Below are 144,179 nucleotides of genomic sequence, written 5' to 3'. Positions count from 1 at the left end.
TTCTCCTCTTGACTTTCCATCATGGTGACAACCGCGTCGTACGATGAATCAAGACTTGACAAAATCACATAGACTTGGTGTATAGTTGTAAACTCCATCCCTCGTGCCCTGAGTTGATTGAAGATTTCTCTCATGCTTTTCAAATGGTTTGACATAGACTCCCCTAGTTTCAGCTTCATTCCATACAGTTTCCGGGTTAGAATTACTTTACTGCCCGCTGTTTCTCTTTGATATACAGCTTGTAGCGCATTCCAGCACTCTTTTGATGTATTCAAAAACTGAATGAAGGAAATTTGAGAGTCTTCCACAGCTAATGCAATAACTGCCATTGCTTTTGCATCATCCTTAAACCATTTAGCATTCTGTGGATCTGCTCTATCTGGTGGATCCTCTGTGACTACATACCACAGTTCAGCCTGAATCAGATACATTTGCATTTTGTAAGACCATAATGCATAGTTAGAGTCATTCAGCTTTTCTAACAATTGATGCAAACCAGACATATTAGCTCCTGCCATTCCCTCTGCTTTAGGAATTGGTATCTCACCGTCCTCCTGCTCAGAGTCCTCCTCAGAGTCAGCCGACTGAGATTTTTCCTCACTTTGCAGCACTGGCTTTAGCTTGATGTCTTCCTTCATCAACAGTCTTCTGTTTTAGCAGACTCCTGGTTCTGGTTCTGATACTGCACCGTTCCCACCAAGTTCTGGATCTTCTGCCTGGGTTAGGCTGGCGTTGGCTGCCTGGACTGGTCTAGGCTGGGCTGCCTGGACTGGGCCCATAACCTTTGTTGGGTTATTGTGCCAGAACTTTTCTCTCTCTGGAACTCTGTTTGTGCTCAGAAACAAACACACATCACGCAGGTCTTACACAGCAGAGCTGGTTTATTTCCTTCAGGCTTCTGTGCAGTTCAATTCAGATCAGTTCAGATCAGCACACTGAGGCATACACAGAGAGCAGTGATTATAGAGCAGTGATCTGTTCCATTTTACACAAGTGAGAAACTATATACAGATCTACACAATTCTTATCTACATTACATACAGCTGTGATGAGGCTAACTTAGAATCTTGGCAAGGTTCCCAGAACAGCCTCTATCTCAAGGTAATTGCCCACAGATAGACTTTCTCTGTTTAACCCTGAGATAGCCATACACACACAATTTTAATGACTAAGCAAGTATTTCTTTTCATATACTTAACAATGCAAGTGCAATTCAAGGAGAAAAATGTTTCAAAATGCTCTTTTCCCAGCAATTAAAAGCTAGTCTGGGTTATCTTCAGGGCAATACAGGTATATTTATATCCCTTCCTTCTTGTACTTTGACTCACAGCAAGGAGTGCAAATAGGTGACCCAGAAGGGATTGGATCTTGCTACTTTTATTCTGCCCCCTTGTAGCCCTACCAAATTTTAATGGAGCAGTTAAACATTTACCCGCAATTTTGCTCATATGAAAAAGAAAAGGTGGAAATGTTTCTGAGTAGTAAGAAATTGAGAGATTTCACCATTTAATGAGCACTCTCTCTCTCTCTCTCTCTGATATAGTGTGTGTGTGTGTGTGTGTGAGAGAGAGAGAGAGATGTGTAGGGGTCTGCGAATCAGCAAATGTCAAGCTTAATAAAGTTGCATCTTGAGCCTATATCAAATGGCAAGCTTTATTTGGGTTTGGGTTTGCACGAAAATCCATGCATATTTTCATGCACATTCTTCTAAACGTATGTGTCAATTGTGCACATTTTTGAAAAGTACTAATTTTTATTCCATCATTAAAACATATTTGGGCACATTTCCAGAAGTACACATTTTGTTATGCATGTTTTTCAACCGTCTGCATGCTGTCGATGCATTTTTCTTTAATGAAGGAGACATCACCACCTTCTGAAGCAGTACGTTGCACTGCTGAACAGCTTGTAACAGTAGTCATAGTAATCTGATGGCAAACCAATAGCAATATAGCTAAAGGTATAATTTACTGGAAGTTGGATCATTTGAATATAACTGGACCTGGACTCTGCCAGGTCAGTAAGCTACCCTAGTATAATTAGATGGATTCTAGAAAGATTAATATGTTAAGGAGTTGTAGCCAGCTGTAAGGAATGATGTTTAATCCTTGGCAGCAGAATTTCCATCATGTGCGGGTGTTAGAAGGTGTGACAATTTATGTTCTTGCTTATGCTCATGAGAGAGAGAGAGAGAGAGAGAGATGCTGGCAGGCCAAATTTAACTGGTCAGGCTATTCCCAGAATGAAGAGGTCTCTGTTGAGCCTGCCTGTCATGTAGCTATTAAAGGTGAAGAGCCTATCAGAAAAAAAGGAGGTGGCAACCCAAATGAAGGCAGGATGTACTCTACTGCTTTATAATGGTACTGAAGTGCACTGACTACTGTAGGGGCCCAGGACACATTCCATGTACCGTTTTCAAACCACTTTCATAGTGTTATATCCTGCTTGTAGTAGATCTGGCCTCAGCATCACAAACATGATTGAATACACAGGGATTCAAACCTGGACTTTGAAGAGCCAAGCACTCAAAGCCCTCTGCCTACATGGATATACAGTGTCTGTCAGTTTAGCTTTTCCCCATGTTATTTTTCTTTCTTTTTCTTTTTCTTTTTTGGAGGTGGGGGAGGGCAATCCTTCTCCACTTCTACATGCTGCAACAGTGGACACAGGGACAAAGTGTAGGGCATCTTCTCTATGAATCGGGTGATTTGGGAGGTGAGAATCATCCAAACTGGCCCTTAATGATGTATATTATTCATGTGTTAACCAGACCCATGTCATATGAACAAAGTAGTGTTGTTCAGGATACTATGGTCAATGAAACCCAGAATGTCTATGATCATAAGAATGGGAGAATGCAAATCTTCCAGTTCCTGTTCCTCATCTGTCAGTTCCTCCTGCAAATTTCTCTGCGTTTCCTTCGGTCTCAGCTGATGAACTGTCTACAATACTGCGCTCCTCGAAGCCTTCCACTTGTTCTCGTGATCCGATTCCTTCCCACGTCTTTATTAATCTTACTCCCGCTATCCTCCCTTCCTTGCTTCATATTATTAATCTTTCTCTGTCCTCTGGTTCATTTCCTTCTGCTTTTAAACATGCTACAGTCTCTCCTATTCTCAAGAAACCTACTCTTGATAGGCTAGCTCTGTCTAACTACCAACCTGTCTCTTTGTTGCCTTTTGTTTCAAAGATCCTGGAGCGTGTGGTCTACTCTCGTTGTCTTGACTTTCTTTCTAGTAACTGCTCTGGATCCTTTTCAATCTGGATTCCGTCCTTTGCATTCCACTGAAACAGCCCTTACTAAGATCACCAATGATCTTCTTACTGCCAAGTCTAAAGGCCTTTATTCCGTTCTTATTCTCCTTGATCTAACTGCAGCCTTTGACACGGTTGATCATGATCTTCTCTTAGATTCCCTTCATGACCTTGGACTTTGCAGCTCTGTCTATAACTGGTTTGCCTCCTATCTAGCGGGTCGCTCTTTCAGCGTGTTGGCTAATGGCAGCTCATCTTCCTCTTTTCCCCTTTCAGTAGGGGTTCCGCAAGGCTCGGTGCTTGGCCTGTTGTTGTTTTCTTTATACATGTTGCCGTTGGGCAATCTTATTCAATCTCATGGCCTCCAATATCATCTGTATGCCGATGATACACAATTATATCTTTCATCTCCAGAACTTTCTCCTGATGTTCACGATCGTATCTCGGCATGTCTTTGTGATATCTCAGCTTGGCTGCTGCATCGTCGTTTGAAACTTAATATGGCAAAGACTGAATTGCTTATTTTTCCTCCTAAACCTTCTCCTCATCTCTCATTCTTTCTTACTGTCAATGATGTTATGCTTACTCCAGTCAAGGAAGCTCGTAGTTTTGGCTTTATATTTGATTCCTCGCTCTCCTTTATTCCTCATATTGAGACAGTAGCTAAATCCTGCCGTTTTTTCCTGTATAATATTGCCAGGATTCGATCATTTTTGTCTGTCTCTTCTGCCAAGACGCTTGTTCATGCACTGGTTATTTCTCGGCTGGACTACTGCAACCTTCTTCTCTCTGGCCTTCCTTCCTCTCAGATCAGTCCGCTGGTTTCTGTCCACCACTCTGCCGCTAAGATCATCTTCCTGGCTCGCCACTCTGACCATGTTACTCCACTTCTGAAATCTCTTCACTGGCTTCCAATTCACTTCAGAATCCAATATAAACTTCTCCTGTTGACCTTCAAAGCTTTTCGCGGTCTAGCTCCTTCCTATCTCTCCTCTCTCATCTCACACTATTGCCCCGCTCGTGCTCTTCGCTCCTCTGATGCCATGTTTCTCGCCTGCCCAAGGGCCTCTACTTCCCTTGCTCGGCTTTGTCCATTTTCTTCTGCTGCCCCTTATGCCTGAAACGCTCTTCCAGAACATTTGAGATCTACAAGTTCAATCGCAGCTTTTAAAACTCAGCTAAAAACCTTTCTCTTTCCTAAAGCTTTTAAAACTTGATGTTGTTTGGACTTTATACTGTTAGTTTTACCCTACCCTGTGCCTGTTTGCATTCTCTTCCCCTCCTTATTGTTTTACCATGATTTAATTAGAATGTAAGCCTAAGCGGCAGGGTCTTGCTATTTACTGTTTTACTCTGTACAGCACCATGTACATTGATGGTGCTATATAAATAAATAATAATAATAATAATAAAATCTTATTAGGCACTCAAATTAAGGATGGATGATTCTCAATGTCAGTTTTTCATTTTCCCAATCTTAAGCTTGGTTTGTCCTGAACATTGACATTGACCCTATTCAAACAACATGCTGAGACATGGTGGTTAGGTCTTTTGAGCTAACATTATGGCTTAGCATGTGAACCATTCCTAACCATGGTGGCTACATAACCACAGATTAAACAATATCACTAACTATTTGCCGCAAAAGGGTTAGAAGCCTAACCATGATTTAGCATGTTGCCTGAACAGGGTCAATGTGTGTGTGATTTCTCCCCTAAAAAATTTGCATCCACGTGCATTTTTTTCCTGTGCATTTCTCCTAACACATTAATTTTGTATGCAACTTTGCCAAATATATATATTTTAAAGCAATTTTCCAAACATAAGGCATTTTTCATGTTATTTTCCCTAATCTATGGATTTTAGTACGCATTTCTTGAATTAGGAACTCCACTGAAACATTCAGAGCAGTGTGATTTTGAATGATCAATTAGTTATGGTTCTTATGCTGATTTTAAAATATGAAATGGATTTCTCCCCCATCTCTGGTTTATATGGAAAGCTGCCTTGCACATTGCAGATGATGTGTCCATGAAGCTGTGAATATTGTGGACTGTGACTGGCAACAGCTCTCCAAGGTCTTAGGCAGAGATCTTTCTAATAATAATAATAATAATAATAATAATAATAATAATAATAATAATAATAATATGTAATTCCTTACCTGCCTCTTACCTGCTACCTCACTGTTTACTGGAGATGTCATGGATCAGACTGGGAATTTTCTGTCTGTGAAATACATGCTCTACCAAATCCCTTTTGGTTGGACTCAGTTTTGCTTCATTCCTTTGAGATAGAAAACATCCCAATGCGTCTATGGATTTATGAGGATACTGTGTGTTGATTTTGCTGCTTTTGTTTCTGGGGCAATTAGACATGTGCCTTGCTTTCTGCTTTCATTTATAGAGCAATATCCCTTGCTTACCATAACCTGAGATTTTATGTGTCCTGAATACATATTTCCCAAAGAAGAAGATGTTACATTGGGGAGGGGGAAGGGGGGAGAGCAGCATTTCCTGCATCTCACCTTCCATTTGCTTCTTCAGACACAATAAATTAGCTCTCTTTCCTTGCCAATCCCATTATGAGGCTTGGCATGATGGACTTTTTTAATAAAGTGAATATTGGAGGAGGGAGGTTGATAAAAGACACGTCAAATATAATCATGGTTAATGAAGACAAAAGCGTTTGGGCTTTGGTGTCCTGCCCATAGCTTAAGTGCAGCGTTGGTTGCTCTCCATCAGTCATGATGTCGGCACCAGCTGCATGGAAATATATACATGTGCATGCATGCAATTGTCTGTGCACATGCACACACACACAAATATCAATCAACATCGATGACACTATGGTAGAGTCTACGCTGGAGCCCCATTCGTTTCAGAGACACCAATGTGCTGGTATCTATTTCACATGTGCTCATATGTTAAGGAAGAAGCCCTCTGTGGCCATTGCTAGACCTGCCAATATCCCAGGGATTGCCCCGGGATCATCCCTGTGTATTCACATGATGCACAAGGCAACCCGGGAGCAGGGAGGGATTATCCGTCCTTCGCCCTGGGATATCCGCATAGCCTTTAATCCCGCTTTTTCCATGGTCTCAGGATGATCCCGAGACCATGGAACATGTGACCGGGTGACACAGGTTGTCCCGGCTCCTCGCAACTAACTGTGAGGAGCCACGAGCCAGGCATGGGGGTGGGGTGAGCGGGGAATTTGTTTTTTTGTTTTTGTTTTAAAAAAATACGTTTTGCAATTGAGTGCTCCTGCATGCCTTCTCCTTTAAGAAATAAAAAAACAAAATGGTGGCCGCGATGTCCTCTTCCTCCTAGGACGTCATGCACTGCTTGTAGACAGAGGGGGAGATCTCACGATAACCATATCGCGAGATCCTCCCTCCTCCTCCGCTCTAGACCCGGCAGGTCTAGCCATGGCCTGTGTTTATAATGTGACCAGGTGCCATGTACAAATGTATATGTTCGCAATTGTGAAAGATATTTAAGGTTACATGTCCTGTATTGCCACAAGGCACTCTACTGCAAGGTGGGAAGTCACTGGGCTGTTAAAAACAAGATAAAGTAAATTAATAAAAAGTAACAAAAACACATGCACAGCTGTGCAGCAGTCCATGAATATAATTTTAAAAATAAAATGGCTGCTGAGGAGAGGATATGCATATGTTCATATCTGGGCAACTGTGTAATTCAGGGGTGAGCTGTTTCCAGAAGTAGAAGGCTGAATTAATCTGCTGGAACCCCCTCCTACCTCCTATTGCCTTGGCTCTGAATTTGCTACCAAAACTCAGCAATGTTGTAGTGCTGCAGGGGGGGGACCCTTTAAAACAAGGTGTATATAAAGAAAAGTGGTGGGCATTTTGTGTTGCTGCTATGCTTCTGCATTTCGCAGTGTAGCAGCAGCAGTCTGAGGGTCGTGGGAGTCACCATGTTTTCCCCACCCCTAGTGTAAGGTAACAATTTTAATGCTCTGTCCCCTTTGGGGGAAAGGGAAGAAAGCTTAAATGTTATTGCCTCAATAAGTGACTTCTGCCATTTCTGTTTCCTTTTGATATTTTCTCTTATAAAGATGAGACACAGCTACACAGCAGTGCAGGTCCATTTGGGGGGGAAGGGGGTAAAATTAGAAGGGAGGGGAGGAAAACCCAGTGCAAGTGCCACTTAGCTGCAGAGGTGTGCAGGAATGCATTTTTTTTAAAAAAAAAGTTCTGGTGTGAAGGTAAAGATGCTGTGTGTGTGTGTGTGTGTGTGTGTGTGTGTGTGTGTGTGTGCAGTAAAATAAAACGGAGGTTCATGGCTGTGTAGGTGTGCCCTGCAAATTACCCTCCCCTCTCCAAATTGGCTGACCACCCCCTCAATTGTTAAAGGAGAGGAAATGAAGGACAACCACACATTTCTTGCTCGCAATGCGCTCCCCCACCCAAGCAGAGCTCAAAGATGACTATGGTGGAAAACGCTGCCTCCATCTTCATGCTTCCAAATGATTATATATCATAAAATGTGTCTAGGAAAAAAACAAAACACTGGGATACAGAGGCAGAAATCGCATGAGTCAACGGGTTGCCAGGTGTCTCGTGGGTCACAGATACGAATCCAGTATTGTACTAAGGGGGGTGGGGACTAGTATAGATTGGCCCAGTGGGAGCTATATAATATACAAAAGCCATAGCATTGTGAATGTTTCTCCAGATGTTGTTAGTCTCTTATAGCTGGTGGGGAAATGGCCATTTCATATATGATTTTAATTTAGCAAAGGGACTCTTTAGTGGATAGACTGTGCAGACTTTTGTTCTCTGCCGCAATGGGCTCACAGTCTAATTTTTTACTGAGGCAAGGGTAATAGGATGCAAGCAGCTGCAATGGTAGATAGATAGATAGATAGATAGATAGATAGATAGATAGATAGATAGGTTAAATTATGGAACTCACTACCACAGAATGTAGTGATGGCTACCAATTTAGATTGCTTTAAAAGGGGGTTAGATAAATTCCTGGAGGAAAAGGCTATCAATGGCTACTAGCCCTGATGATTGTGTGCTATCTCCAGTAATCAGAGGCAGTAAGCCTGTGTACCCCAGTTGCTGGGGAACATGGGCAGGAGAGTGCTGTTGTGCCATGTCCTGCTTTGTTGGTCACTGGCCAACAGCTGGTTGGCCCCTGTGTGAACAGAGTGCTGGTTTAGATGGACCCTTGGTCTGATCCAGCATCAGGGCGCTTCTTGTGTTCTTATGTAGGACCCTTATTTTGCAGTACAGGTCAAAATGCATACTGATTTACTTTGTGAGGAGGAAGAGGAGGAGGAGGAGGAGGAGGAGGAGGAGGAGGAGGAGGAGGAGGAAGAAGAAGAAGAAGAAGAAGAAGAAGAAGAAGAGGAAGAGGAAGAGGAAGAGGAAGAGGAAGAGGAAGAGGAAGAGGAAGAAGAAGAGGAAGAAGAAGAAGAAGAAGAAGAAGAAGAAGAAGAAGAAGAAGAAGAAGAAGAAGAAGAAGAAGAAGAAGAAGAAGAAGATACAATATTAGGACATCTTATTCTAATGTTTCCTACTCCTAGTTGAGTCTCTTGTGATGGTCTATGCACTTCCACTTACTAAAACACAATCCATAAATGTCTTGGTTCTGCTCTATAGTTGACTGGCAATTAAACGCAAGGTAAGAGATCCTGGACATGTTTCTTTTCCTGGTGGATAATCTTATCCATTTTTCCCCCAGAAGAAAATTAGATACAGGCTAATTGAAAATAAGCAAATCATTTTAAAAGGGATTTTTTTATGAAATACACCTCATATGAATCATGCATTGGTTTTCATGTGATGCTACTATAGATGCTGTACGGGGAAATATAAGTGCCTGTAAAAAGGGGAATGAACGGATCAAGCAAATGAATGTGTGAAATGAAAAGGGAAGGCAATAAAGGCCAAAGGTGTGATTTTTTTAAAAAAAGGAAGAGGTTAAAATATTTCATCTTGGATTACTTTGAACATATGTTCTGTACATGCAATTATCAGCTCATGTGCATAGATTGTGCTTTGGCTTATGTACAGTGTACAATCATTTTCTATGTAAATTGTTCATTCTATATGTCTGTTGTACAAGTCAGGTAAGCATTGTATTTAATTAAACATTACACACACGTGCATGCGTGCGCGCGCACACACACACACACACACAGAGGGGGGGAGAAGGAGATGAAGGAGTAATATTCACATGCATTTCTAATTTGAACACAGTTTCCTGAATACTAAAAACTGCATTTACCCCTTCAGCAATACAGAAGACCTGTCCCAGGCGCACAAATGAACTTTGTGCAAAATTCAACAGAAGCTACATCCTTTTCAGGCATCCCCTCCATGCATACACTAAGCATGTTGATATAGGAGGGGGTACCTGTGATGGCCCCATCCCTAAAATCTACACATTCCCAAGCAGACTTGCAAATGGCAGCCTATGCATGTGGAATGTAGGGGATCCAAATGGCCATGAACCCCAAATGTGCAGGATTCCCAGTCACATGGAGTAGCTATGACCATACAGCTGTATCTTTGTAGGTGGCTGTGGCGTTACACCCCACAAGTCAGTTCCTAAATGTATGGCTGGAGTTTGTAAGTCTGTGTTTTTTAGAATGTTGGCCTGAGTGGGTGGAGTTAGAATGTCTGGGGAGGGGGGAGGAGTGATATATAAGGGAATGGCTGAGGGGATTGTTAGAGACTTTTTAGGTTTGACATATATTATCTGAAGATTATACATTTAGCACCCACTCTGACAATAATGCACCTCAGGACATATAACTCACAGCGTATTATTTTATTTATTGAAATCCTTCTCCATTTAAACCCCTTTCTCCACATAGTTTGGAGGAAGGTGGTTTTTATCCCTTGCCTCAGGCGTACCAAGCGGTGGTGCAAGCAGGGAGTAGCCACGGCCGGGTCTGTTGTTCAGAGCCCGTGTCGTGGCAGTGGCTCCTTGACTAACATTGAACTGAACATGTGTGGTGGGGGGATTAAGCCAGTGGACACATTTCCATCCCCTTCTATGTGTTTAGCACATGAGTAGGGATGCCCGTTGTTTGGAAATTGATGGATTTCTGTCACTCTGCCAACTCAGCTTGCATTTACAAGCCAAGCTGCAAGGCTCTCCCATTGTGCAAAACAGGACATTCTGCAAAAGCAGGAGAATGGATCCATTTATCCAGCTTTGAATGTGCAAAGCCAGACTCCAGGTTCCAATTGACCTAGCCATATCTGATGGTTAAATCTAGGGGTGTGCACGGACCCCCCGCTCCGCTTCTCTTCCAGATCCGCAATTTGCGGATCAGGCTGCTTCGCTCCGCCCCCGCTCCACCCATGCCCACTCTGCTCCGCTGCAGAGCTCCGGATCTGGATTGGAGCTCCATTCCCCCCCCCCCCCATAGGCTTGCATTAAGCTAAAAAAGTATACAACTTTTTTTCTGTGAAAGTTAGAAACCTCACGTTTGGCACCATGACACCTCATGGATTTGCACTTTAGAAACCTCAAACTCACCACCATGATAGCTTATCCAAGGATACACACACACGCCAAGACTCAAGGCAATCCCATCATCCCCTGAATTTTGGGGAATTTATGAAAATCCAACACCCCATTCACACCCCTTTTGATAGCTCCGTCAATTTGCACGTGAAAAACCTCAAACTCGCCACCATGATAGCTTATCCAGGGATACACATGCACGCCAAGACTCAAGACAGTCCCATCATCCCCTGATTTTTGGGGAATTTATGAAAATCCAACACCCCATTCACATCCCTTTCGATAGCTCAGTCAATTTGCACTTTAGAAACCTCAAACTCACCACCATGACAGCTTATCCAGGGATGCACATGCATGCCAAGACTCAAGGCAGTCCCATCATCCCCTGAATTTGGGGGAATTTATGAAAATCCAACACCCCATTCACACCCCTTTCGATAGCTCCGTCAATTTGCACGTGAAAAATCTCAAACTCGCCACCATGATAGCTCATCCAGGGATGCACACGCACGCCAAGACTCAAGGCAGTCCCATCATCCCCTGTTTTTTTGGGAATTTATGAAAATCCAACACCCCATTCACACCCCTTTCGATAGCTCTGTCAGTTTGCACGTTAAAAATCTCAAACTCGCCACCATGATAACTTATCCAGGGATGCACACGCACGCCCAAACTCAAGGCAGTCCCATCATCCCCTGTTTTTGGGCAGGGCTTAAACCTGCAGACAGCTCAATGGGGCCATTTCAAAGGAAATCCCAAGATGCCATGAATTGGGGAGCAGAGATCAACCTAAATGAATCTTCTTCCACACTTGAAAAATGGATTTGGAACTTCCAAAGCTCTAAGTGAGCGCAGGAAGGACTTCTCCCCTGAGTGAAAGCCAGACACAAACCATCCCTGCGAGGCGGGCAGGGGAGGAGGGAGGGAAGGCAGGCAGGAAGCAGACATTTCTGGGGGCATAAGGAAGTGAGCCAAGGATAAGCCAGTAATGCATATAAAATGGAATAAATAAATAAATAAACGAAGGAGGGGTGGAATTAAAAGCAGCAGTGTTGCTGAATAAACAACAAGAAGAACTTTTTTAAAAAGGCTATATCTGTCTTTTACCAGCAATAGGGGGATGTGCCCAGGGGAGGGGGAAGCAGCTGCCAATTTGACTGGTCCTAGTGACCAGTCTTTTAAGAAGCAAAGCTGTCAGTTCAACTCATGAAAGCCATTGCTCCACCACGAGAGCTCTGAGGAGTAGAGCTCTCACTTCAACTAATGCTAGGCATTGCTCCACTGGGTTACTCTCTTTGGAGGGCTCTGATGGCCCTCCAAGTACAGGAGAGAGTGAGGGCACGTCCACATGGGATGCCCTAGGGGAGCAAATCCCCTTGCACCACATCTTTTCAGTTGTTCCCCAAACTGAACACTGCTGGGTAGCACTGCTGTGTGTTTCGTATCTGTTAGTATGATTTCAGGTTGTGTTAGTGCATTTGGGGAGCTACTGTTTTAAAAAAAACACTGGGAAAACTCTGTTCAGAGTAGAAAGAGAAGTTTCCCAGAATCCCAAGTTACCCGTTTTGCCTATCCGTCCTCCAACTTTGGGATCATGTGATCATGACCGGGAGTTGACTCTGCCCCTCAGCCCTTTGGAAAAGGTATTTTTCCCGCCGGTTTTTTAAAAATTCTAGCACATGAACCGCACCACACGGAGAGCTGAGAGTAGGCTCAAAATGACCCTCATCTACGACTCTCCAAGCACAAGAATTTTCAGAAAGATAGCTTCAAAAACAACACAGTTATCCCCCTTTCTTTTCCGCAATGCAATCCTATGGGCGAAATGTTTCAAGATGGCGATCGGATCGGACCGCGGAAACCGGAGCGCTCCGAAAATGGGCGCTTCTCTTCGCCTTGCTTCTAGGGGTCCGTGGTCCACTTCTACTCCACCTCTGGGCAAGGCGGAGCAGGCCAATTCGCTCCTGCTTCTATGCTTCTAATCGGAGCGGAGCACATGCCTAGTTAAATCAAGGGTATGGATGTTCACTTCTGCACCCAGATAACAACAGATCTCTTCTGCTGGTCTGTACTAGCATATCTTCCACAGCTCTCATGTGGGAAATTTCTTGCCTGCACCATTTATGGCCAAGTGAGCATCTGTCGACAGCGGGGTGGGGTGAGGAGAAAATCAGACTATATTATTTAATCTTCAAAATGGCTGACTCATGAAATAATGCTTGTCCTAAACTGGAGCCTAAATGGAAGAAGACCAAAAAAAGAAGAAGAAATATTTTAGTAGGCTGGAAATTAGCACAGGTGTGATTTTGTTCAGGGTGATGTCCTTTGTGATGCTATTTTCCCTTTCAATAGCATAAGAAATAACCTCCCCCACATTTTCCACCCCTTTCCTCATAATTCCTAATGTTGAATTTGCCTATTTCGCAGTGTGTCATACACCAAGTTAATATTTTCAGTGAGTTACCCTGTACATCCACAAGGTCTCTTTCCTGGATTCTTCACTGGGTAATTACATCCAGAAGAGGCCCCTTAACCAACATTTGATCTTAACATTAACATTAGGTTAAGATTTTTCACCAAATGTGCATGACTTTTGCACTCCAGTATGCCTCCCTTTGCATCTGAAAAGGTGTGTTCCTTTGTGCATGTGAAAAGACTACAAACAAAGTGTTTTAGAACCTTACAGGACTGCTGATTTATTATGGGATGGTTCTCCAGGAATCTGCCTGCCTGTCCCCTCTGTAGTCGACTCTGCTTGGCATCTGCACAGCATACATGGTGCATACCCCACCCAATGTGCTTTTTTCTTTGTTCCAGGAAGCTGCATATGGGATTCTCTCTGCAGCATTATTTTTGGCATCTGTGCTCAGATGCAGCACTTTCTCCTCCCTGTATGCATAAATAGGGCTCTCCTCCTCCTCCTCCTCCTCCTCTTTCTATCTCAGGCCTTTTCATTGCTCATTCCAGCAGCTGATTGGACCACACAGCTAAGACACTTTTCTGTCCTCTTTTAAGCTTTATCTCCAAAAAGAAACTCTAAAGAATACAGAAGTAGAATCTCATATTTGTTTACTGGTTTTCCCCAATGATGGAAGAACACCAGCAGTTCTAACTGTAGATGGGGAGGAGGTTTAAATTCCATCCTCAACAGATTCTAAATGCTTTACTTGGAAGCAGTTTAAGTTTCCAAAGGATTTAGTCCCAAACAGTCAAAACAATTCGCACAAATTTACTGGGAGAATGGTACGTCTGACTACCTCTGAATTTTAAACTTCCTCTGTCTAAACCTGTGGTGCTCAGCTGTAATCCAAATTGGTAACACTTTTAAATGTGTCCCTCAAAGCAGACTTTCTGAAGGAGAAATAGAAAAAGGTTTGAAATTCAAAGCCACTCGGATAGTAACTCTGGAACTTTGGAAAATTCCAAGTTGGTGTGAAATTTTATTTTGACTCTAACCTGCACATGTAGAAAATACAAAATCAATTAAATTCAATCAGAACTATTCCTTAGTCGACAATCTCGATCCAGCTACACATGTGCACCCTATCTCCTGCACATGCACTCAGCTGGAACCAGCCAGTGTGTCTAAGGCATTAGGCTGGCAGCATTTGATATTCTATGGAACCGCAGCTAAACTGCATTGTTACAATTTCGTGAACTTAGCCCTGTTTATTCAGAGGGGGGGGGGGAGTCTTGTTGTGTTAATTGTGCATCTCTTGGATGGGGTCCCACTCAGTACAAACACTTGGCTGAAAGTTGAACGACTCCCTCTAGAGGCAAATGGGTGGAAACACAAGATATTTCTTCAATGGGTTTATCACTGGCTCTTTCTAGATGTGGTGCTGATAATATTGTTTGTAGCCAACTTAAGGGAAGCCTATGAAAGCTGAGAGAACTACAATAGGCTAGAAGTTGTGCACAGCTTGCATTTCTGCAGCATTGGCAGCAGGGTTTTTTTTATCTCTGGACTGTGGTTTGAAGGTATATGATGGAACAGCAGAGGTGAAGCTAAGCAAGTCAATGTCTGACAGGCCATGGCTCAGTGTGTTAAAGCACCTGCTCTGTAAGCAGAAGGTTCAAGGTTCGATCTCTGGCATCTCCAGGTAGATCTGGAGAAATTCCTGCCTGAAACCCACTATCGCTGCTGCCAGTTAGTGTTGACAATTTTAGGCTAGGTGGAATAAGGGAGGACTGACTCGGTATAAGGCAGGTTCTTGTGTCCCTGTGTCTGAATGGGTGACCACCTGGAGACCCCATATCCCCAACCTAGTGTCTTCCAGGCGTTTCTTACTAGAGCTCCCAGTTTTGCTGATCATTGGCCATGTTGCCTGGGGCTAGTGGGAATTGAGGGTACCAAGTTTGGGGAGGCTGCTATATACACCCAAGTTTGGGGAGGCTGCTATGAATATCCATCATAGAAGGAAGATTAGATGGAAATATGATCAAATGAATAAATAATAATCACATTGCTTTTTAAGATATAGACATGTACTGTAACACAGGCTCCCATTCATGCTGTACCAACCTAAACTGAATTCCCATCAACTGTAATAAGGGAGCAGTTACCATCTGCCGTAGCTCAGTGGCAGAGCATCTGCTTTACATGCAGAAGGTACCCAGTTTGATCCTCAGCATCTCCAGGTAGGGCTGGAAAAACTTCTGCCAGAAACTCTGGGAGTCTCTGCCAGTCAGTGTTGACAATATTGGGCTAGATGGACCCATGGTTGATTCTTTATAAACCAGCTTCCTATGTGTCTATGTTCCATTTTCTCCTAACTTGGAGTAAGAGATGAGATATGCTCTTGGTACAGCATGGATGAGCAGGCATTAGTCTTGTGGGCAGGCATTAGTCATGTAATATAACCACAATCCTACCAAAGCCAAGGGCAAAATAGTGGTGCAGGCAATGAGAGCAGACATACGTATATGGCATTAAGGAACAGGGTGCTTCTGAGCACATGCTCAGCCCAAAATTGTTTGTAGTAATGGAACTGAGCTCACAGTCCTTTTTAGGGAAGTATAAGAAATTCACTTCAGTTCATTTTTTGATCGGGATTTTACCCCATTCACACCTTCAGGACCAAGCCCAGACTGAGATGCAATCTCCAGTCGAAGTATATACATTTTTGTGCTTACAATGTGATTCATAGTTTTTTTTAAAAAAAAATAGTGCATAAAAATGTGGCGTTTTTTAAAATCGTGCACAAATAATCAATGGGAGAGGAATGTATATATTTCCAAGATGCACATAATTGCTGCGTACAGTTGGGAAAAGATGCTTGAAAATGTACACGAATTTTCACATTAAAAACAAAACTAAAAAAAAAAGCACACTATCTGATACAGACCTTGGACTGCAGCCACCCCTGGGTTTTTTCCACAGAAACTGTGGGGGAATTGGGAGGGATCAAGGGGAAAATATCCTATGTCAGTTTCCCCCGCCTGACTCCAAAGGGGAAATTCAAAATATCCTGTATTCCCTGGGACACTCTTCTGGGATTATACAACTGCATCCCCAATATACTTTGCTATTATGAAGATATATATATATATATATATATATATATATATATATATAAACACCTAATATACCCTACCCACATTTTTTGCAGGTAAAGTTAAAGCAAAAAAAAAAAAAGGTCAAATGTTCTACTCTCTGTCAAAGACTAGACTTTAACTTAATCTAGTTTCTGTTTGTTTGCATGTCTTTGGATTTGGAAAATTAATGTTTAAATATGTACAATAAATTAGGACATTGGCATACAAAATGCGTGCATTAGGGTATATAGGATATGGATTTTGGTGCACAAAAATGTGTATTGATTTCCGTGTGTGTGTGTGTGTGTGTGTGTGTGTGTGTGTGTGTTTAAACCACCTTTGCAAACAGATGTGTAAACAGAATAGAAGAAACTTGTGCTGGAAAAAGTTTGAATGTAATAGAAAGTGAAGCAGACAGATTCTTCCTTTCTTAGCTTTAAGTTTCCTATTGGAAAAATTCTTCGCATGGGTTGCATTACTCCCTAAAATGAAATAAAACTTGCTCTCATTACCTTCCAGCAAATATTCATGTTGTTCACATTTCAACTCTCTTGCTACCTCCTTCTCTTAGGTCAAATTACTTTTTTTATTATTATACTGCAGTATACAATGGAATATGGTAGATAACATCTTTTATTGATCTATAATTCGATTCTTCTTTGCTACATAAAACATTATTGCTTTATAATGCTTGTAGCAAGAGAACTACTTTTTTCCACATTATGAAACCCAAAATATTTTTTTTTGGGGGGGGGGGAAGAGGTGAAGACTTGGAGAAGCTAAATTTGTTTGTTGGTTTGTTTGAGTTCTTGATCCTGGTCCTTCTGGGGTGGAAAAAACACACACATTCTACTAATGTGATGATCAAAAGCTGCTCTCCTAACTCTGAACTTCCTCCACATCCTTCTGCAAGCAAGAGAAATACCCAGTGCTGTAGACCTTTGGCTTCTACAATATTGTCATTCCAAAACAAACAATATATATATATATATATATATATATATATATATATATATATATGTAATTTCAGTTCCATTAAACTGATAACAGGGAGGTGGGGGATAAAAGATGGATTGTGCTTATTTCCTTAAGGCACAGTCCTCCTAATGGACTCCATTAGGACTCCAGTGCACAGCTGAGAGCTCTGATGCTACAACTCTCACAGCTTAGTCTGGGGGTACATGATGCAATCACTATATTAAAGCTAAGCAGGTTTGGGTCTGGTTAGTGCCTGGATGGGAGACTGCCTGGGAAGCCTATGAATGCTACTTTGAGATCCACAAAGGAAGAAAAGTGGGATATTAATGTACCGTATTTCTTCAATTCTAAGACACACTTTTCCCCCCATATAAACACCTCTAAAAATGGGGTGCGTCTTAGAATCGCGGGTGTGTCTTAGGTTTTTTTTTTCTGTTGATGGTACTGAAATTAGTGTGCGTCTTACAATCGATGGCATCTTACAATCGAAGAAATACAGTAAGAAAGGAATAAGGATGGCCAACTTTTTCTTTAAATCAAATCTGGGAACCTTAAAAAATGTTTCTTATGGCATAAGGTCGTAGGCACCAATGCACCCACAGACACCTCTCTTGGTGACCTGCCACTCCTGATTTTTATTTTATTTCTTAAGAATATAATAATAATAATAATAATAATAATAATAATAATAATAATAATAATCAACTGGGGACTTAGGATGCTGCAAAGTAGGGGTGTGCACGGACACCCCGCTCCGCTTCACTTCCAGATCTGCGATTTGTGGATCGGGCCACTTCGCTCTGCCCCCGCTCCGCCCATGTCCACTCAACTCCGCTGCAGAGCTCCGGATCCGGATCGGAGCTCCGTTTCCCCCCCCCCCATACGCTTGCATTAAGCTAAAAAAGTATACAACTTTTTTCTGTGAAAGTTAGAAACCTCAGGTTTGGCACCATGACACCTCATGGAGGTATACACACGCACGCCAAGACTCAAGGCAGTCCCATCATCCCCTGAGTTTTTGGGAATTTATGAAAATCGGGCACCCCATTCACACCCCTTTCCATAGCTCCGTCAATTTGCACGTTAGAAACCTCAAACTTGCCACCATGATAGCTTATCCAGGGATACACACGCATGCCCAGACTCAAGGCAGTCCCATCATCCCCTGAGTTTTGGGGAATTTATGAAAATCCAACACCCCATTCACACCCCTTTCGATAGCTCCGTCAATGTGCACATTAAAAACCTCAAACTCACCACCATGAAAGCTTATCCAGGGATACACACACAAGCCCAGACTCAAGGCAGTCCCATCATCCCCTGATTTTTGGGGAATTTATGAAAATCCAACACCCCATTCACACCCCTTTTGATAGCTTCGTCAATGTGTACGTTAAAAACCTCAAACTCGCCACCATGTCAGCTTATCCAGGGATACACATGGACGCCCAGACTCAAGGCAGTCCCATCATCCCCTGTTTTTTGGCGGGGCTTAAACCTGCAGACAGCTCAATGGGGCCATTTCAAAGGAAATCCCAACATGCCATGAATTGGGGAGTAGAGATCATCAACCTAATTTGAATCTTCTTCCACACTTGAAAAATGGATTTGGAACTTCCAAAACTCTAAGTGAGTGCAGGAAGGACTTCTCCCCTGAGTGAAAGCCACACACACACAACCTCCCTGCGAGGCGGGCAGGGGAGGAGGGAGGGAAGGCAGGCAAGCAGCAGACATTTCTGGGGACATAAGGAAGTGAGCCAAGGATAAGCCAGTAATGCATATAAAATGGAATAAATAAATAAATAAATAAATAAATAAATAAACAAAGGAGGGGTGGAATTAAAAGCAGCAGTGTTGCTGAATAAACAACAAGAAGAACTTTTTAAAAAAGGCTATATCTGTCTTTTACCAGCAATAGGGGGACATGCCCAGGGGAGGGGGAATCATCGGCTTATTTAAGTGGTCCTGTCTAAGAACCAGTCTTTTAAGAAGCAAAGCTGTCAGTTCAACTCATTAAAGCCATTGCTCCACCACGAGAGCTCTACTAAGGAGTAAAGCTCTCACTTCAACTCATGATAGGCATTGCTCCACCAGGTTACTCTCTTTGGAGGGCTCTGATAGCCCTCCAAGTACAGGAGAGAGTGGGGGCACGTCCACATGGGATGTCCTAGGGGAGCTCATCCCCTTGCACCACATCTTTTCAGTTGTTCCCCAAAATTAGGGTGGGTAGCAGTGCTCTCTTATTATTGGCTTAGTATATTTATTTATTTATTTATTTATTTATTTATTACATTTTTATACTGCCCAATAGCCGAAGTATATGATTTCAGGTTGTGTTTGTGCATTTGGTGGGGCTACTGTTTTAAAAAACGCTGGGAAAAGTCCGTTCAGACTAAGAAAGAGAAGTTTCCAAAATCCCAAGTTACCCGTTTTGCCTATCCCCTCCTCCAACTTTGGGATCATGTAATCATGACCGGGAGTTGACTCTGCCCCTCAGCAATCGAAACAGGTAACCTTTTTCCTTCTTTTATACTACTTTTAAAAAAATTCTAGCACGCGACCCGCACCACACAGAGAGCTGAAAGTAGGCTCAAAGTGACCCCCATCCACGACTCTCTAAGCACAAGAATTTTCAGAAAGATAGCTTCAAAAACAACACAGTTATCCCCCTTTCTTTTCCACAATGCAATCCTATGGGCGAAATGTTTCAAAATGGCGATCGGATCGGTCCGCGAAAAGAGAAGCGCTCCGTGTATGGCCGCTTCTCTTCGCCGTGCTTCTACGGGTCCCCGGTCCGCTTCTACTCCGCCTCTGGGCAAGGCGGAGCAGGCCAATTTGCTCCTGCTTCTACGCTTCTAATCGGAGCGGAGCACATGCCTACTGCAAAGCAAAGTGCAGGGACAGAAAGAGTGTCACAGTGCAGAAGAGGTGGCGGCATGGCCCAGCAGTGCAAAGGTGCAGTGATGTCTCCTCTCTCCCAGGTGCTGGGATGGAGAGGAAGACATTGGTGCTCAGTGGTGGTGGGATCATTACTGCAGCCCTCCACCACATGCCTCCATTCTCCCCGCCCTTTTGCTGCTGCACTTTGCTGCTGCCATCTCTGCAATGCTGGAAGGGAGTAGGAGACATTTGCACACATGTGCGTGAGTCTCTTCTTCCCCCTCTTGGCACCTGTCCATGTGCGCAAATGCCTGCTTCTCCCTCTCAGGATATTTGCACACAGCGGGGCCACTTGTGGCAGGGACTGCTGTGCTTCAGTGGTGGTGGCCCTGCAGTGGCGGCAGCACTGCAGTGAAGTTGCAGGAACATTCCTTCCTCCTTCATCCATTGTGCTGCAACTCCCACAGCCTCAGCAGCACAGCAGTGGTAGGATGGGCAGGGAGCATTTCCATAGCCACCCCTCTGTTACCATGCTAGAAAGTTCACAGCCGCTACCTAGTCCAAAGACAGAGAGAAAAGGCTCTTTCCTTCAAAGATGCAGGCAATCTGCCATCCAGCAAACTTACTGCAATGCCCATTCAAGGACCCCAAGTCCCATTCGGAATTTTCCAGGAAGTGCACCAGCACAGGAGACTACCTTCTAAAAACAAAACATAACTCACAGTGCTATCTATGTATCAATAAGTAGGGCTGTGCACGCCCCCCTGAAATGCTTCGGATCCTGATCTGGACCTTCCGGATCGGGCCCGAACCGGTTCTGGTCGATCTGGACCCCCTGACCTGCTCTGGAACAGGATCCAGAGTGAGATCCAGAGGTCCAGATCAATATTCGGATTCCATTTTGCCCCTCCTTCCCCACTTACCTGCCTCTGCCGCTGGCGGTGGAGGCAGGTAAGTGGGGAAGGGGGGAGAAAAAGCTATCCAAATAAGCTCCTTTCCCCCCTACGTGGCTCCGCCGACATTGCCACATGGACCACCGTGGCAGTGGACAGTGGAGCCAAGTAAGCCCCCCCTCCCCCTTACCTGCCTCCTCCGTCTGCCGCAGTCCATGCAGCAGTTTCAACTGCCACCCACGCCTAAGGCTGGAAATAGGCAGCATCCTATTTCCAGCCATAGGCATGGGTGGCAGTCAAACCTGCCATATGGACTGCAGTGGCAGTGGGCAGCGGAGCCAGGTAAACCCCCCTCACCCTTCCCCACTTACCTGACTCCGAAGCTTTGGAACGGTCCAAATTGATTCAGACCATTCTGAACCACTTCGGGCTGATCTGGACCTCCCCCAATCTGCTCCGGAACTGGGTTTAGGAGGTCTGGATCGGCCCATTCCACTTCGGATTCACGGATCCGAAACAGAGGGGAGCACACCCCTATCACACCCTGCTCCCCACTACTAAATTTCAGAAATTTGTCATGACGGGGGAATGCCTGACCCCTAGATGTCGGTCCGGCATGAAATCTGTGGATTGAATTGCAAGAGTCCATTTGTGCCCATTGCAGATTTCTCCAGCACCCTGAAGTCCAAACACATAGTAGTTTAGGCATACTATGGAGTTTAGTATGTGTTTAGTCCAAACACATCATAGTTAGGCAGTTTCCTTCTTCTAGCAAAGGGAATTCCACATGTACAGCCTGGCTTGTACCTGCCCAGCTAAAGTAGATGAGACATGCATCATAATGCCTGTGTATGCTTACATAGCTGTGGTCCTTTTGGGTGCCCTGAATTGCCTGAATGGATGTGCCTTTTGATGAGGTTTACACAAAGCTAGATCAAGTTCGCTTTTAAAAGAGGGGCTGGTACAGAGGGAGGCTGCTGCACCATCTGCTTTCTCTCTGCCTACTTCCCCCCCCCCCAGATCACATTGAAAACATCATTTCTACGTTCACAGCATGCATAGTTGGGGAACACAGGATGTAATTCTTCGGGGGGGGGGGTTCACTTAAATTTAGTGGTGCTTTGGTTCTTGCACATTTCCATTAAAATACCCATTAGCTTTTGTGAGAATAGATGAGAGGTCCGACAAATCTTGGATGGAGGGATCGTTTTCAGGCAGTGTGGGATGGGAATGCAGCAGCCTTTCCTTCTCTGTCCTCTCCCAGGTGGATTCTATGGCCACAGGGCTGAAATAGATCTCAGGAAAACAAAATCCATTCTGGTTTCCATCTTCTAAATAAGTCATGAGGAGCTTCTATTCCCTTCCTTGCAGAGCTTCCGCTTTGGATGGCGGTTCCATGCACTGCACCCAAAGACGGGTTTAAAATGCAGCTTTTAAACTGGATATGTGAGCTATAAATAGGAGTGAAGAAAGAAGTGGGTGATTGGATCTGTTCAACCCATGAGAATCTTCTGTATGGGCTTCTCTACATGAGGCTATTAACCCACACCTTTACCGAGGCTTCTGCTTCTTCATTCTTTGTGGGATTAAGATCAGCTTCTTAACATTCTTTTCCTGGGTGTTTTCTTTCTCTGATTTCTATATGTTCCATTATATAGCCATTTGGTGGCACGGTGGTATAGTGGAATTAAACAATTTCACGAGGCTTCTATATATCACCATTGAGAGAAAAAATACCACCCTTTCCACTTTAGAGGAAAAAAGAAAACCTCGATAATGAATGCAAAACATGTGAGAAGCCCTGGAGGAAGAAGACATCATATAAAGGACTCACAGGCCATAGCTAGACCTAAGGTTTATCCCTGGATCGTCCAGGGGTCAAACCTGTTCATCTAGGTGACACACAGGGGATCCTGTGCTCAGGCAGGGGCGAACCCTGGATGATCCCAGGATAAACCTTCGGTCTAGCTGTGGCCACAGACTACTGTGAGTGGGCAATCACAAGTGCACAATAAAAGCCTTGGGTAGAAAGGCTCTATGTGGACAACACACCAGCAACGAACTTGGATCATGTCCATAGATCAGCCTTCCTCACCTCTATATCCTCCAGACATGTTGGTTTACAACTTCCACTATCCCTAGCCAGTATAGCCATCCTGAGTGGGGATGATGGGAGTTGTATTTAAAGACATGTGGAGGTCACTGTGTTGGGAAAGGCTGCCTTAGTGTGTGTGAATATTCACATCCCCCCCCATCCTATTCAACACCACTACTAGGGGCCACTCCATTTATGCCATTCTTACCCACTCACTCCGCATACTGTCGCTTCAAATTCCTTCTTCGGTTTATTTTTATTTATGTAAGGCATTTGTATACCCCTATCTTTTTACCGATAAATTCACAAGGATTAGGCATGAGGGATTAGGGTAGAATAGAGTGAACAGGATGCTCTGATGATGGTATAAACAGAGTGGATTATGTAAAGGCATTGCGGAGGACAAGTGAGGGCTATAGAGAGTGAGTTCAAGTAAAGGCAGTGGAAATTAATAAAAACAAATTTTTACAATGAACACGTGCTGCAAAAAGGGTGAGGCATTTTAATATGTATATTTGCATTGCTGAAAAGAGGAATGGATCAACTGGACACGTTTGGCTTTCTAAATCTCAGGTTCTTTCTCTCCCTGTTATGAATCACTTTGCAAATGCTGGTAAATTCCTATAAAAATGAACTGAAACTAAATTCTCACCTATCTGCACCAACCAAATTCAATAGGTATAGTTATTGACACCATGAAGAGCATGTTGTATCTGTAGCAATTAATATGTGGAGCCTGTTAGAAAAAAAGAAGACATGATAACCCCAATTAATTATTAAAATGGTTGAATATATAGGGATTCAAAATCAGATTTTTAAAAGTAAAGCACTCGAAGTCCTGGCCCTGGGTAGATGAATTTGTCAATTTCCATTTCTCTGACATCCATGTTTATTTATTTGTTTAAACCTCAAGTTTTTGTTTTCCCAATTTATGGAGAATTTTGTGAAGTCTGGTAAATTCTTATCAAAACCAAACTGAAATAAAATTATCACCCACCACTACCCTAGCTGAAAATGTGCACAAAAAAACTTGTAGGTAGGTTTGGCTCAACTCTACCTTGCAAAAATTAGTAACTTGATATGACAAAAAGCAATTAAATGGGACAAACCTGGCAAGTTTTATCAGAGCAAGGACCTGCAGACAATTTTACAGGAATGAAAGTCATCTCAACCATGAAAAGAAGATGTAACAACAGCTTTGCCGTACTGATTCAGAGTTTATCCTTAGTTGCATGGCAGTAACAAAGAGACCGAATCCTTGCAGGGAATTTGTATGAGAACAGGTGATTCCCCCCCACTGTTTTTCTTCTTCCATCTTGCCTGTGCTTTTCTTAGATGCAGACCTTATATGTATTCTGCCTGGGCTGCACTCTGTATCATTAATATTTCAGCTCTCTTTTCCACTCCTCTCTGTTCTTCAGGGCACGGCTGATGCTGGCATGATAATTTCTGGCAAATTACAGTCATCCCAAAGATCGGGTGATTGCCGGATGATTCAGACACTGGGGCTCTCTCCGCCCCCTTTTTTTTTCTGCTGCAGAGGACATGCTTTCCCAAAAGACCGCAGGTTTCCAGAGCCCTCAAGGTTTTGCTGTGGATTTGCCAGCATTAGTCTGATGAGACAACTTGAGGCATCATCTCAATTGCAGGTGACCCACACCAGCATCCTAGATAATCTGCAAGGTAGCAGGGCTGCAATTGTTACACACACTTACCTGGGGGTGAGGCCCACTGAACTGAATAGGGTAAACATCTATAGGACTGCACTCTTAGTGAAGTTCAGCATGAAGCTAAGTAGTGCATTGTGGCCAGGGCCAGTTTAAAACATGTTGAGGCCCTAAGCCAGGTAAAGGTTCAGAGGTTGTTCCATAAAAAATAAAGAGAAAAAATGTATAACAGAATGGGTAATGAAAGGATATGACCCATCATCAGGGGCTGCTTGTTGTTAAACCTTGTATAACAAGATGTGTATAAAAGCAATAATAATAATAATAATAATAATAATAATAATAATAATAATAATAATAATAAAAAATCATATATTTGTTACCCGCCTTTTCCTTCGGATCGAGGTGGGGTACAGCATAAATGCAAATGCCATAAAATACATATAATTAAAACATTTAAAACTAATACATTATTAAAAGCAGCATATTATTAAAAGGCATATTAAAATTCAACTGGGTAGGCCTGCCGGAAGAGATCAGTCTTTATAGCTTTCATAAAATCCAGAAGACTGTTAAATTGACGAATCTCTCCCTGCAGGTCATTCCATAATCTGGGAGCGGCAGAGGAAAAGATCCTCTGGGTACTAGTTGTCAGCCTTGTTTTTGTTGACTGGAGCAAATTCTTCCCAAAGGACCTGAGTGTGTGGGGCGGATTGTATGGGAGAAGGCGATCCCACAGGTAGCCTGGACCCAAACCATGTAGGGGTTTAAATGTGATAACCAACACTTTATAGTTTGCCCGGAAACTAATTGGCAGCCAGTGAAGACATTTTAAAACTGGTATAATGTAGTCATCCCTAGGTGCACCTGTGACCAGCCTGGCTGCCATATTTTGAACTAGTTAAAGTTTCCAGACTAGGCACAAAGGTAGCCCTATGTAAAGCGCATTGCAGAAATCAAGCCTCGAAGTTACCAGCACGCGCACTAATGTCTTTAGGTCTTCCCACTCTAGGCAGCTAATAAAATAAGTTGCTTTGAACTTCTTTTAAACTGGCTCTCATCTGCCTCCAATACTAAATTGTAAACTGCCCAGAGAGCTTTGGCTATGGGGCAGTATATAAATGCAATAAATAAATTAATAATATTATTTATTTATTTATTTATTTACTGCATAAATGTTTTGACATGTATTTTTTGATTGAAGAACTCGATTGCAAAATTTGGAGATGTGCAAATTTTGAAAGATAAAGTTTCAGTTCACTTATTGGTTCGAAAGTGCAAAGTTAGGTAAGTTTGCATTCAAATGCAAGCCACAAATATCTCTCCCATACCTATTGCTAAATCTCTTGATATTCTTGCTGATAGTTGAAGGGTGCAATCCTATGCATGTTTAGACAAGGAAAAGGAAGCCCAATAATTTCCAGCATGCCCCAGTTACCATGACTGGCTGGAACAATGCTGCACTTGTAGGGCATTTTTATGAGTCTGAACATGCATAAAATTGCATCCTAAATCATTCGTTTTATAATCTATAGTTGCATATGTGTGTGGTCTGATTATAGTATCATGCATCATGAGTTTTATAGTTTTTCAGTTGGCATGTGCAAGTATATACATATAAGAGACTAAAAAACCCAGGATGATAACCAGTAGGGGTGTGCATGGACCCCCCGCTCTGCTTCTCTTTCAGATCCACGATTTGTGGATTGGGCCACTTCGCTCTACCCCCACTCCGCCTATATCCGCTCCACTCCGCTGCGGAGATCCGGATCCGGATCGGAGCTCCGTTTCCCCCCCCCCCCATAGGCTTGCATTAAGCTAAAAAAGTATACAACTTTTTTTCTGTTAAAGTTAGAAACCTCAAGTTTGGCACAATGACACCTCATGGATGTATACACACGCATGCCAAGACTCAAGGCAGTCCCATCATCCCCTGATTTTATGGGAATTTATGAAAATCCAACACCCCATTCACACCCCTTTCGATAGCTCTGTCAATTTGCACGTTAGAAACCTCAAACTCGCCACCATGACAGCTTATCCAGCGATACACACGCACACCAAGACTCAAGGCAGTCCCATCATCCCCTGAGTTTTGGGGAATTTATGAAAATCCAACACCCCATTCACACCTCTTTCGATAGCTCCGTCAATTTGCACTTTAGAAACCTCAAACTCACCACCATGACAGCATATCCAGGGATACACATGCACACCAAGACTCAAGGCAGTGGCATCATCCCCTGATTTTTGGGGAATTTATGAAAATCGGGCACCCCATTTGCAGACGTGGACTGTTCTCTGACATTTGGACAGATAAAAAAAAGGGAAGTGGGCACACTCACAGATGCCATCTAGACCCACAATCATGCCAAGGTACAAGGCAATCCCATCATCCCCTGATTTTTGGAAGGGCTTAAACCTACAGACAGTTCAATGGGGCCATTTCAAAGGAAATCCCAACATGCCATGAATTGGGGAGTAGAGATCATCAACCTAATATGAATCTTCTTCCACACTTGGAAAATGGATTTGGAACTTCCAAAACTCCAAGTGAGCGCAGGAAGGACTTCTCCCCTGAGTCAAAGCCAGACACAAGCCATCCCTTTGAGGCGGGCAGGGGAGGAGGGAGGGAAGGCAGGCAGGCAGTAGACATTTCTGGGGGCATAAGGAAGTGAGCCAAGGATAAGCCAGTAATGCATGTAAAATGGAAATAAATAAATAAACGAAGGAGGGGTGGAATTAAAATTTATTCAGCAGTGTTGCTGAATAAACAACAAGAAGAACTTTTTTAAAAAGGCTATATCTGTCTTTTACCAGTAAGAGGTGGACGTGCCCAGGGGAGGGGGCACCTGCCAATTTGACTGGTCCTAGTAGTGACCAGTCTTTTAAGAAGCAACGCTCTCACTTCAACTCATGAAAGGCATGAAAGGTTACTCTCTTTGGAGGGCTCTGATGGCCCTCCAAGTACAGGAGAGAGTGGGGGCACGTCCACATGGGATGCCCTAGGGGAGCTCATCCCCTTGCACCACATCTTTTCAGTTGTTCCCCAAAGTTATGGTGGGTAGCAGTGCTCTCTTATTATTGGCTTAGTATATGATTTCAGGTTGTGTTTGTGCATTTGGTTGGGCTACTGTTTTAAAAAAACACTGGGAAAAGTCCGTTCAGACTAAGAAAGAGAAGTTCCCAGAATCCCAAGTTACCCATTTTGCCTATCCCCTCCTCCAACTTTGGGATCATGTGATCATGACCGGGAGTTGTCTCTGCCCCTCAGCCCTTCGGAAAAGGTATTTTTCCCGCCAGTTTTTAAAAAAATTCTAGCAAGCGAACCGCACCACGCAGAGAGCTGAGAGTAGGCTCAAAATGACCCCCATCCACGACTCTCTAAGCACAAGAGGTTTCAGAAAGATAGCTTCAAAAACAACACAGTTATCCCTTTTTTTTCCGCAATGCAATCCTATGGGCAAAATGTTTCAAAATGGCGATCGGATCGGTCCGCGGAAAGAGAAGCACTCCAAAAATGGGCGCTTCTCTTCGCCTTGCTTCTAGGGGTCCACGGTCCGCTTCTACTCCGCCTCTGGGCAAGGCGGAGCAGGCCAATTCGCTCCTGCTTCTACGCTTCTAATCGGAGCAGAGCACATGCCTAATAACCAGGCAGCTGATATGAGCTTCATTGCACAGAGCAGCTGGCAATGCTTGGTCCATAAGGCACACTCCTACATTCCTTCCTCTGATCTACCCTTTCTCAGCCTTATGTCTTCTGGACATTTTGGATTTCAACCATCATCAGTCCTAACCAGCATGGTCAACAGTTAGGAATGCTGCAGTTGTAGTCCAAATCATCTGGAAGACACCAAGTTGGAGGAGACTGCTCCAGTTTAAGCAATTATAGAGCTGAGCCTATACAAGGTTGTATCCAATCTTAGTCCTACTTGGAGTTGATCTGTTGAAATTATAGGGACAAGTTAATCATGACCAAGTTAAATCTCAATAATTTCATTGAGTCTGCTCTAAGTAGGACTAACATGTGATACAAGCCAAAGATTTTAAAATGGCCCTATGACCTCTGAAATGACTTCCCTGGCTTCTTTGGAAGATGACCCACACACTCCAGAAGTGTCAGAAGTAGACATCAAGAACATCAAAAGGCACCGTTGCATTCTGTCTCTGTGTCATCATCATAGATTTCAGTTGGATATTGTCTTTAGGGCTTTTCTCTGCTGGAATCTAAGGTATAGTGCACTGTTCCAGTGGTTTGGTAGTTTTCATCTTTCCTGTTGTGTCAATGGAGGATCAAAGAATTCTACAGGCTCTTTGGAGGGTGGGAGGGAGAGGGGGGATCCCAGAGAACATTCTTTTCTTTCCCCCAATAGCTGGTATAGATGTATCAATCAATATCCCAACCTTTGCTTTCCTCCCCCTAGACTCTTGGAAGGCTGAGGTCATGCATGTACAGGGAATTATTTATGGATCTCATGTCAGTTACTGCATGTCAATATCCTGGACACTCTTCTGAAGATTGCTTTAAGAGCAATCAGGTGGTCCCAAGCCTCGCTGGCCGTCCCATTGCAATTCCTCACTCCCCTGCCTTTGAGTGCATAAGCACCCACAGGGAGATGAGAGGCAGCAATTAGGAAACACTGGGGATGCTGTTAGTAAGCTAGTAATTAAACATGGATGCCCCCTACCTACTAATAATACACAACTGATGGCTGAGATTGGTAAATATGTCAAATTAGGCTACTCCAAAGTGTTTGAAAGCTTCTCAGAGTGGATAAGAAGACTGAGGAAAATTATTATTATTCTTCCAAGAATTAGAATCATCCAAATTTCACCACTTCAGTTTGGAGTCCCATCTGATCACCTTACAATGCTATATGAGAGAGGTGTAATGAGTTGAGGCTTTGGCTTGGACTGGGAAGCAGTGGTGGAGTGGAGGCAGGTGGAGTGGAGGCAGCAATGGTACTTCTTTATTAGTATGGATGCTGATGTCAGCTACCACTCTCCGCATAATTACTTGATCCCTCTGAACTTAGCTGCAATCCTCACAGTAGATGGTGGAGGCAGGGTGGGGGGGATTCATTTTCCCAGCAGCAATATTGTGAATTTAATGTTGTGTAAATGGGACTTTACAGCTACCATTTCCACGACTTTAGAAATACGCAGTTTCCAGAGGTGCCATTGTTGTCCACTATGGCAGCTCCGGATGAGGCTGAGTGGCCCTATAGGTTCATCGGGCACTCGCTGGGCCACAAAAACGCTCACACGGCTCTGTGAGCAGGGATGGGCAGCAGCAGTGGCTTGGTGGGCACCCAACAGAGCCAGATGTGGGTGAGTCCGTCAACCCCTAATTACCAATTATCTAGTTCAGAGGTAGGTGATGTAGTACCAGGACTGCTATCAAAGGTAGGCATGGTGGAACACTGGCCAGGAGGCCACAACCCAATATGGGCTCACACAAAAGAACCTTGTAGATTTGCACTTCCTCGTCATCATTGCAGCCTGCTTTGGGATTGTCTAAGTTGCTGGAAGTGTAACATGGCTCATATTTATTTTGACCATGTGTTTTGGCAGTGGCCAATAGTTGCCTCTTTGGGGGAAGAGGTTATTATAGGGATAAACCTTGTGTGGGTTTAATATTTACTGATGTGCACCTCTTCCTACTTCCTGGAAATTGACTCACAGTCAGAGCAAATAGATTTTCTGTGCCATTTTGACAGCTAAAAGTCTGATATTACAACTTGGGAAGGATAAACGCTCACTTCCTATAATGCAATGGATTTAGGACCTAACTATGAGTTCAACGTTTAAAAGGGTGATAGATAGACGCCACTTGCAAATGGATACGTAAATGGATATCTGGTCTGCTTTTGTTGATGTTTATGTATAATTCTTAGAAAGGGATATTTTCATATATATCTACACACACACACTCTTCATATGCATGCATTGAAATGGATGGATTCAAATTTAGGATGGTACCATTTTTCTTTTCCTATTTTGCTTTGTTCTTTAAGGTAGATTCCTGCAATGAGCAGGGTGTGGGACTCGATGGCCTTGTAGGCCCCTTCCAACTCTACTATTCTACGATTCTATGACATTTTACAATTTATTATTATTATTAATAATAATAATAATAATATTGCTATTGGAATGCATATCACATGCCTCTTGTACTGGCTCAGACAATGGTGATTGTGAAAAGGAGGAACAAGAGATGCCGCTACCTATTTGCCCACTTGCTCTCTGGCAGTCATGCAAAGAAGTGGGAGTGATAATGAGGAACAAGATGAGCAGCAGGAGCAGTTGGTGACAATGGGGGTGAGAAGGGAGTGTATCTTGCCCATGGCTGAATCTAACACTGCCCGGCACCTTCCAAATGATTTGGACTACAACCCCCATTAGCCTCAGATAGGGAATAAAGAACTTGCGGACTGCTTGCCCTGTGAGTTCGCCGAGCCCTGCTCACCTGGCCTTGCTGTGTGAACCTCCTGAGCCCTCGACAAAGTGCCCTTTCCAGGGGGATTGTGCACTTTCCAGAGGCCCCAGAAAGTGTGCTTTGCCTCCCCTCCTCCCCCACATGCCAATCAGGGCCTTGAAGACTCTCTTAATGCCACAGTCAGAGATTGTGAGAGCTTCACTCCAGACACCTTACCCCTAGAATCATAGAATAGTAGAGTTGGCCAGGGCCAAAAAGTCCAACCCCCTGCTCAGTGCAGGAACCCACCTTAAAGCATCCCTGACAGAGGGCTGCCCAGCTCCCTTTTGAAGGCCTCTATTGTGGGAGAGCCCACAACCTCCCTAGGTAACTGGTTCCATTGTCGTACTGCCCTGATCCAGTTCATTATTATATTCTCACTGTCTGAGGAACTACACTTCGGATTTCATTACTGAGGCCTCTATATGCCTTGGGTGTTCTCTAGCTGTCCTTTGTTTCTGGACACTCTACTCCTAACTTTGTAATCAGACAGAGAGTCTGGAGCTCAGGTTAAGATTACGGATAATGTGAGATTCTGACATGAAAACTCCTCTTGAGCGTTGGCCTTCCTGAATGCCTAATCCCTGTGGCGTTGCATTATTAGAAGAAATGGGCTTTTCCTATTGATTGCTTTTGGTGCCAGACAGTCTGCACAGCTAGGTTAAAGCTGCTACGGTTAATGTACGTGTCTGCAATAGGAAATGTATTGAGATTCGTAATTAGTTAAGGGTAAGTGAAATTTGTCATGGAACAGGCGATCGGTTACTGTAATGTAAGACTTCCCCTCCTCCTTCTTCTTGCAAGCTGAGATGGAGACATCCTCTTGCGCCCCCTTGTGTACATATTCCCATGATGCAGGAGAAAGGTGAATCGTGGACACTGGAGGTCTTCACCAACCTGGCTGGTAAATGGAGCATCCCAGGCTTGTATGGATTCTACTACAGGCTGGGATGTAGGTTAATACAAGCCGATTGAGTGGCAACTAGGAAGAGAGAGGTGTTACTTCTCATGGAACTTGTTACCAAAAGATGCAGGGATGGCCACCAACACGGATGGCTTTAAAAGCAGGGTTTCACAAATTAATGGAGGATAAGGCTTATCAATGGTATGTTACTTACTGGGGAACACCCCAGCGTTGGCTCTGTTAACAATACGGGAAGAACAAAATGGAAAAGTGACATTTAAGGCATTAATTGTCTCCATGCTGATGGCAGCTCACAGGTAACAGCTAAAAGTTGGGAAATGGGAACATGGGCCATAAAGTTGTGGCAAATAGCCATGGCAGGGGAAGGAGAGGATGTATCAATTAGCTAAAAACAACGTTAAAGTATCTCATTTTTATACAAGATGGCATGATTTTCTGTAGGAATGTATGTGGATTTTGTGGTTTTCAAAAAAAAATGCAAGTGTGGCCCATTTGAAGTTTGAAACATGAGCACAAGCACAGTCCACTGAAAATATTCATCAATTGTTGAACACATACTTGCATCCTCCCATTAACAATTCCCAGTTCAATTTGCACACCTCTCCACCGTGCCTGGGTCCAGCTCCAGCTGAGAGCCCCCTCCCTCCTGCTACCAACTGTCTCTGGAGAGGCCACCAGTGAGGGAGGAAGCAGCAGCCAGGCACCTCTCCACCGTGCCTGGGTCCAGCTCCAGCTGAGAGCCCCCTCCCTCCTGCTACCAACTGTCTCTGCAGAGGCCACCAGTGAGGGAGGAAGCAGCAGCCAGGCACCTCTCCACCGTGCCTGGGTCCAGCTCCAGCTGAGAGCCCCCTCCCTCCTGCTACCAACTGTCTCTGCAGAGGCCACCAGTGAGGGAGGAAGCAGCAGCCAGGCACCTCTCCACCGTGCCTGGGTCCAGCTCCAGCTCAGAGCCCCCTCCCTCCTGCTACCAACTGTCTCTGCAGAGGCCACCAGTGAGGGAGGAAGCAGCAGCCAGGCACCTCTCCACCGTGCCTGGGTCCAGCTCCAGCTCAGAGCCCCCTCCCTCCTGCTGTCAACTGTAACTGCTGAACTTTGCAACTAAGATTGTAGTGCCTGAATTTGCTTTCCTTTCCCCCCTCCTCCTCCTCCCTCCCAATCCCCTTTCCTTTTGTGTCATGTCTTTTAGATTGTAAGCCTGTGGGCAGGGACTGTCAAGAAATACTTTTGTAAGCCGCCATGAGAGCCTTTTTTGGCTGAATGGCAGCATAAAAATCCTTAAATAAATAAATAAATAAATGTTTGTGTCATGGACTGAATCACCCCTGCTTTCATCTATGGTGGAAAGTTGTGCGAATTTGGAGAATCCTGCATGAATCTCCCATTCAATTGCTACTCAATTTCTGCAAGTTTTCCATTCATGCAGAGCGAACAGTGATCAAATGAGAATTGAGGACAAGACAAAAGGTGAGACGATCTTCAGGGAACCCTAGAGGTCTCGAATATCGCCTGTTCCCCCTTCCCTAATTTCAAAGAGATGTGCAGCAACACCAATCAAACCTCTTTATCAGATCATGGAAAATTTTATTTATTTATTTATTTATTTATTACATTTTTATACCGCCCAATAGCCGAAGCTCTCTGGGCGGTTCACAAAAATTAAAACCACAGTAAAACACCCAACAGGTTAAAACACAATGACTAAATATAAAGTGACTAAATATAACTTGCTATTATGAAAAACCACAAACCAAACAATGGATCCTACTGTATTAAATGCCCTACTTTTTGTCAACAACAAGATGTAGTGTTCCCCTCCCCTTTGTTTGTTTGTCTTTGTATCAGATTTCTTTTCTTTCTTTTTTTAAAAAGGAAAAAGGCTACTAGTCATGCTGGCTATATGCAAGCCTCAGATTCAGAGACAGCATGAATATTGCCTTCTTGTCTATTTTTGCTGCCTAAATCAAAAGAGAGGATTCCTCCTCCAACTCTACACACACAAAATAAAGAAATAAGGTCGTGGACAAACAACAGCGTAGTGTAAGCTTACAACCTCTTTGCCCAGAACGAAATGTAACACCGAAAAAAGATCAAAACTTTTGGAATGCAGTGTAGGCTTTTAAACAGTAGGTGTCACACTTGCATTACAGATATTAAAAAGATGAACTTTTCTGTAGGGATGTCAGAGGAATCCATCTGGGTGGTCAAGTTTACATGTTTTCAGGAACTCGGCCTCCCAGATTCCAGCTTGCTTTCTCCCAAGCTGACTTAACTCAATCTGTGTTGAGTCGGGCCAGTTGCAGTTTTGTGGGGTCCTGCATAAAAAAAATCATTTATGCAAGTTGTGGTCACAATTTCCATTAAGTTTGGCAAATTCTAGCGGAAATTTTCAGAAAATGGTGGCCATAAATATGCCTAACATGCATAACTTGAGGCCACAAGTTTGACAAGATAGGCATATTTACGGCCATAATTTACACTATTTATTTATTTATTGCATTTTTATACTGTGCAATAGCCAAAGCTCTCTGGGCAGTTTATGTCCAAAACCTGCATAATTGATGTAAACCGTCAGTGTCATGACCTTGGGAGCGGAGGAAATGGGTGTTTTTGGAGGAGGGCTGTCAGGGAAGAGAAGAGAGAATGTTGGCCCACTGGATCCACAAACCTCTTAGCCTCTGCCCCTTCTCCTACTGGAGCGTGTTCAGACGAGGGCAACCAGGATCATCAGGGGTCTGGAAACAAAGCCCTATGAAGAGAGACTGAAACAACTGGGCATGTTTAGCCTGGAGAAGAGAAGATTGAGGGGAGACAGGATAGCAGTCATCAAACACTTAAAAGGTTGTCACACAGAGGAGGGCTGGGATCTCTTCTTGATTATCTCAGAATGCAGGACACGGAATAACAGGCTCAAGTTAAAGGAAGCCAGATTCTGGCTGGACATCAGAAAAAACTTCCTGACTGTTAGAGCAGTACGACAATGGAACCAGTTACCTAGCGAGGTTGTGGGCTCTCCCACACTAGAGGCCTTCAAGAGGCAGCTGGACAGCCATCTGTCAGGGATGCTTTAGGGTGGATTCCTGCATTGAGCAGGGGGTTGGACTCGATGGCCTTATAGTCCTCTTCCAACTCTACTATTCTATGATTCTCCAGCTAGGTGGGATCACAGGCTGGTCTAGAAGAAATGGAGACAAAGGAGGACTGAGTGGCTAAAATAGCCCCCAATGCTCTTGTTGCTCCACCCAAACAGTGTAGGATAGACAGAGGGCTTCAACTTCTGTTGAGTGTTAATCTTTTAGGAATACAACCTGAATAATTTTGTTTTTACTAGGAGAGCCACTGAATTTGTGTTCTGGGTCATAGGGCATCGCTAGATGAAGGGGATTGAGGGGGATGATCTTGCAATTTTATGATAGTGAGATCATCCTCCTCCTCTACATGTGACACTCAACGTCCCAGGAGGGAGAGGACGTAATGGCCGCCATTTTGTTTTTGTTTTTAAATCGGAGAAGAGAGCAGGAGTGCTCCTGAGCAAAATGTAAGTGTTTTAAACCAAAAAAAAAAATCCCTCTTGCACCCTCCGCCCCACCCCCAATGGGCACAGAGCTCCTGAGAAGCTCCGTGCCCCATGCACGGTTCCCGGCTCCTCGCGTTTACTCACAAGGAGCTGGGACAAAACCCCGATGGCGGGCCACACATCTTGGGATCATCCCGAGACTGTGGGGAAAAACAAAATGGAAGGGTAGAGTGATATTCCAGGAAAAGGGAGGGATCCCCAGGATATCGCCCCATTTAGACATGCCCATAGTCTCTTCAGCTAAAAAGGTGCAGCACTGTAGTATGGCAATGTGGAAAGCTGAAGGGTAGAGAGAGAGGGAGGCATGAAAGCAGCAAATGGGCCTCATGTGATAATGATAAAATAATAATAATAATAATAATAATAATAATAATAATAATAATAATAAATTTATTTATTTATTACCCGCCTCTCCCTCTGGAACCAGTCATCGGCATTGGTGATCTCGCAACAATGTAATTACCAGGCTGGGCTAACTCACATTTGTTCAGGGTCCATTTATAGATGAACATGAAAAACACAGTAATGTTTTATTTATTTGTTTGTTTTTTCAGGAAATGTTTTAACTTTACATAAGAACATTTTTAAATACAGATATCGTTGTAAATATACATTCTTCATAGATAACAAAATAACATCTAAAGCATTATTTACCAAATACAAACTCGCTTATATAAAATAACCTTCAAGGGGTGGGGTTAGGGGGAAGATCTACGGAATGGAGAAGAAATAATGAATAGAAATCCCATTGTTCCAAGGAAAGGATATGATAAAATAGGAAGCCACCAATAAGGAACTGCAATGAATTCTACAGTCACTTTTGAACTTGAGGTCTCTTTCATACAAGTAGAACAAGGAGAGGCTGCTGTGAGGTGGCCAGGAGGGCAAGTGAGGAATCCACCACCACCTATATACTGCTTTTCATCTGGAATCTCTTATTTTTTGCCCACTTCCAGGTCTTCTACACAGGACCAAGGAATCTGGATGTTGAGACTTGATGCATACCATCCTACCACAGCCTGGGCATTATGGGATTTGGAGTCCAATACATCAGAAGGGCTGAAGGTTGGGGAAGGCTGGTGTGTACACACAGAGGCAGTACAATGAGGTGGTGGAGAGCCTGAGGTGGGTGATAGAATGGACTAGACTGACAAGTGGGGTGGCCATTTTGGAATGCTTGTCCAGTTCACTGCAAGCAGCACACCAGCACAGCCGAAAAAATATTCTACTAGCCTGCTCCTTGCTCTTCCTGCAGAAAGGGATGCCCATTGCTGTGAAATCCAGCCCTTTGCGTAATTTATGCAAATCTGGGCAGCAAGTTGCACAAATTATGAAAATTACAGCTGAAATTTGTGTAAATAACACAAATTGTTCACACAATATGCACACATTGGCATTTGTGTCAATTTAAAAAGGGTGGGGAATCCATGAATTGTCCCAATTCGATGTAGATCGAGTTGGACCAGCTCAAGAGGAAATTAGTCAAAGCCAAGGAGGCCAAGATGAGGAAGGCACAAGCTCCACCACCTGGATGGATTCTTCCTTCATCACTAATTGCAGCAAGATTCTTCTAAATGCAAGGGAGCATTCAAACATATTCGCCGCATATTGCGAATATGTTTGAAATATATTGTTCTCAAGTGATACAGTTAAGACGGCCCGTTTTTCTACTTTACAGAAGACAGACCTCTATTTGGAGGGCTATCAGAGGACTGTGTTCTATTTGAAGGCATCTTGTATTTGAAGGGCCATCTGGTCCAAGTCCGTTTCATCACAAAAATACAATTGGAAGAGAAAGCAGGAACCTGGAAATTGCCCATCAAGAACTGGACAGCGGACTCAGCAGTTCACCTGGCTACACACTTTCCCTTATGGTGAGAGGTGTTGTAGCTCTACTTAAATTGTACTCATAACTTCTCAGTCTGCATCTTGACATATACATCAGAATATTCAAATTTTATGCAAACTATTAACCTTATTGGTCCTCTTTTTTAGTGATACGTGTCCTCTTTTTTTGGCAATGTTTTAAGGGAGGGGTGTAATGGTCCTTTCCATCACTACAGAACTCTTCCTTCTTCATTTTCCTGCATGGGAAGACCATACCTGAGCTAATATAGCAGGGGCAGTATTTCAGGGATGGGCTGCACAGAATGGACATGGGGAAGTAGAGCTAGGCAAACGAGCAATGGGTGAGATTGCTAGGATTCTTCAACACCATCTCCCAACTCGTTTTGTGCCAGATTCCCATTCCTGTCTATGATCACTGCTCAATTTTCCTGAATGGCAAATCTACACACATGGAGTAGTGACCGAATGGTGATATTTGTGGAAATCTCCCCACATTTGCACAAATCTATCCAAATGTGCATGGATTCCCACCATAGTCTACTAAGGGAATCTGTGAAAATTAGGAAATTTGTGTAAATTGAACTGGGAGTTGGGAATAAGCTAAACACAGACAAAAATACAGGGGGGGGGCATTTCAAGAATTCTAAGCTGCATCAGTTCTGCTTTCGAAATATTTAGCAGGACATTCGGAACACCTAACCCATGGTACAAACTCATATGAAGATGATTTCAGAAGTATCCGTAGAGAAATAGAGAGAGAGAGATAGTGAGAACGAGAGATCATTTTTCTGACCTAGCAACTCTACATTCTGCTGGCTGTACCTGCTTTGTTTTCAAATCATATTAAATACATTGGATCCTTTTGCTTCTGCCCTATATTTATACATGAATCATTTCACTACTGACCTTTTAATAAAATAAAATGCCAAAAGAAAGAAAAGAAAAGAAAACAGGCCCTGCCCTTTCAAGTTCTGCCCTAAACCATCCCAATGTATTTCAGTTGCATGGACTAATAAGATGCTTACTGAAGGTTTCACCAGGTGAAAGGTGTGAGCATTTGTGTAGTAGTGTTCTTGTTTTCAAGTTTATGCTCTAACATAAATAGGCTGCTAAAAATTAGCATCATAGTCACCCTAGTCTATTAAAGTGCTAAGAAGGATGCCTTCTACCATTTAGGGTTGCCAACTGACGTGGCCTGCCCGTGCACCTTTGACAGGCACTTGATCTGCAAGAATCAATAGCTCAAGCTATTGAAAGGGAGAAACATGAACCCTGGCACATGTCTGCAAATCAAGTTGCTGTGAAAGGCCCAGGCATGGAGGTTGGTGAAAGAAATTGGCATCCTTGGTACCATTGCACAATGTGGCAGTTCCTTAGCAGTAAAGGACGAGGCAGAAGTTTGCCATCTGAGCTTTCCTCTTGTGCCGCTGGATTGAGCAGTGGCTTGGAGATGGTTGGCTTGAAGAGAAAGATCTGCATCGCTTGAGCCATTAGTCAAGTCTCCGTCACCCTCTCGCTCCGTGGTCAGGAAAGGTTCTCTTCCCAGTCACATAAAGGGTTGAGCCACCTTCTAAAGTCCCAGGTCTTCTGCATGGATGGCAGTGATGAGTGATACAAACTCGCGCAGGGATCACTGGCACTGAAACATTGTTGCTCCTAGATGCTTAAAACAGCTTGGCTCAGTTTACAGTTATTCACAAAAGCGTTCCAGTTACACCGGGATCCCCCAAATCACGATTCTTTTTATCGGCTTGGATAAAATGGAAGCTGGCCGGAAAACTGATGCTCAGTTTCCTTTCCAAGAGTGAGGACTGCAAGCAATGGCATCCCCAAATGCAGACCTGGCAATTCCATTCACATACAAATCTCAGACCCACAGAAAAGAAATCAGCTAGTCAGTTTCCTTTGCAGACGGAGGAGCCAAGTAAATGAGCAAAGCTTCCATGAGATTGGAGAACAGCATCAGGTCTGGCTCTTTGTAGAGTTTCATACCTTGTAGCTACTTGGGGGTTTCAGTGCCTAAGATAAAAGCAAAGAGATTCTGGGATCAAATAACTGAAAGCCAGTGGTGTGGAAGTAAATATTTGAAGTGCAGATCATCATCATGACAATCCCCAGAGTCACGCCCCTGAGGAGAGTCCAAAAGAGATCCATGTCTAGCGATGGACAGACTTACCTGCATCCAGCTCTGTCAGATGCCCACCAAACTGCTGCTACCTTCCCCCACTCATGGCACTGTGCGAGATTCTTTCTGGACCGAGAAAGCTACAATTCTGCTCACCCTTCATCTGGAGCCTCCATTGTTGTGCACAATGGAGGCTTCAGAAATCACATTTTTCCATGCCTCCCTTGTTGCCTACATTGGAGGCTGTGGATGAGAGTGGACAACCGCCAGGACCCTCGAAGAGCTGGCCCGCAAATGCACCGCAACCCAGCGAGTTGGTTCTAGGGGTGCGTGTGAACGCAGGGGAGTCCTCCAGACTCAGTCAGCCACCCACAACATCCATGTCAACAAAGCAGCAATTTCCTCATTGCATGAACAGCAGCTGTAATGGCCCCATCTACGCAATTGGGAAAAATGTGAAGAGCTTTCCATTGTGGAAGCTCTGGATGAAGGCAGACTAGCTCTCAATATCATCAGATGCTCGCCGAGTCTCAAAAGAAGCTCTCGGGATGTCACAAGCGGTGGCAAGTGTCCGACAAATTGGACTCAGGTGCGGTCACCCATCCCTACATTACCTGGGGTGGAGGTGGAGGTGCTGACTTAGCCTTGAGGTGAGAAGGAACTGGCTTCATTGCTGCTGCCTATAAGAGAAATGCTGGATTATTTTCCTGATCAAACATCACTTACTCTGTCAATCACTCTTCTCTTTCTCATTTAGTGGCCCCAGACCAAAAAAATATATGTCACCATTGAATTGCTCTCAATATATTGATCCCCTGCGCTTAAACCAGAAGCCTTGCCATTGAGCAGCGTAGATGCACTCACTCTAGTGGCAATCCTGGACAGAACATAAACTTCTTATTAAAACATTTTTCAAAGGAGAAAATCATGATGAAATTCTCACCAGTAAGGCAAGGGATTCTTGTACTTACTTTAATAACAAGGTGGCCAAGTAGTGTGTTTAAGTGTCCAAGTTTATAAGTTCATCTTCATGGCAGTCTGCAGCAGGGCTGTGCACCATCTCGGATCCGAAACCCAAATCCAAAGCGCATTGGGGTGGTTCCGAACCAGATCCTAGGCGGTTTAGGCGAAGGCCGAGGTGGTCCGAAGCCAAAGCCAATTGGCTCCGAAGCTTTGGGCCGCCTCCGTCCCACACCCACCCCACCAGTCTCCTTACTTGCTACCTCCGTCACCACCGCCATCTTTCTTCTGGCGGTTTCCGGTGCTGCCGGAAATGAAAGGGAGTAGGCCGTGCAGCATTAAGTTATTGCACGACCTACTCCCTTTCATTTCCGGCAGCACCAGAAGCTGACAGAAGAAAGATGGTGGCAATGGAGGCAGCAGGTAAGCCCCTTCTACCTTTACCTGCATCCGCCGCTGCCGCCACCGCTGACTTGCGTCCACCGGCAGCAGTGGACTCTAGTAAGGGGATAAGGGGGAGGGGGCTTACCTGGGCCCTCCACCGTCTGTGGAGGTGGATGGCAGAGGCACCAGGTAAGTGGGGAGAGTTTTCAGGGTGCCGGCTGCACAGCCGGCACCCAGAAAACTCCGAGTCGCCTCGGAGGGTTTGGATTTCGCCTCAGCTTCAGCACCGAGGCAGATCGGGAACCCCTGAGGCAGCCCCGAGGCGAATCAGGGCTGCTTTGGAGGATTCGGATCGGCTTCCGAGGGTGGATCGTGGGGTCCCTGCACAGCCCTAATCTGCAGGCTGCTGGGCTTCCCATGCTTCAATTAAAGCTCAGGGGAACATATCATGAGATTACTCCTCCCTTGCGGATTTTCCAGATTATGAAGTGTGGGTAGTCAGGGAGGCTACAGAGTAATGGATAGATGGGTAGCTTCAGGTGGGGAAACAGCACTCTCAGCTACCTCATGAAGTTCAAAGTTAAAGCACCTCCAAAAGAAATCCAAAATAAATTCTACCGTGTCCTGTAAATGAGGCAGAAAAAATGTAGCCTTTTTTTGTGGGGGAAGAAAACATTCAGGAAATTAAATGCACTCCATCATTGCCTGCGTGTGTGTTCCCAACTGCCCCCTCCTGTGTCCCCCCAACTGCTCCCAGAATGGGGTGGGAACTATGACAGCCCAGCAGACATAAATGGGCATCAATTAGAGGGAAGCAATTCAAGAAATGGGGGGAAATCAGGAAAGAAAAATATGATTCCTTCCTCTTTCTCAACCTGCCAGTGCAAGCTCTTCTGGGTTTTGGATCTGTTGGAGCCCCTGACATCAGAGATGTGTATGTTGACTGGTGGGATTGCTCTTACCAAAGCCCTGTGCGATTACCTTGCAGCTGGAAGAAAGTTCTTAGCTACTTCAGCCTGGTCCAACAGAATAGTAATCTAGGTTGCTGCCAAGGGCGGTGGAATTTCTGGGATTTGGGGCTCACTGGGGAATCCCTCAAGATGGAACACAATGCCCACCACTAACCCAGACTTGGGGGTACCAGCATCTGGACCCCCTCTCTCAGCCCTTTCCCCATCTCCATACATATTGTTCTGAAAAAAATTGAAATCTGACACTTCTGGGAGAGTGTTCTATTCACACTGTGATGTGATTCACACCAGTACTCAGCTCAAAAGGAGAAAAAAATGCCTTGGAACAATGATTACTGACTTACTGCATTGCCTGTGAGAGGAGATAAGGCTGGCTTGGCCATTGGAACTGGAGGTGGAGGGATATTCGGCTTCACAATGGGCTGGAATGAAAGGAAAGAGGCGCTTATCTAACTGCATTTGCACACAGGGGTCAACAACACATGTTTGGATATTGAGACGGCTCCTGCAAGGATCTTTGCAGATGCTGCCTTTGGCAAGGGAGATCAAACAAGACAAAAAGAACAGCTAGGGGTGGTAGAACTTGTTGGATGCTCACCCCACCGCAGCCGTTATTGTTCTCCCCTGCTCGCGAGATTCTTTTGTGGCTCGGGGGGCATCCGATGGGCGCCCAGGAGCTGTCTGCACTCATCTGAAACCTCCATTGCGAGTGTCAACGGATGCACCGGAAATGACATAATTCCCCAGGTTGCATCAATGAGCCCTGTACGACTGCCATTTATGCAATGGGGCGAATGAACAATTTCCGGACCCTCCATTATTGCATTGCACATGTTCTCAATCGTTGCATTGTGCATTTCCTTTATGGCTACCTTTTATACAATGGGGAAATTGTACACAATGGAGGCTCCGGACAAGGGCAGATGGCTGCCAGGCCCTTTACCTGCAGGCCCACACATGTGCTGCAGGTGCCTGACTGGGTCCATCAGACTCCCAACCCAATCAGGCACCCGCAACATCCCTGGTGATAGCCCCCTTTGGTGGTGCGTTCTGCTTTACTGTCATGCCCAAAGCCTGACTCATCTGTCTTCATTCGGGATGTAAGAGAGTTTCATTTATGTTTTCACGTTACGCAAACGTGTCCTAATCACAACCGCAAATGTGACCACAAAAGGAAAGGCTGTTCTGCGAAAATGTTTGCAAATTCCTGAAATGGTGTTTGCATTATAAAAAAGATGTGTTTTATGCAGGCTTTTTTTGCACATGCACCTATTGACTAAAGTATGTTTGTGCACATTTTGGATATGTGCACATTTATCTATGATTTTTTTTTTTTAAAAAAAAAAGTGTGTGAATCTTGTCGGACCCTTTTTTTTTCATTTTGTGGAATGCATCACAAGCTCAGAAACGTATGGTTTTATGACCACAAAGTGCATTGGGGTCTGAATTTGGGTCCAGGAGAAAATCCCAAAGGAGCGAATTTTTCCGACACCCCTAGTCAGGCAGAAGACTAAGATATTAATACATAGGCAGATTTTCTCTCTGTCCTCAGGAGTGGGGAGGGAGGAGATCGGACATCTCTTATGGGATGCCCTCCCATGGATCTTAGGATTGGAGCCCTGGATTGCTATCCTATTCACGCTTTACTGGAAGTAAGACCTATTGAACCCAATGGAGCTTACTTCTGAGTAGACATATATGGGTTTGCACTGTTAGTGTGGGATATTCTAGGCCTGAGATGGCCACTGTTAACAGACAGCGCATCAAACTTGATAGAACAAAGACTCGCCCAATAAACCTGGTGTTTCTATGGGCCAGATGCTCTTCTCAGTAACCTGGGTGAATTCGCTGTCCCCAGAATGGTAATGGGATGACTTAGCTCCTTGGCCACAATGGTGGCTGGGGGTGTTCCTGGACCTGAAGATCACTACCACATGATGGCCATTCGGTTAGATGGCTTTCAAAAGAGATTACACACATTCAGAAAAGGTACCCATTGACAGACCCACCATGCCATAGTAACTAACTGAACCATCCATGTTCAGAAGCAGTATATCTTGAACATTAAAGACGTAGGGGACAATCAGGATGTGTATGACACATTTTTCACCCTGATTGTAAACTTCCCTAGAAGCAACTGAGTGGTCATTCCCAGAAACAGAAACATCCATCCAGGAGAGTTCAATTATCCGACTTACCATTTTGGTATTTTGATAGGAGGCTGGCATGTGTTCACCTGGGATTTTCTGAGGAAAAACAGGAAATAACATCAGATTAATGTAATCAGAAGGGGAACATTTGCATATAGTCTGATACCACCTGAGTTGCTAGAACCCCGATATCATATAATCAGTGGAGGTTGGTAGAACTATCCAGAACTCTAAGGTAGCTATCCAGTTGCTGATAGGGTTGAGGATAGGGTTGAACACCTTAGATAGCTTCTTGAGAGTTCTGGCTGGTTTGGATTAAAAACCAGAATGGAGTCATAGCCCCACCAAATTCAGAGACACCAGCATCCACTGCATGTAATCATAGATTTTTAGAAATCATCTAACCCAACCCCTTGCTCGTTACAGGAATCTTCAATCCACAGAGAAGTCTGCAGGGAAGGAATCAAGAAACAATTCAAACAAGCAGAAATAGAAATCTCCCTGTTTTAAAATAATTACAATACGATCCTACGTGTATCTCCTCAGAACATACTGAACTCAGTGGGCCATATGCATGAGTAGATATGTCTAGGATTGTGCTGTGAGTTCTTCATTTGTGAAATGGGAGCATTTTAAAAGCTGATTTATTATAAGTAATATATTCTGCTCTCATGACGGTGAGCTATATTTGTATAGATTGCATACCACCTGTTTTATTTGGTTCAGCGGATTTGTACTGTATTACCAGTAGGGCTGTGCACGGACCCCCCAAACCACTCCGTGGCCTGATCCACAACTTTTGGATTGGGCCAATCCGCTTTGGGCCGATCCAACCCTCCCCCGCTCTGCTCCGTGGAGCGAGATCCGGAGGGGCAGATCGACATTTTGCCCCCTTCCCTACTTACTTGCCTCTGTGGAGGGTAGCAGAGGCAGGTAAATAGGGAAAGGGGGCTAAAGGGGGGCTGAATAAGCTCCCCTTCCCCGTTACCTGGCTCCGCTGCCGTCGCTGCATGGACTGTGCCCCCTCCTCCCTTACCTGTGTTCAGAGCTCCGGATGGAAGTGAACCACTTTGCCTCAATCTGTAGCTCCACCGACCTGATCCGGATCCACCTTTGGCGGAGGTGGATCGGGTCGGTCCGCTTCGGATTTGCTATCCGAAATGGAGCGGAGCACAGCCCTAATTACCAGTATAGTTAGTTTCTATGTCTTATGCAAGAAATATCTCATTTAATTCTCCTTACCACAACACAAGCTGGTGGCTGGTTTGCTTGGGGTGGAGGTGGAGGGAGGAGACATCTAGCTGAGTTGACCTGAAAACAGGAAACAAGTACATTTGAAGACGTCTAACCCTTCTTTAAAAAAATTGTGCCATTCTTGCTTTTAAAAACCACAAAGGGCTTTGTGGCATCTTAACATGAAATGCAAGACGTACAAGTCAGTGCTATTTCAACGTATTTCTATATATTTTAAAAATATATACAAGATGGCTGAAGCTAAGCAGGTCAGTCAGTGCTTGGAGGAGAGACTCCCTGGGAATCCCATGTAGCAAACTTGAGTTCCATGAAGGAAGAAAGGTGGGATATAAATGTAATAACACTAAATGGGCCCCAAGACTTTGTTTTAGTTCCATATGTGGTACCAGATTCAATCTGTGGAGAATCGGGTCAGTTTAGAGATTTTTTCGGGAATTTTGCACGTTTTTAGAAGGTTCTGCAATTTGGGTAAATTTCTGATCAATTTGCGCAAATCGTGGCCAGGTTTGCACGAAACCATGGCCAAATTTGTGCCATGGTAAATTGCACACATTGCGCAAACATCTGCGTAATTTACACAAATTTGGCTGTCATTTGCACAATTGCTCAGAAATTTGTGCAAATTGTAGAACCTCACCCACCCCAAAAAAGCCCCAAAATTTTCCTGGAGGGAAGAGTCTGCAGTTCCACTCAGAGATGCAAATCAAATTGTACGCACTACGGAAGTCTGCCAAGACAAATAAGAACTAGGGGTGTGCACGGACCCCCCGCTCTGCTTCTCTTCCAGATCTGAGATTTGTGGATCGGGCCGCTTTGCTCCGCCCCCACTCCGCCTATGTCTGCTCCGCTCCGCTGTGGAGCTCCGGATCTGGATCAGAGCTCCGTTTTTTTCCCCCATAGGCTTGCATTAAGCTAAAAAAGTATACAACTTTTTTTCTGTTAAAGTTAGAAACCTCAAGTTTGGCACCATGACACCTCATGGATGTATACATATGCACGCCAAGACTCAAGGCAATCCCATCATCCCCTGATTTTCGGGGAATTTATGAAAATCGGGCACCCCTTTCGATAGCTCCGTCAATTTGCATGTTAGAAACCTCAAACTCACCACCATGATAGCTTATCCAGGGATACACACGCACACCAAGACTCAAGGTAGTCCCATTATCCCCTGATTTTTGGGGAATTTATGAAAATTGGGCACCCCATTCACACCACTTTTGATAGCTCCGTCAATTTGCACGATAAAAACCTCAAACTCACCACCATGATAGTTTATCCAGGGATACAAATGTATGTCAAGACTCAAGGCAGTCCCATCATCCCCTGAGTTTTGGGGAATTTATGAAAATTGGGCACCCCATTCACACCCCTTTCGATAGCTCCGTCAATTTGCATGTTAGAAACCTCAAACTCACCACCATAATAGCTTATCCAGGGATACACATGCACGCCAAGACTCAAGGCAGTCCTATCATCCCCTGATTTTTTGGGAATTTATAAAATCAGGCACCCCATTTGCAGACGTGGACTGTTCTCTGACATTTGGACAGATAAAAAAAAGGGAAGTGGGCACACTCACAGATGCCATCTAGATCCACAATCACACCAAAGTACAAGGCAATCCCATCATCCCCTGATTTTTGGCGGAGCTTAAACCTGCAGACAGCTCAATGGGGCCATTTCAAAGGAAATCCCAAGATGCCATGAATTGGGGAGTAGAGATCAACCTAAATATGAATCTTCCTCCACACTTGAAAAATGGATTTGGAACTTCCAAAAGTGTAATTGAGCGCAGGAAGGACTTTTCCCCTGAGTCAAAGCCAGACACAAACCATCCCTGCGAGGCGGGCAGGGGAGGAGGGAGGGAAGGCAGGCAGGCAGCAGACATTTCTGGGGGCATAAGGAAGTGAGCCAAGGATAAGCCAGTAATGCATATAAAATGGAATAAATAAATAAATAAATAAACAAAGGAGGGGTGGAATTAAAAGCAGCAGTGTTGCTGAATAAACAACAAGAAGAACTTTTTTAAAAAGGCTATATCTGTCTTTTACCAGTAATAGGGGGGTGGACGTGCCCAAAGAGGGAATCATCTGCCAATTTGACTGGTCCTGTCTAGGTACCAGTCTTTTAAGAAGCAAACGCTCACTTCAACTCATGATAGGCATTGCTCCACTGGGTTACTCTTTGGAGGGCTCTGATGGCCCTCCAAGTACAGGAGAGTGAGGGCACGTCCACATGCTCTAGGGGAGCTCATCCCCTTGCACCACATCTATTCAGTTGTTCCCCAAGGTTAGGGTGGGTAGCAGTGCTGTGTTTTTTCTATCTCTTATTATTGGCTTAGTATATGATTTCAGGTTGTGTTTGTGCATTTGGTGGGGCTACTGTTTTAAAAAACACTGGGAAAAGTCCGTTCAGACTAAGAAAGAGAAGTTCTCAGAATCCCAAGTTACCCGTTTTGCCTACCCCCATCTCCAATTTTGGGATCATGTGATCATGACCGGGAGTTGACTCTGCCCCTCAGCAATCAAAAAGGTGATCTTTTTCCCGCCTTTACCCTACTTTTAAAAAATTCTAGCAAGAGAACTGCACCACGCAGAGAGCTGAGAGTAAGCTCAAAATGACCCCCAGCCATGACTCTCTAAGCACAAGAAGTTTCAGAAAGATAGCTTAAAAAACAACATAGTTATCCCCTTTTCTTTTCCGCAATGCAATCCTATTGGCGAAATGTTTCAAAATGGCGATCGGATCGGTCCGCGGAAAGAGGATCACTCCAAAAATGGGCGCTTCTCTTCGCCTTGCTTCTAGGGGTCTGCGGTCTGCTTCTACTCCGCCTCTGGGCTAGGCGGAGCAGGCCAATTCGCTTCTGATTCTCCGGTTCTAATTGGAGCGGAGCACATGCCTAATGAGAACCAGATTTCCCATTGATATTCCCTATTTGTAGCTATATAACAGGACAAGCCTCTGGAGAGTGGGAAAGGAAAATGATATTTTTCTTTCTGTTGAAACATCCCTGTACTTGGGGGCGGGGGAGTTGTTTCACCTCCTGGCAGACATACCCTCTCCCATCTTAATCCCACCTCCAGGATAGGTACTATAATATATAAGGGGCGGAGTAGGCCAAGTTCATCTACCTTCACTCATCTTCAGTTTCGTCCAGCCTCAGCATTCTGGAATCTCACAGTTACTTGACAGGGGGGTGTTGTTTTGTTTTCTTTAAACATTATTTCCTTTTAATTTAAAAAACTTATATAATCTGTGTACCTAGGGAGGCCCCCAAAGATGTAGACGCCACCATTTTGTTTTTGGGTGGGCCCATTTCATTTCCAGACTCATAGGAACCCACTCACCTGAATTTGCTGTTATAGAGAACATTTATTAGTGCCTCATACCAAGTGAATGGATTGCAGATGTTAAACGGTTCTAGTATGCGGTTGTCTATTGTGTAAACAGTTCATGTTGGCAATCCTACCTCTGGAGGGGCGGGGGCGGGGCCAACGTGCTGTCTTCTCTTCTGTTCTTGACCACCCGAGAAGCCGAGGTTTGTGGCTCCAGTTACAGTCTTGTGGTCGCTGTCATAAAAACCATTAAATATTAGCATTTGTACAATTCTGTACAAAGAACATCAAATGTCTCCTACCTTTTTTTCTGTTTACTTTACTATGTGTACAAATGTTATGGGGAGGGGCCTCTGGATTTTGTCAGGGAAGCAGCTAAGGGGACGGAGGTGCTTCCAGTCTGATTCCAGAACCTGATTCCAGAAGCTACAGTTCAGTCCCATGGCATTCCATCCATCTCCCAATGCTTTTTAGCTAGAGCTGAATTGAAAATACTCAAATATATTCTAGCTCAACATTTAGGAGGAAGGAGTGAAAGGGGAGGTGAAATAGGGACAGTCTTCAATGGCAGCCCCACAAACAACTTACTACAGTAGGCTAACCAGGAGGGTACCATGCCATGGATAACCATGGCTAGGCTATTCCTATCTGCCATTGGTGTACCAGCCTGAACTAGTGAAAGACTATGGCCATGGCTAGACCAGGCCTATATCCCAGGATTGTCCCGGGATCATCCCTGTGCATCCAAATGACACACTGGGGATCCCGGGAGCAGGCAGGGACAACCCCTCCATTTGCCTGGGATAATCCTTAGGTCTAGCTAAGGTCATTGTGTTGAAGGGAACTTCGGAGGTGGACAGAACGTGGCATAGTATACTCAAATAATTATGGGGAAGTGGTTGAAGGAAGGACTAGTTCTTGTTAGCCAAAGGAAACTGGCAACCACATGTTTCAAGGTATTCTCTGCTACCTTGCTATATTTCTTTTTGTGTGGCTGTTGCAATAACTAGGCCCTTTCTATACCATGCTCTCAATTTGGAGCTAAGCCGGTACATATAGTCATGAATGGACTCACCTGCTCCCGGCCTTGTTGGGTGCTTGCTGAACTGCCACCATTGTTGTGGGAAATGGTAGCTTGCTAAGGGGACAGGTGGTTGCCAGGGGCTCACCAAGCTGCAGGATACTCAATGAGTGGGTCTAAGAGCACCCCGGAGCTCAGCGAGCAGGATCTGGGAAGGTGAGCTTAAGGGAATCCAGCAGACTCCACACACACACACACACATGACCTGTGGACTCTCACACCATCCCTAGATACATACGCCGTAGCTCAATTATTTAAATCAAGTCTAGTTTGTAACTTCAGCTGGGCAGGTTTCTGGAATTCAGCATACAATTTGAGCCAACTGCAGTGTTCCACCCCACCCCACATTCTGGACTGTCACGCAATTCCTGGTGCTTAGATAAGGGTGTGCGAATCCACCCATGCCAGGCTTGGGGGGTGCTCGCCCCGTCGCCGCTGCCATCCGCAACCCCCCTGAAAGGCCCCATCGATGTGAGGGTAAAAGTGTGAATGCATCTGAGTTCACAAGAGGAGCACCCGACTGGGTCTGGCGGGGACAGAGGGGCACTCATGACAACCCTATGCTTAGCCAATTTGCAACTTAGACGCTTTGAGGAGGTTTATCTGAGAATTTTCCACTTGAAAGCTTCACCTTTGACTTGCTTTCTTCCTCAGAATTTTGTAACGGAACAAGATGGCAACACCAATTGCGGTGGCTGCCAGGGTCACCAACACAGCAACAATGACGATGATATCTGCAAACAAACAAACAAACAAACACTGTGAGATTATACTGCTGGAGTCATGTTGGAAGCTGAGAAACCATTCCTGGAAATTATGAGGGCCCACACCTTATGTATTCCTCATGTGTGACTTATGGGTCATCTACACCGAGCAAAATATTCCACCGTGAAAGCAGTATGGAAGCGGTACATAAAAGGCAGGAGCCACACTACTGCTTTACGGTGGTATAGAAGTGCACTGACAACTGTTGGGGCCCACTGACATGTACCATATACTGCTTTCATACCACTATATCCTGCTTGATGTGGCTCCTGCCTTTTATATACCACTGTCTCACCGCTTTCATAGTGGAATATCCTGCTTGGTGTAGATTAGGCCCTGGTCCACCTTACAGTGCTAAGGATAAGAACAGGAGAATGTATGTGAAGTGCATTGGATACGCAAATGCTGCATATCATTTTCTTATGAGGATATAAGTGTGTGTGTGTGTGTGTGTGTGTGTGTGTGTGTGTGTGTGTGTGTGTGTTTGCATGGGTTTTTCACCTTCAGCTCATTGAAAGAAGGATGAGATAAACATGTAAAAAATGAATTAAGGATGATGAAAGATCAGCCTTCTCCAACCCCAATGCTTGGCTCAGACTGATAGGAGATGCAGTCCAACTCATATGAAGGGCACTAGGTTGAGAAAGTCTGTATTAAATAAATAAATGAACTTTTCAAAATGAGCCATGGTCCAGGAAGCAGCTAAGTCACATACTCTAACTTACAGCATATACATTTTGTTATTGTTATTTAGTATTATGATATGAGTATTTATTGTACATTGCCCTGTAATGAAGGGTGGTCTATACATGTTTAAATAATAAACAAATCAATACAACTTGAAATTCAAGCCAGCCAGCCAGGAATTTAATGGCATGGCTCCATTTCCCAAATGACCCATTTCCCAAATGACCAGGGCCGGATCTACACTATTGCTTTAAAGCGCTTTATAACAGTTTTATAGCGCTTTAAAGCAGTAGTGTAGATCTGGCCCAGGTTATTATTTCCATTTAAATAAACACAATATGGCACTTGGGGGCTCTCTCTGAGTGTGTATGTACCAAGTTATCAGGAGGAACACATGATCATGCAGAAAAACATTTTGTGTGTTCTGTACACTGTATGTGCTAGAGATAGGTAAGGAAATAAAAAGGGGAATTTCAGCAGTTATCATTTGTATGCATGCAGCTTTGCCCTCTTTTGTATCTGATCGCACTAGTATAGCTCCTGCAGCTTTAACTGTTGCGATGAAGAGGGAATATCACCAGGTGCTGCATGCATACAAATGACACCTGCTGAAATTCCCTTTTCCATACAACTGTTAAAGATACAGGAGCCCTGTCCTCCTTTCCATATGGCCACCCTATTCATAGTGGGTTGGGTTTACCACCTGCGGTGGGACAGCAGCGCAAGTGGTAAGCCCTCCTCTGGACCCATTGAAAAAACCCTCCCTAAAAATAGCCCAAATCCATCCCCTCCCCACTGTGATTAGCTGCCTGCAGACAAGTCTGCAAATCTGGCATTGGCATTTCATCCAGTCCAATTCCTAAAGAATCAATAGCACGTTGTGCTCTACAGTGTGGAAAGACAGAGGAGAACGGGGACAGCAATGGAGCCCTGCTTCCTTTTACTTACATCTGTTTGTTGTGGGGTCATCGCAGTTTGGTGGTGCCCATCCTTCTTCACACTGGCATTGCATTTCATGGTCACATACCTATGAAAGCACAAACAGCATTAGCCTCCAGAATGCTCATGGTACAGTCCCGCACCCCAGTCCTGGGAGGTGTGAACCTTCAGGGGCTTTGGGGCGCACTCAGACTTCACGTTCCTAAAAGGAGGGCATTGGCACTTGTGGGGATTCTTTTAAGGTTTATTGACACTGTGTTCAGTCCTGCAACAACCCAGCTCCAAGCAAACCCTGCTTCCTCTCCACCACCCTGCAGATCCCTTCGCAAGACAAAAGCAACTCTCCTTTCATCTGGGATTCAGCCTTCTCTGGATTCATTTCCTCCTATCCTCTCAGGCCTTGTAAAACAAAAAGGTTGCCCATTTAGGAATTATAGTGTACGTGTGGGGAGATCCTCAATCCCTTTTACTCAGAGACACTGAGTTATAAGGGGTCCCTGGAGGGAATTTAGACTGACCCCCCAAACACATGGGCAAGAAGCGAACAACATCTTTCTTTCTTTCTTTCTTTCTTTCTTTCTTTCTTTCTTTCTTTCTTTCTTCCTTCCTTTCTTCCTTTCTTCCTTCCTTCCTTCCTTCCTTCCTTCTCTGGGAGAATTTCTTTGATCCTGTCTTTTTCTGAGTGCTGATATATGAGATGGCCATACAACACAAACCAAAAACAATATTTTTTTGTTTTTTAAAAAATGCAAAAATGAATATTTCTGAGGTCCCAGACCTCTCCACATAAGTGTTGCAGATCAAATGATCTAATGAACAATGGCTAACAAAGCCATCCTACAGCAGCAACCAACCCAAAGGCTTACCTAAATAGCCACATTTTCAGTGGTGTAGCTCCCATCTTGCGGTCCTTCAGCCAAAAAGGTTTTTACTATCTTGTTTTGCTGCTGTTTTTTAATTACTGTGATTGCTGCTTTTCCTTAAGGGATTTTAATTTTGTGGCTATTTGATGTTTATTATTAGTGGGTGGGTTCCCCCCCTTCCTTTCTCCCTTTTTGTTTAGGCCTCTTTGGATACATATTTGTAGAAGAACAGAATATAAATAAATAAATAATAACAATTAAGATTTATTTATTTATTTATTATATTTATATCCTGTCTTTTTTTCTTCTTGCAAGGCCCCTACGGAAGTTTATAGAGACCTCCTCTTCTCCATTTTATCCTCACAACAACCCTGTGAGAAATGCACAACGTCAAGAAGAGCAAAAGAAGCCCAGAAGTTCAGTGGCCCTGTTACGTTGAGGAATGGAGTCCTCGGAGATTACTGTGAGAGGAAGATAGAGGTATACATGCTTCACAGAGGAAGGAAAAGATTTTAGCATCCCATCTCTAAGCAGCCCACTAAAAAGCAATGGACATCGTTCATTCCTTAACATATAACTCTTACAGCATGTCCTTGGCATTTCGCAGAACAGTTGGTAGACCTGTAGGCTCTCTCAATGTCCATGCATTGTCCATTGCTGCAGACCTGGAAGTCAAATGCCAGAGATGATCAAAAGGAAAAAACGGCAAAGCTTTTATTTATGTATTTGAATTACCTAAGATCAGGATGCTATCTTTGATCTTGCTTAGGTTCACAAAAAACAAGAGGCGCTGGAAACCCCAAAATATCTTTAGGCTTCAGGATTGCTTCTACTGTTAGCTTCTGTTTATATCAAGGCCCATGGGTCACAACCACCCGCCACCATGATTTCCCTAGCCCTCTCCCAACTTTTCAGAGAGAGGTGTATACAAGGTAAGAAGGAGCCTTGCATCTCATACTCCCAGACAAGTAGAAAGTAAAGGATTGTGAGAGAGTATGGACGGAGAAATGGAGGTGGTCTGGAAAAGTCACATACTTCTTAAAGCTAGGGATGTATGAGAAATTGCTTCAGTTCATTTTTGATCAGGATTTACCCAGTTTGCACCTTCTGGACTGAACATGGACTCCAATGCAATTAAACACTTTTGGATTTTGTGGGGGAGAAAAGTGGGCAATCTGATATAGATTTGAGTCAGAACGAGCTTCGAGATGGAGTTCAGGGAACATGAATGAAATTCTTGTACATTCCTATCAGAAACTGCCCACATAACACCTGCCATGCCTCTCCCAGACTCCTCATCATCAGAGGATGAAGGCGAAGGGGAAACTCTAGCAGATCCTGGGGAAGTGACTAGCATTAATGTAGGACAAGACCCCTTACTTCCAGGGGGCAGGGAAGACCCAGATGAAGCCCCTCTAACACAGTCTGATGGGATCATCAGGTTCTCCAGCCCCGTGCAGCCTCATGAGAGTGAGGGATCAGTGTCGGCTGGCTGCCAGAGCTCAGAAGCTGCAGGTCTAATCATCAGCACCTGGTGTCAGGTTGTTAGGTGTTAAAAGGTCCTGAGCAGCCCAGGGATGACGTTGGAGACAACGTGCCACCCCCAGCATTTGGCCCATCCAGCCCTCCATGTGTTTGGACACCATAGTGACGCAAGACACCTTGGCCTGCGTCCTCAACTCTGCTTGCATCTAGAAGCCCTACTCTGTTACTGGAGTATTGCATTATTTTACTCTGTCGGGCTCCCAGCCGACTAAGGAATCCCAGCTGCTGTTTCTCTGGCTCGGCCTCCACCCTTCACAAGAACAGCCATAAATCTCCGCTCTTAACCAGCAAACGTTGACAACAACTCTGAATCACACCATATAGAATATGAGTCACTAACCATGCCTTCTCCACATTTTGTTCCACCATCAACCATCCCATGATCTTCTTGACCATTGCTTGGAAAACTGCTCTTACAATTATCAAATGATGCCATGTTTCCGATCGAAGGCAGTCTTGAACCACCCGTGCAATACAGCTTGCCACACTTTAGATCTCTGGAAAAAAAACAGCCAGTTATTAATCATTCCTCCTCCTTTTAAAGAATGGGCAAATAAAATAATTATAATGTTTCCATTGACTTGGAAAGATCGCCCATTCATTCTTCTTAGGTTCTTAGGCCCATTTGTCATGGGCTGTGCTTCCCACCCCAATCCTACTCACAAGTATCAAGCAGTGGCATTTGACTTCTCAAGAACCTTTACTCTGATGACATCCTTACTTCTTACAGTTATAACCCATCTTTCTTCCATTATGGAACCCAAGATGGCATACGACCATCCAGGCAATCAGCAATCCTGAACTGCCCAGACTGCGATCTGCTTAGTTCAGCGAGGTGGCTGGAATGTATCCCCTCAGACCATGCTGTGGGACTTGGTCTTTCTTGAGAACTCCACAAATCCAAGTGGTAAAGCATTTCTATTGCTTACTTCTTTCCACATGGCAGGAATGAGCCATTAGCCTTCTTGCAGTGGCCATAATAAACCCCATTCCTGTTGATAGCAAAACAGGTATCTGAACCCACTGTAGCAGCTGCAGAGAGAGAGAAAACACAATAGAATAAATCAATCAGTGTGTGTGTGTGTGTGTATGAGAGAGAGAGAGAGAGAGAGAGAGAGAGAGAGAGAGAAGATCTTTTACAAGTGGCTTAAGTTAATTCAGAGCAGCTATACATATAAGTTTAGTCAATATCAGTTTACTAATCTGAGTATTCTTAACGATTATGTATGCAGTCTGAAGTATGCAGGGTGGATTTCAATACATTCATCACAGAGCCTTCGAACCAACCTGTATTTTTACTGCCGGAGAAGGAGAGAGGTGTTTGTGAGGGTTTTTTTTCTGACTCAGGCACAATAATACCTTGCTTGGCCTTGGCCTATTAGGCAAGTCTGAGGAATCCATCCAGGGGATGGGGTGGAGTTCACAAAGCTTTTATCAGCTCCTTGGAATTCGGCTTGCTTCCCTGTCAGCTTGCTTGAATCAATTTGCATCAAATCAGGCCAGCTCATGGATTTTCAGTGCATATATATATATATATATATATATATATATATATATATATATATAATAGGAAGTCATGCAAACTGTGGCTAGAATTGGCAAGTTGCAGCCACGATTTGCACAACTTTCTATTTTTGAAAAAAAATGGCAAAAAAGTTCCAGGATTTCAGGAAAAGACCTCAGCTCGGCTCACAAATGCAAGCTGAGCTTGGTAAGAAGTGGGAATCCATCAGGGCCTCAAAAGGCAAGATTTGCAAACTATGGACATCCCTATGTATGATGCATCTTGATTGAGTACCATGGGCACATGCTAGAACAGCTGAGCTGTCCCTTTCCTGCAACATCAGCATACATATTGCATGGTGGTGTTGGGTGGGGACAGCCAGGCAAGGAGACTGCAGCACGGAGATGAGTGAGGTGTCTGGCTTCTCAGGCTCAGATTAAATGGTATAAGTGGAGGCTGGTGGCTCTGATTTCAGTGAGGCTCTGAATCCATTCATCGACCTCAGAGGGAAACATATAAGTGTGCCCCATACCATGGAAGCTACTCTGCCTCAGGCATAAAAATGTCCTAAGCTGATGCTGTCTACTCCACATATAATATTGGTTTGTTCTAAAATGACCTCTCCACCATTTGATTCAAGGTCCAAAGCTGGTTGTCCCTTTTGGTTAAAGAGATATGTGAAAAACTTAACTCTCCAATAAGAAGGTTTGAACCACTGAAAGTAGACCTCAGTAGCTGCAAGGTGAACAATAGTTCTAAGTTTTTTCAGCCTATGACTTCCGTCATCCCTGACCATTGGCCATAGAGAGAGCTAAACCCTGAAGAAAGACAACTCTACTTTCTCTCTTGGGAGAACACTAACAAAGACAAGCAGCAGAAAATAGGGACAGCTATTAAGGACTGTTGGAGCTTATGGCTTAGTGTGTTTCAACTCTGATGTTCTGTCCTTCCAAGATTCATACACTCACTTGTTCCCCAAAGTTCAGTGCATTGGTTCGCTAAGGTGGGACACTTCCCCATATAGCAGTAACCCTGGTTGTTCTTGCACGGGTGTCCATTCACTCGGAAGCGGTCGATAGGACATTGATGAGAGAGCCCTGTGCACAGTTCTGGCAGATCACAATCATGATTTGCTAGACGACATACAGCTCCTGCACGTCTGAGCTGTTGAGCAAATAGAGAGTGAATAATGGTGATCACAATTAGTATTAGTATTAGTATTATTTGCATTTTTATACCACCCAATAGCCGAAACTCCCTGGGTGGTTCACAAAAACTAAAACCATTCAAAGTATAAAACAAACAGTATAAAAACATGATATAAAACTGATTAAAAACATACTATACATGAGTAAAACATCTTGAAAACATCTTGAAAACATTCTAAAATTCCACTAGATAGGCCTGCCAGAATAGATCAGTCTTTATTGCTTTTTAAAATTCTAAAAGACTGTCAAGTTGGCGAATCTCCTCCAGCAGGCCATTCCACAGTCTGGGAGCAGCAGAAGAAAAGGTCCTCTGGGTAACAGTTGTTAATCTAGTTTTTGCTTGCTGAAGTAGATTCTTCCCAGAGGACCTGAGTGTGTGGGGAGGATTGTATGGGAGAAGGTGATCCCGCAGGTAGCCTGGACCCAAACCATATAGGGCTTTCCAACCCACTATGAAGTAGGGATGTCCAACCCAGGGAAATCCAGCCCTCTGGGGGCCCACCAGACTTCTGTGGTGCACCCATTTTGCCTTGCTTTTGTGAGCCAAGACGTGCAGTTTCCCCAAGTCCTGGGGACTTTAAATGCTTTTTTTTAAAAAAAAAAAAAAAATCTGGCTGTAATTTGTGCAAATAGAGATTTGCGCAAATTACAGCTGTAAATTGCACAAATTTGCAAGAACAGTTTCCTCTGACATACCTAATTTTAGTATAAAAATGTACCCTTACCTGGCACTTCTCGCAACATTCCCCATATCCACATTTAGCACCTGGCTTCAGTTTGCACGTTGCAGCATCACAGCAGTCGTTTCTACACTCCTTAAAACCAAGAACAGAATTGTGTTACCTAACTACTAATCAACCGACATGCAGGCGATGAGACAACACTCCAGAATTAAAACAAATGACCACCAGTAGGGCATCCAGTTCATAACTTTTTATAGATTTAAAAATTGCCTACTACTTGCTTTTGCTGGCCTTTCAGCCTGGTCTTTTCCAATTAGTATCTTTTGGGGAAGATAGTTTATAAGGAAAAAGGTTTTTCTGCAGCATGTTTCATGGTTCGTCCTAGCAAATCAGTGCACATCATAGTGAGCTGAAGGTGACATGCTTATTTGCTGGTTATGTGCAGAAAGCCTCATGCGTAGTTGAAGTGAGCTGTTGTGTTTTCTGCACATATATATATATATGCGCACACCAAGATGATTCAAATGCTCTATCAAGAGATGCTGAATTCCATAACCCACATGCATTGCGCAAATCAAGCACCTTTGCCTAATACATCATTTCCCCTGCAATTGTTTTGCATCTGTTATTCTGGTTTTGCTCCTGATGTGGTTTTGCGAGATCCTGTTCTCCCTCCCACAACACACACACACACACAGAGACATCCCTGCCCATTGTGAATCATTCAGGCACCTCTCTAGCTTGTGAGGTTTCAGCAGGCACCGGCCAGATCATTCTGAAAGGATTCAGGCCCATGGCAAGTCCCCTTTCACAACGGCTCCTAAGAAGTTACCTCTGGAGTGCCACAGTCACATTCTTCTCCCTCCTCCACAAAGTCATTCCCGCACACTGGTGTTGCAATGATATCCCTGGCTAACGGCATATCCAAGATACATTTCGGGGTTCGGTCTGTAATGAAAGTCTGGAACTCTTGGAGGCTGCAGGAGCTGAAATCCCGGGGTACGTTATGTCTGCAAAAATGAACCAATATGCAGAAAATAATAGCATGCATGTATGGGAAGAAGGGACTATAGATCAGTAATAGAGCGCATGCTTTGTGTGCAAGAAGTCCTGGGTCCAATTGCCAGCATCTCCAGTTAAAAAGGGATCCGGTGGAAGAACGGAAAAAGAGTTGTATGGCCAAAGGTGCAATAGGAGCTTCATTTCCTCCTATTGCATAAATTACATAGGGTCCATGGCCAAAGGAATAGTCAGTGGAGACTGATGGCTATGATGTCAGAGAATCCACTCCAGGTTTCAGGCAGAACTCTAAAGGAGGCCCTGGACTTTGCATAGAATCCCAGAATGGATTCACCTCCCCACTGATATCAGAGCCACCAGCCTCCACTGGGAATCATAGAATAGTAGAATCATAGAATCATAGAATAGCAGAGTTGGAAGGGGCCTACAAGGCCATCAAGTCCAACCCCCTGCTCAATGCAGAAATCCACTCGAAAGCATCCCTTACAGATGGTTGTCCAGCTGCCTCTTGAAGGCCTCTAGTGTCGGAGAGGCCACAACCTCACCAGGCAACTGATTCCATTGTCGTACTGCTCTAACAGTCAGGAAGTTTTTCCTGATGTCCAGCCGGAATCTGGCTTCCTTTAACTTGAGCCCGTTATTCTGTGTCCTGCACTCTGGGAGGATCGAGAAGAGATCCTGGCCCTCCTCTGTGTGACAACTTTTTAAGTATTTGAAGAGTGCTATCATGTCTCCCCTCAATCTTCTCTTCTCCAGGCTAAACATGCCCAGTTCTTTCAGTCTCTCTTCATAGGGCTTTGTTTCCAGACCCCTGATCATCCTGGTTGCCCTCCTCTGAACACGCTCCAGCTTGTCTGCATCCTTCTTGAATTGTGGAGCCCAGAACTGGACGCAATACTCTAGATGAGGTCTAACCAGGGCCGAATAGAGAAGAACCGTACCTCACGTGATTTGGAAGCTATACTTCTATTAATGCAGCCCAAAATAGCATTTGCCTTTCTTGCAGCCATATCGCACTGTTGGCTCAAGTAGAGTTGGAAGGGGCCTATAAGGCCAACATGTCCAACCCCTGCTCAATGCAGGAATCCACAGTAAAGCATCCCTGACAGATGGCTGTCCAGCTGCCTCTTGAATGCCTCTAGTGTGGGAGAGCCCACAACCTCCCTGGGTCACTGGTTCCATTGTTGTACTGCTCTAACAGTCAGGAATTTTTTCCTGGTGTCCAGCCAGAATCTGGCTTCCGGTAAGTAGTTAAAATAAATAGGGGGAGGGAGAGGTTGACAAACGTATCTAGAAAAATGCAGCTCTGGACCACTCTAATACTTCTGAAACTTGCCACAAAGTGATGGGAATGAACATTGGCCAACGTATGGCGTGAAAGCCAATGCCAAAAGGGAACTTGAATGCCCTGACCAGCAGATGTGGTTTTCTGAAAAGGTCAACATTGCGCCAGAAACTTCAGCACTTGTGCTCTGGAACAAAGCAAGTTTTCTCTAAGCAAGATCTTCAGTGTGAAATGCCAAAGAAGCCATTTCAAGGGTATTAAACCAGCAGATGACGCAGGATCAGCCGCACAGTGTTCTCAAGAACCCAGATTTCTGACCTCATCATTATTGTATAAAATATGAAGTAATGTGGTTTTTGTAGCAGATTTCACAAGCTTGCCAAGGCTTGCAGGTTACACCAAGGCTACAAGAGTCTAACACAAAAGGTCACAGGGTTTGTTTGTTTGTTTGTTTGTTTTAGCAATAGTGTGAGATGCCTGAGAAGACTTTTGTGAATGAACAGGCAAGACAAAACCAGAGTCAGTAAACAAAGTTTTTGCTCTCTGTGGATTTCACTGAGGGCTACAGAATGTGTGGGAGATGCACCCACCGTCTCCCAACTTGAAAAGAAAAGAGGAAAAAGAAAACGCAAAAAAGCATCACAGCAAAAGACCAGCATGGCTGGGGCTGCTTAACTATTTCTCCTGCCAAACACTTGTCTGCTCAGGATTGCTTTTCTTACCTTGACGGAGGAATCTATTTGGGAGGTGGAGTTTGATGAGCATTCCTTGGTTCAGCCTACCTGGACTTTGATCCATTTTCCGCTGCAGAACCTGACTCAGGCCATAGCTAGACGGGGCAAAATCCCAGGGCGATCCCCGGGATTGTGCCTGTGCATCCACATGATGCACAGAGGATCCTGGGATCAGGGAGGGATGATCCCTCCTTTGCCCCAGGATCTCACCCTACCCTTTAGGCCCAGTTTTCCCAGAACGTGTGGCTAGGTGCTGCAGTTTGTCCTGGCTCCTCACAAGCTTCCTTGTGAGGAGCTTGGACCCTCGCACGGGGCGCAGAGCTCCTCAGGAGCTCTGCGCCCATCTGGGTGGTGTAGGGGGAGCGAGGAAAGAATTATCTTAAAAAATACCTACCTTCTACACATGAGCACTTGTGTGCTGCTGCCTCTTTAAGGATAAAAAATGGCAGGCACGATGCCTCTCACTCTGAGGTCATTGCCCACAGCGTGTAAACAGAGGGGGGATCTCATGATAAAAAATATCATGACATCTTCACCCCTCTGTTGTGCAATAATAGGTAGGTCTAGTTAAGGCGTCAGTCTACAATGAATCGGGCCAGTTTGTGGATTTTCCATATTTCTTCATTTGCATATATCGCAGCTGAATTTTGCACAAATTTCTGTAATTTGCACAAATTTCGACCGTAATTTGCACAAATCTCTGTTAGCACAAATTGCAGCTTGACACACACACACACACACACAATGCAAAAAGTTACCAGAGTTTGGGGAAATAGCCATGGATTGGCACACAAATGCAAACTGAGTCAGGCATGCTGTGGGACTTCATTCGGCCAATAAAGAATTGAACTTCCCCAGGCGCAGCCATCCCTAGCTTTTCTCCCCATAGTGTTTTCTTCCCACAGTGTTATATTTGCACACACCCCATATATGTTGCCTGTGGGTGTGAAAGCAGCTTTGGAGAGTAAAATGTTAAGCAGAAAAATAGTGCTAATAATGGACAGCACAACAACTGGGTTGTTGCTGGAACAGCGGTTCTACCTCTTGGCAGTCAGTACTTCCAAAAATGGGGGAGAATATTCTTTTTTCTGGGGTTGGGTGACTGGGGGTGAGTTACCGGCCTGTATATTATTTTATTTATTTATTTACTTACACTATTTATATACCGCTCCCCATTGAAAATTTCGGAGCGGTGTACAAGATAAAATCAAATTAAAAAACAGAATAAAACACTTTAAAATAGATCTTCAAAGAAGCAAAATGTACAGTAAACTGTGTCAGGTCTTTAAGGAAAGGCTTCCTGGAATAATGACGTTTTCAGGAGGCTCCGAAAGGAATATGAAGTTGGCGCCTGCCTGACCTCCAGAGGCAGGGAATTCCATAGGAGGGGGGCCACCACGCTGAAGCATACATATCTTATCTAACTTGGCCATCTTTTCTGATGATAAAGTCACTAGTTCCTGCAAGCTTTGCATTAAGCACATTTGCTTTCTGGAAAATTCCCAGATAACAACGCCACCTTGGCTTGAACTCCATGCTGTAGCTTACTTAGCTGAACGATTAATCCCAAACTGTTTCAAAGCAGGTCTATCCAGAAGCAATCATGGCATTTGCTAGTCTCCCTTGGTGTATACAGTCTCCTCACCTGAGTGTCCCCGCCATGATGCAAGAGTCAGAGTTGCATGCACAGAAATCGGTGTCATGATTCATGCCAAAATTATGGCCCATTTCATGCGCCATCGTAGCCCCAATAGCAATGGGGTTTGTGGTGTGGTCCTGCACAAACGACATTAGTTCATCTACTGTTAGTCTGACAGGAAACAAAAGGGGGAATGTGCTGTTATTAGCACAGAGCTGAAAAGTTTGCAAAGGAAATCTTCAGTGAGAAATCAAAGAGAAAGTAATTCACAAGAAGTGGCATTGGTTTACTTTGAAAAGAGGTGGCAGGCTCCCCCTCCCATCTCCTCCGTTAAAATAAAGTTTTGTCACTCTTGCAAATGGCAATGGAGGTCCTATAAGTGATTCAGCATTTTCCCTACTACGCCGCCACTGGAATATAATGATACGTCCTGGGAGTGTCTTTCCAGGGACATTGTGTTTGTGTATAGGGTCAGTGGGCGGATGGCATCTTCCCCTGGTCATTTTTATAGAGCAACCTCTCCTGCACACAGCAGGAAATAGCGCCAATTAGCATTATAGCCAAGAAGAATCAGATTTTCCAGGTTTTATTTTGTAGCAGGAAAAGCTACAGAAGGAATGGGAGAGGCATAGGAGAATCACTGCATCATCAAAATGACCCATGAAGATCCATGAGTGGCCAGTCACAAGCATGGTATAAAATGCTCATTTAAGATGCCCAATGACTAGGCTTTGTGACAAGCCACACATCCCATTTTCTAGTGGTACCAAGGGCAGTTTCTCAAACTTCAAGATGTGTCCATAGGCCCACAAAGTTCGCCTACCCCTCCTATAAGCCCTCTCTGCCTGCACCCTAATCTTTGTTCTTCTTAATCCTATCCAATTCCACAAACCTGAACAATTCCTGAGGAATGGGCAGAATCACACATGGTTCCCACAAAAGCCAGTCCTACAGTTGCTCCACTGAAGTCAATGCCCCTGTTAGAAAGTGTGGGAGAGAAAACCAGAGTGTGGGATCTCTGACAACAGCCACAATTACTGTATCACTTGCTGAGTCTATCACTGCTACAGGCAAATAGACCTACCAATTCTACTGCATGGGATTGTAGGCTATACATCAGGGATGCAGAACTGCTAGGCCAAGGGGTCCCCAATTTGGCCTGCACAGCAGAGCCTCCTGGGATTCCTACGTGGACATCACCACTGTTATCTCCAAATCCAGATCAGAAATAACAATAGGGATGCAAGTGGCAGGGAATTGCAGCTCTACCTTAAGCCGGACAGTATTCAGGTTACACAATTCCCAAAAAATATGCTTGAAGCTTTTAATGCATTTAGGTTACTGCTGGAGTCCTGTACGACTCACAAAACATCATTCGAGCACTCCCCACCCAGCCACAGTTCCCTTTCACCACTGTGGAACATACGTGAGTAACTGGGCATTATCGTTCCTTTTACGCTTCAGCAGTACTCCTTCCCTCCAGGTTTTAAACCGATCTAACGTGACGTTCGCCAGTTCGTGCACAACAATCTTGTCCCCGTCAGACCAAATTTCTAGGCCGATCAATGCCACATGAACATTTATGGCTTTGTAAACCTGCAGGGAGGACAAACCATCATCAGAACAACAACGACACCTTGAGAAGCTCTTCAAGAAAAAGATCACAGTTGAAATTGAGTCCACTCCCACTCACTCCCGCTCCTTGGGTGCAGGAATTAGATATGGTTTGAGATAAGAATCTTCCGGGGAAACTACAAATGATACATGAGATCCTTGTTCTGATTTCTTGGTTTTTCTTCTTCTTTTCTTTATGTAAAAGTAGCTAGTAGAGGGTGGAGACAGATTTGGCTGGAACTCTTGCCCTGGAGGGAAAGGGAGGTTTTTAACCTGATTTAAATATCCCCATCTATTATTTGCTGTTGAAGGGAGAAATGAGATGTATCTGTATTGCTAATAGCAGCTGGGGAGGGGGCAATTTAAATCAGGGAAGCAGTGAAAGGGGAATGGATTAACCCTCCTAAGACTCTTGACTTATAACAGCTTACCCCAACCTGGTGCCCTCCAGATGTGTTAAACTACAACCCCCAGTATGGCTGTGTGGGAATTTTTCCAAGCTCTACTTCTGCACATCTGAAGGACACTGTTTGTGAAAAGGTGATTTGTACCAGAGAGCAATGGCAATTTCTTGGGTTGATTGCCATCAGCTCTCTGAGATTTTGTCCACAGACTTTCATCTTTCCATCACAGGAAATCCCTGCTATTTTTTTTTCAGCCACTGGCTCAGTTCAGACAACACATTTCTCTATGTAGTAGGACAACTCCACTCAGTGATTGAGTTTGTAGGAGGTACTCCCCACACAACAATGTTCTAACTCCACCGTTGTGTGACTGTGGGCTCCTGTGGACTTGAGTAAAAGGCAATGTGATGTTTGATTGACAGTTCCTCTGCCCTCTCTCCTCCCCCAGTCCTCCTGATGGTATCCCATCAGCCATTGCTGAAAAAAAACCCAATCCCAACAGCTCTTCTAGAGTGTCACTCCCACCTTTCACCGCTCTGGCCACAGAACTCTGTAGCTAGTGGGAAAAGTCCACCCAACGCAATGGGAAACTCCGCAGAGTCCTCCACATAACGCAATGGTTGTGCAGGAACTCTCCTCTGCACAGCATGGATATTCAGCGTGGAGTGTTTTCTAAAAAAAAACTCCACCATGGGGTGGAGTTTTCCCTCCAGACAACACATTTCTCAACGGTGGTGTAAAAACTCCACTGTGGAGTTCTATAACCACCATTGAGAAATGTGTTGTCCGAACTGAGCTACTGAATCTTTGGCATAACATCTTACCATGTTTATAAAATTGACTATTTCGAATACTCTTGTCCTGACAGCAGCCATATCGCGGTTGTATGTCCTGAACTGCAAAATAGCAAAGGTGAAAGTATTAAGAAGAAACTAAGGCAGGATATACACTACTGCTTTATAATTGTTTATAACGGTATTGACAACTGTTGAGGGTCATGACACATTCCGTATAGTGTTTCAAACCAATTTCAAAGTGTTATATCCTGCTTGAGGTAGATCTGTCCTAAAACATGGGAGAGGGAGAGAGAGAAAGAGAGAGAGAGAGAGAGAGAGAGAGAGAGAGAGAGAGAGAGAGAGGTGGGAGGGGTACAGAGAAAAACAAAGATATCTAACTCAACTTGTTGGGGGTGGGGAATCAGTGAACCTGCTGCTAGGGAGAAGAAGTTTATTATATATCTTGGCACTTAAATTCTTCAAAGTAAATTCTAACCAGCACATTGCGTAATCAATATACCAGCCTTACAATCTTTTCAGCACCTTGCTATTGAAAGGGAATTTCATCTATCTATCTATCTATCTATCTAGTCTGTTTGTATCCTGTTAAATCTGTTCTTGTGTTTGTTACGGTTACCCTTTCTTCATTATAATATATAAATACATTTGTGTGAATAGATTTTGTCACACTTTTCTATACCACTGTGGAATCCTTTTGATAAAGGGTTGGGGGTGGGTGGGTTAAGAAATGTTACCACCCTATCAATCAATACATTGATATGCTTTTTATCAAACAGGTAGCAATGGAACAATGGCCGGTTTCCCATTCAAAGTCCTTCACTTTGAGAGTGGGCCAACGAGAAATCTTTCCAGAATTCTTTGACTGGGAGCTGGTGACAAGCAATTGTTGCTGCTGCTTTCAGAGTGCTAGGAGAGAAGCATTGTTTTGTAGCCTCATTCCGCGTCTACTCTGATAAAGTTATTGCAGGGAAATTTCAAGAAAAACCTACAAAACCTGTTTGACTAGTGATGGCACTGAAATGACAAAAATGTATTTATTTGTTCATCAAGGGCAACAATGTCTTTGGAAACTCTCTTTAAAAAAAATCAACTATCTCCAGCCCAAGACAACTAAGGTCACAATCCTATGGACAGAACCGTCACTGAACAGATGCCCCCAAACTCGGAGTGTTCCAAGATTTCTATATTTTGCTGGACTGAAGCAATCTGCCTCCACATCCTCTGATCTCTTGCATCTTTGCTAGTTGCAAAGATCATCTCCTGGCCTCTCCAGTCTCCTCCACTTCCACCTACTAGGAAAAAAGAAACCCTTCCCCCCACCACAAAGTTGATTTTCTGTCCTCAGAGATACAGCTGGTGGGGTCCTCGCCATGCCAGCTGCAAGGGGGATTGGGTAAAGGGGGGGTGTCTCTGATTCTTGGAAGGGATTTTCCAAGCCATCCTGTGGTCCCTGGGATACTTGCCCAGGGGACATAGGATTGCGCTCTAAAAAGATTCAAAATTGATTTGAATGTATGGGGTAGACATGCCCAGTATTAACTGTACCACGTAGAGAAGTGCTTGCAGGATAAGGATTACATTTGCAGATTCCTTATTCAGTTATTAATTTCACTGGAAAATCATTAATTGCATTACAATTAAACTGATGGGGTTAGCTGATTCTCACCATCCTATGGAAAGGAATACTTACTGTATGGAAGAATGGAAAGATGTAGAGTAAGGGAAGCTTTTATTTGCTATCAAATAATAAAGAAATGCTTTTTGAAAATAATAATAATAATAATAATAATAATAATAATAATAATAATAATGTAAGAAAGGTCTTACATTTTTCCCCCCAATAAGCATTTCTTCCTGATTTATAGCTATATATGGAACTAGCGCAGTTCTGTGGTCACAGCTGTGAGCTGTCAGCAGGAAGTAACTAAGTCTAAAATGTCATCAGCCCAAAACCAATTTCCTTAAAGCTAATTTCCGCAAAACTTTTTTCTTAAAATGTTAGACAAAGCCCAATCCCCCTCCTGAGATCATGAGCCTGATTCTTTTATATATTTCTGTTTGTTTGTTTTAAAGTGCAAATTCACAGAAGACTCTGGAGTTATTTTGATGTCACTGTGGTTTGGTAAAATTCAGACCTGAGTACTTTTGACTTGATTATCCAATAGTCAAGGACTAGTATGAACTACAACTGCCTCCAAAACGGTTGGCGTTCTGGATTACTCAGACTTTTTACCAAAGTGGAACTGATGAATTAGGAATCATCCTTTGAACCTTTTCTATTCCCAGATATTGTACAGAGTGCTGAGCATGCATAATTTATCTCAGAGGTCAGTTCTTCATTGTACTAGTTTTGTTCCTTCTGCTTTCTTCCTCCACTCCCACCAATAACAAATGATAATTGATCACTTGGCCAGAAAAAAAAAAAGATTTTTGTTTTGTTTTGTTTTCTTGCATTTTAACACAGATCTCAATCAGTTGAATCTAGCATGGCCAGAGGGGATCAGGTTCATATACCTAACTACCACCACTGTGGATGATGGCCATTCATAGAGATAACTTTTAAGAATGACTTGCAAAGTAATGGAAGAAAGGCATATCAACAGCTATCATGCATGGTAGCTAAATGGCATGTTCATGCAGAGAAACAGTAGAAATCTGCACATAAGATGCGGGGCGGGGTGGGGCGGGAATAATAAGGAAAGACCATCACCTTCATGCTGTGTGTACGTGAGCTTAACAGATATATTTGATTGTCTTCTGGAAACAGGACATTTTTCTATAGATGGAACTTAGCTCCTTCCTATCTCTCCTCTCTCATCTCACACTATTGCCCTGCTCGTGCTCTTCGCTCCTCTGATGCCATGTTTCTCGCCTGCCCAAGGGTCTCTACTTCCCTTGCTCGGCTTTGTCCATTTTCTTCTGCTGCCCCTTATGCCTGGAACGCTCTTCCAGAACATTTAAGAACTACAAGTTCAACTGCAGCTTTTAAAGCTCAGCTAAAAACTTTTCTTTTTCCTAAAGCTTTTAAAACTTGATTTTTTTCTGAATTTATACTGTTAGTTTTACCCTACCCAGTGCCTGTTTACCCTACCCTGTGCCTGTTTGCATTCTCTTCCCCTACTTATTGTTTTATTATGTTTTTATTAGAATGTAAGCCTATGCGGCAGGGTCTTGCTATTTACTGTTTTACTCTGTACAGCACCATGTACATTGATGGTGCTATATAAAATAATAATAATAATAATAATAATAATAATAATAATAATAATAATAATAATAATGCAATACAGAAAGGTAGACAGCGTGGAGTTCTGTTATTCTGGATTCCAGTCACTCCATTTCATTCCTCCTCTTCTCTGGGTGTTTTTTTTTTGGGGGGGGGGGTTGCCTTAAACTCAGCCAGAATTGTGTGTCCACTAAGTACACTCAGTCCTCACTGAGCTGTTCTGGGTGTTCCCCTTAAAAGAAATCCTAGGATTCTTTTAAGTCTGCTGGTATCATTTGGCACTCACCACCTGATCATCAAAAATAGAAGGAACAATAGTCCCCCAGTAAAAAGGCTGCTGGAAGGAATTTTAGAAGGAAGTATTTGTTGAGATACTTACCACTCTGTTGTCTACAGCTATGTAAAGTTCAACATACTTTTTGGCCTTCAGGTATGCCTGCTTCTAAATGAAACAATAAAGTGAAGATTGCTCAGATGTGTGCAGAGTCACCCACCCCCAGGCTATAATTGACAGGAACATCGAATCATCAGATAATCTACAGATTGCAGTTTTACAACCTGGTCAGTGTACATGAACTTCGGAAACCCTGGCTCTGTGTTATAAGACATTTATGAGGTTAGAGCTCATCAAAGGTTTTGAATTTAAAGAATGTAAAGATTCTCAGGACTGAATAAATTATGTAATCCATTATTGGGTAGAAACAGTGGCTACCCACTTCTTTAAAATATCTGCAGAGACATCAAGGTTTTTTTATGAGTCATTGTCTCTAAATTGTGTCATGTTTGTATATTCTGAACTGTGCTGATTTTGAAAATGAGATGCAAATAGACAGGGATCAAAAATAGCGCTGCATATATGAATGTCTAGAACAACATGATGTTGAATGGCCAGACATAACATTCTGCTAATCTTGCAGAGTGTAGCAACGCGTGATAATTTTCCTTACTCTTTTGTAAGTGTGTGCTTATGTTCCATAAGTGTGTTCTTATGTCCCATAAGAGGAACCATGCTGGATCAGACGAGGGTCCACCTAGCCCAGCACTCTGTTGGCACAGTGGCCAACTGGCTGTTGATCAGGAGCCCACAAGCAGGACACGAGTGCAACAGCACCCTCCTGCCCATGGTTCCCAGTAACTGGTGTCTATAGGCTTTCTGCCTCTGCTACTGGAGGTATCATATAGCCATCAGGACTAGAAGCCTTCTCCCCCAGGAATTTCTCTAACAACCTTTTAAAGCCATCCAGATTGGTGCCTATCACTACGTCTTGTGGTAGTGAATTCCATGGTTTAACCATTCCAGTTCCCACCAAGGCGGCTACTGCCCTGGACAGCCTGAGTCCAGCCTAAATGCTTCCTCCTCTGCCCCCACAGAATTGTTACTATTCCCTACATGTGATGTTCTGGCATGAGACTTACTTCTGCACTTGTGCTTGACCTGGCAACCTTCTGAATAGGCTCTTCGAGTAGCCACGTTGTGTTGGTTACCCCACAGACCTTGGGGGTCTCATTTTCCTTTTCCAGACTCTCATATTTGAAGACTGCATGGGCTTCACTGTCTGAGAGCTTCAAGGGTTCGATAAGATACCTCTTGCCACGTTTTTTGAAATACCCTCTGTAAAACATTGGCAGTCACCATTTCAGTATAGGATGATGAGGATGGACACCCAGTTTGTACCAATCAAGCCATCTCCTCTCCAAATAAGGATAGTTATGGTAACCATAATGAAGACACAACTTTCAATAGTGTGATCAGGTCTGCTCCTTCCCCCCTTTTTTTTCTTCCAAAACCCCACAACTCTGTATAGGGAACATTTTGCCTCGAATCGGACATCTTGTAATTCACAGCTGGCATTATTATTATTATTATTATTATCATTCATAATAATCTGTACAACAAGTTTCTAGCCATCATGATGGTGGAATTACAAGCCAGAACATATTCAGGCTATTTCTGCAAAAGACATCAGTATGTAGAAATAATTTGTACTTTCTTTTCCTGGTAACCTGTGCCTCCCTTATGGTGGCTTCTAATAATATTTCCAATCCATACCATCACACTTTTCCATTTTCCTCATAACATAGCCTCCTACACATGAATGTGGTTCATATGTAATGACAAACCATGGTTTAATTAACTAACTATGGTTTGTTCAATCATGGGTTATCGTTACATGAAAATCCAAAACTATGAGTTAACTATGGTTTTTAATCCAGAGAAAGAACCTATGATATGTTGTGGGATTGTGAACTGTGGATTATTTTTTAAAAAATAAATAAATAAAGATAGCAGTAGTCATCATTATAATCTCAGAGTTAAAAAGGCCATTGACCATATTACCTCAAACCACGACACGCACTAATGCTTGCAGTAGAGTCCGTATCACTTTGGATGTGGCCTTTATAATAGCAGTGGTCCTGTATGGAGAAAGAGGAGCACACTGGTAAACTCTGACTGGAGTGTGAGTTGTTCACCATTGACACAACTCCATTCTCTTCCTGGTAGGAAGAAGGTGGGATGTGAACATCCAATACATAAATAAACACACACCCTTCATCCCTGATCATAGTCAAAGCTATATTTTCACATAATATATATTTTACTTAGGGAATTTGCAGCCACTGGCTGTAATGATGGCCACCGCCGTACATGGTTTTAAAAAGGGCGTTAGGCAAATTTATGGATCGGTCTATTGATTTGTGTTAGCCAGATTAACTCAGTAGAACCTCCACGTTCAAAGGAAGCATGCCACTGAAGGCCAAAACAGACATTACTTGAAATCCCTATCTAGCAATGATGTTTACTCTAGAGCAGGTGTTGGGGTCCCAGTCCAGAATTTCAAAGCCCACCCCCTTACATTAGGGTCCCAATGCAGATCAGGGATCCTGCACCTACTCTAAAAAAAATGTTTAAAAGATGTAGCTTGGAAAAGATGTAGATTGGAAGCAATGTCCATTTTGCCCTTCAATACCAGTTTCTGGGGAGCCACTGTGGGTGAAATCAATTGCCTTCAAGTCTGCTTGAGGTTTTCCTGGAAGCTTCTGTTTGGCCCCCAGGTTGCTTGATGTAGACAGACCTTTGGTCTCATTGAGCAGGGCTCTTCCTCTGTTCCCATGCCTGCTTTTTTGTGGTGTGGTGGGGCCTCTGCATTTGTCACAAACTATGTACACAGAGACTGGTTTTGTGTAGGAAAAACCATGAAATTGCAAGCAGACCATCAAGTAGGATAATTGCACATCTGGGTGGTGGTTGTTTATACATCCCACACTTGCAACCCCCATGCACATTGCACATGGGTTTGCAGGTATAGATTGCACAGATGATCATCCCTAAGTCAGACACTGAATTGGCTGTCTGGCTTCCTGCATGGGATACATGTGATTTGCGGTTCATGCTTTTAGGATGACTTCCACCAAAAGGAGGAAGCAGTGTAAGCAGATGATGGAAAACGCTTGAGTAAAGGATAGGGCAAAGGAAGAAAGATGAATGAAGCATTCTAACCGGCACAGCCCATGAATCGGGGATTATAGCCACACTGAAAACCCCATGTTGCAAACAGTCCTTATTTTTGTTTATTAAGCAAGACATGGTCATGGTCTGTCTGTTCTCTATTTTTAACCATCACATGAGTTCTGGGCAGCAAATGTCTACGTTGACATATTCACATAACCCAAAGTCCAACTGCTGTTGAACCAAATATCTGTTCGGTAAGAAAAGGCTGCTGTTGGGATATTCATTCATTTATTAATTATTTACTGAACTTTTAAACTACCCAATAACTGAAGGTCTCTTGGTGGTGAACAATAACAGATAGGACCATCAACGATTTTCGAGCTCAGCTAAATTGTCTGAGAACCACTTTGACATTGGTTTCCACTCACTTACATTTTTATATTTGACCCTTTTTCTGGGTCCTTCAAAGAGGAAAGGTGCAAATGTTTAACTGGGAAAAAAAGTGCATATTTTTCAAAAACTGCTGTTTTCCCCATTGGATAAAGAATGCATACATTTTAAAAATGTGCATTTCAAAGTGCAGATTTCAAAAACAAAACAAGACTTTTTGTTTGTTTGTTTTTGTTTTAAACAGGACCACAAATTTGGGAATTTACAAACATTTCTTGAAAGGAAGTGTTCCTGCTAGCGTTCAAATTTGGGATTGCAAACAGGAAAAGTTCACACGATTTGCAAACAGAAATGAAATTCCTGTACATCCCCATGGACAATACCTTTTTAAAAAAGTGTATGGAACCTGGGTCAGATCTACATCTTGTGTCAAATGATTACGATCCTATTGTGGTAACACTATATCCTTCTTGTACATTTCTACTAGGCATGTGCTCCGCTCCGATTAGAAGCGCAGAAGCAGGAGCGAATTGGCCTGCTCCGCCTTGCCCAGAGGCGGAGTAGAAGCGGACCGCAGACCCCTAGAAGCAAGGTGAAGAGAAGCGGCCATTTTCGGAGTGCTCCGGTTTCCGCGGTCCGCTTCTATCGCCATCTTGAAACATTTCGCCCATAGGATTGCATTGCGGAAAAGAAAGGGGGATAACTGTGTTGTTTTTGATGCTATCTTTCTGAAAATTCTTGTGCTTAGAGAGACGTGGATGGGGGTCATTTTGAGCCTACTCTCAGCTCTCTGCGTGGTGCGGTTCGCGTGCTATTTTTTTTAAAAAATCGGGTCAACAAACAGGGACAGCGCGGGTAAACCAGCGGTGTTTTTTTTTTCCTTTGAAGCGATGACAGGCACATTCAACTCCCAATCCTGATGAGAATTGATCACCTCATGAAGCATCCTCCAATCCCAGCATTGGAGGGGGGACTAAGGCAGAGCCACCCTGAGAGCTTTCTGCTTTGTGTCTCTTTGTGGGTTGGCGTTCGTGGAGAGAGGAGTTAGTTATAGTTGCTGCTGCTGTGTTTGGAGATAGATTAGGATTTAGCTTGGCGCGCGTGTGTGTGTTTGTTTGCTTCTTTCTGACTTTTAGCTTAGTTTGCTCTGTGTTTTTCCCTTACTTTGATTTAATATAAACTTTATTTTTAAATTTTGGAGTGTGTGTTTGTTTGTTTGTTTGGTTGTCCCCCCCTCCCCTTTCTTAAAGCCTGACTGTGTTTCATCTTCCTTCTTTCTTCTATATACAAAAAATACCCCCAAAAAATATTATTCTCTATTTCTTCTCTCTGTTACTTGAACTGTGTGTGTGACTGTGTTATTGTGTGAGTGTGCTGTGTGCACTGTTTGTGAAGTGCAACAGCCACAGATTGAGCATTTCAAATCCTGTTTGGGCAAAGCACACACACTTCTTGTCCCATTTCCCTACATATAGTAATATTTCTTATACATATTCTTATATTCTTATACATGTTATTCTTATACATATTATTATTAGTATTAATAATTTATTCTTATACATATTATTAGTAGTATTAGTATATTCTTATAGATATCATTAGTAGTATTAGTATAATATCATCATGAGAAGAGGGAGCAGGAGCATGTCTGTGGCGGGACGTGCTGAAAGCAGCAAGGCTCAGGCTGGCACTAGTAAGCAGGCTGCCTCTCCTGCTGTGAAAATCAAACGGGCAACTCCTTGGCTGGCTGCTCCGCAACTAAAGCAGGAGAAGCAGCAGACAGAGCCACTCTCTTCTGCAACTTGTGCCCGGCGTTCTCTTTTTGAGGGTGGGAATGGAAAAAGTGCCCCTTTGCAAGAGGCAGGTGGCAGCAGTACCATTAGAGGAGGAGGAGGAGGAGTATCCCCAACTCCTTCATTATCCTTTCAGCCCACGAGCCCGCTGATGGACCTGTCTCTAGACCTCCTAGATGAGGTCCTCAGCACAGTGGAGGGGGAGGAGGAGGCGGTGGTCCTCCAGGATGTGGGGGCTGAGGAGGGGCAGCAGCAGGCCGAGGCTCTCTCCCCAGTCTCATCCCACACCTCTTCCGCTGCAACCCCTGTTTCTGTGGCAACACCAGAGAGCTCAGGCGGGCAATTGGTGGTGTCATCACGCAAGCGAAAGACAAGTATAGTGTGGGACCACTTTGAGTTGGGAGCGGATCCCCGCTTTGCTTTTTGTCACCACTGCAAACTCAGCCTAAGCAGGGGTTCATCTACAGGGCATTATGGAACCAGCAGCATGAAGATGCATCTTCAGAGGCAGCACCAGTCGATCTTGCTGGGGAAAGAGGCAGGCAAGGTGACTGGTTCCAGGGGAAAGCCGAAGGCTGCTGCTGGCACTGCCACTCTAAGCTCTCCATCTCCCATCCCCACAGGGGTTAGGCAGGCAACCCTGCAGGACATGGGGTGGGGGAAGAATGGATCCACAAGATGGCGTTTTCCAACGCCCACCCAGGGTGCTACTGTGGTGGGGCATCTGCCGGGACTGACTCCTCCTCAATACTAGATCTATGACATGTCTCTCTGCCTGCCCCTCTGCTAGCCTGTCCTCCTCCTCGGTGACCAGAAACCAGCCATCCTGGCCTCACTTCCTTGTGCCCCCAGAAATGCCCGCTGCCTGCCTGCCTGCCTGTCTGTCTGCCCGCCTCCCCCAGGGTGCTGCTGTGGACTGACTCCTAGCCTGCTCTGCCTGCCTCTCTGCCCGCATGGTGCCTGGGAGATGGGCTTTGCGGTTCGTGCCCAGCACCCTACGGCACACTTGCTCCCAGTCGTCCTCCTCTGTGCCCCTCAATGCGTAACTGCTGGCTTAGAAAGAAACAACCAGCCATCTTTGCCTCACTTCCTCCTTGCGCCCGCTTACGGGTTGGTTTGCTATGCGTTAGTGCTCAATCCATCCTTGCTGCACTACAATGCATGCTGCCTGCCTGCCTGCCTTCCCTCCCTTCTCCCCTTCCCGCCTCGCAGGGATGGTGTCTTGCTTTGACTCAGGGAAGAAGTCCTTCCTGCGCTCACTTAGACTTTATCAAGTTCAAAAATCCATTTTTCAAGAGTGGAAGAAGATTTAGGGTTATCTCATGGCATGTTGAGATTTCCTTTGAACTGGCCCCATTGAGCTGTCTGCATTGCAACTTTAAATCCCTGACATACTGGAGTGTCCGATTTTCAAAACTTCCCCTAACATCAGGGGATGATGGGATTGGCTTGAAACTTGGCGTCCATGTGGACACATGGGTAAGCTGTCATGGGACCAAAGGATAGGTTTCTGACGTGCAAATTGACGTAGTTGTAGAATGGGACTTGATTTGGGGTGAGTTAAAAGGTTTAAGCCCCGCCAAAAAATAGGGGATGATGGGATTGCCTTGAGTCTGGGCGTTCATGTGGACACATTGATTAGCTATCATGGTGGTGAGTTTGAGGTTTCTAACGTGCAAATTGACGGAGCTATCGAAAGGGGTGTGAATGGGGTGCCCGATTTTCAAAAATTCCCCAAAAATCAGGGGATGATGGGATTCCCTTGAAACTCAGTGTCCATGTGGACACGTGGATAAGCTATCATGGTGCTGAGTTTGAGGTTTCTAACATGCAAATTGACGTAGTTGTAGAATTGGACAATTTTGGGTGAGTTAAGCCCCGCCAAAAATCAGCGGATGATGGGATTGCCTTGAGTCTGGGCGTCCGTGTGGACACATGGATAAGCTTTCATGGTGCCAGATTTGAGGTTTCTAACATGCAAATAGACGGAGCTATCGAAAGGGGTGTGAATGGGGTGCCCGATTTTCAAAAAATCCCCAAAAATCAGGGGATGATGGGATTGCCTTGAAACTTGGCATGCGTGTGTATACATCCATGAGGTGTCATGGTGCCAAACGTGAGGTTTCTAACTTTCACAGAAAAAAAGTGAAAGCGGGGGCGGAGCGGGGGCGGAGCGAAGTGGCCTGATCCACAAATCGCGGATCTAGAAGCGAAGCAGAGCGGGGGGTCTGTGCACAACCCTTATTTCTACCTCGCAGGACATACACAGACATGTACTGTGTTATTTCGGAAAATGTGGAATAAAAAGCAGGGAAAAACACTATAGTCTTAGCTAGACCTACCTGTTAGTCCACGACTGAGGAGGGAAGATCTCGTGATGTGTTTATCGAGAGATCCCTCCTCTGTTTACATGTGATGTGCGATGACCTCAGAAGGAGAGGCATCATGCCCGCCATTTTTTTTAACTTAAAGGGGCAGCAGTGCACAAACGCTCGTACGCTAAAGGGAAGTAAGTTCTTAAATTTAAATTACTTACACCACTCACCCCACTGTACACCTGATGTGTGCAGCGCTCCACCTGGCTCCTCGCGAGGAATTATGCTGAGCTGGGTCAACCCGCGGTGCCCAGCCACACATTCCACGGTCTCTGGCTCAGTATGGTACTGCAGAAATACCAGGGCCAAAGGGGAGGGCGAGATCCTGGGGCAAGGGAGTTTGGGTTATGTGCGTCATGTGGATGCACAGGGATGATCCCGGGGATCACCTAGGGATAAAGCCCCTCTAGCTACGGCCTATGAAAGCAGTATATGGAAGGTGTAATGTGCTCAGACAGTTAGCAGTGCACTTCAATACCGCTATAAATAGTAGTGTAGATGGTCAAAGCTGTACTGTTGCTCCACGGAGGAGGGAAAGAAATATTTAACAGATCTTTGTGAGATCTTTGATTGAATCAGCATTTGTTGTGTTCACATTAGCGATGTGTGAAATCTGCTTCTCCCCGCCCCCTTATTTCTGTGGATATTCTTGCCTACTTGCATGCTTGCATTGCATTTTAGGGACATTTCTCTGAAGAAGGAGAGATGTGACTTTCACAATCACAACACAAGATCTTCCCTCTTCCATCGCAAACTATGAGGTAGGTCTAGCTAAGGCCCCTGTTGCAATTTTTACCCACATCCCTAATGGAACTAATGGTCTTTCCAGTCACCTGATCCTGATCCTTGTAGCCAAAGATGCCAAAAATTAACCACCATAGACCTATAGTCCCTACCCTGAGCTGCCATTTAAAAATATTTAAAATAGAATGTGATTGGATTTCCCCAATCATTTCTTTTTTCAAAAGTATTTTGGGATTATTTTAGAGAAGTTAGTCATGGGAAACAAATATTATGACAATAAAGATGGGCTAAAAATAGAGAGCTCTTATGGCATGCTGAAAAGCAAGGAACCACGATGAACGCAGTTAATTAAAAGAGAAGTGAACTTGACACAGTGATTGCCTTTGTGCTTAAAACTGAGCAAATTATTTTCATGCTCCAAGAAAACCATCTGGCATAACCTGTGAAACATCTGCCGTGGGAGAGGGATACCTGCTGAGGCTGAACATTATGAAATGAATATCTCAGTTTCTTAGATCACGTAGTTAAAAGTACCCATATTTCAGTGCCAGCAGCTCTGTGACCTTTTCTCTAGGAATGCTACAGCAACTGCAGGTCACATTCATTGACCCCTGCACAGGACAACTGTTTCTTTTGTGAAGGAAGATCTGTTCCAGACAGGCAGCTAATGAAAATTAATGGGGTTTGGTAAGGGATAGGGCAATTTAAACGCAGGTTCAAATTAGGGGTGGGGAAATCTGTCTGTTTCATTGGCCTTAACTAGACCTACCTCATAGTCTGCGACGGAGGAGAGAAGATCTCGTGTTGTGATTAACGCGAGATCCCTCCTCCACTTACACGTGAGGGCGTGATGATCTCAGGAGGAGAGGCTTCATGCCCGCCATTTTTTTTTAAAGAGGAAGGAGCGCACGAACGCTCGTATGCTAAAAGTAAGGGTTTTTAAAAAATTAATTACTTTTCCCCACTCCCCCCACCCTACCCCCAATGGGCGCAGCAGTCCTGAGGAGTGATGCGCCCCTCGCATGGAGCTGGGTCAAACTGCAGCAATGGGTCACATATTCCGTGGTCTCGGGCTTAGCCTGGGAATGTGGAAGAAGCAGGCCCAAAGGAGAGGGTGAGTTCCCAGGGCAAGGAAGGGATCATCCCTCCCTGATCCCAGGATCCACTGTGTGTCATGTGGATGCACAGGGACAATCCTGGGGTCCGCCCCGGGATTTCGCCCTGTCTAGCTAAGGCCACTGTCTCCCATGTCCATTTTTTTCCTTTTAAAAATCTAAACTTCTTATTCTAGATATGAAGGAATTTGCAGATTATGGCAAGTCCTTAATAAACAATGAACTGAGCAAAATGCTCAGCCATCTGCACTGGCGCAATTCAATAGGCACAACTAGTGCCAGCATGGAGAAGAATATGTTGTATATGCCAGCCAGGTAGCTGTTAAAGATGAGGAACCCCATTAGAAAAGAGAGAGCAAGAGCTGGTAACCCCAATTCAGCACTGTAAAGATTATGCAGGGATTCGAAGACAGACTATTAAGGCCTAAACTCTCAAAGCTAGGGATGGCGTGAGCATCTGACTGGGTCCATGAGGGCAGCACCCCCCCCTGCGTCCCCAGAAATTGTGCGTCCCCCCTGTGCAACTGGAGGCCTTACAGGGCCCATTAATGAAGGGGTAAAAGGCAAGGCAACAGTACAGCCCTCTGCCTGGATGAACAAATTTGTGTGCTTTCTCCCACCTTCACATTTAATTAAATCTCAAGTTGCTTTCAACCAGCCAAGGAGGAAATAAATATTGTAAATAAATTTGTGGATTTGTGGATTCCACCCGCCTTTTTATATGAACCGAATGAAAGTCTCACTAATAATGGGCCAACTTGCTGGAGTGAATTTGTTATTTACTCAGAAAATAAAGAATTTGTCCATGTGGGCTTGGACAAAGTTCTCCATTAATACAAACTCCTGTTCCATGATTTTATTCCAGCGCCAAGTGAAAGCATGGCTTTTTAACAAAGCTTTTAATGGTTGAATTCACTAAGTTGGCACATTGTTTTAACTGTTTAAATAGTTTTACTGCTTTTAAATTATATTTTGTTTTAACTTGGTTTACGGTTTAATTTGGTTTTAGATGTGTATATTTACTGTTTTATACTGTATGCTTTTATCTGTATGCCACCCTGAGTTCTTAGGGCAGGATATAAATGTTTTAAATAAATAAATAAATAAATAAATAAAATAGAAGTTTTTGCACATGCACAGTACCAAGGTGCATCTTTGTAGCTGTGTTGTCTCATGCATATATATGAAGACTCATTCTCTCTCTCTCTCTCTCTGCATCTGGTAAGTCAATCTAGAGAGTGAGAAGTATGAGTGACAGGAGGTAGGTTGCATTTGCATATGTGAAATGATTGGCTGAGTCAGTGGAGGTGTGTGATATATAAACAGGGAGCCATGCCTGTGGAGTTTTAGATAGGGAAGAGACAGATGGGGCTTGTGAGGTGAAAAGGAATGTCTAGGACCTGTGTTTATAGGGTTAGTGGTGATTGAATGTATGTGAGTTAGAGGATATACAGAAATTTTTAAAGTGACATTACTGTAATTCAATTATTTAAATGCAGGAGTATAGTAATTATCCACTGCTGAACACCTTTATTTGGTAAATAATACGTATTACTATGCTTTTTAAAATCTCGTGTCTATGACCCATAGATACAAAAGGGTAAAAGTGATAAGACGATAACATATGTCAGAATAAAAAGCCAGGGTGTTCTCACATCTCGAGAAGTAAAGGTGTGGGATCTGAAGTAAAAATCCTACTGGCAGCATTACAGAAAAGGTGTTCACACTGGTAAATAGGCAGGGAAATCATAATAGCCTTTATAAGAATAAGAATTCTATTTATATCTTGCCCTTCATAAGTATCCCAGAATGGGTAACAACGGGTTCATCTACGCCAAGCAGGATATTCCACTATGAAAGTGGTATGTAAAAGGCAGTAGCCACACCAAGCAGGATATAGAGGTATGAAAGCAGTATATGGCATGTGTCAATGGGCCCCAACAGTTGTCAGTGCAACTTCAGTGCACTATAAAGCAGTAGTGCGGCCCCTGCCTTTTATATACCACTTTCATAGGCAATATTCTGCTTGGTGTAGATTATGGCATGAGTGAGAGGCATGAGGCACTTCCTGATCTATTTAGGAAACTTGGAAACCTCCGAATTTGGAAGCTTACAAGTAGCCAAGGCACACGCCATAGGTGCACCCCATCCTAAGTGACTCAGCCTCTCCATGCATATATGAAGGCTTATCCATCCAGGTGTGCCTCAAGCCACCTTTACAGAACCTCCACATTGTGAAGTTCAAAAGCTGGCATCAGTGAACAAACCGAAGCCAGTGAGTACCCGCAGTTCACACCCAACAAAGATGAAATGTTCTCCCACCGAAAAGAAAATTAACTTGTACTGAATTCAGTGCTGATTACAAGTCCGATAATGCCTGCAAATGCATGTCCTCAAACAGTGCCTGGGTCAGAACTGTTCTAAAGCTATTGAGGGTAGTGAATGTCTATAACAGAGAGAAACATCACATGCTGTACACAACTGCCCAACGACATTATTTACAGACAAATGCCAGCAGGCATGATTGAATTTCAAACAAACGTTACAGTTCATAACTCATAGCAATTTGGAAGAACAGGAGATCAGTGCAGAGGGAACATGGCTGACAGCAAACCACTTGACAGAAGCTAACAAAGCTGTGGGGAAGGGGTGGGCAATCAAAAAGGAAGGAATGTAGAACATTCTGTTACAGATTACAAGGAGGAGGGCCTTCTCTGTTGTGGCACCCCGGCTGTGGAACGAGCTCCCGAAGGAGGTTCTCCAGGCACCTGCACTATACTCTTATAGATGCCAGGTAAAGACCTTTTTATTCTCTCAGCACTTTAACAGACTATAAACTTAATTTTAACTTTGCAGTTTTAAATTTGTATTTTAAATTTATATTTCTGCACTGCTGCTGATTTTATCCTGGTTCTGTATTTTATATCATGCTTTTATACCGTTTGTTTTATACTTTGAATGATTTTAATTTTTGTGAACTGTCCAGAGAGCTTCAGCTATTGGGTGGTCTAAGAATAAAATAAATAAATAAATAAATAAATAAGCCATTCTCCCCTCCAAACGTGTTTCCCTGGAGGTCGAAAACACCACTGCCCCACATGATCTCCAGCGCAAACTTTCAGACATGCAGTTCACCCACAAAATGTTTCCATTTCAAAACATGAAACAGAGCTTCCACATTTACCCCTGGCCTCCATTCAATGGAAATTGAATCACCGCACATGATAAAGCTTTCAAGCATGTACGCCCACCTTGACTGTAATTAAGGAACTAGCCAGAGGTCAAGAAAACAGCAACCAAAAGGCACCCATTACCCTCTCAAGTGGTAAGGAGAATTGTACCAAAACATCATGTGAACATGCGTGATAAAGTGAATAGCAGAAGGTGTGATAAACGGTTCATCATAGTGCATGGTAAAATGTATGATAAAATAGTAAACCCTGGAAAATGAAGACAGGGAAGAAATATTCTGTGGTGTGGAATTATTATTAATTATTATTATTATTATTATTATTATTATTATTATTATTATTATTATATTTATTTGTATCCTGCCTTTTGCCCAATACTGGGCCTCAAGGCGGCCTTACAAAGTTTAAAACATACATTGTAAAACCTAGGAAAAGAAATGTACAAAAAAATAAAAAAATAATATATATATATATATATATATATATATATATATATATATATTAAAATATAAATGTTTACACAACAAAATTATAAGTCATTAACATAAATGGAGGGGCAGACTATTCTCCAAAGGCCTGCTGGAACAAACAAGTTTTAGCTTGCTTCCGAAAGCCCATCAAGGAGGGAGCCAGCCTAGCTTCCCTGGGAAGAGAGTTCCAAATCACTGGAGCAGCCACCGAGAAGGCCCTCTCCCGTGCTCCCACCAAGTGATTTATTTATTTATTACATTTCTATACTGGAGCTCTCTGGGCGGTTCACAAAAATGGGAATGTACGAGAAGTTTGTTTCAGTTCAAACACTTGAACGTGCCCCACTCACAATCTTGAAAACAAACATGATCAAAGATGTCTGGAAAAGTTTGCCCATCCTTGATTTTGGGATCACGTTCGCAGAATGGATCCTTTTTGAAAACGAGCATTTTAAAATGTACATTTTCCCCAAAAGGATGCATTTCCATGCCTTAATCAATGAAGAAAAGTGCATATTTGGGCCACTTTTAAAAGTGCCCCAAATGCGTATGTTAAAAAAAATGCACATTTTTCCTGATAAACAATGAACACTTCTGTTAAAAACAAAACAAGACCACCCTCACATTGGGGAACAAGAATAAAGCAAACCAAGCATTGAGGCAAGAACTCCTATGAGCTCAAACATCCCTCATTCGCTCATCACTGTGTGGAATGTCTCTTATAAGAATAGGCCCAAAAATTCCTTTAGTATTAAGGCTGCAATCTCTTACAGCAGAACCTGAGACTTCTTTACTCAGATGTGTGAGTCCCATGGAACTGAAAGCGACTTATTTCCAGTTAAGTAGGTACAGCAGGGGTGTTGAACTTCTCCCAACCTGAAGCCAAATGTTATTTTGGAGAAGTTCTTGGGGGCCACATGCCAGAGGTGGCCGAGGCCAAAGGCAAAAGGGGGCAGGGGCAGTATATACCAGCATATTTTACCTTAATGAACTTACTGTCAGTAAATAGGCCTTGGGAGAGGCATTTCAAGGTCAAGAAAGCACCAAACGATTGATGGTCAAGGGAAAAGGAGTGGATGCAGTGGAAAGGGGCTATCTGGGGGACCCCAGAGGGCCATATTGTGAGCTGGATTGGGACTTCAGGACTAAGGTTCTATACCACTGATATGGAATTGCAGCCATACACGCTGGGGCTATGCAAAGTTCCAGATTTGGCTTTGAAAGGTGCAGCACGGCGGCCATTTTTATGATGGATCTGATGGATCCACCATTTTAATGCAGAGCCCCAGGCCCCCATACAACCTACCACTCCCAGCATGCATTACCTGGGAGGGTTGTACCAACCAGGGCTCAGGAACAGAGGCTATTCAAGTTATTGTCACTGCCATTGCCTGCTTCCTTGGTGCATTCGCCTCCTCCCCGTGAGATCGCTGGCCAGCGATCTTGCAGGTAATGCATGCTGGGAGTGGTGGGTTATATGGGGGCCTGAGGCTCTGCGTTAAAATGGTGGATCCATCGGATCCGTCATAAAATGGCCGCCGTGCTTCAGTTTTCATAGCCGAATCTCAAACCGTGCACAACCCTAATACACTCTTACCCGGCAGCACATTTAATTTAACAAAGTACAGCTTGCTTTACCATCCTATTGGCTTTTATGAATTTGAAACACATGAGAATCCCATTCTCAATGCCTGACATCTCCAGCTGAAATAGATCTTAGGCAACAAGACTGTGCAGTTTCAGGATCATTGGATTGATGGGCTACAGTGCACTCCATCTAAGACAATTTTGTACATGTACATGTTTGAATAGCCAGGTCATGTAGTTGCTCACCTGAGAGCTTTCACATGCACACACACCCTTTACGTGACTTATCTGCGAGATAGAAGAGGTTCTGGACATTACCTGAATCTGTGGGCTTGTTGTAATTTCCTTGCCATCTTGAGAGTAATGGGTCTCAGTGTAGTCTTTGGAAAAAAGATCCCTGGAAGGAATACAATGAGTTGGTTATTCAAGTCAGAAATTAAGTTGGACCAGAGATAATCATATAATAAGCCGATTATATTTTACCAAGGAGATTGTTTGTGCATTTTTAGCAATGGAGTCGCATATCAAAGGAGAAGGGCAGGCATTTAAGACAATATGGGCCAATGCCTCTTCTGGTTAGCATGGGATGGTTGCCAATTGGACATAAACAGGGTGGGGGGGGGAGTGGAACATATATTGGAAGGCTAGTTATTTTGTGTAAGATCACACTTTGTCATAGAAAGGGAAATGTGTTCATTTTATCATATATTTCTATGCTGGCCTAATTTAATCAGCCACACGGCTCTCAAACTGGTTTACAGGAGAATCAATATAATTTAAAATAGCACAGATACTGCCAAAAAAAAAAAAGTGAAGTCAATATTAAAATGAAGTTTAAAAAAAAGTCCATTCCCACCCACCCCCAATCTTAAGTTAATTTTGTCACATTTTCTGATAATTATTCTTTTGTGACCCATATTTAATCATAATATTTGGTATAACTATTATGATATAAATATTGGTATAAAGATTATACCTGACCATAATATTTGGTCAGGTATAATCTTGCACGAAAGAGAAAATAATTCAAAAAAGCATGGCATTTACCCAAAGGTAGGGTGACCATGTGATACAGGAGCCCTGTCCTCCTTTTCATATGGTCACCCCACCCAAAGGAATTCCCCAATAAAATAAAACAAATAATGAAACAAGGAAGCAGATTGGACTAAAATCACCAACTTCTAAACCTAGCAAATGTGTAACCATGTTCTAAAGCCACTTAATGATTTCTCAGCAGAGGTAAGAGCTGAACCAACCATTTGCAGGTTTTCAGCACAGTAGCCACTAAGCTACACTACCTGTTACTACAGTGGAGCATGAATTCTTTTAATGAAAAGGGAATTGCCCTGTGAACCTCTGAGTCCCCTTTTAGCTGCAGCAGGGCAAATCGAGCTGTTTCAGCAGTTCATTTGTATGTCGGGAAATAATTTCAGGGTATGCCCACTGCCCAGGACTGAAAGAAATCTATTTAAAAAAGAATGTCAAACTCAAGCCTGGCCAGTCAGTAAAAAGGCAAAAAAAGAAAGAAAGAAAAACCTGTCCAGCTGGTTAGCTATTATGCCAATCCCGGACGAGTGGCCATTCTATTTTTCATTATCTTTATTAATATCTTGATTTACAGTTCCCGTTGAGCTGTAACTAACTCTTAGCAAAATTCAAATGCTCTGTTAGAAAAGGAGCGGGGAGGAGGAGGAAGAGGAAGAGAAAGAGTGGGATTGTTTTGGGGTGTCATTTAAACCAACAGTGCCTCCTCCAGGCTCTTGAGGGCTCGTGTCCCCCCTTCTATGTCCCCCAACCCTCAGCTAATGAATAGTTAATAAAATAATCATTAGCTATTATTTCTCCTCTTCCTCATCATTGCTATCACTTGCTTACTTGACAGGCAGAGAGCGAGCGAGCAAGGAAGCAGAGGCATCTACTGCTCCCCCTTCTCACCACCACCAATGTCTGGGACAGAGGGAGAGGCAGGTGAACAAGCAGGTTGCAAAGGTGAAGAGCAGAGCAAAACACTGCAGCTTTAACTGTTGTGATGAAGAGGGAATTTCACCAGGTTCTCCATATATACAAATGACACCTGCTGGAATTCCCTTTGCTATGCAACTGTGAAAGATTCAGGAGCCCTGTCCTCCTTTTCATATCGTCACCCTGACTGACATCACCTACTCCTATATGCTCACGCTCATAAACACAGACACAGACACAAAGATGCCTCCCCCATGCAGTGGGGGAGAAAATTAGAGCAATTAGCAATTAGACTTGAGAAAAGCCTCCCCATGGAGCCAATGGGAGGCTTTCCTCAAGTCTAATTGCTGTATAATGGGGCCACATTGTGTGGGTGGGGATCACAGCATGGGGAGGTGAAGGTTGACCCTTCTCTCCCCAGTTGTGAACCACCCCATATCACCCCCACCCATGTTACAATTAGACCTGGCTCCAATGGTTCCAATAGTTTGGGGGGGGGAGCAAGTAAGGCAAGGGGTTGCAGGCTGGTCAAGGAGACTGAAGACCACCATTGGTCTCCAGTTGTCCACCCTTGCACTAAAGGAAGAGAGAGGGTCACTCACTCCGTATTTTTATACAGGCATCTCCAACTCTCTTACAATGCCTAGTTTAGCCTTAATTCAGGCCTCTCCCAGTCAACGTAACAATAATGGTGAGAAAAAGGATATCACCACAAGATAACCACTATTACTTCCTCTCATTGCATTCTCTTAGTGAGAAATAGATAACTGCTTAGTTAACTTACCTATTTTTTTCTAGGTGTAGGACCACCTTCTCTCCATTCACTTCAATTTCATATTGCAGGAAATCTTCGTACTTGGCCTGTATTTGAAAGTGTTAGAAGTTTGGATGAGTAGCTGCTGATTTCATGTATTTTAAATGGCAAACAAAAGAAAATCAATTATATATTCCCCGTGACTCAATAACTGACAAAATGCTGCTGGATTAGAGATTTAAGGTGCAATCCTATGGATATTTAGACAGAAAGAAGTCCTAGAACTCCCAGGACTCAGCCACATAGGGGAAAGCAACCACTCTCCTTGGCCTAGGTGACAAAGGCCCATGCCAGCTGGCATCCCTGCTGTTATCTCCAACCTGAGATTGGAGATAACATTGGCTGTTCTGCTGCTGGCATGTACCAATAGGGAATCCCCATGGTTATTTCCATTCAGAGATAGCAGAGGGGATGCACTTCAAGGGAATTCCTCCAGGGGGCAGGGTTGTAGCCTAAGCTCACCTCCTGGAGGAACCCCAAGACTTGTGCAGGCTGGATTGGGTTTCCTCATCAACTGGGCTTTCTGCACCCCTGAATTAGAGAAATGAAATCAATAGATACTATTTTTGGAAACACAATGTCTCTCTTTCCAAAATTAAACCTGCTGCAGGGTCCAGCTTCAGTTCTGGTCACTTAGGAAAGAAACCTGCTTCATATCAGAAAGCACCAGAAACAGTCCAAGGGCCCCAATTCACCTCAGGCTTTCGGCTTCAGCTGAATCGGATGTGCATCTCTGGTACCAACTATCAAAAGTAACTCGGGTTGAGGAAAAAGCCATTTTTCTAACCTTTTGTTGAGGATTCTGGATTCCTTCTACATCTCTTTTGTGCAATGCATGGATTTTTTGGGGATACACAACTTCATAGTCCTTCACCCCAGATAGTTCCTTCGTTGAGCTCCCTTCATGTGGGGGGAAAAAGTTCATTTTATTATGTAATTCCACATCTTCCACATGCTACAACAGTTTATTTAATTGTCATTGGATTAGCAATCCATCATGGATTCCGTTTCTTATTGAAATGACATAAATATGCACACAATGGCCTTGCCTCCAGTCTATTTTGGTTGCTAAAGTAGTTGGTTGAATGGCCTTTGATAGCTGGTGGCTACTAACGCTTGCACACTCCCTCAGCGGAGGATGAAGGAAACAGTTCGGCAGTTTGAATAAAACCAGCAAAAAGGAACATGTCTAAGACTTAATAATTTTGTATACTATCTTGAGAGAAGGCTCCATTGAACAAAGTGAAAGTTACCTTTGACTAACCATAAACAGGATTATGCTGTAACTTTTGCAGCTAGCAAGCATGATGTACTCCAGAATGGGATGGTAGGAGAAAGGTGGGACTGTTCATTTTATAGAAACTGATACTGCACTAAAGACTAGGCCAGCCTGCTCCTCTCTGCTCAACTTGTGCCTAGGGTGGCCAGGTGTTCTATTTTACAGAGGACAGTCCTCTATTTGAAGTGCTGCCAGAGGAAAGCCCTCTGGTTGGACATGTCCTCTATTCAAATAGCAGCTGAGTCCAAGTCCAGTTTCAAGATAACCCATCATCAGAAGGGAACACAGTCCTTGAAGTTGCCCATCTTAACACCTGGACAGCAGGCTCAGCAGACACACGGATCAGATCCATGGAGTTTTGGTGGGGCTGTGAATCCATTCTGGGTTTTCTTCAGAACTAGCCAAAACTCCAAAAGAGCTATGCAAGGTGCTTAACCACATCTCCCCAATAGGTTCTGCATTTTGATAGCTCCTTTGGAATTCTGCCTGATTCTGACAAAAATTCAGAAAGGATTCACAGCCCCACCGACCTCCACTGGTTCACATGGTCAGTCTTCCCTTCTATGCTGAGATGCATTGCATTTCTAATTGAATTATAGCTATTATTTATGAATTTGCATCTAACATATGCATTAGCCAGTGCCGATTTTATGCAAATCACTTCCCTCTTTCCCCCTCTTTTTCAGTGATATGTACGAGACTATTCCAAGGCTCCAAGATCCAAGAGCTCTGCGCTGATTGGACCATGGGGGAGGGGGTTGGGGGCAGGTGGGATGCCTGAAGATGCCACATGATCAAACCAGGCCTAATTCAAATGCTGGGTTGCCTTCTTTGACAGGCCTGTGAGTTAGATTTCCCAGATCCCTTGACCTGTGTTATTTCCATTTTGATATTTTGCAGTTAGAAAGTGAGGCTAGACTTAAGTCAGTGGAGCTAATAAAAGGAATAATTTCCAGGATCTGACACAGAATGACCTACAGGAATTCCCTTTAGCTGCTCCAGAGTTATGGTAAATGTCATAGGCATGTGCTCCACTCTGATTAGAAGCGCAGAAGCAGGAGCGAATTGGCCTGCTCCGCCTTGCCCAGAGGCGGAGTAGAAGCGGACCTCGGACCCCTAGAAGCAAGGCGAAGAGAAGCGGCCATTTTCGGAGTGCTCCGGTTTCCGCGGTCCGCTTCTAACGCCATCTTGAAATATTTCGCCCATAGGATTGCATTGCGGAAAAGAAAGGGGGATAACTGTGTTGTTTTTGATGCTATCTTTCTGAAAATTCTTGTGCTTAGAGAGTCGTGGATGGGGGTCATTTTGAGCCTTCTCTCAGCTCTCTGCATGGTGCGGTTCGCGTGCTATATTTTTTTAAAAATAGGGTCAACAAACAGGGACAGCGCGGGTAAACCGGCGGTTTTTTTGGTTTTTTTTTTTTTTTTGAAGCGATGACAGGCACATTCAACTCCCAATCCTGATGAGAATTGATCACCTCATGAAGCATCCTCCAATCCCAGCGTTGGAGGGGGGACTAAGGCAGAGCCACCCTGAGAGCTTTCTGCTTTGTGTCTCTTTGTGGGTTGGCGTTCGTGGAGAGAGGAGTTAGTTATAGGTGATGCTGCTGTGTTTGGAGATAGATGAGGATTTAACTTGGCGCGCGTGTGTGTGTTTGTTTGCTTCTTTCTGACTTTTAGCTTAGTTTGCTCTGTGTTTTTCCCTTACTTTGATTTAATATAAACTTTATTTTTAAATTTTGGAGTGTGTGTTTGTTTGTTTGGTTGGTTGTCCCCCCCTCCCCTTTCTTAAAGCCTGACTGTGTTTCATCTTCCTTCTTCCTTCTATATACAAAAAAATAAAAAAAATACCAAAAAAAATATTATTCTCTATTTCTTCTCTCTGTTACTTGAACTGTGTGTGTGACTGTGTTATTGTGTGAGTGTGCTGTGTGCACTGTTTGTGAAGTGCAACAGCCACAGATTGAGCATTTCAAATCCTGTTTGGGCAAAGCACACACACTTCTTGTCCCATTTCCCTACACATAGTAATATTTCTTATACATATTATTATATTCTTATACATATTATTCTTATACATATTATTATTAGTATTAATATTTTATTCTTATACATATTATTAGTAGTATTAGTATATTCTTATAGATATCATTAGTAGTATTAGTATAATATCATCATGAGAAGAGGGAGCAGGCGCATGTCTGTGGCGGGACGTGCTGAAAGCAGCAAGGCTCAGGCTGGCACCAGTAAGCAGGCTGCCTCTCCTGCTGTGAAAATCAAACAGGCAACTCCTTGGCTGGCTGCTCCGCAACTAAAGCAGAAGAAGCAGCAGGCAGAGCCACTCTCTTCTGCAACTTGTGCCCGGCGTTCTCTTTTTGAGGGTGGGAATGGGAAAAGTGCCCCTTTGCAAGTGCTCCAAAAATCAGGGGATGATGGGATTGCCTTGAGTCTGGCCGTTCATGTGGACACATGGATAAGCTTTCATGGCGCCGAGTTTGAGGTTTCTAACATGCAAATTGACGGAGCTATCGAAAGGGGTGTGAATGGGGTGCCTGATTTTCAAAAATTCCCCAAAAATCAGGAGATGATGGGATTGCCTTGAAACTTGGCGTCCATGTGGACACATGGATAAGCTATCATGGTGCTGAGTTTGAGGTTTCTAACATGCAAATTGACGGAGCTATCGAAAGGGGTGTGAATTACGGTTATGGGTGGTGCGTTAGAGGTTAGAGCCTCGCCAAAAATCAGGGGATGATGGGATTGCCTTGAGTTTGGGCATCCATGTGGACACTTGGATAAGCTTTCATGGTGCCGAGTTTGAGGTTTTTAACGTGCAAATTGACGGAGCTATCAAAAGGGGTGTGAATGAGGTGCCCGATTTTCAAAAATTCCCCAGAAATCAGGGGATGATGGGATTCCCTTGAAACTTGGCATGCGTGTGTATACATCCATGAGGTGTCATGGTGCCAAACTTGAGGTTTCTAACTTTTACAGAAAAAAAGTTGTATACTTTTTTAGCTTTCAATGCAACCCTATGGGGGGAAACGGAGCTCCATAGTCATGTGCCATCTATTTTAACTGTGTGCCTTCTCCGTATTTTTTGCCCATTTTTTGTTCTTATATTAAACCCGTGAAGTGCTATTTTCTCTTACTGCAACAGTATTTAAGAACTACTTCTAGTTCTTACCTAGTTATGCACAATGATCCTCACAAACCATTGGGACAAACAATAAGTGCTCAACTTATGGGGAGGAAAGTAGAGGGGGGTTAATGAAGTCCACAATACATGTGTGGTGGAACCCGAAAGGGCGGGTCCCCGTGGTTCACTGAGTGGTGGTCACAGACTCTCAAGACACAGTTACTCTCACTTTAGAAGGTTTATTATGAGCAGCGCTGCAAGGTGACAGTCCCAGAAGACCTGAGGAACTGCCCAATAATTTCAGAAAAGGTTAACATATTTATAGGGTCAGTTCCCCTCAGATACAATGGCAGAACCTTCCCACCAATCATAATACAGCTCTGCAATACAATAACCAATGAGAAGCAAAGCATTCAGGCATGTACAGTGTAAGTACTTCTCTGACTCGAATACCATAAATGGGTATTGTAATAGTTACAGGAAATACATCTCCATCTGTTTCCTTATTTTGGTTAGCTTACCTTAAAAATATTTTACTCCACCCTCTATCTGTCTAACCGTCTATCTTGTAACATGGTTTCAGCATCAGCTTAATTGTGAAAGCAATTGCAGCCTTAAAAATATGTTTTAATTAAGCAGGAAGCCATGAACTTTATGATTTATAAAGCTAATGATTTATAGAGCCATTTTCCTATACCTGTGGGCATGGGTAAAAGAACCACCCAGCTTGATTTCCTCGACAACATGGCACCCTCCCATTTTAGGCAACTTAAGCCACCACTGTATCATCCCCCCCCCAATAAATTAGCAAGAGTGTTTGTTTCTTAGTTATTCATTTCATTTCTTATTTATTTTTGTATTTTATTAGTAATTTCTATCCAGCCTATGGAAACCTCCAAGATGGTTTATAGTGGACTAAGGATGTGTGAATTCTGTAAAATCCATTCCATATGCATTTCACAGATGGTCAGGTGCCTTTCATTCCATCATCCACTCATTGGCAGAATCCTTGTGTGTTTTTTAATTTCCTGAATTTGTGCAAATTTTTATTTGCACAAATTCATAGTTGCACAAATTCATACTTGTGAAAATGTGCAAATTGCCCCCCAAATGCACAAATCCCCCCACATGCAATTTTTTCCATGCCTTAGTTTATGGGTGAAATCCTCATTTTCTGTTGGTTTTCTTTAATTATTAGTTTGCATATTTTTCCATGAGTAAATTTGCATAAAATTCCGACAAGTAAAAAAAAAACAGTCTACAAGTCTGTAGATTGTGTGTGATTCAGGAAAAGCCGGTCCACTATGGAATCCATGGGTTGGATTCATAGAAATCTGAACTCATGTGATTCTATTGCAGATTCCTCCAACATCACTATAGTAAATTAAAAAGGCAATTTGCAATAAAATCACAAGCAAAATTGTGTCCCAACCTAAACCCTGGCCAATGTAATTGCATCTACTAAAGTTTCTGAACATTCTTCAAAGGCAGCCCTACATAGAGTGAATTGCAGTAATCAAATCTGGATGTGACCAAAGCATATGTAACTGTAGCCAGATCTGGTTCACACAAGAAAGGGCACAGCTGGCACGCAAGCCAAAACTGGGCAAAGGCCCTCCTAGCCACTGACACTTCCTGAGCATTCAGAAAAAAGCCAGATGAAAATGCAGCTTCAGACTATGAACCTGGCCTTACAAGGGGATTGCAGCCCCATCCTGAATAAACTGTGGGCATGTCGACACCATGCCTATATCCTGGGGTGGTCTCCAGGTTGTCCTTGTGCATCCATATGATGCACAGGGGATCCTGGGGGCAACCTGGGCGACCAGAGACTTTTCCTGGGATATCTGGGACTGCAGATTTCCTGATATTTCCATGGTCCTGGGACCATCCTGAGGAGTGTGGGTGGTGTGGCCACTGTTCCTGGGTCATCCCCTCTTCCCCACGAGTAGTGGAGTTCTGGAAACAGGCATAGAGCTGTGTGAGGGCAGTCCGTGCCCATCGGGGGGTGGGGAGCACTTGCAGGCTTTGTTTGTTTTAATCTTAACTTTGTGGTGGAGCACAGTTGCACTCTGTCTTAGGCCTTAGCTAGACCTAAGGATTATCCCAGGTAAATGGAGGGGTCATCCCTGCCTGCTCCCAGGATCCCCTGTGTGGCATTTGGATCCTGGGACAATCCCTGGATATAGGTCTGGTCTAGCCATGGCCTCGGTTTCAGGGGGGTGGGAATAGCAGCCATGACATCCCTCACATGGCTGTCAAGATGCTGGGAGAGAATTGCGGAAGCAGGTAAGTCCACAATCCTCTCCCCTCACTCCCTCTACACCTTTAGGTGTAAACGTGCCCTGTATTCCAGGGCCAACCCAACACATTTTGCTGCCTGAAGCAAAGGATAAAATGGTGCCCCTCCATTCCCCCTACAGAAGTTGTCCAGAGTGATCTCTGAATCTGATTTCAACAGCAGTGATGGTACAGCATCTTCCACACCTGAGGACAACAAGCTAGTTTAGGGAGTGCAGGGTGGACTGTGCAGCACCCATCCCTCTGTCTTCCAACACCTCACTCTGCCCAATGGCAGGGCTGACTCTACTCCCAGATTAGTTTTGGTGAACAACTGAACCTCTGTCTTGACTGAATTAATTCTCATTTCATTTGCTCACATCCTAGGTGACTGGGTCAGGAAAGGGGGAATCTCTGTCTCCTGCTTTGTTAACAGCTGGCCTCAGTAGATTGAGCTACAGATGAGTAAAGATTGGTGTATAAAGGAAGTAAACTAAGTGGGGAGATGAGTTGCTGAGAGAGGGGATTATGAATCACCCTCATATTGTAAAGCAGTGTTGTGTGCACAATGTGCTTTGTAATCTTTTCAGTTTAGTTCACCCTCTCGACAATCCTCTTCTGAGGCCAAGTGCATGTTGGGACTGAAATGCCCACCCACACACATGGACCAGAATAGAATAGAATCCACAGCAAAAGTGAAGATGCTATATGAATTGAAATTCCTTCCGTTGAATCTGTTTTGCTTTCAGCTGGGGACATGTGGACAAACTCACCCATACCTGACTTGTGGGGGGGGGGACACTCACAACTGCTGTTGCCCACTCATCAACCACGTGAGCCTCTTTTGAGGCTCGGCTTGGCCCAGTGACTATTTGACCGCCACCAGCTCTCGCGCCGAAATTGCATTCTGACCCCCTGCATCAATGGTGGCCACGAGTGATGCAACCAGGAGGATGGAGAGTACATAGTTTTGGTGTGAGGGCAAGCAGCGTCCAAGCTCTTTAGTGGCCTTGCAAACACTCGAGTGGGGTCCTCATCAAGAGCCAGTCAGGCACCTATGACATCCCTAGCTAAGCACACTAGTGTCCCAACACCAGGAGAAGCCAATCATGCAGCTTTATAAGGTGGCATTGCCCTGTCACCATCCTCTCCAGAGAAGGGCGGACCTATCATGAGGCAAGTGAAGCAGCTGCCTCAGGTGGCAAATGCATGGAGGCAGCAGCAACATGTTGGAAGAAGGAACTGTGTGCCATGCATCCTCCCTTCAACCCCTAAGCTAGCCTGTATCCTTCAGGTGTGGGGGGGATTACTGCTCCATGGTCAGTGTTGAAGGAAGATTCAACTATCATGCCAGCTGGCTTTTCGGGACATGAGCTGGGATGTCCTTCACCTCAAGCAAAAAAAAAAAAGAGAGCGAGCGAGAGTCTTGGGTCAGTCCTGTCTCCAGATCCAGTGTGGCAACCCACCCATCTTAACCCACCTATTGGGGTCATCGCCACTAACTGGAACTTGTGGGGGGGTCATTGTTTTTCATTTACTGCACACAACTATCTTACAATGTGCTGATTTGGCTAAACAGCTCCTTAAAAGCCAACATAACATCATGGTTAGCGTGCTGGATTAGAACTGAGGAGACCCAACTTCTAGCCTCCACTCTGCCATGAAGCTCACTGGGTGAATTTGGGCCAGTCGCTGACTCTCAGCTTAGCTTATCCCCACAGGGCTGTTGTAAGGATGACATGGAGAGGAAGAGGGGTATGATGGGAGTTGTAGTCTGACAGATCTGGGAGGTGACAGACTGGGAAAAGCTGTCTTACCGGAAAGAGCCATTTGAGCTCACAGGAAAAAGGTGGCATTTTCCCCAAACACTATTGCTTTGGCCTCTCTTTGAGCTCTGAACTGGCACTCTGCTCCCCTGCCACCGGCCATCTACGTAGGGCAACCAGTTTGGGAGGAGAAGCTGTTTACAGGAGACAGTCTTAAGTGTTCTTTTGAATGCCAAAGATCCCCACAACTTGGTCAACATGAAGCAAGAATAGGCATGGGAAACCTGGAAGGTTTGAGCTCACGGAAACTCTCTGAACTTTGCTTTGAAGCTCAGTTTGGCTCACTCCCATTTTTAACTTGTGCCAAGTTTTTTTAAAATTTATTTATTTATTTATTTATTTATTGCATTTTTAAACTGCCCAATAGCTGAAGCTCCCTGGGCAGTTCACAAAAATTAAAACCATTCAAAGTATAAATCAAACAGTATAAAAACATGATATAAAATACAATATAAAAGCACAACCAGGATAAAAAAAATTAGTTTGTTTGAATGATAAAAGTGTGCATCTTGAATGGGGAAGGTGCGCATTTCCGTACACATTTTCAAAAGTGCACATTTCCTTCTCTCCGTTGACTACCACGTAAAAACTGTGTGCGTTTTTAATTTAAAACAAAACATTTCAAAGTCTGCATTTTTGGAAGAGCATTTTCTGAATGCTTATTGCAATTTTGGTTAACTGCAAATATTTTTCACGTTTGGGGATGCAAATGGGGCAAGCATGGATTATTTGAATACTGAAACAAAATCCTCATACGTCTCTAAACAATAACAGCAACTATATTTACACTGGCAAAATTCACATGCAAACTATTATCGGTCAGGCAGTCTATTTTATTGTAGAGAAGCACAGGTTCTTGGGGGGGGAACTTCAAGAAGAAGAAGGAGGAGGAGGAGGAGGAGGAGGAGGAGGAGGAGGAGAAGGAGGAGGAGGAGGAGGAGAAGAAGGAGGAGGAGGAGGAGGAGGAGGAGGAGAAGGAGGAGGAGGAGAAGTAGAAGGAGGAGGAGGAGGAGGAGGAGGAGGAGAAGAAGGAGGAGGAGGAGGAGGAGGAGGAGGATACAAGAAAAGGAGAGAGAAAAGACAGCAAGCCAACCAGGCTTTTAGATCCTTTGCTCTAATCGTTTTAGCAGCCACAGTGAATAAAGCCATTCGATTGGTTACATTAGGATCCATAGCTATACATAGTGTACACATTTGTTCAACCAAATAATTGATCTCACAACTAAGCATCAGGTCCTCTGGTTTAAGAGAAATCAGACATTTTGTGGAGGTTTTGTTTGTTTGTTTGTTTCTTCGGGAGGTAGCAGTGGCTGCTTTTGTTTTTAATTCATAATTGTTGCTTTGCCAAGGATTTTTTTTTTAAGTTCATTTCTTTTGGTAGGTCGTGAGTGAACATGCCTGACACAGGTAAGAGTTCGTCCATTCATTTAGTACTCCAGGAACCACCTGTATGTTTACAACACCCTAGACATAACACCAGCCTAAGGCTATGAAACGTTAGTAGTAGTGACTAATTTTCTGCCAGTCCCTCTCACTGCACAAGGATATGAAGAGATCTTACACTCCTGCTTGAATAACAGCAAACAAATGAAGGAGTAAATGAGGGTGCATTGCTACTCAGTACATAGGAATGCCAGATAGCTATGCCACAACACACACCCATTGCTGAGTGTGTGGATCTTTTTGTAGTAAGTAGTAATGGGTCAAAATGTACCTGGTGTGCAGTTTTGGGGTGTCAAACTTTAAGAAGGACAAACTGAAACGGGTTCAGAAGAAGCCAAGGAAGATGGACAGAGGAATGGGAAACAAGTCCTACAAGGAATAGCTGAAAGGACTCTGTATGTTTAGCCTAGAGAAGAGAAAACTGAGGAGCATGATAATGCTCTTGAAATAAATACCTAAAGGGCTGTCACATAGATGAGAGCAAATTTTCTCTGCTCCCCCCGAGAGAACAGGTATAAATGGGCTGAAATTACAGGATGGTAGATTTTGATTGAACACTAGAAGAAACTTCAAAATGGTAAAATAACTTCAAGAAATGGAGCCAATCATCTAGGACAGTGGTCTTCAACTGTTCCAGGCACCACGGATTCCCAACTTGCAACATGGGAACCACTTTCACAATTGCCCAGCATGGCAGCAACAGCTTTTATGTGACACATCTGGATTGATCTTGAGACCCACATTTGGGGTACGACCACTGATCTAGGATGGGGGCAGGGGAAGTTTTTCTCTTGCTGGAGTTTTTCAAGAAGAGGATCTAGACAGCCATCTGTGGGGATGCTCCACTAAGTGTATCAAGCAGGGAGTTGAACTAGATGGCCTACAAGAACCCATCCAAGTCTATGATGCTATGGTGGGTTCTGTTTTCATGGTACCCATTGTTTCACAGCTGATGATAGCTATATGTTTCTAACAGCTCTCTAGATATCTATTAGGGATGTGCTCCGCTTCTCTTCAGTTCAGAGAAGCAGGAGCAAGGCGGCCTAATTAGCCTCCGGAAAAGGCGGAGGCGAAGAGAGTCAGGGGGGCTGTGGATCAAGGCGAAGAGGATCGCCTCAATCCGGAGCTTTGCCTGCAGGTAAGCGGGGGGGAGGGGGACTCATCTGGCGCTGCCGGCAGCGCCATCCATGCGGAGGTGGTGGCGGCGGCGCCAGGTAAGGGAGCAGGGAGGAGGGATGCTTACCTGCCTCCATCGCCGGCTTCAATTGAGGCCCCGGTTGAAGGTGGAAGTGAAGGCCGAGGCCTCTTCTGGCTTCAACCGGGGCCTCAATTGAAGCCCGTGACGGATGCAGGTAAGGGGGCGGGGGGGCTTATCTTGCGCCGCCACCGCTGCCACCATCCATGTAGCGATTGCGGCGAATCCGGATCTCGCTCCGCGGAGCGGAGAGGGAGACGGGCGGAGCAGCACGAAGAGGATCGGGCCCGATCCGAATTTTCCAGATTAGGCCACGAAGCAGATTGGGGGGTCCGTGCACACCCCTAATGTCTATGCTACATATCAACGCAATCCATTGTAGAAATGAGTTAAAGTGTGCCTTGTGGTTTCCTCCAAAACTTTGTTGATGATGCTTGTAACACCTAACTTCTCACATCAAGGAGGGGGAGGTGTATTTTAAAAGCCTTTTTTGTTCAGAAATTTAGAATCATAAATGGGATGTGCAACAAATTGTTGCAGTGTGTTTTCATCCCACCAAAGGAGTGTTCCTGTGCAGGGTTCCCACCAGTTTGCCATGCCCACTTTCAGGATATTAAACTATGGAATTCATTACCACAAAATGTAGTGATGGCCACCAATGTTTTTTAAATAGTTGCTTTGCTACTGAAAATATTGCTAATCATGAGGTCCCAAAAAGAGCAGGTGTTAGTCAACTAAGGACATGTTGCTACATTGACTTCAGAAGGATCCGGTCATCAAATCGACCACTCTGAAGAGCAGTTCAAAATGCTCCTTAGCAGCTCTTCCGTTGACATCATGTTCTATAGAAGTGGCTGGAAAAGCATGGATTGGAACCAGTGGTTGTGAATGGCCACTCCTGTCCCTTAATGGCAAATTGAGTGCTCAGGGCAATAATTATTTTATTTTATTTATGCCAAACAACGTTTTTAGGTCACCTTCAAAGATGAGTGTTATAGTGGTTAGAATGTTGGACTGGGACACAAGAGACCCATGTTCTTGTCTATAGCCAGCCGTCCAGCTCGCTGGGTCACTTTGGTCCAATGAGGCTGGTTAGGCTGAGAGTCTAATCGTGTGTGAGGCTAGTTAGACTCTCAGCTTAACCAGCCTCGCAGGGGTGTTGTGATGATAAAAGGGAGAGAATGCTGCCTTGAGCTCCTTGGAGGAAAAGTGAGGCATAAATGTAACAAATAAACGAATAAATGAACAGAATAAATAAATAAATAAATAAAAGCAGAGGAGGAGGAGGAGGAGGAGGAGGAGGAGGATTCCAATATAACCAAGGGGGATGAGCAACCAATTCTATTTGGCTTTATTCCAGCTCCTATGAAATGAGCAAGTGGGTGCATTTTTATGTACTTTTTCCCCTCTGTGTGGGTGTGCAGAGCCTATTTTGGGTATGCCAGCCTGAAAATAAATTATTCAACAGCAACCTGGGGAACAGAACATGCCAACAGCTAATGCAGGAGAGGATTTGCAGAACGCAGGGCACGGCCATTTCACCAAGCGCTATTTAAGGGCATGTGGAAAGTGAGCACCCCTGCATCCTTCAAAAGAGCAATCTTCGCTGTGTGCTGCAGCCACAGCTCACAGTGGAGGCAGTAGTAGATGATCCATGATGCTTCCCCCATCCCTCTACCCAGTTACATGCATCACACACAATACGTGATTCAATGGTATGGGTTCGTTTCCTGGGCCCGCCTCACACAAATGGTTGTTGCTGTTGTTGTTTTGGGGGTGGGGGGGGGAATCTTTCCTGCCCACATCTACATTTGCTATTAAAGATGTCAGAGAAATCTGCAAAGGGTTCAGATCAGTTCAGATTTCTATGTATCCAACCTGCAGGAGAGTGCCATCTTCTGAGTCATGCAGATTTGGGGATGTGGGGAGAGAATTGAATGAATTTGCACTCGCATTAATGCAAAGCAGTGCTAATGTGCACACATGGGCATGAATGCATGTGGAATGAAATTCTTGTAGATCTCTTAATCATTTTTTTTTTTTTTTTTTGAAAATCCAATTCTGGCAACGAGTGGATGACGAAATGAAAGTTGCCTGACAGTGTGAAACACAGTTGTCATGTTTTAACAACATCCACACATTCCTACATGCACCAACTGGCACCTGTTGTGAATAGCTCAAGAGGATGGACGATTCCAATCAGGACAGGAGCAAGGGCCCTGAAGCCCCCCTCCCCAGGTCCAGATCTGGCTATGCACACACACACACTATGCTAGCTATAGTAGTCGTCGTCGTAGTAGTAGTAAATGAGTATGCCAGAAGGGGAAACTGACTGATCACAGCCAGTTTGGCCCTGGATGCTGCATTAAGCAGCGAGTTTTGGGTTTCTCAAAACCAGATTTCTAAAAGCAAGCTCTCTTTCTGCATCAACACCGTAGCTTATCTTTATTTTACATCCTTGAATGTTACTCCCTTCTGAGCAACGAAGGGAGGAAGTACAGTCAAAAGAAGCAGAACAGGTGGCAAGCTATACTTTTTTTCATATACAGACCACTGATAACCCCCTGCATTTTAAAATGACACATCTACAGAAATTAGGGATGGGCAAACTTGCCTGTGCGGGACTTGTCAGGCGCTCAACCTGCTGCTGCTACCATAGGCAAGGCCATGCGATCCTCTGCTGACTGCTCAAAAAGCACATGAGGCCTCAGCCATTGCCAAAATTGTGCATGTCCCCCTTCCATGCTAATGGCAGCCACCATTGGCACGAAAGGGGGGAAGCTTAGAAACAATATAATTTAATTTAAAATTTAAAATTAAGATGGCTATACTTTGAATAGAATCCAGATTGGATCCAGATTTGGGCATGTTAAGAGCGGATCCATTGAAATCAATGGGACAAGTTTGTCAGGAAAACCTTAATTCCCACTGAATGCAATGGGTCTACTCTAAGCATGTCTACATCTGGATTTAAGTCAATGTGCTTAGGGTTACAGATTAGTTGTATCATAAAAAGGGCCCATGACAAATGACTGTTAATTTAAAAGTACGTGTGTTTTAACCTCCTCTGCTAGCAGACACCTGACGACTTTGCACTGAGAAAAGTAACTAGTGTCACAATTACTCAGATGCGATTAGAGAAGTGTCTTATGCAACAACAACAACAACAACTTGTATAAATATTATACATGCTTATCCTGATGGCCGATATATTTTATCTTGATGATTTATATATTTGATCTATTCTTTTCAACTAAAAAAAGCTGAATACAATTTCCCTCACTGTTAAAATCCTGCTTCCATGCGATCTCTTTCTGAAAGCTACCCTTCTCTCTCAAACTTTTAACTCCCTTAGACCCAAATCATTTCAACCTGACATTCTCAAAACTTTCAACCAGACCTTCTCAAGATCTATTTCAAGCATCTGAAAATAGAAAATCCCACGAAAAGCATTCATTCATTCAGTGAAATTAACACGCTCTTGGATGGTTTTCTCTTAGTGCGTATGAAGAAACTGACATTGGGCATGTAGTCGTTAATCATTAAAAGGCTTACAAAAGCTATAGAAACTAATCAGGTGCTGCAATACTTCAGGCACTACTAAGTTTTGCTTTCATAAAAAAGCCCCAAAAAGAAAGAAATAACAACACCTTACCTTGATGCTGAACAAGTACCAAACTTGTTGTAAGAAAGAGAGCTTTGATCATTTTGGGTAGGGGGTTGATGAGGGCGACAGAGCAGCCCTTTGATTTCAGGAATGTCCAGGCCAACCTGAAGCCGGCTTCCCTTCGACTGCAAGAAGCGAGGAATGAGTCTTTCAGCTTTATTCTTGTTCCTACATGAGGAAGTGTTTACCAAAGGTGTTGCACAACTTCCAAGTTGCAACAGTGCCACTCCAGGGCAGAATCTAGAGTGAATGTCACTCCCCTGATATATGGGTGGCTTCTTTCAATGCATGTCCCAAAATGAAGGCCCGAAGGGTGGGCTTCATTACATGGGTTTGCGGTTATGTTTAGCCTGGATGCTAATAAAAGTAAGCCTTTTGTCTTCTTTTTTCCCTCTTCCCTTCCCCCTTCCAACGCCCCAGCAGAAGGGGCTTTTAAATAGGGTGACCATATGAAAAGGAGGACAGGGCTCCTGTATCTTTAACAGTTGTATTGAAAAGGGGATTTCAGCAGGTGTCATTTGTATATATGGGGAACATGGTGAAATATCCCCTTTATCACAATGGTTAAAGCTGCAGGTGCCCTGCCCTCTTTTAAATCTTGTCACTCAAGTATAGCTCCTGCAGCTTTAACTGTTGTGATGAAGAGGAAATTTCCCCAGGTTCCCCATATATACAAATGACCCCTGCTGAAATTCCCTTTTCTATGCAACTGTTAAAGATACAGGAGCCCTGTCCTCCTTTTCACATGGTCACCCTATTTTAAAGAAAGGAGGAAACAGGGGAGAGGTCCTATTCCAACAAAATTCTGACATCATGGGTAACCATATGAATAGGAGGACAGGGCTTCTGCATCTTTAACAGCTCTATTGAAAAGGGAATTTCAGCAGGTGTTATTTGCATGCACGCAGCACCTGGTGAAATTCCCTCTTCATCACACAGTTAAAGCTGCAGGAGCCCTGCCTTCTTGACTAGATACAAAAGAGGGCAGCACTCCTGCAGCTTTAACTGATGTGATGATGAGAATTTCACCAGGTACTGCATCCATACAAATAACACTGCAATTCCCTTTTCAATGCAACGCTTAAAGATACAGGAGCCCTGTGTTCCTTTTCATATGGCCACTCTACATTATTTCTTGAAGGTATATCTCACCTTTCTGCGAAAACTGGACACTCAACTGAAGCAGGCTTTGGAATACTTTCAACATGGCTAGGATCCGGCCTGGTTCTGTTTTAAGCTTGTGTCGAGGACTGACTTTCAATAGGTCAAAGCGAGGGAGCCGCTCTGCTACGTACAAAACCCTTAGCCAGAATCAGGTTGACTATGAATGATTTCGCACTGGGCTCCCCATGAACATGTGGTGCGCTACGGGTGAGAGGAAGCCCCCTTCCGGTTGCGCTCTGCTCCCAAGATGGACAGCAGAAGCGAATGTTGAAGAGCTTTGTTGCACTTTACAGTGTCACTGTGGCATGGATTAAAGGCTAGATGAATGCGACAAAGGCTCCTGTGCACCCCCTCCACCCCTGCCCACTAAAAAGCTTATGCCGTAATAAATCTTCTCATCTTTATTAGGGACGACAAAGACTTTGTTGTGGTTGTTTCTGGCTGCAACAGTTTGACACAGCTTCCCCACAGAAATTTCTCATTTATTCGTTGTGAGTGTGAGTTTCAGTTTCGGTCTATGTCTTTGATAGTTCTGAAAGGGGAAATTTTTGAGCAATAAGCTTAAGACTCATCTTACAGCACGCTGAATCATTTTGACTGCCTCAAGATGGCGCGTGTGCGCACACACACACACACACACACACACACACACCATACCCCCGAACAGCTTCAGGGGCAGCTTCACAATTAAGGTAGGTGTGAAAGAATGAACAGTGTCCACCTCCGAACAAAGGTGAGGTGAACAAAATCTTTGAGAAATAAAAGAAGAAGAAAGAAACAGATGACGATCTGGATTTTCTGCTACTTTATATTAGGTCTGTAAGCTGGAATCGGTTTAAATGTGGTTGTTTTGTTCTAGGAACTTAAATGTAGTATAGATTTCATTAAAGAAAAGAAATTAACAATGATCTTTTGCTCTAAAAATAGGTATTCACATTTGGCACCAATCCTGTGCACACTCTTTGGGAAGGAAATGTTATTGAAATAAGGGAGCGGGCACTTCTGATTAAACAGGCATGGGATAGCAAATGTATTGTTCACTGAATTGCTTTAGGGTTTGTTAACAAGTTATTTATTTTGCAAACGTAATAAATTAATCATTATACAGTTTACAATTAATCTGCTGGTTGCCCTACTTTATATGGATGCTTAAAGGTAGAGTTCAGGATGGCTTATCTTCGCTGTTTCTGCAGAATTAGGAACACAGGAAGCTGTCTTATACTGAGTCAGGCCATTGGTCCGTCTAGCCTAGTACTGTCAACACTGACTGGCAGCAGAGAGCTCTATCACACCAGCATTATACTGTGCAATCACTGTGAATTGCATGCAAAGGACTCTGATGTTTTCTACCTTATATTCTGCTGTTACGGTGAAGTACTCTGATGTATCCTGCTTTGATTGCACTCCCCCCACCCCAAAAAAAATAGCGACGTATTTTGGACCACGGAAAGTGCGATCTTTTTGTTGTTCTCTGAGCGTCCACTGGGGGCACAGAAGGATGACGAGGAGCAGAGTTGCCCGGCCACCTCTCTCGGCAACCCCCAAGCAAGCACCATGGAGCCCGGAGCAGGCCCAGCCCTCCCGGGGCACATGCTGGGGCAGGAAGATGAGGCGCAGAGCCACCTGACTGCCTCAGCAGCCCCCAAGCGAGCGCCACAGAGCCCGGCCCAGCCCTCCTGGGGCATGCACCAGAGCAGGGTGGAGGTGGATGTATAATGTTGGTGTGATGGAGCTAACAACAACGACAATGACAGCTTTCATACACTATGGGATAATTCGAGGGAAATGGGTAGGTGTGATGAAGCTCAGTGGCTCTCCAGTTTCAGGCCAGATTCTTTCCTCGTCCTACCTGGAGAAGCCAGGGATCAAACCTGGACCTTCTGTATAAAAAGAGAGTGTTTTTTACCATATAGGGTGACCATATGAAAAGGAGGACAGGGCTCCTGTATCTTTAACTGTTGTATAGAAAAGGGAATTTCAGCAGGTGTCATTTAAATGCATGCAGCACTCTTCATCACAACAGTTAAAGCTGCAGGAGCCCTGCCCTCTTGACCAGATACAAAAGGGGGCAGGGCTCCTGCAGCTTTAACTGTTGTGATGAAGAGGGATCCTCACCAGGTGCTGCATGCATACAAATGACACCTGCTGAAATTCCCTTTTCTATACCACAGTTAAAAAGCTCTCTGGGCGGTTCACAAAAACAGGAGCCCTGTCCTTTATTCCATATGGTCATCTTGTCTTATCACTGAGCTATGGCCCCTCCCTATGTGTTTTATATGTAGCCAACAAGCATGGAGGGAGATACAGAGTACAGGTACATTCTAGCTTGTCAACTGAAAATTGTTGATTTGAAATTAATTTGAATTTCTGATATATGATAAACAACAAATGTAGCTGCTGAAATACTGGTACTGCTCCATATGGCATTCCACTCAAAACAAAAGAAAAAAAACTAAAATGGATTTTACATGTTGTAAACATTAACATTCAGATCAACATTTTAATTTTATTTATTTATTTATTTATTACATTTCTAATTTGTCCAATAACTTTCTCTGGGCAGATTACAACCAGTTTTTAAAAAGCCATTTTAAAACACGGTTTAAAATATAAAACGCAATACAAAGCTTGAAAATAATAGAATACCATATAATGGAAAACAATAAATAGCTCAGGAATCAATAAACAGCTGAAGTAGCCTAGAACTAGCTCTCAAAAATGCCTAGGAGAACAGAAAGGTGTCAACAAAATAATAACCTAAGTGCCAGGTAAGCTTCTTTCAGGAGCTTATTCCACAATTGAGCTGCCACCACTAAGAAGCCCCTCTCTCTTGCAGTGAGCTGCCTAGCTTCCTTTGGCAAGTTACCCAGTGGAGGTCCTCTGACGATGACCTAAAGGTCGGAGCAGAAGGAATAGTGCATTTAGATACTGGATTTATTTATTTATTTATTTATTTTCAATTGCTTGAAAGTCTCTTGGCTTTGTTTTGTCTTGTCTGGAAACTACCTTCTAAACCAATGTATCATTATCAGTAGAAAACTGAAAGGTCTAAAACTTATGGCCATATAGCGAATGACAATTGGACATGCCATGCTGTTTTATTTAGTGGACATCTATCCTACTTTTCCACACACAGAGCACAAAATAAAAGCAATTGAAAAAAAATATGTTTCAAACATAATAATCACAGAATCCTACATGTTTAGAGTTGGATGGGATCTTAGAGGTCATTGAGACCAACCCCTGCTCAATGCAGGATCTAAGCAACAGGATGCAAGTATAGCACTCCTGACAGGTGACCAACCAGCCTCTGGTTAAATATTTCCAGCAAAGCCAACCACCTCCCAAGGCAGACTGTTACAACGTCACACTATACTTACTGTTAGGATATTTATCTGAACATTATCTAAAAATCAACTTTCTTGCAATTTCCACGCATTAGCTCTAATCCTGCCCTCTGGAGTGACAGAGAACATGACCGCCCTCCAGGTGTCTGAAAGCAGGTGTCATGACTTAATCTTCTCTCCTCCGGGCTAAACACACCCAGCTCTTTCAATTGTTCCTCAGAGAACTTGACTGCATCGCAACCTTCAGAAAAGTGGAACATCTACTAATCATATATTAGTAGAAGAGGTGTGGATCAGGACATTTCATATGGGAATGTGCAAAGATCAAACTCCTCAAGCATCTCCAGGCTAACTAAATGCTTGTCGAAACAATATGGATGTTTAAAGCACAAATCTAAACATGTGTTGTATTTATTTACAAGCAGAATATCTATCTATCTGCAAATGCAATGTGCATTAATAGGATCATAGAATTGTGGAGTTGCTAGTCCAACACTCTGCAATGTGCAGGAAAACCAATTAAAGCATCCATGAGAGGTGGCTGTCCAGTCTCTTTTTAAAAACCTGCAGAGATGGAGAGCCCACAATCTCTGTAGGAAGACTATTCCTCTGTTGTACAGCTTTTACCCTCAGGAATATTTTCCTTATATTTAATCAAAATCTAGGTAGCTATAACTCATACCCATTATTTTGGGTCCTAATTTCTGTGGCCATGGAGAATTGATCTTGACCATCTTCCCTGTGGCACTCTGAACACTGTTATCTTTCAGGCACCAGGCCAAGACTTTTCTCTTCTCCCAGGCATTTAACAGCATTTAACAACGCTAAGTTTGTTTTTTAATGGACGCCAGAACTGTTGTTTTTAAATGGGTACTGTTGTTTTTATACTGTTGTTTTTATGTTTTTGATGGTTTGAAATTTTGTATACTTTTTTTTACTGTTTACTGTTTTTAACTTTTGTAAACCACCCAGAGAGCTTTGGCTATGGGGTGGTATATAAATTTAACAAATAAATAAATAAGCAAACATGTCTCCCCTTAGTCTTCTTTTCTCCAGACTGAACATCCCAAGTTCCTTCAGCCTGTCCTCATAGAGCATGTCCTCAAATCCCTGTATCATTTTTGTTGCCCTCCTCTGAACCGGTTCTAATCTATTGATGTCCTTCTGGATATCCATTTGTCAGATTAGAAAATACACTCTGTCTTGGCTCTGGGACGTAATTGTGATTTAAAGTAGAACGCTCAGCAACAGCATTACAGATAGTGCAAGGAAATATTGCTATTTTATTGCAGGGACGAGGAGTGGAGCAGCAAAGAATACGGAAAATTCAAGTCCAAAATGGGTGGGGTCCAGATGTTCCATGATTGGATCTCTCAACATAAAACACACACACACATAAAGGCACAATCCTATGCATGATGTTCAGACAGAAAAAAAAGTCCTGTATCTCCCATCATTCCCCAGCCAGCATGGCTGGCAAAAAGATGTGTGCAGCAGGGAGGCAGGATTCGTTCTAGGTGCTGGTGGAAGGGATGTTCAAGCCTTTTCTCCTGCACCCTTTCCTCAATTGAAATTTCATTGCAAAACTGTTATCAGATGTGCTTAGAATGGCCAGGTGTTCTTTTTCTTTCCCTTTTACAGGGGGCTGTCCTCTGTTTTGAATCGCTCCTCTATTTGAAGGGCTGTTGAGTCCATCTAGTTTGAAGATAATGAAGCATCAGAAGGAAGAGCAGAAGGGCCTTGAAGCTGCCTGTCAACAGCACCTGGTCAGCAGACTGAGCAAGGTGCACAAATTACTTGTCCCACTCCTTCTCAATACAATGAGATGTACTGTACTTCTTCTAAATTTATAATAATTCTTCCTCAATTTGCCTCTATACATCTAAAGTGGCATATGCAAAATGTATATTCTTTTGTCCTTCTTGGCAATGCATGTCCACTTTTTTGGGTGGTTCACAAGTGGAGAAAAAAGTCAGGTGTCTGTATTGTACCTGTACGAACCTCCCTGAGCCTTTTGATCAGCTCCAAAAGGGCCACTTACTAAGGCCATTTGGGGGGGGTTTACCAGGGAGAGGGACTGTGGCGTTACACCCCACAAGTCAATTCCAAATGTATGTCTGCAGTTTGTAAGTCTGTGGTTTTTAGAATGTTGGCCTGAGTGGGCAGAGTTAGAATGTCTTGGGAGGGGGGAGGAGTGATATATATAAGGGAATGACTGAGGGGATTGGGAGTTCTTGTTCTTGTTCTTTTCAGGAAAGCTTTTCAGGGAGACTTATTAGGTACTCTTAGAGTCTGTAGTGCTCTCTGTGTTTATGGTACTTAAGTTCTGGGAAATTTGAGGGTCAGTGTAGTGAGTGGTGTCTTTAGAGTGTGATGTGCACGTAGTGGAAGTATATCAATCAATACTGAGAATAAAGAAAGTTCAAGAGTGATTGTGTGAGAAAAAGGAAAGCGTGAATGTGAGAGTGACAGGATTGTATGGAAGGTTTCAAAAAGGTTTTTAAATGTTGTTATTTGAAACAAAGCTTATGAACTTTTAAAAATAAATTTTGATTGTTTGTTTTAAAACTACCACAAAAATCCCACGTGTCTGTTTGGCGTTTATCATCTTAAGTTTACACATTTAACACCCACTCTGACAATCATTCACCTAAGCAGATATAACTCACAGCGCATTATTATATATATTAAAATCCATTCTCCATTTTAAACCCCTTTCTCCACATAGTTTGGAGGAAGGTGGGCTTTATCCCTTGCCTCAGGCGTATCAAGTGGTGGTGCTTGGCTTGAGCAGGGAGTAGCCTCGGCCGGGTCTGTTGTTCAGAGCCTGTGTCACCCCATAAGAAGTGGTGGCAGTCGGGAGGTCTGGTGTTCAGAGCCTGTGTCGTGGCAGGGACTTTTCCATGTTGGCCCCACAGTTGTGGAATTCCCTCCCTTGAGAACTCTGCTCTTGTGCCTTAAGGGACTTCTTTGTTATTCCACCAAACATTTCATTAGTCTTAGTGCTTGCCTCTATATATGTTTCTACTTAATATGATGCTGTTTTGGTTATGTTTTGTTCAACTGTTCTGTTTCTATAGGGTGACCATATGAAAAGGAGGACAGGGCTCCTGTATCTTTAACAGTTGTATTGAAAAGAGAATTTCAGCAAGTGTCATTTGTATATATGGGGAACCTGGTGAAATTTCCTCTTCATCACAACAGTTAAAGCTGAAGGTGCCCTGCCCTCTTTTGTATCTGGCCACTCTAGTATAGCTCCTTTCTAACATTTTTTATTGCAGGCAACCTCATGAGGAAGCCTTGCCCTAAAAGGCAGAGGAGAAAACAAGAATACCAATAATTGATTTTGGAAATTTCAGCTAGTCAAAACATGGCAGCTGGATGGTTAATGAGGACTGGACAATATAACATTATGCCAACTGTTAAAGACCTGAATGGCTTGGGGCCAAGTAATCTGGAGGAGTATCTCCTTCCAGACTTAGCTACCTGGATCTTAAAGTTGTCACCTGAGACCCTCCTCCATGCACTCCCATCAAATGAGGTGTGGAAGGTACTATTAGAGCATGAAACAATGGTCTATCTTGGTATAAGGCAACTTTGTACAAGATGAGTCTGGTCATTTAAAGATTTTCATCACACACCTAGGGAAGTATGAGAAATTCATTTCAGTTTGTTTTTATCAAGATTTTCCCAGTTTGCACCTTCCAGACCAAATACAGAGTGAGACATAGGCCTTAGCTAGACCTAAGGTTTATCCCAGGATCATCCCGGGGTCATCCCTGCCTGCTCCCTGGATCCCCTGTGTGTCATTTACATGAACAGGGATGACCCCGGGACGATCCCAGGATAAACCTTAGGTCTAGCTAAGGCTATAATTTGCAATCTATACATTTCTGAATTTGCACTGTGATTCTTGGACCAAAAAAAAAAAAATCCATTCTGTAGCATGTGTACATTTGAGTACTGTGCACAAATACACTTTAATTAATGGGGAAACAACGTGCATATTTCAGATACGCACAACTGATGCATACGCTTTGGAAAATATGCATGAAAATAAGCATGGCTTTTAATCTGTCAGGATTCCAAGCCTTTACAGCAAAATGTGATGCAACAGGGACTACCTGTGCAATCAACAAAGTCATTATTCAGTAAAACAAAAACAAAAACAAAAAAAATCTTCACCATATGTGAAGTCAAGGAGCTGTCCTCTAAACCTAATTAGCCAAACAAAGCAAGGCAGTTGCCTATCAACTAAATAGATGGTTTCTTGCCATGCACGACAGGCTTTTCCTGGACTCCACCGTCAGGGGAAGTCTTCTGGCATGCATCCAGACTGGCAGACCTCCTCCCACCAATGCTCAACTCCACCTGCTTAACCCTGCAGCAGACTCTGGGATCTGTCAATTCCAGTGCTCCCTCCCCCTTCGACAAGCGTGGGGGAGGAAGATGGTCTCTGAACCTGGGCCTCCAGTTGAATAAGCTCCTGGGAAGATTCCACCCTTACCCCTGGAAGGTAATTTCCTCCACTCTCTGTTTTGACTGGAGCTTCTTAGGGTGGGCAAACTCACCCATGCCTGCCTCATCAGGTACTCACCCATCACCACCAGTGTCTCTATTTTATGTTCACAAAAACAACCCTCTGAGGTAGGTTAGGCTGAGAGGCTGTGATTAGCCCAAAGCCACCCAGTGGGTTTCAATGGCAGAGTGGGGACCAGAACCCAGATCTCCTGACTCCCAGTCTAACACTTTAGCCACTATACCACACTGGCTCTCAATGCAATGGGAACAATTGCACAATTTCCAGACCCTCTGGAAATTGCACACTTCCCCCTGCGGCACTGGTGGTGACCATGAGGGCTTCATTTTTTAAAAGGCAAAGGTGTGAATTGCACAATTGCATGGGTGCAATTCTGCATGAAGGAATGGTTTTGTTAAAAACAAAACAAAAAACACAACCAATATACTCAGCACTGGAAGAAGCCTAGCGCCATCACAAAGATGTCAAAAATGCTCTCCCCTTAACCCCCTGATGCCCATGGACTCCTCCTGCACAGCTCTGTTCCTGTTTCCTGAGCCCTGCTACTTGTGGGGAAGAGGCAGGACCCTGGGAGGGAGAGCCACACTGCCCATGGAGCACAGGATGGTCCTGAGACAACAGGGAAAAAATGTGATAGAAGCAATCCCAGCTATCCTGGGAGAACTGACTGCTCATCCCCGGTTTACCCCAGGATCAGCTGTGCATCATTTGGACAAACAGGGACAACCTCGTGACCACCCTGGAATAAATGGTAGGTGTAGACAAACCCTCAGAATCTAAAACCAAACCAGAGAGTCTGGGCCTAATCTTGACACAATCTGATATGGACTCGAGTTGGATCAAGCTAGGACATGAAATTTGAAGAATTGCAGAGAGCTCAGCTTTTGCTGATCTTCACATCCCTACACACTCCTGATGCTTGGGAAATATCTCCTTCCATCCTGATGCTACAAATGGTCAAGTTGCTACAGGTGGCAGAGCTCATTGTTGGGGTTCTTCTGATATGGTGGGACCATGAGATTGGAGCAGCTTCATCTGTAACGAACAAAAGAACAAACAAAAAGCAACACGCCTGAATCACAAGTATGAGTCATATGTGCTTCTTCTGCTCCCGGTTTTGGCGTCATGTGCAATTAAGGAATTTTATTCAACTGTCCCTGCTGCATGTGATGCATGTGATGGCTCCACATTACAGCTGACCCATCAATCCATGCAGGAGATGTGAACGTTTCCCGTTGAAAGTTTCCCATTCGCAGCTTATGTCAAAGGCACAACGAAAGGTCATAACAGCTCTCCTTCTCCATCCACTGTCATGGTTTCTCATTGTAACATGCAAGCCCAAGAATGAAGGACGATGAATATAACTGAGTAGATCTGGTTTTGTGAATCAATGTGACATTTTGAAACTGGCCTTTGGGTTTTTGGGGACATCCACATTCCATGGGACTCCCAGCTCACCAATCCTTTAAGAGTGACATTCCTTTACCTCCCTGAGAAACATTTGTTTGTGACAATGCATAGAACTCAGAGTCACCGAATGAAGCAATGAGGATGGGGGAAATGAGGAGATGGTCTGTGGATACAAGGAGCAGGTATCTCTGTGGCTCAGACCAGTGATGACAGACCTGACTCCGACACCTTTAGAGATCCAGGGACTCTCACGTTAGTCTATAAACACAAGGCACATTCCTAGGCTGATGTAGCTTTTTTTACTGCAGTTCTTTCCTTTGTCCAAAGCTGAGTGCTGCTGCTGTACAGGTTAGGTGGCAAGTTGCTACCTGCTACTTAGCTCACCAGTTCATAATTGGCTGTGGACACACGGAACCTAATTATGGACACTGTAGATGTTTGATACAGCTGTCAAACTCAGTGCATCGAGCAGGGGTGTCAGAAGAATCCATCTGGAGTGGTGGAGCTCCCACCCAAAATCCACCAGCTGGCCAAGTTCGGTCAACACTGAGTCAGGCCAGCTGGTGGATTTGGGGTTGCACAATGGGGGTGCCTGTCCTCCTCCAACTTCCCACCACCACTGCTGTGCTTCTGCCACCAACAGTCTGCCTCCAGTCCCGAGAGCCCAACAACTTCACTTTCCGACACGTGGTGGCTCTCCAGGTTGGGGGCTGGTGGTGGCAGGGAGACAGGGATAGTTGAGTGTCAACTCCCCCCACACACACCATAAACCCCTCCGTAATCCCCATTTTCACAAGTTACCATGATGGCCATAATATGCACAAATTGTGTCCTAATTTGTGACTTAATTTGTGGAAATTGGTAAACAGACCCCTAGATCAGCTCACAAAGGCAAGCTGAGCCTGTGGGTGGGGGGAGGTTTCTATCCAATAGCTTTGGTATAGAAATGTAATAATAAATGAAAATAAATAATTTGCACCTTTGGAATTCTGAGTGGTTCTGCATGGATTCACTGCCCCATTGAGATAAGAGCAACCAGCCTCCACCGGGTAGAGTCACCCCCCATCTCTCTCTCTCTCTCTCTCTCTCACACACACACACACACACACACAGAGAGAGAGAGAGAGAGAGAGAGAGAGAGAGAGCGAGAGCGCACACATTCATATGCAAACAAAGAGAAAGATTCTCCACCTCTATGTAGCAATTGGGCTTGAAAAAAAGTTTTCTCATGGTAAAAATGGGAGGCGTTTCTTAAGGCTAATTGCTGCACAAACGCGGTGGGGTGGGGTGGGGGGTCATAGAATTCAGGGAGGGGGAGGTTAATCTACCTTGCCCTGGAAGGGCAGCAGCTACGCCTTGAGCTGTTGCTTCACTGCGATCTCCAGGTTGAACTTGACGTCATCCACGCTGGCGATGAGCTCCAGCATGATGGCGGTGAAAGCGATGGAACTAGCGAGGGTTTTGGGAAGGCTGAGAGCCAAAAAGAAGGAAGCGAAGTGTCTTCCTCAGGCCCAGGCGCTGCATTGCGCACCACTCCCATCCCATATACGGTATAAAACTGTGACCCTTAAAGGGCAGTACTGTGCCCCTCTGAAGTCTGTCCGCCAGGCGGCTGCCTAATTGGCCTAAATGGTAAGGCCAGGCCTGGATGTATATGGGGCATGACTCCTCTTCTCTTTCAGGTGTTCTTGCTGGGTTGGAGATGGTGCAGCTTGTCTGTGGCCTGTACTCCTCTGGCCAGTGGCAGCAATCGATCACAAGCTGCAAAAAAGGCTAACACAATCTTAGGCTGCATTGATAGAACCATAGCTTCCAAGTCCCAAGAAGTTAAAAAAAAGTCTCACTTTATTCATGCATTCGACTGGGGTTAGGCAACGTTTTGGGGACTGTGGACACATTTGGCAATTTGTCATGGGCACCACCACAACATGGCTGCTATGGAAAGGTGTGGCAAAGGTCAAGGAGCATGCCCAAATGAGAGAGTACATGGTAGAGGTGGGATCTGAGCCCCAAAACAGTGAACAACATCTTCAAAACTGCAAATAGAAACTCAGGTCTAAGCAAAATGGATTAATTTAAAAAAAAACTGGGCAGAGTGGAGCACCTTGATGGGCACCTGGAAAGGTGTTTGGTGGCTCATAGGTGCTCATTGGCACCACATTGCCCACCCCTGCACTAGGCAGACCTCATCTGGGATTGGGATGTCTAAAAAATCAGCAACAGATTCAAATGAGTCTGGATTTGCAAATAAATGCAAATTCTGCACTGCTCTGGCTTCTTCTGAGTCATGTGGATTCCACAGATGTGCAGACTAGTTTTTATAATTATTACTTCTGGAAGGAATTTGCACAAATTTGCACGAATGTGGATTAGTGCAGATGCACACTTGCATGTCATGCACATTAGCACTACTGTGGGCTTGTGTTCACGCGCACTTACACTAATGTGCAATAACACTAGTAGAACAAAATTCTCATACATCCCTAAAAATACCAAATCTGATGGGATGAGAGATGCCCAGCAATCCACATAACACAGACAGAATGGATTTAACAAAATCTGTACACCCTACCCTAAATACTCCGTCCTATTCTAGGTGCTGCACATTAAGAAGGCTGTAGAAATGTTGGAAGAGGTTCAGAGAAGGACAATGAAGATGGTCAGAGATATGGAAAACAAGTCGTGCAAGGAAAGAAGATGATTGTCCCGGAGAAAAGAAGATTGTTGGGTGAAGGCACAACAGCACTCTTCATATCCTGAAGGCTTGTCCTGAAGCGCAGGTCAAATAACTCCTCTGTTGAAAAGGACAGGTCTAAATCTCATGGGCTTAAGTGATGGGGCAGATTTTGGATGAACTTTATCAGTGAGACCAGTTGGAGAATGGAAACAATTACCGGGCTGCTGTCCCTTACAGGTGGTCTTCAAGCAGAGTTTGAGGAGCCATCTGTTTGGGAGGATTTGACCTGGATCAGTAGAGGCTGGTGGCTCTGTTTTCAGTGGGGCCAGTGCTTCCATTCTGGGTTTTAGTTAGAATCAGCCAGAACTCCAAAGGAGCTATCCAAATTCCTTAAACTGTTTGGGGACTGGGTTCAGCACCTTGGGATAGCTCCTTTAGAATTCTGCCTGGTTGCTGCTAAACCCCAGAATGGAATCACCAGACCACCAAAATCGGAGCCACCGGCCTGTACAGGTCTAGATGCTCTTTCAACACTTCCCCTCATTTCAGGGAAACCAACAATCAGAGCAGAGCTCTTTCTAATGGGGAGTGAGGACGCAAGCTCTGTGCAGATGCTCCAGCTCTTGCTCCTGTCTAGGGCCTGGCCATGGTGGGTTTGAGGTGTTTGTTTACCACCACCACCTGGGGTGGGTGGGAATAGGCTTCGCTTCAGGTGACCCAGTACTCTTCTGGACATTGTGCGCTGTACCAGACAGAACCAAGGGAGTGGAATGAAGAAGGTGCACAAAGACAGTAAGGTAATAGCAAGGCCCTTCCGGGAAGGATGTGACAGCTGTCTTCACAACTGCTTATTTCTGGTAACAGAAGAAGAAGTACTGCAAACAATGTTGTCATAAACATCTCTGTGTCAATCTATGTTATCAGCAGTTCCCCTCTGTGTTCCCACCCACATCACCCACATTCCCCTGTGCTCTCCAAGCAATGCCTATATTTGGCAGTTCTCTAGGGCGAAGTGTTTGTTAGCTAGCTAGTTTGGCTAGTCAATTCTTAGATGGCATCTTTCAGCCCCTCGTGGTGCCACCACCAAAGCAACCAAGCAGCATCAATTCAAACTGCACGCACAATGATCAAGGACATAATTAAAACAAAACGGATATGGCTTAGAGTCTGACTTAGTTGTGCTTAGAGCAGACCTATTGAAATAAATGGGAGTGAAGTCATGACTAGCTTGCCCTGTTGGTTTCAGCGGGAATGACTGTAAGCAAGATTCAGTCTGGTTCCAGTCCTGTGTAGAGAAAATAGGATGGTACTTCAGATTTAGAAGCTTTTTTTCTGTAGGGATGAACGGACCTGCTAATCCTTTTTCTTGCCAGGATTGTCATTTGGGGGGCTGTTTTTATTTTTTGCATTTCTTATTTTAATTTTTTACACTTGCATTTTTTTAAAAAAAAAATCAGCATGGAAATTTGTCCTTTTCCAGTGCACGGTATTTATTTATTTATTTATTTATTACATTTTTATACCGCTCAATAGCCGAAGCTCTCTGGGCGGTTCACAAAAGTTAACGTACACATTAATGCACACATTTTGGTGGTTGTAAATGTAAATATCTTCCCAAGGGCTTTGCAGTACTGAAATGCAATGCTATTTTCTCAAGCATACACATTTTATATACATTTTCCATACCTAATATGCACATTTCTGTGCTCATTCTCCCATCCTCCCACCCACCCACATCCCCGAGTTGAACTGCATCAGAAAGTTCCCCAAAGTGCACGTTTCAGACTGCGACTCTGTCTCAGCTAACTGGAAGGCTCAGGAGATGCATACTGGGTAAATCCCCCATCTCCAATAAAACATATGGAGCATTTTTTTTTCACTCACACATATGTTTCTGTAGCTTGAAAAGGCAAGCATGTTGTGGCTCAGACTGGAGAGCACACCTGATTCAGAATGTCAGGAAATATAGCCATATGGAAAAGAGGATAGGGCTTTTGCACCTTTAATAGCTATGCCTGATGAAATTCCCTCTGCTACACAATTATTAAAGGTGCAATAGCCCAGAGTATTGCCTACTCTGTTTTTCAAACGTTTTCTAAAGTGTGAAAATTCCAAACACTTTTTAAAAAATGCACACTCAGGGCCTTGCTAGACGAGGCCTTAGTGCGCTGTGAGGCCCGGTTTCCCTGCTGTGCGTCCAGACGACAGACAGGGGAATCTGGGGTCAAGGCACACTGAAGCCTCCTTTAACGCGCCATAAGCGAAGTCGCTTATGGTGCGCCTTTTCCGCAGCCCCGGCCTCAGGCCGGGGCTGCGGAACGTCTAGCAAGGTCCATGGCTTTTTGCGGCTACTCGCTTACTCGGGCCGGGGGGATCCCGGGGGGGGGGGAGATGGGGGGAAGGCCAGACCAGCAGGAAAGGGGGAGGGTGGAGGGTGACACAGGGGACAGCAAGGAAGGGCGGAGGGCGACACAGGGGACAGCGAGGGAGGGCGGAGGGTGACACAGGGGACGGTGAGGAAGGGCGGAGGGCGACACAGGGGACGGCGAGGAAGGGCGAAGGGCGACACAGGGGACGGCGAGGAAGGGCGGAGGGCGACACAGGGGTCGGGGACGAGGAGGGAGGGAGGGGAAAGAGTGGGCAGGGGGCATGGGAGGGGATCAGGAGCGGATGGGGAGCTTAATTAAAACAAAACCCACCTAACTTGTCCGGAGTCTTCGGGGAGCACGTGGCACCTTTAACAACAACAACAAAAATGGCCGACACTACAGGGCTTCCGCAGTCCCTGCGCGTAGGCCGTCTAGGAGGTGGGGCGGCTCACGCTAAAGTTAGCGCTCCGTCGCCCCGCCTCCCTTCCAGCTTATCCGGCAGGGTCTAGCAAGGCCCTCAGATGGGGAGAGGAAGGAAGGAAGATGGAAACAGAAAAGCAGAAATCGAAGGAAGTGAAAAAGAAAGGAAGGGAGAGAGAGAAGGGGAAAGAGAAAAAGGGAGGAGGGTGAAAGAAAGGTGGAGATAATGGGAGAAGGGGAAAACCAAGAGGATGTCAGAGGGAAAGTGAGAACTTTGGGTGGCAGATAAAAAACAACCCAGAAAATGTTGTTACGTATGAACTGGAGCATTGAGTAGATCCATTGCAATCAATGGGACTTGTTAGCATGACTAACATAAGCTCCATTGATTTCAATGGATCTACTCTAAGTATGACAAAGCCTGGATCAACATAATTTTCAGCATTAAACCTGTGTTTTCTTTACACGGATTGTGTCTTACTATGAGATTATTTCAATTTAATGGGTGTTTGAAACTAGTTGCGATTCATGTCAACTGATTATTCCCCCCAATAGCATCTTCTGGTATTGTTCACTGACTAAAATGTTGAAGGGAATAGCACAGCATTAGGTCATCAAAGGAAATTACGTGGTGGAGTTGTGCAAAAGTTAGGGACTTCTGTGTCACTGTTACATTGAAAAATGTTTGGGCACAGTTGTCACTGAAGTACTGATGCTGATCTGTTTGAGTAAGAGTGAGAAGTTCTCAGTTATTGTACAAAGAAGTATTACTCATATCTGCAACAACGACTTTGGCTTGGAAATGGTTGTGTTCCTGATTGCAAAAGAAAGCGTAGTGGCATGAAAAAAAAACTGGGCTTGTTTGGAATACAGTGGGACCATATGAAAAGGAGGACAGGGCTCCTGTATCTTTAACAGTTGCATAGAAAAGGGAATTTCAGAGGCGGCGTGGCTTGGCTCTGCTCAAGATGGAGACCTAATCTCTTGCTGCTCTGAACCGTGGGCACAGTAAGCATTTGGAAACTGGCTTTAAGCACTAGTTTTTTCTTAAAAGTGGGGGGAATAGTGAGGGGATGCAACAGAGACTGCAGCCAATGAGAGAAGCTGCAAAAAAAAAACAAGTCTCAGAGGCCTTGACACTGACAGCCTATTTGACAGTGCAGATAAAACCGAGAAGGCCGCAATGGCAGCAACAAAGCCTAAGGCCGGAAAAAATAGCAGGGAATTAGAGGAGACTGTTAGCAATCATGATCTCCTTCAATACATCAAGCAATTAAAACATGATTTAACAGAAAGCTGGACTGTAGCCTTTAAAGGGCTAGAAGTCACAGTGAAAGAATTAGCCAACAAACAAGCTGAAACGGCCGTATCTGCAAATACAGCCCTGGAAATGGGAATGAAATCACAATCCCAAATTAAGAAAATGACAGATGCAGTGAGAGATTTGCACATTCAGCTGGAGGAACATCAAGATCACAGCAGACGTCGAAATTTTAGGGTACGGGGGATCCCAGAAAAAGAAGAGGGGGGAGACATGATCAAGTTCATAACAACCTGGCTTTCTGGCTTAAACTTAGGAACCCAGATTTCAGGAGAAGACATAGAAAGGGCACATCGATCCTTGGGAAGGGCAAACGACAATGGCAGTCCCCCAAGAGACATTATTATATGCTTTGAACGGTATACAAAGAAAGAGCAAATATACAAAGCTTTGCGCAATCTCCGTACAATCAAATATGAGGGCGTAGATCTCCAGATTTATCAGGACTTATGCCCAGACACCCTAACACGTCGTAAGCGTTTTAAACCTTTCACAGATGTTCTCCGTATGGCCAACATTCGTTACCGGTGGGGCTTCCCCTTTAAACTAGTGGTTCAGCAAGATGGTCGTTTCTACACAGCCTCATCTGGAACCCAGGCGATTGCCTTATTGAAAAGCCTGCACTTGGATCCTCCAGACTTTGCTACAGATGACACCCCCATGGGCTCGTGTGGCCACTCTCCAGATTGGTCAACTGCTCGAGGGCACAATAGAAGGGCTGGAAGTCGACGACGTCTAACAAGGGCAGATGGTTCTCCAGACCACAGTCGCTCCCCTCACCCAGATTGAATATGGATACTCATTGATTTGTATGGCTTACTAGAGAGGTTTGGCTTTCACCCAATCCCCTACACTGCACCTCCTACACACATATTTAACAGGCTTTCCTTGAATACATATAACCCCATCTATGTGGGCTTTCAGCAATGCCCACGGTTCAAAAGAACTTTATGATTTTCATATCAGATGTTAAGAATTATTTCCCCTCCTGTTGCCCCCTGGAAACGCCCACAGGTGACGATCACTTCTAGTGATTTCGTGGAGGTCTCGCTTGTTCAGACCTCAGCCAGTCGGCGTTTGTTTGTTATGTTTTGTTCTATTAATGTTGTTCAACATGGTAGTTCCCTCCACGTGCATGCTTTCACTGGGTGTCCTATATCCTCTACTTTGCTTTCTATGCAGTGGTTCATATCATCTAAGCACTACTTACCAATAGCTTTGTTTTTTCTGGACTCTGATGGCTGACAAACTGAAAATTCCATCATTTAATGTAAAGGGTCTGGGTTCCATAATAAAACGTGCCAAAGTGGAACTGCTGCTCAGGAAAGAGCGACCCAACATCGTTCTGCTACAAGAGACCCGTCAGAAATCTCAATTGAAAAACAAAATTAAGGCCAGATGGATTCAACACTACGTATGCTCCCCTGGTTCTTCCAAATCAAGAGGAGTAGCCATAATTGTGGCTAACCAATGCCCATTTCAGAACTTGGACACATGCTGTGATACACAAGGCCGTTACATTTTCATTTCGGGACTCTTGGGCTCTGAGCAACTCACAATTGGATCTATCTACGCCCCTAATGTTAATCAATGCTCATTCCTTCAGGTTATGTTTTCTAACGCAGAAAAATGGCTAAATCTCGGGTCTCACATATCAAGTCACCTCAGGGGGACCTTCTTTATAAGAATGAGGAAATTTGTAAGGCATTTGAAAATTTCTACCAAAAATTATATACTACAGACAGCCCTGATGTGACCAAGACAGACGCATTCTTAGACAGGTTCCCTAAATTAAAAGTAGAACATAGAACTCTTCTTAATAGTCCCATAAGAGCTGAGGAGATAGAAGAGACCATAAAACGTTTAAAAATGGGAAATCACAAGGCATAGATGGTCTTGGGGGAAATTTTATAAAACTTTTAAAGTCACCCTTACTCCCTATTTAGTGAGATTATTTAATTTTATTTTAGAAGGTGGGGAGATTCCAGAATCCTGAAACACACGCGCTTGATAACCATTCCTAAGCCAGGACGAGATCCCCACCTAGTGAACTCTTATCGCCCAATAGCACTTCTTAATCAGGATGCTAAACTCTTCACATCCTTGCTTGCTCATCGTCTGAACCAGTTTATAACAGAATATGTAGATGAAGATCAAACAGGTTTTATGCCAGGTCGACACTTAGCAGATTCAGTGCGCAGGATACTTAACTTAATTCACCACAGCGAAAGCCAAAAGTCTCCTTTGGCACTGTTTTCTCTTGATGTTTTCAAGGCATTTGACCACTTGGAATGGCCTTTTATTTTCCACTTATTTCATAAAATGGCGTTTGGTAATCAATTTCTTAAGGTATTGAAGCAATTGTACTCTGATGCTAAGGCAACAGTATGTGTTAACTCTTGGGAATCAAAAAGGTTTCAAATAACTAGAGGCACACGTCAGGGCTGCCCACTCTCCCCACTTATCTTTGCCATTGCAATAGAAGCCCTAGCAACCTCAATTCGGGCAGACCCAGCTATATCGGGGCTTAGAATAAATGGGAGACATCATTGCATCAACGTTTTTGCTGATGATATATTGCTTATGTTAACAGAACCATGTACATTGATGGTGCTTTATAAATAAATAAATAATAATAATAAATAATAACCTAAGGTTGCTCTTCCTGCTCTTCGCACACATCTGGATACCTTCAAGGAAGTTGCTGGTCTGGAGGTCAATTATGACAAATCTGATTTGCTCTGTGTTAATATCCCTTTGGCTGAACAGAAAAATATTCAACGAATTTTCAAAGTCACTTTAAGATTTGGCAGTTTAAAATACTTAGGCATTCAGATCACTAAGGAAATCAAACAACTGCGTATACACAATTTTGATCCTTTATGGAATGCGCTAAGAAAATATATGACACTGTGGAAGAAACTTAAATTATCTTGGCTAGGGAGGAATGCAGCCCTGAAAATGACTTTGTTGCCTAAACTATCTTTTTTATTTCATACCCTGCCAGTAGAGATTCCTGGAAATGAGTTCAAACGTTGGCAACAAGCTCTATCCACATTCAGTGGAGGGGGCAAATGCATCCAGGTAAATCAAGCGACACTATTCCGACCAACTAAATTAGGGGGGTTTGGTGTCCCAAATCTTAGGCTGTACCATGATGCTTTTCAATTGAGGCAACTACTCAAAATAATTAGAAATGAGACAGCAATCCCATGGGTGTCAATTGAAAGCGCCCCCTGCATCCCTACGATCAGGGCAATCCCATTCCTTCCAACACTGAAAAAACATATTCAAACAATTAATAACCCGTTTTTGAAAGCAAATTTAAAGGTATGGGCAAAGTGGGCAAAATGGTTTGCACCATCCCCTTCCCCCCTAACCCCGATTCAGAGATCAATTTAAGTACAGACAATTTGCAGGTTGGGAAGAAAAAGGTTTTTTGCATATTCGTGATCTCTTTATACAAGGAAAAATCATATCAATGCAACAATTAGAGGCAAAACTGAGCCCACTTCCTTGTACCTGGCTCCAAAAACTGCAAATAGTCTCTTTCACAAATGCTCTATATCGATTCCATAACATTCCACGCTCGCTTACTATATTTGAGAAAGCTTGCCTGACTTATTCTAGAAAGGTTAAAGGGGGAGCTTCTGATATATATCACATGATGTTGAATTGTCAATTCCCAGATAAGGGAGGGTTAAAAATGATTTGGGAACATGATCTGTGCACCAGTTTCACTGAAGGTGAATGGAAAAACTTATGGCAATCAGCACCCTATAAAACAATATCAGCAAAAGTTAAAGAGCTCACTCTGAAAATCACTCACAGGTGGTATATCACCCCTGTTAGACTGCAACATATTAGTGGTAATATATCCCCGCTCTGTTGGCGTGGTTGCTCAGTTCCTGGCACTTATATTCATCTTTGGTGGGAATGTCAACAGGTCAAAACTTTTTGGTCAAGGGTTTTCCAAACCATTACAAACATTATTCATGTTGAAGTAGAAACTGACCCAGCACTGGCTCTACTTTCTATTTTTAGGAATGCCAATAGAAACATTATTCCCAAAGCTCTGGTCACCCATTTGCTGGTTGCAGCCAGGTGGGAAATTGCCCAATTCTGGAAAAGCGACAGACCTTTTGACCATCAACGCTGGTTTGATAAGATCTGGAAACTAGCTTTAAATGATAAATTGACACAACATAGCAGGTTAGCAAGAGGAGAAATAACATCAGACACATTTGTGGAAAACTGGTTGGACTTTTTCACATTTATTAATATGAATCCTGGCGAACCTAGACCCCCAATGACTCAGGAATCCTTTTGGTCAGAGGTTCTAACTTAACCTGCATCTTTTTCTGTACCAAGTGCTTATTGAAGGAATGAACACCCATGCTTTTTTATAGTGGTGCTGTGGGAACATTTATATTGTTGTTGAGTGTTTTCTTTTACTCTGTGTGTTTATTGTATTTGTCCTTACTTGAAAATCAATAAAAATAGTATTAAAAAAAAGAAAGAAAAGGGAATTTCAGCAGGTGTCATTTGTATATATGGAGAACCTGGGGAAATTCCCTCTTCATCACAACAGTTAATGCTGCAGGTGCCCTGCCCTCTTTTAAATCTGGTCACTCTAGTATAGTTCCTGCAACTTTAACTGTTGTGATGAAGAGGAAATTTCACCAGGTTCTTCTCCATATATACAAATGACACCTGCTGAAATTCCCTTTTCTATGCAGCTGTTGAATATACAGGAGCCCTGTCCTCTTTTTTCTATGGTCACCCTAGACCGGGTCTAGGAGTGACTATTAGTCACTGAAACTCCGATCCAGTAACCATTCAGTTCTGGACAAAAGAGAGTAGTGATTTTTGTTTCTGTCTGCAAACTGTGCAAACATGTTTGCAATCTTGAATGCAAACATGAGCAGGAGTGCTTGTTTTTCAAGAAATATTTTGCAAGCTTGTGATCGAGTTCAAAAACTGCATATATATGCATTTTTTGTGAATTGCACAAAATTTTTGTGAATTGCACTTCTAAAAAAAGAAGTCCCAATTTCAAGAATGGAACTTGTTTTTCCCTAAGCTTAATTGTCATAAAGGGAGGGGGCATTTTCCGCATGGGATGGCAACATACAAGGAGGATTATTTATTTATTTATTTATTTATTTATTACATTTTTATACCGCCCAATAGCCGAAGCTCTCTGGGCGGTTCACAAAAATTAAAATCATCATAAAACAACCAACAAGTTAAAAATACAAATACAAAATACAATATAAAAAGCACAACCAGGATAAAACCACGCAGCAAAATTGATATAAGGTTAAAATACAGAGTTAAAACAGTATAATTTAAATTTAAGTTAAAATTAAGTGTTAAAATACTGAGTGAATAAAAAGGTCTTCAGCTGGCGACGAAAGGAGTACAGTGTAGGCGCCAGGCGGACCTCTCTGGGGAGCTCATTCCACAACCGGGGTGCCACAGTGGAGAAAGCCCTCCTCCTAGTAGCCACCTGCCTCACTTCCTTTGGCAGGGGCTCACGGAGAAGGGCCCCTGTAGATGATCTTAAGGTCCGGGTAGGTACATATGGGAGGAGGCGTTCCTTCAAATAACCTGGCCCCAAACCGTTTAGGGCTTTAAATGTCAATACCAGCACTTTGAATCGGGCCCGGACCTGGACTGGCAGCCAATGAAGTTGTAAAAGGACTGGCGTAATGTGATCTCGCCAGCCAGTCCCTGTTAGTAAACGGGCTGCCCTGTTTTGTACCAGCTGAAGCTTCCGGACCGTTTTCAAAGGCAGCCCCACGTATAACGCATTGCAGTAATCCAAACGAGAGGTTATCAGAGCATGGATAACTGTAGCTAGGCTATCACTGTCCAGATAAGGGCGCAGTTGGTATATCAGCCTAAGCTGATAAAAGGATTAAGTATTCCTTCCTCATTTGCCACCTGCCCAACATACCTACTTGGCAACAAGGCCCAGAAAAAGTCTTAGACTTACTTAAGTCTAGTTGCCATATACTGTAGTTCGGAGGTGGTGTGGGCTGTCAGCTGCCCCTCCCTTTTGTCAAACATAAAAACTTTATTAGATTGTGTTGTCCCGGAGTTTGCGGTGTGTGTGTCTGTGTACATGTATTTGTTGTTGGGCAATTGTGTAAATATGCTCACCTATCTGTAGATATGAAGGCAGAAAATACCAACCGAGTGTAACTTGATGGGAACTGAGTGACCAAGAAAGAGATCTTGGGGTTCTGGTGTACAACTTGATGAAAGTGTCAACCCAATGTGCAGCCACTGTAAGAAAAGAAAAGAAAAAAAGAGGCAAACGCTGTGTTAGGCATATTTGAAAAAGGGATTGAGAATAAAACTGACAGTATCATACTGCCTTTATATAAATCTATAGTATGACCACACTTGGAATACCGGAGTACTGTGTACAGTTCTGGTTGCCACACCTAAAAAAAAAAAAAAAGAGAAAGATATTGCAGAGCTGGAAAAAGTGCAGGAAGTGCAACTAAAATGATCAAGGGACAGAAGCACCTCCCCTAGAGGGAAGGTTACAACAGCTGGGATTGTTTCACTTAGAAAAAAGGAGGCTAAGGGGAGACCTGATAGAGGTGTACAACATCATGCAGGGTGTGGAAAATGTGGATAGGGAGATATGCATTTTCCCCTTCTTCCATAATACTAGAACCCAATGGGGTCATCCCATGAAGCTGGTTGGTGGCAGATTCAGGACAGATAAAAGGAAGTATTTCTTCACACAATGCATAGTTAAGCTGTGGAATTCACTTCCATAAGTTGTAGTGATGGCAACCAGTCTGGATGGCTTTAAAAGAGGGTTAGATACATTCCTGGAGGAGAAGACTACCAGCGGCTACTAGTCCTCATAGCTAAGTGCTAACTCCAGTATCAAAGGCAGTAAAACAATTATTATTATTATTATTATTATTATTATTATTATTATTATTATTTGTATCCCACCTTTTGCCCAATGCTGGGCCTCAAGGCGACCGACTTTATATACCAGTTGCTGAGGAATATGGGTGGTAGGGCGCTGTTGCACCCATGTCATGTTTGTAGGTCCCTAGTCAACAGCTGGTTGGCCAGTGTGTGAAGAGAGTGCTGGACCAGATAGATCCTTGGTCTGATCCAGCATGGCTGTTCTTATGTTCTAAGTATTGGACTAGGTCATGGTAGATTTGCATTCTTAATACTTGGTGGTGCTAAAAGCTCTGACACCAATCTCTGCCCAACCATGAATTGCTTCAACCACACAAGGTCTTCCTACCTCCCCACCTGTCCAGCTCCATCTGCCATTTTGTTTTTGAGTTTTCTTTGAAAAAATGTTACCTGTTGTAACATGAAGATGTACCAAAACCAGTCTCCAAACTGTGTAAACCTTTACTCATGGGTCAGGCTTTACTACAGATCCAAAAAGCTAAATCTTGAGATGACCCTTTGTTCCTTCTAATTCTATTATTAAGAACACAATCCCATGCATCTTTTGACAGAAACAAATCTGTCTAAACATGCATAGGATTGTGCCCCATGTCATACTTGAATTTTTGATTATAAAGGAGGCAAAAGTCGAGTGTAGCCATACACGTACTCTGGATTTTAGGAAAGCTGATTTTAATAAACTCAGAACTATAATAAGTAAGGTCCCGTGGCAAGGGAGCCTAATGAGAAAAGGAGTGCAGGATGGGTGGGAGTATTTAAAAAATGAAATTTTAAAGGCACAGTTACAAACAATTCCAACAAGGAGAAAAGATAGAAGACAACAGAGGAAACCAATGTGGCTCCACAAAAAGCTTAGAGATGACCTGAAAACAAAAAGGGATACATATAGGAAGTGGAAGGAAGGCCAGGCTACAAAAGAAGAGTACAGACAAGTGGTGCAGAAGTGTCGAAATGGCGTCAGGAAGGCTAAAGCTGTGAATGAGCTGAGATTAGCGAGGGATGCTAAAAGCAATAAAAAGGCTTTCTTCAGATACGTGAGTAGTAAAAGACAGAGGAAAGAAATGGTGGTTCAACTGCTTAATGAGGATGGCAAATTGATAACAGACGACAAAGAAAAGGCTGAAGTGCTCAATTCCTACTTTGCCTCGGTCTTCTCCCAAAAGCAGGTCTATGACCCCCCTGGAAAAAGTGAAGCAGAAATTGAGGGGGCAGGATTGCAGTTTGAGATTGATAAAGAAATGGTCAAAGAACACCTAATTTCCTTGAATGAGTTTAAATCTCCAGGACCCGATGAACTGCATCCTAGGGCGTTGCTAGACCTACTGGGTGTTCCGTCGTTGAGGAGCGGTGAAAGCGGCTTTTCCCGTTCAGCCGTGACGCCTCATGCTCCACACCTGCCTTCGATTTGTGGCGGAAGTTTGCGCCGGTTGTGCTGCTGCCGCCGCGAGAACGGTTGCGCAGCCACACCGGCCTGATTGCCGCGGCTTTTTTTTCGCTCGCTGCACGGTTTGCGCACGTCCGAAAGACCGCAAACTTGCGCAGCCGTCAGCGATGCCGCCGCTGGCCCTGGCGGCGGCAGCGGCGGCAGTGCCAGTGCCAGCTGAAGTGCTGCTGGTGCTGTTGAGGGTCAACATTGATGCGCTCACTTCCTGATGGGGGTCGTGGCGGGTGTCATATGACCCGAGGTCAATCGTCTGCATGGCCACTCTGTGCCTACATCTCCCATCATGCCTCTGAGGTGTCGGCGGCGATGATCGCCTCTGTGCCCTCTGCCCCATCCCAAGGAGCCAACCCACATCTGGCCGTAGCCATGGCAGCAGCCCACAAACAGCTCTGCCCTCTGCCAGCCTGGTACCCACACTAACAGGCAGCGTACAGCACCGCCATTATGCGGCCACGGTAGCTGCCCACCGCAAGGAGTCACCAGCCACTTTTCTGGTCCTCCGGTCCTGCGCAAACTGTCACTGGGGAAATAAAAAAAAAAAGCCGCTCCGCCGCGCTGCCCCAGCTGGCGGACTGCGCGCAAATGGCGGAGGCGGCTTGACCGAAGCCGCTGACCACTCCCCCTTAGCACGCCTTTTCCTGACCAGTGCCGACCGCAGTGACCTCACATCCTCCCACACGTACTCCGAATTACCGCGGGACAGCAGGAAAAGGCGCCCTAAAACTCACTTTTTTAAAGTCGGGAGAAAGAGGCTTCACCGCGGGATAACGGCGGATCCTCGTGAACGTCATCTGGAAGCCTCGACGTGACTGCGGAAGGTAACGCGCGCTAGAGCCTCGTCTAGTAACGCCCCTAGAGAAATGAAGGAGCTAGCAGAAGAACTCTCAGAACCTTTGTCTATTATCTTTGCAAAATCATGGAAGACGGGTGAGATGCCGGACGACTGGAGGAGGGCTAACATTGTCCCTATCTTCAAAAAGGGCAAAAAGGAGGAACCTGGGAACTACAGACCAGTCAGTCTGACATCCATCCCTGGGAAAATTCTGGAGCAGGTTATAAAGAAGTCAATCTGTAAACACCTTGAAATCAATGCAGTGATTACTAGAAGCCAACATGGATTTGTCAGGAACAAATCCTGTCAGACTAATTTGATCTCATTTTTTGATAGGATAACCTCCCTTGTGGACTGTGGGAATGCTGTGGACGTCATATATCTTGACTTCAGCAAAGCTTTTGACAAAGTACCACATGACATTCTGATTAACAAACTAGCTAAAAGTGGGCTAGATGGAACAACTATTAGGTGGATTCACAGTTGGCTACAGAATCGGACTCAAAGAGTACTTATCAATGGAACCTTCTCAAACTGGGGAGAGGCAACGAGTGGGGTGCCGCAGGGCTCAGTCCTGGGCCCAGTGCTCTTCAACATTTTTATTAATGATTTGGACGAGGAGGTGCAGGGAACGCTGAGCAAATTTGTAGATGACACCAAATTGGGTGGGATAGCTAATACCCTGGAAGACAGAAACAAACTTCAAAGTGATCTTGATAGGCTGGAGTGCTGGGCTGAAAACAACAGAATGAAATTTAATAGGGATAAATGCCAAGTTCTACATTTAGGGAATAGAAACCAAATGCACAGTTACAAGATAGGGGACACTTGGCTCAGCAATACTACAAACGAGAAAGATCTTGGAATTGTTGTAGATTGCAAGCTGAATATGAGCCAACAGTGCTATATGGCTGCAAGAAAGGCAAATGCTATTTTGGGCTGCATTAATAGATGTATAGCTTCCAAATCACGTGAGGTACTGGTTCCTCTCTATTCGGCCCTGGTTAGGCCTCATCTAGAGTATTGTGTCCAGTTCTGGGCTCCACAATTCAAGAAGGATGCAGACAAGCTGGAGCGTGTTCAGAAGAGGGCAACCAGGATGATCAGAGGTCTAGAAACAAAGCCCTATGAAGAGAGACTGAAAGAACTGGGCATGTTTAGCCTGGAGAAGAGAAGATTGAGGGGAGACATGATAGCACTCTTCAAATACTTAAAAGGTTGTCACACAGAGGAGGGCCAGGATCTCTTCTCGAGTGCAGGACACGGAATAACGGGCTCAAGTTAAAGGAAGCCAGATTCCGGCTGGACATCAGGAAAAATTTCCTGACTGTTAGAGCAGTGCGACGGTGGAATCAGTTACCTAGGGAGGTTGTGGGCTCTCCCACACTAGAGGCATTCAAGAGGCAGCTGGACAACCATCTGTCAGGGATGCTTTAGGGTGGATTCCTGCAATGAGCTGGGGGTTGGACTCGATGGCCTTGTAGGCCCCTTCCAACTCTGCTATTCTATGATTCTATGATTCTATGAACTTTCTGGGGGCAACATTTTGTCCCCCAATGTAAACTTGCTTGCATAAAGATACATAGATAACTCAAGGGTCATTTAAAAAACACACACAAATCAATGCATTTCAATCAGTGCAGGCATTTTCATTGTGATGTCCATGCTGACCTCATAATGATCTCTTGTAATTTGAAACAACGACAAACTGTACTTTCAAAAGATAAATGAATCACGAACAAAATAACTTGAAAGACAGTTTGGTGTTCTGATTTTTTTTTTAAAAAAAAAACAAACGGGGGGTGTAGAGGTGGAAACCACAAAAAGAACATGTTGCAACGGAGAGCTTTGATGCAATGGAATGTTGTTTAGATATCACTCTCTTACATAAAAGAAGATATTAGCACAGCTGAAATGGAGAAGCACTTGAAAGCTTACAAACACTCTGCTTTTGCAATCTACCAAATCCATCTTAGAATTTGAATTTTCCTCCTTGTGGGAATTTGTGCATTGGTTCCTATCTCATTTCTCAACAGATGTTCCTGGTTGTATTGTCATACAACCAAGACAACAACCAAACATGATAAATCAGACAATGTTAAGACCATTTGTCCGTTCCTTTTGGGGTTGCATCTTACTGTTTGCTCACTTTGCTTTGCCATTTTGTTTCACAGATAACGTGCCTTGAAAAACCTGCAGTCATAGCAAGCAGGTTGAGAGAAGATTTCATAACATCCTTGAGTGGCCACAAATATGTCACGTAGAGCAAACATCAAATGCAGGAACTTCGTAGGCTTTGTACTTTGTAGTTCTGAAGAGTTTTATGGGAAACCCAAAGGATTTTTGAGAAGACTAGGGCCATGGCTAGGCCAGGCCTAAATCCCGGGATCATTCTGGGATCATCCCTGTACATCCAAATGACACACAGGGGATACCGGGAGCAGGCAGGTACGACCCCTCCATTTGCCTGGGATAATCCTTAGGTCTAGCTAAAGCCTTTGGGAATTTCTCAGAAGGGTTTCAAACATTCTTAGGATGCTGCCAGATTATGTCTAAACCAGGGAACCTTGAACTCCCACCAATTGCAGTGATAAAATGAGCTACCTTTGTCAGAAGGGTTCCCTGCACCTAGGTAAGTAGTAAAGAAAGTTTATTTGTGTAACTGAAGCCATTACAAACATATATATAATCAAATAAAACAGAATAATCAAATATATTACAAATATATAAGATTACATTACAAGACTAAAATCGTCCAAAAGCATCGTTCAGTAGACTCTATTCAGTTGCAACTTAAAACCTGATCATCATCATTAGAAAACTTCCTCCTTAAAATTGATGCTTTAAAAGCAAAACAGGCTACTTTTTCAGAAATGGATGGAGTGATATCCCCCAATAAAAATTTAATCAAGTAAGGCCATAGCTAAACCTAAGGTTTATCCCTGGATTGTCCAGGGGTCAAACCTGTTCATCTAGGTGACACACAGGGGATCCAGTGCTCAGGCAGGAGTGAACCCTGGATGATCCCAGGATAAACCTTAGGTCTAGCTGTGGCCTAAGAATGAGACCTATTAGGTATAAGACCTAGGTCTTTAAACAAAGCTATTCTTACATCTTCATAAATTGGGCAGACAAGCAGGTAGTGAGTTAAACCCTGCACCTAGGGATGTCAGACAAATCTGCAATGGATTCAAATGTATTTGCATTTCTATTAATCTGATGTGTGGGTTACGCAGTGGACCAGCTTTTTCGAAGTTGTGGAAATTCTGCAGAATTGCAGGCAAGTGTTTTGTTTCATTACTTTTGGTTGGGATTTGCACAAAGTCAGGCTTGTGCCATTGCCTTCTAGCATGAGTGTGCATTAGCACAAATATGCACTTGCGCTAATGCACATTAATATGCACTTGGAACAAAATTGTCACACGTCCCTTAAAAAAACTGATTCTGTCAATGAGTAGACAACAGAATAAAAGGCAAGCAAGAATAGAATGGATAGAACAAAATCCATTCAATGCTGCCTGCATCTTTTGAGCACATATTTAAGTCCTATTCAGGCATTCTCCACCACCACAACTACAACTGTACAATTACTATCATGCTAGGTGAGAGTTGGGATAAGCCCATTGGTTATTCCTGTTGGAGGTTTCTAGATGAGAAGGCTCTGGTGCAATTTAAACCATGATCTTACAGGTTCTTCCAAGACATTCCAGGATTCTGATTTGGACAGTCAAATAGAAAAGGTTCCCTCCTTCAGATCACCTGACCCCCCCCCCAAAAAAAAAATGTCAGGAAAAGAAATACGTGATGGGAGTGGGTAAAAGGTGGTGGGACCAATAGGTTCATCCCTGCTCTTCCCCACACAATTGGTAATCCCGTAGTGGGAGGGGGAAAGATAGAATGCTTGAATAGGGCTTTAGAATGTGATACATCCATGTCAACTTCTTGTGACCCGCCCAGAGAGCTCCGGCTATTGGGCGGTATAGAAATGTAATAAATAAATAAATAAAATAAAATAAATAAAACTTTTCAGGACCAGAAGCCAATGGAGGGTGGTGGCTTTTATTTCAGTGTGAATCCATCCTGGGCTTTAGTCAGCACCAGTTAGAACTCTAAAGGAGCTATCCAACTTGCTGAACCCTAGACCCCAAAATAGATTTGTCACGTTGAATAGCTCCATTAGAGTACTGGCTGGTTCTGACTGAAACCCAGGCCTTAGCTAGACCTACCTGAAAGTCCAGGGGAGAGGAGGGGAGACCTCATGTTGTGATTAACGCGAGATCTCACCCCCATTTACACGTAAGGCGCAACGACCTCAAGAAGAGAGGCCTTGCGCCTGCCATTTTTTTATTTTCTTAAAGGGAGAGGAGCACACAAACGGTCGTGCGTAAAGGTGTTTTTTAAAAAAATTCATTTCATTTCCCCACTCCCCCCACCCTAACCCCGATGGGTGCAGCGCTCCTGGCTCCGTGCGAGTAATTATGTGGAGCCGGGTAAATCCGTGGAAACAGGCCACATGCTCCACTTTCTCAGGCTCAGCCTGAGACCGTGGAAAAAGCAGGCCCAAAGAGGAGGGCTCCATCCCGGGGCAAAGGAGGGATGATCCCTCCCTGCTCCCGGGATCCCCTGTGCGACATGTGGACACACAGGGACGATCCCGGGGTTCACCCCGGGATATAGCCTGGTCTAGCTAAGGCCCCAGAATGGATTCCCATCCCCACTGAAATCAGAGCCCCTGCCTCCACTACCAGAAGCGTTTCCTAGACTGACTACATAATGCTGTACTAAAGAAAACCTCCAGATAACAGCAACCTTGGTATTTTATTTAGCCATGCTTCAACAAAAAATAAAGTGCCAGAAATTAATAACTGTCTTAGTAATTATATTGGTTCTAAGAATTAGAAAACAATAAAAAAAGAATCTTGGGCTGAGTCAAAATGTATTTTATGTATTTATTTATTGCATTTATATACCACCCCATAGCCGAAGCTCTCTGGGGGGTTTACAAAAGTTGAAAACAGTAAATATTAAAAACAAATATACAAAGTTTAAAGACATAAAAAAAGCATAAAAAACAACAGCATCCTTCTAAAAACCGCTAAAATGGCACATCCAAGCTATCATTTTGAAGGGGGTGGAGGGTCCAACTAAGGAAAAGGAGTCTGGCCTGGACCACTTCCAGAACCACAAACTGGTACAAAAAAGATGCACAAAGACAAGACAAGAAGGGATGTGTTGTGATTTCCTCCTGCTATGGTTAACCACAAAATATAAAGGAGAAGCTTCCATGCTGGTCATGCTGTTAATCCATCATGCCCATTTGCTCCAATACTGAAAGCTTCATTTTTCCTGAACAGGAAACTTGGGCCGTAGCTAGACCTAAGGTTTATCCCAGGATCATCCTGGGTTTGTCCCTGCCTGAGTGCTGGATGCCCTGTGTGGCACTTAGATGAACAGGTTTGACCCCAGGACAATCCTGGGATAAACCTTAGGTCTAGCTATGGCCATAGATAGAATTTGAATGGTTGTCAGAGAGACGTTTAATACACTAGTCCTACTTAGAGTAAACCCATTGAAATGAATAGGTGTTTAGTTAGTCATGAGTAATTTAAGTCCCATTCATTTCAATGGGTCTGCTTTAATTTATTTATTTATTTCATTTTTATAACGGCCAATAGCCGAAGCTCTCTGGGTGGTTCATTAAGTAGGATTAACGTTGGCAACTCCCCTTTGGATACAAGGTCCTCAATATGCCCATGACAGGGGGAGTAGAAGGAGACTAGTCCAATGGAGCCTCTTCCACAGAGAAGGGGCCACTACACTAAAGGCTCTTCACCTGGTGGATTCCAATCGGGCCAAAGGTCAATGTGAAACCACCAAGAGTATGCCCTCCAATGACACGATGGTAATGGAGAAGGCGCTCTCTCAGGTATTCTGGTCCCAAGTTGCTTCAGGCTTTGAACACTAGTACCAAATCCTCAAACTTGGCTCGGTAGCCAATAGGTAGCCAGTGCAATTCCCTCAGCAAAGGAGTTATAATGGTACTCACCCTCTGTGTGTGTGTGGGGGGGGAGACTCATACAGTTCAGGAGGCAGAAAATGTAGCCTCTTTCAAAAGCCTCCTAAAAATGCACTTTTCCACCCAGGCTTTCCCTGGGCTGCAGGTAAACTAATCACACTGCTACATTTACACCTGTAATGTTGCATAAATGGACCCTTTACGTCCACCATTAACGCAATATTAAATTTACAGAAAAACATGAGCTGCCATTTTGCTCATGCTTCATTCTGAACAGGGGCACCTGGCTGGTGGGGGATCAGTGAATGGGCCATAAGGCTGGCATGGGTGAGTTTGGGCTCATCTACACCAAGCAGGATATTCCACTATGAAAGTGGTATGAAAGCGGTATATAAAAGGCAGGGGCCGCACTACTGCTTTATAGCGGTATTGAAGTGCACTGACAACTGTTGGGGCCCATTCAGGCATACCATATACCGCTTTCATAGTGCTATATCCTGCTTGGTGAGGCTCCTGCCCCTTATATACCGCTTCCATACCTCTTTCATAGTGGAATATCTTGCTTGGTGTAGATGAGCCCTTTGTCATTAGATGTTTCTAATCCAGTTGGGCAGCCAAACTACATGTTACCTATTTTTCCAGGGTTTTTCCCTCCCTTACTCAGTAGGAGGTGTGGGGATAACTATCCAGATCTGGACCCTTGGCAGTGTGTGTGTGTGTGTGTGTGTGTGTGTGTGTGTGTGTTACCTCTGCTGTAGTCCTGATGTGATTCTACCCCTCCCGCTTCTTAGCACCTGCTACTGACATAGGAAAAAAAGCTCCCATTTGTTTCATTGGGAGCTTTTTTCTCCTTCGCAGGGAGCTCTAAAGTCTCTCTAAAAATGGAAAAATTGTAATGCATTACTCCCGTTTTGGGAATAAGACTGACTAATTTAAAACTGAATTTTAAACCACTTAGGGATTTTAATAATATATAAATATTAATAAATGCATCTCTAAGATCTAAGGTGAAATCTCTCAGATCTAGGGCAGAATACACAGCATCCCTAGTTAAAAAATAGAAAAGAGTTTATCTTTGTGAGATACGGCATCATCTACCATTGGCTTCTCCACACCACCTTTTTTTTTTAGGTTACACGCCCCCACCCCCAGTTCCTTCAGCTTTCCCATGTATATTCCATCTTTGAAACTTCATTTGCTACATGTAAATGCTCTGGGAAGATGCCTTGAACTAGGAACATTGAAATAGCTAATCCCAATTTCCACTTCAGAAAGTAGAGCAAACATTTTGGCTTTCCCACTCCCATCGTGGAAGCCTCCTTTCCTTCTCTCATTAACCTTACAAGTGTGCACAGGCACAAACTCTTTCCTTTTTTCTGCCCTGCTCCCTAGTTATTCCCTCTCTCTAAAAGACATGAATTTGGGGGCAGAGAGTCGGGTAAAGCCATTTCTTGTCCAATTCCCACAAAGGGAGAAGCAGAGGTTTTGTGTTTGTTTGTTTTTTGGGTTTTTTACCGGGACGGCTTCTCAAAGTGTCCTCTCTTTGATAGGTTCATGTTGCTTCCCATCCCACCTAAAGTACATACTGAACATTTTTATCTGGCCGTCTCATTTCTGCACACTTTATATAAAAACAAACAAAGGGGCAGCCTTATGCCATGGTGCAACAGAAAAGAAGGCAGGTATGTGCAAAGCAGAGGATGAGTTCATTCTAAATCTTCTGCTTCTTATAGATTGTGTTGCAACCAGTATAGGTATGGACAGGCACACCTACCCAAGCCTGATCCAGTATTAATTTGGATTTATGAGATGAGTTTCCTGGGTGCCCAATGATATAACCTCTATGAGGCAGGGCTTGACTTGAGGCTTGACATTAGGGTGACCATATGGAAAGGAGGACAAGGCTCCTGTATCTTTAACAGTTGTATTGAAAAGGGAATTTCAGCAGCTGTCATTTGTATATATGGAGAACCTGGTGAAATTCCCTCTTCATCACAACAGTTAAAGCTGCAGGTGCCCTGCCCTCCTTTAAATCTGGTCACTCTAGTATAGCTCCTGCACTTTAACTGTTGTGATGAAAAGGGAATTTCACCAGGTTCTCCATATATACAAATGATAGCTCAGCTGCTGAAATTCCCTTTTCTATGCAACTGTTAAAAATACAGGAGCCCTGTCCTCCTTTTTATATGGTCACCCTAAGAAAAGGGAATTTCAGCAGGTGTCTTTTGCATGCATGCAGCGCCTGGTGAAATTCCCTCTTCATCACAACAGTTAAAGCTGCAGGAGCCCTGCCTAGCGTGACCAGATCCAAAAGAGGGCAGGGCTCCTGCAACTTTAACTGTAGTGATGAAGAGGGAATTTCATCAGGTGCTGCATGCATGCAAATGACATCTGCTGAAATTCCCTTTTCTGTTTAGCTGTTAAAGATACAGGAGCCCTGTCCTCCTTTTCATATGCTTACCCTACCAGACATGACATTTTCTAGGGTTGTATCCACTGCTGCCATCACTACCAGTTCAGAAAACTAAGTCTCCCAGCATCAAGTTGTTACATATATGTCAGGACATAAGGAGAGACATGCTGGATGAGAACAAGGGTCCAGCTAGTCCAGCATTCTGTTCACACAGTGACCGCTACAGCTAAATAATATATACTACTGCTTTATAGTGGTATTATTGAAGTGCACTGATAACTGTTGGTGCACCATCCACATTCCATATACCTCTTTTGTCATGTTACAACCTGTTTTTTATTCCACATTCATAATGATTTGACACGGGGGGCGGAGCTTGGCAGCCATGGCGGTGGCAGGTTTCTTCTGAGGCTCTGAGCGGCGTTGCCGGAAAAAGCAATTATCTATTTTCTAATGGGCATAAATCTTTGAGCAAACGACAGGAAATGATTATAAAAGCTATCGGAGCTGGAAAGTGTTGAGAAGAGCCGATGGGATGAGGTGAGCTTGACGGAATGTCTTTATAAACTGCAGAGGCGAAACCGAAAGTAACATGATTGATGTCGCAGTTTGAAAAGAAAGAACTTATGCTTGTTAGACGTTGATCTGATTTACAGCGATCCTCACTTCTCATCCTTTATCTTAAGTTGGAAAGATTGAAATACTGGCTTTGAAGTTGTTTGCTGTAATCTTTGTAAAGTGGAAAGTGGAAGCTGTTTGCGGTGTGCCGAGAAGGGGGGGGTGAAGGGGAAGAAACAGCATTCTGTGAGGGAGATGTGGGATTTTGAGAAACTGTGAATGATTGGATCTGATCCCCTCTAGTGAATGCTGTTGTGAACTGAATATATTTCCTCCCCCTCGGGAAGAAGGTGGTGTGTTTGGCACATAGAAGAGAAGCCAGTAAAAGTTGCTAAGGAAGTGTGGGCTCTAGGATTTATGCCCTACTCAGAAGGGTCCTATGTCCAACATTAAAAAAAAGATTAAGAAGTGGGAAAAGTTGAATATACAAAAAAAGAAACCTTCAAATCATAATTTAACCCACCTCTCCCACCTGGAAGATACAGCCCCTGGAACAGACCAGGAAGACGAAGTTATAGACCCAGTTTCTTTGGATACAGTACCAAATAAAGAAAAGAATATGGCTGAAGGGGGAAAAGCAATGGACAGCAACTTTCCCTCCCTAGCAGAAATTAAGGCAGTTATTGTAGAGAATAATATCATCATTTTTAAAAAAATGGATCTGCAAATGAATGAATTTAGACAACAAATGCGTGTTCTTTCGGATAAGACCGCAGAAAACTCGGATAAGATCAAAGAGATAGAGGCAAAAGCGGAATTGGACCAGAAGAAGCAAGAGGCCTTTGAAAAATCAACAAATATTCAATTTAAGGAATGGGAATTACGTCTGATCGCCTTGGAAGACCAATCTCGTAGATCTTCAATTCGAATAAAGCAGCTGAAGCAGATACAAGGAGAAGATCTTAGAGAAATCATTCTGAACTGGTTCAAAGAGCTGATGCCTGACATACCAATAGATGGATCGGATCTGGACCGAGTCCACCGCGTGGGGGGGCAAAACTACAAAGGGACTAGAGATATTTTGGTGAAATTTGGTAACTATTATAAAAAAGAGCAAATCATGAAAGAATTGAGATCTTTGACCCAGTTACAATATAAAGGCAAAGCAGTGCAAATTTATAATGATCTTTCTCAACATACATTAAATTGGAGACGGAGTATTAAACCAATAACTGGAATGTTAATGCAGAACAAAATTCCATACGCATGGGGTTACCCGGTTTTCTTAAGATTTACATATGGGAGGAGGGAACACAGAGTAACCTCATTGGATCAAGGTAAAGAATTGCTGAAGAGGCTGGGTCTGGATGGGGAAGCAAATGGGGCTGGAGTGGGTGGGGGAGGGAATGAGGCTGGGACATCTGGAGAGTAAGAGAATTGTTAATTATGTTTGGAGATAATTGCAAATAGAAATGCTAATATAGAAACCTGCCGGCCAGGCGCAGCACTGCCTCCCCCCCCCCTTTAAAGTAGATGGCTGGAGTACTAGACTCACGGGGATATGAGGGGGGGATTAGAGTGGGGGGGTGGGGAGGGGGGGAAGGTAGGAGAGGAGGGATTGGGGTAGGAGGGTGGGGGTTTTATGTATGGAGTTTGTTTTTTTATGTAAGCAAGTTTGAACTGCTGAGCACAAGGGATCGGAAGAGATTTCAAAAGGGTGATTATGGATAAAAAGATAAAGGTATCAACACTCAATGTTAAAGGTTTGGGGGCAGTCGTGAAAAGGAAGAGAATAGAACAAATGCTTAATAAAGAGGGATCAGATATTATAATGGTCCAAGAGACACACCAAGGCTCCGAGAATTCGAATATGATAAAATTAAAGTGGTTAGCCTATTATGAAAAGTCATTAGGGACATCGAAAAAAAATGGAGTGGCCACTTTGATTTCAAAAAAAAGTGGGTTTATATTAGAAGAAGTAAAAAAGGATGATAAGGGCAGATATCTTATGTTAAAAGGTAAAATTGAGGGAAAGGTCTATACTTTGATTAATGTTTATGCCCCAAATGAGAGGCATAGAGAGTTTTTTATAAAGTTGTTTAAAGAAATAGAAGAATTTAAGGAGGGGTATGTAATATTAGCTGGGGATTTTAATATGGTTATGGATAATAAACGGGACAGGTCAAATCCCACTAATGCTGAAAAGAGGAACAATATGACTATATTGAATAAATTAGTAAAAGAAAATGATTATTTAGATTCGTGGCGTTTACTTAACGGGAATAGGCCTGGATTTTCATACTTTTCCCCAGTTCATCATACATACTCCAGGATAGATTATATATTTGTTTCAAAAGATTTTGCAACGAGGATTTGTAAAATGGAAATGGGGGTAATAAAAGTAACTGATCATGCCTTGTTAAGTCTAGAATTTACAGTTAAGAAAGATTATAAAGAGGCATATAGATGGAAGCTGAATACAAAGATATTGAAATATAATAAAATAGTAGATAAAATTCGGAAGGAACTGTCGGAGTCATGGGAAATTAATGAAAAAGGAGGAACAGCTGGGTCAGTCATTTGGGACACCATGAAGGCTGTAGCAAGAGGAATCTGTATTAGAGAAACATGTAGTTTAAAAAGACAACAACGTGCAGAACAGGAAAAGTTAGAGATAGAAATTAAAAACTTGGAGGAAAGATATTGGCGAGTTAAAGATAAATATAAATTAGTGGAAATACAAGCTAAGAAGAAACAATTAGAAAATTTAAATATAGAAGAGATTCAAAAGAATTTAATGTATATGAAAAGGGAATATTTTGAAAACAGTGATAAGAACTCGAGGTTGCTTGCCAAGCTCACACAAAAAGAAAAAGGGAGGAATGGGATAGAAACGTTGAAAGATAGCCGAGGGAATTATTGTCATGCAATGAAAGCTAAAATAAAAATTTTTCAGGAATTCTATCAGGAATTGTATAAGGGTAAAGAAATTCAACAAGAAAAGGTGGAGGAGTATATTGGAAGGTTTATAAAGAAGGGAATAAAATTAGAATATAAGGAGTTAATGGAGTCAGTAATAACTCAAAGAGAAGTTGAAGAGGTTATTGATAAGTTAAAAGTTGGTAAATCACCGGGAGCAGATGGTTTGGGTCCAGAATATTATAAGGTCTTCAAAGACTGTTTAGTTCCAAAATTAATGGAACTTTATAATAGGATATTATCAGGAGAGAAGATACCTGAATCATGGGAACATTCAGTGATAATTCTGATCCCAAAACCAGATAAAGATTTGACTAATCCCGATTCGTATAGACCTATTTCTTTAATAAATCAGGATGCTAAAATTTTTACATCTATTATGGCCAAACGGCTAAATAAATTTTTGGCAGAATATATAGGAGCAGATCAATGTGGGTTTGTGGTAGGAAGGCATATGCATAATTTAGTGGGTAGAGTTTTAAATGTAATAAATGTAATAAAAAAAGCAAATATTAAGGCAGGTATTATGGCATTAGATATTTTTAAAGCTTTTGATTGTGTGAGCTGGCAGGCACTAAAGAGTATTATAGATAAATTGGGATTTGGAAATAAATTTAAAAATGTAATAGAACAGCTATATTCCCAAAATACGGCGGTAGTGGTGGTAAATGATGGACTTACTGAAAAGATACGACTAGCCAGAGGAACAAGACAAGGATGTCCGCTCTCGCCGGTCCTGTTTGTAATGGTTATGGAAGTTTTGGCGAAGGCACTAAGGGAGGATGAAGAGTTAGAAGGAATTGGAGAGGTAAGGGAAATAAAGTTAAACATGTTTGCGGATGACACTTTATTGACCATTAAGAATCCATTAAGAAAATTAGAAAGAATTAAATATCAGTTGAGGGAATTTGAGGAAATTACAGGGTTAAAAATAAATTGGTCTAAATCAGAGATGATGTTGTTTAACTATACCAAGAAGGAAGAAAAGGATTGGGAATTTAAGGGAATGGAATTGAAAGTTAAGAATGAGATTAAATATTTGGGAATTAAAATTACAAAAAATTTAGAGAATCTTGAAAAGGAAAATTTAACGAGGTTAAAGAAAGAGGTATTAGAGAAATTGGAGAAATATAAAAGATTAAATTTATCTTGGTTCGGAAGAATAGCCTTAATAAAAATGAAGATATTAGCTAAAATTAATTTTGTATTTAGAATGTTACCTATAAAAATATCAGAAACCGAGATAAAAAGTTGGCAAAATATTATTAATAAATATTGTAATGGAGAAAAGAGAGCAAGAGTGAATAAAAATAATTGGTACCTAAGCCAAAAAAAGGGGGGAATGGGTCTCCCAAACATAAAATTATACTACGTAGCAAATAGATTAAGACATGTTGTAGAAGCAATTATGGGAGTAGGAGATTTATATTGGATGGAAGAAAAAACCATAAATAAGGTAGAGATGAATTTGGAGAATGTTTTTTTTAAAGACAGAGGAAGAAAGTGGGTTGGAAGTATAGATAATCCACTCCTGAGGACTCAATGGGAAATTTGGAGTAAATTTAAAGGGAAGCTGCTTCCGAGCAACTCTCCCTTAGCACCGATAATAATGTTAAAGAATTTCCCAGAGGATCTAAAGGGTAGATTATGTAAAATATTAAAAGAGAAAAATAAAATAAGATTAAAGGATTGGGTAAGAGATATTAAAACAAGAGAGGATATGGAAAATTTGTTAAAGGAGAAGAAGCTATCTTGGCTAGAATATGGTCAATTAGAGCAATGGAATAAAAAGTGGATTAAAGATAATAGAATGTGCAGAAAGATGACGAGGTTTGAAGAATTAGTAGTAAGTAAGGAGGAAGGGAAAGGAGGGAGTATAGTTTCAAAAGGATTAATGAGTGAAATATATAAAATATTGTTAGAGAAGGAGTTTAGAGAGAATACAGAGAAAATGGTTTGGGAATCAGATTTGAAGATACAAATAGGGCGACAGAGCTGGGAGGGACTATGGAAACAAAGAGTGTTGAGAAGTTTATCAGTAAGAATAAAGGAGAATTATTTTAAAATCCTATGGAGGTGGTACCTAACCCCGGTTAGATTGAATAAGATAAGTGATCAACATTCAGCAAATTGTTGGAGAGGTTGTGGGGAAAAAGGAACGTATTTACATATGTGGTGGCAATGCAAATATGTACAAAGATTATGGAAGATGGTGTTCTCAGAAATTGAAGAAATAGTGGGAATGAAAATAGAACAAACACCAAAAATAGCATTGCTGTCACTATTTGAAGATATAAAGTGTGGAAAAGGAACTATAGAGCTGATATCGAATTTGTTGGTTGCAGCACGACTGATGGTAGCTAGGAACTGGAAGGTCCAAGGGGAATATTCTATTGAGGAATGGTACAAAGAAGTATGGGACATAGCCATTAATGATAAACTGACATGTAATATTAAGTGGAGAAAAGGCGTAACTAAAATAAATGAGTTCGAAGGGATTTGGAAACAGTTCCTAGTGTTTGTGTTTACTAAGGGAAGTGGGAAACCACCAGCAGAAGAAACGATTAGATTTTGGACTCAAGAATGATCCCGAGGTGGGGGGTGCACTTTTATGTTAAGAACGAAGATGTTGTAGTATGATAAGGTATATGTAATAGTTTTTGATATTTGTACTCAACAATCATTCAATATGTATGCAGCAGATTAAAAAAAAAAAAAAAAAAAGATCTGTGACTAGACAAGCACAGCAGGCCACTGGAGAGTCTCTAACTTAGCTCCAACATTTGTTATTGCTTGACAGATCAGATCTTTGTGTGCAGTCTGCCTGCTTTTAATGGATTGCTATTTATCATTCTCTGATAATAAAAAAATCATCTTTAAAAAAAAAAAACATAATGATTTGACACAAGGGCCCCGTTCAGACAATGCGTAAACCATGCTGCTTAACCACAAAATGGTTAATGAAATGCATTACCATTTTGTGGTTAAGCAGCATGGTTTAGCGTGTTGTCTGAATGGGGCCACCATGTAGATCTGGCCCTAGTTGCACACAGGATGCCAAGCAGGACTATGTAAGGATTATGCTTACATAAGAGAAAACACACATGATTTTTTACACAAGAAAAAACCCTTGCAAAGCTCGTAATCTGATACAGACATGCGTTGGAACAAGTTTTGAGCTGGAAATTGGAGAACCGTGATGAGCTAAAGTTTTGCTGATTCGCACATCCCTCGTTTCCAAGAATCTGCTAACATAAGAACATCAGAAGAGCCCTGCTGGATCAGACCAAGGGTCCATCTAGTCCAGCACTCTGTTCACTCAGTGACCAACCAGCCATCAGCCAGGGATGAACATGCAGGATGCTCCCCTTGACCTCAATGGGGCTTGCAAACGTTTAAATCTGGTTGGATCACTTCTGCTTCCAATAACTGCCCTAAGAAACTGAGCAGGGGAAATCTGGGGAGGATATTTCAGGGGGGGCATGTCCCCCTATGCTCCCCTCCCCAGCTGCACAGGTGACGGAAATGTCACTTCAGGTTAAGGAAAGTGTAATGCTGTTTGTGCAGGATGCTGCATGCTGTTGACCACAATCACAGCTGAGTCACACAACCCAAATGGAAAGAGCACAAGGCTTCTTTTGTAATACACCCTCAGTTATATCTGAAGGCTTCAGAAAGGTTCTACCTGCATAAGTGGATGACGTCTTACAGTGCTGGGGAAAGCATTTCTCCCTTACCAAATCACAACATTCCAGCTACAGCCATTTAGATTACCCTTATCACGCACATAGCTTGAATGCAGGTACATAAAGTCCTAAATGACTTGGTACCTGGGCACCTGCAGAAATGTTTACAGGGCTTGCGCCAAGGGCAGGCATTACTGGGTGCCTTCTGAGGACCCGCTCTCCAGCAAGGGACCACCAAAAGAGCCCCCTGCCCTTGTTCCTTCTCTTCACCATTGCAGCCTGCTTATTCACCTGCCTCTTGTTCTGGCCCAGACAATGTTGGTGGTGAGAAGGCAGAGCAGAAGATGACTCTGCCTACTTGCTCCGTGGCTCTCTGCCTTTAGCAATGATGAGACAGAAGGAAAGGAGCAACAGCAGCTGGTGACAATGGTGGTGAGAAGGTAGGCTCACTGAAGAAGGTGGTCCATTGGAGCTATCTTGTTCAGAGGCCCTCAAA

The 144,179-nt window shown here is 43.6% G+C and overlaps 1 protein-coding gene across 1 annotated transcript; it reads right to left on the bottom strand.

Annotated features, from left to right (window-relative positions):
- Window positions 1–38,188: 38,188 nt before the first annotated feature.
- LOC134407391 (zinc metalloproteinase-disintegrin-like NaMP) lies at window positions 38,189–101,664 on the bottom strand. The gene is made up of 25 exons (XM_063139138.1): window positions 101,533–101,664; window positions 87,504–87,616; window positions 86,687–86,763; window positions 84,259–84,337; window positions 71,163–71,239; window positions 70,241–70,436; window positions 69,204–69,266; window positions 65,626–65,697; window positions 64,210–64,379; window positions 63,676–63,760; window positions 62,790–62,920; window positions 58,938–59,115; window positions 58,148–58,237; window positions 57,183–57,378; window positions 55,640–55,742; window positions 55,051–55,207; window positions 53,750–53,830; window positions 52,312–52,390; window positions 50,543–50,645; window positions 48,965–49,064; window positions 45,481–45,549; window positions 44,287–44,334; window positions 42,433–42,510; window positions 40,388–40,453; window positions 38,189–39,667 (listed from the first exon to the last, which is right to left on the bottom strand). The coding sequence occupies exons 1-25, from the start codon at window positions 101,582–101,584 to the stop codon at window positions 39,635–39,637; spliced, it is 2,496 nt and encodes an 831-aa protein (XP_062995208.1). The 5' UTR covers window positions 101,585–101,664; the 3' UTR covers window positions 38,189–39,634.
- Between the last annotated feature and the right edge of the window lie 42,515 nt (window positions 101,665–144,179).

This window comes from Elgaria multicarinata, chromosome 12, assembly GCF_023053635.1.
Source record: "Elgaria multicarinata webbii isolate HBS135686 ecotype San Diego chromosome 12, rElgMul1.1.pri, whole genome shotgun sequence".
NCBI classification, from domain to species: domain Eukaryota; kingdom Metazoa; phylum Chordata; class Lepidosauria; order Squamata; family Anguidae; genus Elgaria; species Elgaria multicarinata.
Note: the sequence above shows the minus strand (reverse complement) of the source record. Positions and strands in the feature narration are given on the sequence as shown.

Coding starts and splice junctions, on each gene's coding strand:
- LOC134407391 (XM_063139138.1), bottom strand. CDS start 101,584: ATGATCAAAGCTCTCTTTCTTACAACAAGTTTGGTACTTGTTCAGCAT. Junction 84,338..86,686: donor CTACACCTAGAAAAAAATAG/GTAAGTTAACTA, acceptor TATTCCTTCCAG/GGATCTTTTTTCCAAAGACT. Junction 69,267..70,240: donor GGTCAAGCACAAGTGCAGAA/GTAAGTCTCATG, acceptor TGTTTCATTTAG/AAGCAGGCATACCTGAAGGC.